The sequence below is a fragment of the Lampetra planeri genome, chromosome 26 (genome assembly GCF_965212315.1).
Source record: "Lampetra planeri chromosome 26, kcLamPlan1.2.h2, whole genome shotgun sequence".
Classification (NCBI taxonomy): domain Eukaryota; kingdom Metazoa; phylum Chordata; class Hyperoartia; order Petromyzontiformes; family Petromyzontidae; genus Lampetra; species Lampetra planeri.
The window spans coordinates 11090569-11234161 of record NC_136132.1 but is presented as its reverse complement, the minus strand read 5'-3'; the positions used below and the strand labels follow the sequence as shown (position 1 = coordinate 11234161).

At 53.7% G+C, this 143593-nt stretch overlaps 4 protein-coding genes and 1 non-coding gene across 6 annotated transcripts; 1 reads left to right on the top strand and 4 right to left on the bottom strand.

Annotated features, from left to right (window-relative positions):
- Positions 1 to 5910: 5910 nt before the first annotated feature.
- On the bottom strand, positions 5911 to 65128 carry SACM1L (SAC1 like phosphatidylinositide phosphatase). The gene is made up of 19 exons (XM_078606806.1): positions 65027 to 65128; positions 61845 to 61942; positions 60466 to 60540; positions 58464 to 58591; positions 57804 to 57953; positions 57371 to 57464; positions 55696 to 55797; positions 54333 to 54418; positions 53088 to 53174; positions 52260 to 52328; positions 48705 to 48784; positions 46703 to 46801; positions 32749 to 32887; positions 31079 to 31148; positions 25311 to 25383; positions 23002 to 23095; positions 21551 to 21646; positions 12103 to 12160; positions 5911 to 6261 (listed from the first exon to the last, which is right to left on the bottom strand). The coding sequence occupies exons 1-19, from the start codon at positions 65050 to 65052 to the stop codon at positions 6125 to 6127; spliced, it is 1761 nt and encodes a 586-aa protein (XP_078462932.1). The 5' UTR covers positions 65053 to 65128; the 3' UTR covers positions 5911 to 6124.
- Positions 65129 to 68929: 3801 nt separating this feature from the next.
- On the top strand, positions 68930 to 74605 carry LOC144727748 (myosin-7-like). The gene is made up of 4 exons (XM_078606805.1): positions 68930 to 69005; positions 70422 to 70627; positions 71245 to 71412; positions 72152 to 74605. Exons 2-4 carry the CDS (start codon positions 70582 to 70584, stop codon positions 72319 to 72321), a joined length of 384 nt encoding a protein of 127 aa, XP_078462931.1. The 5' UTR covers positions 68930 to 69005; positions 70422 to 70581; the 3' UTR covers positions 72322 to 74605.
- Positions 74606 to 76607: 2002 nt separating this feature from the next.
- Positions 76608 to 86185, bottom strand: PDCD2L (programmed cell death 2 like). 2 transcript variants are annotated; one of them, XM_078606803.1, is made up of 7 exons: positions 85574 to 86185; positions 82293 to 82459; positions 81565 to 81637; positions 80179 to 80633; positions 79018 to 79152; positions 78218 to 78372; positions 76608 to 77139 (listed from the first exon to the last, which is right to left on the bottom strand). In XM_078606803.1, the coding sequence occupies exons 1-7, from the start codon at positions 85679 to 85681 to the stop codon at positions 77006 to 77008; spliced, it is 1227 nt and encodes a 408-aa protein (XP_078462929.1). In that variant the 5' UTR covers positions 85682 to 86185; the 3' UTR covers positions 76608 to 77005. The 2 variants fall into 2 exon arrangements, with proteins under 2 accessions (XP_078462929.1, XP_078462930.1); XM_078606804.1 differs by having other exon boundaries at positions 79018 to 79149.
- TRNAR-ACG (transfer RNA arginine (anticodon ACG)) lies at positions 85205 to 85277 on the bottom strand. Its single transcript has one exon. It is a non-coding gene; the product is annotated as a tRNA-Arg (tRNA).
- An 8975-nt stretch (positions 86186 to 95160) lies between the features above and the next one.
- BCAR1 (BCAR1 scaffold protein, Cas family member) lies at positions 95161 to 133784 on the bottom strand. The gene is made up of 10 exons (XM_078606922.1): positions 133419 to 133784; positions 109895 to 110709; positions 109242 to 109422; positions 105515 to 105573; positions 102430 to 102540; positions 102120 to 102323; positions 100673 to 100840; positions 99075 to 100317; positions 97781 to 97855; positions 95161 to 95794 (listed from the first exon to the last, which is right to left on the bottom strand). Exons 1-10 carry the CDS (start codon positions 133428 to 133430, stop codon positions 95222 to 95224), a joined length of 3441 nt encoding a protein of 1146 aa, XP_078463048.1. The 5' UTR covers positions 133431 to 133784; the 3' UTR covers positions 95161 to 95221.
- Between the last annotated feature and the right edge of the window lie 9809 nt (positions 133785 to 143593).

Genomic DNA, 143593 nt, shown 5'->3' with positions numbered 1-143593 from the left:
CTTAATTTTAGCTCTGTGCAGCGCCTTGTGACCTCTGGGTGAACCGCGCTTCATAAGCGGTGCGAACAATAATAATTATCATGATGACGTTGTACTTTACTTACCTCCAATTAGCATGGGCTGGCTACGCACGGTGCGAAAGAAGTTCAACTTGCGTCCTCTGCGGAGCATGTCGCTACGGGCGAGTCGGGAAGCGCCACTCGCCCCCCCCCCGCTCAGAGCGCGCGTTGTGACTGATATCTCCCTTGCCAGGGAGGGAGCCGACAGCGCGCCCCCCACGCCCCCGGGACACAGACGGAGAGGAAAGAAGTAGAGATGGGGGGGGGGCAACCCCCACTTCTTCCCGATCCGCCTCTGCCGCCCCCCCCCACCACGACCGCCCCTTCAAGAGATTCGACCCGGGGGAGGTCTGGGGCACACGGTGTCACCACGTCGGGGGACGGTGCAGTGCAACGCGGGCGGCATGATTCATGGGCGACGGCAAACGAAACCGCAGACGAGACGTCGCGTTATGTTGGCGTCTTCTTTTGTGCCCCCCCCCCCATCCACTGTGGACGACCCTGATGGGGGGGGGTAGACCCCGAGACGAGTCACGTGGTGGCCTCAACTCGGCCGCCGTCACGTGATTCTCGAATCGTCTGTTCGCGTTCTTCCAATGACTGCAAGCGAGCGATACACGGGGGCGTGGGGCGATACGATGCGCGTTGAACTTCTATCGCACCGTACGCAGTGAACCGTGCTGATAGGAGGTGCCGCGGGGGGGGGGGGCAGCAAACGATGCGCAGAAGAAATTCCAATGGGTGGGGGGGGACCCTGGCAGAAAGCAGTGGACCACCGTGTGTCAGAGAATGCCCACTGGGAGGTGGCATCACCGCCAGTGGGGTGAGATGGGGGGCACGTGAAGCGACAACACTTTTAGTGTTTTACCACCGGCAATCGTTTCCTTGACGCGGCCAAAACACAACAAACTGGACGCGACAATTCGACGAACTTAAACGGACGGTGACGTAATCCCCTTGAACAAGTAAAAAATTCTCTCTCTCGGTCTCTCTCACGGTTAATGAGAGCGGCGCACAGCAATGAAAAAAAAAGCCACTTTAGAACGATGACACTGTGGTATCATCAGCATAGCACAGTAAGCTCGTGTTTTGTTTATTCCTCAGAGAGGGACTAGACGCTCAAAACGCAATTATGTCCTCGTGCGGTCCTTGGTGACTTGTGTGCAAAGCCTCGTCAACTCGCTCCACTCCAGCTCCCAGGCTTCATCACGGAGCGGCGGTGGCTAGACGTTAACTACCTCGGCCTGGTGCACAGGAGGTCGTGGGTTCGATCCCGACCCTGACGCCTGCTGCTGGAAATGTGGAGTTTGCGTGTCTCTCTCTCATCATCACGGTGGCTAGGAGACGTTAACTACCTCACCTGGTGCACAGGTCGTGGGTTTGATCCCGACCCTGCTGCTGTATATTTGGAGTTTGCGTGTCTCTCTCACATCATAATCACGGTGGCTAGATGATGTTAACTACCTCGCCTGGTGCACAGGAGGTCGTGGGTTCGATCCCGACCCTGACGCCTGCTGCTGTAAATTTGAAGTTTGCGTGTTTCTCTCCCCGTGGCCGCATGGAATTTACTCCGGGCCCTCCGGGAATCGAACCCAGGCTCCTCGGCGATGCCGGCTCGGCGCCTCGCCTCCGACACGGCCATGGTGACCCCATGGTGACCCCGCTCCCCGGACCCCGCTCCCAGCCATCCCCATCGGTATGAGAGGCCCCTCTTGGGGACACGCCCGTGCTACGACACTGTGTGTGTGTGTACACAATGTGTGCAGTGGCTGGCAGATTAATCAGAGGCTCTTGACAGGCGTAATGAGGCGATCATTAAAGTCGCTGTCACGCATTTGCGCGATCTTTAATTAAGGGCGTTAATGAACTTCTAAATCGCTGCGCGTGGGGGGGGGGCAACACAGGGCAGCCGCCCCCCTCCCCCAAGGCTCCCCACGCCTCACTGACTCCGATTCACAGGCCACACGCCTCACACGCAGTGTTAGACACTCCACGTTGTACACAAAGACAAAGATCCCCCGTATAGCCTTAACGAACTGTAGGGTTCAAATATGAAACAACCCCGAAATATTTGTCACAGATGCTTGCCACTGAGTGCGAATCGAACTCATACAAAAGACTTTTCGGGCAAGTGCTGTTAGCGAGCACCTATAAAGGCCGGCACAGCACACGAGGGGGTGGGTGGCCAACACCACGCCCGGCCGCCTTTGTCTCTCTAGTGGCGATGATTACACATCGCACCAGGTACTCATTTGAGGCCGAGTCGACCTAGGGGAGGCCCAGGGCCGGTTCAGATAATCGTCACTGATGTTGGCCGTGAGCGGGAATCGAACCCGGGTTGTCAGGTTTGTAGCGCAGCGCGCTACTGCTCCTCACACGTCTCACGCAGTGTTAGACACACCACGCTGCACACACCACGTCTCACACGCACTCTATACACTCCACGTTGCAGACACAGAAGCTCCCTGTCACTCTGCTGTCCAGATGCGGAACTGCCTCCCTGATGAACATTGTGGGCGAAATCACCGATTCTGGCCTTCGAGGCCTTCAAATGCCGAGCACACACACGGGACATCTCGTAACTTCGCCACACGCCTTGTAGTGTACGGAGTCTTTGAGGTGCAGTGAACCAATGTTCATGCCGATTTAGATCTGTCTTAGACGAGCGAAGCGGGAGCTGAGTTGTCGGACAAAGCTCTCAGTTTTCAGGTCGATCTACATGCCCACCATCACCTACGGGTAATGACCTTTGGGTAATGACCGAAAGGATGAGATCGCGGGTACAAGGGGCCGAGATGAGGTTTCTCCGCAGGGTTGCCGCGCTCACCACTCTCCGTGATCGGGTGAGGAGCTCGGTAACCCGGGAGAGCCTCGAAGTCGAGCCGCTGCTCCTCCGGATCGAGAGGAGCCAGTTGGGGTGGTTCGGGCACCTGGTGAGGATGCCCCCCGGTCGACTCCCCCTGGAACCCTACCGGGCAGCAGCAGCAGCAACGTCCCACTGGGCGAAGACCCCGGGGCCGGCCCAGGACCCGCTGCTGGGACTAAGCCGCTCCGCTTGCCTGGGAACGCCTGGGAATTCTCCAGGAAGAGCTGCAGTCTGTCGCCAGGGGCAGGGAGGAGGTCTGGCGGCGCGGCGGCGCAGTGTACGGCAGTGCAGGGTATGATAATGGAGAGTATGATAGTGGAGGGTACGGCAGTGCAGGGTATGATAGTGGAGAGTATGATAGTGGAGGGTATGGCAGTGCAGGGTATGATAGTGGAGAGTATGATAGTGGAGGGTACGGCAGTGCAGGGTATGATAGTGGAGGGTATGGTAGTGCAGCGGTATAAGAGGGCGGTGTTGGAACAAACCACCTGAGTCAGTTTCTCGATGCGTCAATCCAAAGTGAATCCTGCACGACTGCCTTTCACGAGCGTGGGCGATGGGAGGAGCGTGCCTACCACAGTGGCGCATGCTGCGACGGTGTGGGGGCACACGGTGGCGCATGACGGTGGCATGGGGCATGGTGGCCGCTGAGTCGGGAACTGTGGGTGGCAGCATCGAGGCGGAGGCCAGGGCAGTTTGAAAACCACCAGTCACAAAAAAATAAAAATAAAACTCCAAGGGTCACCCGAGTGTCACTAAGCCACCCGTCGTCGGCGATGAGAGCGAGTTTTGATTTCCAGTCACGGTCGACCGAGTGCGACGCTGCTGAAGAGAAAGATAACGGATGAAGCTGCGCGGCGGCACTTTTCCTGCACCTCCCGTGAGGGTTTACGAGGAGCGGGAGGAAGGTGTGGGGGGGGGAGTGGTGGTGTGGAGGGGGTGGTGGAGGTGTGTGGTGTGGTGTGGTAGTTTCTCATGCCAAGAAAGCGACGTTTTCACGCTCCGTTCCGAGCCACCTCCGGCGACGGACGGCTGCAACGAGTGGTGCTCGAGTTGCACTTTTATTTTGACGCCGTCTCCCTTTAAAAAAGAAACAACAACACCACCGCCGGCGGAACGCAGGCGACGCCATTCGCCGGGGTCGCGTGCGCAACGACACTCCTCGGCGCCCAGCGAAACTGGCAGCCCACGCTTTGCACCGGGCGCAGTGCTGGCGGCCATGTTGGCCCGGCAAGCCGCCTCTGGCATTGAGCCACGCCGCCTCTGGCATTGAGCCACGTCGTTCTCGGGGCACAACTTAAAATGGGCAGCAGGGTGCCGGCGGCGGCGAAGAGCAGCAGCGGCAGCAGCAGCAGCAGCGCGATGAGTGACATTCAGATTTAAAGAGTTTTTTTTGCTTTTGCGCAGGAGGTGAAGATCTCAAGCTCCGGGTTCCGGCTTGCCGGCCAAATTCCCGGCCCCCAGCGGCCCAGTCTGTGACACGGCACCTTTCTCCTCCCAATTACAGCACACAAAGACAAAGATCCCCTCCCCCCCCCCCCCCCCGTATAGCCTTAGCAGACCGTTTGAGCAAGTACTGTTAACGAGCATCTCTGAAGGCCGGCCACGGCACACGATGGGGTGGGTGGCCAGCACCACGCCCGGCAGATTTTGTCTCCCGAGAGCGGCGATGTTTGCACATCGCACCAGGGACCCATTGACAGCCGAGTCGAACGAGGGAAGACCCAGGAACTGGATCCGATTTTCGTCACCGCTGTTGGCCGTGGGCGGGAATCGAACTCGGGCCGCCGGGTCCGTAGCGCAGTGGCGCTAACTGCTGCGCCACCGATCCCCACGCAACACGCCACAAGCAGCCGCGCGCACACACGCACACACGCGATACGCGTGCGATTTGGACCAATATTTTCTCACGCGAAACGAACACCGAGCGAACACTGCGAAGAACAAACACGGACGCGACACGACGCGACGAGTCGACGCGTAGGCTCCGTGCGGGAAGGCGCACACCCCCGGGCTCCCTCAATCCCCTGCCACGCTCGCAAACCCCCCGCGGTGGAATCGGTACCACGACCTCCCCCCCCCAGGGGGATTGCGAGCGGCGTTTCTCTCCCGGTCAAGAGGCCGCAGGTGTCGCGGAGTTCCTCCGCCGATGGGCGCGGGGGTCTCTCCCGACAGCCGTCACCTCCAAGAGATAAAAGGGGAAAATAAGAGAAAGAAAAAAAATCAAGCAGCCCCAAGGTCTCGCTCCAAAATGCCTCGTCCGCCTCCTCACCCAGCACCCGCCAGCATGCACCCTCACCCACCACCACCACCACCACCACCACCCACGTCTATGTCGGCGCTGGCACCGTGGCAAAGTGCCGGCACCGGCCGACGTTCAACCGAACGAATTAACCAAATATTTCCAGAAGCACAAGGGCCATGTTACGCCGCGTTCCAAATTACTCCGCGGAGGGGGTGGGGTCGCAAAACAAGAGTCGAATAGTCGCTGGCACCGAGATCAACCACAACCACCACAACCTCGCTCCGTCAAGCAAGCCGCTGAGCTCGCCGCTGCACGGCAAAGTCCTTGACCACTTCTAGAAACCGGCCCGCGGAGTAATTTTGACGGCGGGTGCACGGGAACGGTGCCGCCCTCTCGCTCCCCGATCAAAGGCCGGGCCGCCCGGCATCCCCGTCGCTGCGTGTGGGAAATAGCGCCACCTGTCCTCCCGCCGCCCCCCCCCCCCCCCTCACGGCGCGCCAGTTCCAGGTCGGTCACGGAACAGTCGCGGAACGGCCCCGGAATGGTCACGGAACGGTTCGGGAACAGTTCACGAATGATCGCGGGAACAGTTCAGGAATGATCACGGAACGATTTCAGAACGGCCCGGAATGGTCACAAAACTATCATGGAACGATTCCGGAACGGTCACAGAACGGTCCCGGAATGATCACAGAATGGATCCCGGAACGGTCCCGAAACGGTCCCACATCGGTCGCGGAATGGCCGAAGATCGGTCGAGAAGGGGGAACGAACCCAGCTTCTCACGAGCGGAACGAGCGGGCTGGCAGGCAAGCGGGCGGTCCCCGTTGCGGATGGCGGTGGGCGATTACCCCCCCCCCCACCCCAATTGGATCAGTAGAGCTTCCAGAAGGGAGGTGGCGAGTGCTCGGGAGGCGCGGGCCCGGCCGTGAGCCCCTTCCCGCACGCGCACGTTCAGTCCGTCTTCTCCTTGTGCGCCAGGTGCGGCGCGTCGACAAACTCGCGCCCGTTGTAGAGGATGACGGCGCCCGTGACGGCGCCGGCGCTCGCCCAGAACGCCAGGTAGGCCAGCGTCTCCGTGAACGTGTCGCCTGGGGATGCACGACAGGGAAGCACGCACACGCACGCGCAATCGCACGACAGGGACAAGGTTAAAAGTACAGCGTGGACGCGAGCCGTACGTCCGCGCTGTTTCGGGGTTGTTTCAATAAAAGTAAAAAAAAAGCAACAAGAAAAAAATGGCATTTCGTTTTTAAAGACACATTTTTTTAGGGTGTCTTCATCCTATGGGAACCACAACGCAGGGCAGGACATGGACTGGAATATGGGGAGCAGAGAATGGAACAGAGGCAATGAAGAACTGGGGAGACAGTGTTGTGATGTTTACACACTACACAGGGTACTCAGTGACAACTAAAAAAGAAACATTTTTCATTTTTATTAGAGGTTTTTTGGGTTAGATCGTGTCGTTAAAACCCGCCACCACCCGACACAGCCAACTAGTAAGGGTTGTCACGTAAACAAAACATGCCAATTCTTCACTAGTACAGCACACCGATGTGTTGGAGAGCCAAGCCTACGTGTTAAACTATTTTATATTTTACCAGTTAAGGCCCACTGGCCACAAATGATAGCTCAACGAAGTGGCTTATAGTGTGGAAATTTATGGCAGCCAAACATTCTACAAACACATGTTGATTCTAAATGTGGAGGGAAAAACTGGAGGACCCGGATAAAAAAAAACACGTGACCACGAGGAGAGAGACACGCAAAATCCAAATACACAGGCGTTTGGGTCGGGATCTAATCCACGACCTCCTGTATGCCAGGCGAGGTAGTTAACATCTCGCCACCGAAGAACCAGACCTGGTGTCAATTACAGTTGTAATTATTTCACTGCACTCACATCCTAATCCAAATTTCAGCCCACAATGCTCCTGTAATTGTCATTATAATTGAACCACGGTCTGCGCAGGACAGATACAAACAGACCACTTGCCACATGGCTCGGCAATCAATGCCAGCTTGCTGCACTCGGAGCAGTGTGTTCACCGTTGCACCAACGTTGCCCACAAAGACAAAGATGCCCATATAGCCTTAACATACTGTTGGGGCAAGTGCTGTTAGTGAGTAGCACTTATGAATCTACGGCACACGAGGGGGTGGGATGGCCAACACCACGCCCGGCCGCCTTTGTCTCCCTAGTGGCGATGTTTACTACACACTGCACCAGGTACGCATTTCAGACTGAGTCGACCTAGGGAAGGCCTAGGACCGGTACAGATAATTGCCACTGGTGTTAGCCGCAAGCTGGAATCGAACTCAGGTCACACGTTTCGTAGCGAAGCGCGCTAACCGCTACACCATGCACACGCATGTACACGAGACGCACACGCACACACACGAGACAAACACACACACGCATGCGCACATCACATGCACTTGCGCCAGGCAACATCGTCATCATCGCTCAGGCCACAGTGGACCGGAGAGTTAATCTCTGGCCGGTTGTCACGGGGCGACTGGTGACGATACCCGTGTGCACGTACGCCACCTGCGTGTCTGGAAGGGCACGCACGCCCTGCCACTACATGTGCATTCGCACATTCGGTCGCGCACACGTTTGCAGGCATCATTATATAAAAGGAGACTGTTTGGCAAAGTGCTGTTGTGATTCACACAGCCCTATGTCAATCCACTTTTATATGGGTTTCCTGACCCATCCCATCGTGCAGGCTGGTAAAAGGGGGGCCAGGGACTGGCTCAGATCACCATTCGCCACGGATATTAGCCGAGGCCAGGACCTGAACTCACCAGGTTTGCAGCATGCTAACACCACTGTGCCACCGCTCCACACACACAACCTTCCACATTCACACCCCACACACACGTGCGCGTGCACACACAGACACGCGCACGTGCGCACAAACACAAGGGCAAACAACATAACACTGCTGTCCAAGCTTCTCACACCTGAGGACCATCATCATCACCACCATCCCCCCTCCTCCTCCTCCTTTTCCTCCAACGTTAAATACACCTCCAGCACTCGAATGGCGGTGGCGATGCCACTGTCAGCACAGCCAGGGTTGCACTCTGCCACCACAACAGGTCGGCTTTGCTTTTGGAACGAGCATCGCGTTTCCTCTAGGTGCCTTCACCTGTCCCACAAACCGCGCACATGGCACTCACGCAGAGAGGACCGGAGCCAGCTAATGAGGAATCACTCGCTTTAAAGCACAGCCCTGCTGGGTGGCGCTGTGCCCTGCCCCTTGTCACGGGGCTTGGTCGCGCTCCCAGTACCACTTATCCCGGCTATTTCCATCCGCATAGGGGGAGACGGGGGGGGGGGGGGGTCAAGGGCGGGGGAGCCGCGCAGGGAGCAGGCGAAGAGAACCCCGGCAGGGGTCCGCAAACTCTCGCGGTGCCATAAAGCGACCGCCCACGAGGCTTCTTAGCGCTTCCTCTCGCTTCGACGAGCATCTCGCTCGCTCGCCCGCCACGCTACTTCCATCGCCTGTGCTCCCCCCCCCCCACTTACCGAAAATAACAAAACCACACGCGTCAATAGTTTAAAACCTCGCCGCTTCATGGCTGTCCCTGCGCCGCACGCTCGCCATTCTTCAACATCTGCTGACCTCCGGCGACGGCCGCTTTTTGTATTTTTTTTTTTACGCTTCGGTCCGATGAAGCGTGATTTTTTGACGATGGAGCGAACGGCGTGGCGGGCGTGTGGTGGGAGGGGGCTCGCCGGGCCCGTGGCTTTGCCGGCTGTGATGGAACGCCGAGCCGCACCGGCTCACCGGCTCGACACGTGAGCCTGCAGCTCGGTGGGAGCGTGTGTTACGTGTAAAAAAAGAAAAGAACTCAAAACACCGAGTCAGTGGTGGAAAGTCCACATTCCTATGGCAAGGGCGAGTCCATCCATAGGACAACCACTGCGGAGTCAACCTCCCAGCTCGGATTTGAACCTGCGATCTTGCAATCGCTCGCTCGACCGGCTAGCCACCTGGCCACGTCCGAAAATCGCGAGCTGCTGTTGTTGTTGTGCGAGGTTTGCGCTTTGCGTTTGTTTGGCCGAGCGTACTACACCCGCGGCACCACCGCTGGGTGATGCGGAAAGAATAGATTTGGCATCTGGAATGCTTGTGGATAGCAGTGCACCACTCTGCGTAGGAGCGCCACAGCCGCCGACGTTGTTACAGAACTACTTTTGAAGACCTCTCTGTGACCTCTGGAGGTTGGGCACCGATTTATTCCCTTGAGGCGGAGGGCGGCGCAGCAGTAAAATCCATCGTGCTCAACGTCTCAGCATCCGCATCAACCCTCCCTGCGCCTTCACAAAGACCCCGCATATATAGCCTGGACAGACTGTTGGGGCAAGTGCTGTTCACAAGAACCTTTGAAGGGGTGGGTGGTCAACACCACGCCCGGCCGCCTTTGCCTCCTCAATGCTGTTGTACACACACAGCACCAGATACTGGGAGGCTGAGGTCCGGTTCACACATTCACCAATGTTATTTATCATGAGCCCGAATCAAACTCGGGTCGGCTGGATTCGTACCACAGCTGCGCTTGACCGCTGCGCCACCACTCCTGCCTTCACCAGTCCCGCACTGACCGGCACGGTGAAGTGCGGCCAAACAACCCCCGCCGCCGCACCCCCACAATCAGCACGGCTTGCGGATGGCTTCATCCAACAGCGGATAGCCAAGAGGACGCTGCCGTATATGTACGTGCACAATCACACTGGCGTTTTACATTTTCACAGCTGGATTAAACCCCAATAACGGATTAAACCAAATTAAATTGAAAGTGGGGGGGGGGGGGGGGAAGTGGAGGGGGTGGTTTTGTGCAGTCATCGGTGACCACCGGGCCAAACCAATCAGCTCCGCTCCACTTGACAACCCAGTTTGGTCACCAGTGGCTGCCCACACACAACGGAGGCCACGATTAGCCGAGCCAGGCCACCTGGTCGCTCCACATTTTCCATGCCCTTTAATCGCCGACCTGGACGACGCATTCTAGTGCCAAGGAGGGGGCGACAGTTTCTCTTGTTCTGGTTCATTTTTTTTTGTTAAACACCTCAACTGCTGCTCTAATGCGTTTGGCACCCGGGGCTGCCAAGCAGACGCTGTGGCTCTGACTTTGTATTTTTAGCCGATCCAGAACCCTCTGCTATGCTTTGATAAGATCGGTGTCTGGCTGAGGAACGGCAGGCAACCGGGTGGAGTACAAAGACAAAGATCACCCGTATAGTCTCTAACAGACTGTTGGGGCAAGTGCTGTTAGTGAGCACCTTTGAAGGGCGGCACAGCATACGAGGGGGTGGTGTGGCCAAAACCACGTCCGGCCGCATTTGTATCCCCAGTGCTGATGACGTTTAAACCCCTCTCCAGGTACTCATTTAAGGCTGAGTCGACCTAGGAGAGGCCTAGGACCAGCGTTATTGGTCGGGGTGAGTGGGAATAGAACTCGAGTCTCCGGCTTTGTAGCGCAGTGCGATATCCACCACACTACCGCTCTCCACTCACACACAACGGATAAAACAAAAACAAAGATCCCCCTTGTTGAATCTGTGAGATTGTTGTGGCAAGTGCTGCTTGCGAACGCCTATTAAAGCTGGCATGGCACAGGAGGGGGTAGAGGGGTCAGCAACAAAGCCCGTCCACCCGTGTCCCGTCTGTGCTGATATTGGAACGCTGCGTGAGCAGACACACCTTGGGGGGGTAATAGGGGAAGTGTGTGTACGTGTGTGTGTCTGTGAGGACTGGTGGCACAGTGGTTAGCGCGCTGCCCTATGGACCCGGGGATCCGAGTTTGATTCCCGGTCACGGCCAACACCAGTGACAATTATCGGCGTGTCCGTCTCGTGTGTGTGTGCGTGTGTTCGTCTTGTGTGTGTGTGTGTGTGCGTGTGTTCGTCTTGTGTGTGTGTGTTGTCTTGTGTGTGTTGTCTTGTGTGTGTGTGTGCTGTCTTGTGTGTGTGTGCGTGTGTCTCGTGTTTGTGTGTGTGTTCGGCTCCTGTGTGTGTGTGCGTGTGTTCGTCTTGTGTGCGCGCGTTCGTCCCGTGTGTTTGTATGGGCACACGTGCGTGGTGTAGCGGTTAGCGCGCTACACTACAAACCCAGGGATCCGAGTTTGATTCCCGCTTGCGACTAACACCAGTGGCGATAATTTGCACCGTTCCTGGGCCTCCCCTAGGTTGACTCAGCCTCAAATGAGTACCTGGTGTGCTGTGTAAACATCAGCATTAAGGAAACAAAGGCGGCCAGGCGTGGTGCTGGTCACTAACTGCACTTGCCTCAAAAGTCTGTTAAGGCAATACGGGGGATCTTTATATATTTGTTGCATGTGTGTGTGTACTTTGTAGCGAACATCTATGAAGGCCAGACATCACCGCCACTTTGTGAACGCTGGTTGTAATGTTATTGCAGCATGGGTGTGTTGGTGTGACTTTCAAGTTCAACTTCACCAGACCAGGACAAGTCTCATCGCGCAGTGCGTGAACCACTCCACTACCGCTCCCTACAATTCACGTACACAAACATAAAGTCCTCCCCCCCAACCCACCATATAGCCTGAACGGACTTTTTGGGGCAAGTACTGTTAGCGAGCACCTATGAAGTCCACCAAGGCACACGAGGGGGTGATGTGGCCAAAACCACGCCCGGCCGCCTTTGTCTCTCGAGTGCCGATGTTTACACACCGCACAAGAAACTCACTTGCGGCAGAGACTACATAAGGAAGGCCCAGGCCCCGTTTCAAATAACCGTCAGTAGTGTTAACAGTAAGTGGGAATCGAACTCGGGTCGATCGAGTAACGCTCACCGTGACACCACCGCTCCCCCCTACGTTTCACACACAAACACCGCACCACCCCCCAACCCCCCCCCCTCCAGCGTCCCATTCCTCCCACACGCATTGCTCACCGGTGGTCAGCAGGCAGATGATGCACATGGAGAAGGCGACCACCATGACAATGGGCAGCTGTGAGGGTACAGGGAGGGTGGAGATGGGGACAGAGAGGAGGAGAGTCATTCACGCGCGTAAACACGACAAGCAGAAAAAAAATCGTCCCCGCGCACCGCGGATCCTGCACCAACGTGCAACGCGCGTTAATTTTCTCCCGCACGTTGCAATACCGTTGCGGAATCCACGTATATATATGTTTTTACCATGCGCACGTGATCAGTAACAAAAATCTGACAGGGCAACTGTCAGGTTAAAAGGGGGGGGGGCAAATGCATTGGCGTATTTGCAAACAGCCCCTTTTTGTTCGCTGTGGATTATGTCTCCAAGTGTTGAGCACGAACCCTTTGATCGCTGAGGCCGGCGGTCCAATCGATGAAGTTTCCCAAGGCAACACGACTTCACCGTGCACACTGGAGCATCTTTACGAGAGCTGCAGTGCCTACCACCCGCCCCCCCGGAACGGTACAGATAAATGGATGGAGCTCATGGATTAAGGGCTTTCAAACCGAGTTGTAAACCATTAAAAGTGGTGGTCATACATTATTTAAATACTCCGGAATGCGCACATGCCATAATAATAATAACCATTTGTCCCGCTCACTCATTTCATGATAAAATACGATTGTGCGACCACAAACTCGAGAGGCGTGCATCTGCAGCGGCACTTACCGCCCCTTCTAACCCTTGTCATTCCACTGCTGGATGAAGGCCTGTCAGTAAAGTATACTGTTTGTTTAACGAGGTGAGAACTCGAGAGACAAGGATCGGAGTCTCATTGGTAAGAGTCACCTCACAGGGTGTGTGTGTGTGTGTATGGTGTGCATGTGTCTATGTACGGCGTGTGTGTGTGTGTGTGCAAAAACAACCCCCTACCTCCTCGTGGTGCCGGAGTGCAACGCTGTGGTGGGCCGTGCCGAGGGGGGAGGGCCATTCCCCTCATGGCGTTTGTAACAACCACAGTGGCCCAATGGGGGCTCTGGACGGGTGCGAGGGGCTGGTAACCCTTGCACCTTCAATTAATTACCACAAAACCACGTCTAAAATATATATTAATAAGCTTGTGCCGGAGGCCCCGGGGGGACAGGCGTCTATAACGTCTCCTGGCCCCATTTGGTGGAGCCAGGAGATTGAATCTTTACCCTCGGAGCTCCTCCAGAAACAACAGAAAACCACTGAGGGTGGTCACATGGAATGTTCGAACGCTCACTGCGGAGGAGAGGCTGCCACTCCTCTGTAGGAAGCTGGACCGGTACCGCCTGGATCTATGTGGTATTCAGGAGGCCCGGTGGACCGGCTCTGGCCCCTGCCACCATGAGGGGTGGACAGTCCTCTACTCGGGCCAGGAGACCACCAAACAACAGGGAGTGGATCATCTTGGGAACAAAAGAATGAAGGGGGCGTGGGAGGGTGGCGGTGAGGTGTGGGAAGCTTTAAGCCCCAGACTACTTTGGGCTCGCCTTCCCATCAACCAGAGGCGAGGAGTGGTGGTCGTGGTTACTTATGCCCCCACCGAAGACGAACATCCGTGGAGGGATGCAGGCAAGGCCGATGAGTCAGATGGCTTCTATGACCTCCTGTCACAGGTGCTAACTCAAGTGGCCCCTCGGGATAGAGTCATCCTGTTGGGCGACTTCAATGCCCGAGTTGGTCATGATGCTGGCACCTGGTCTGGAGTGATTGTAAGGCATGGGCCAGATCAGCTCAATAACAACGGTAGGAGGCTGCTAGATTTTTGTGCAGCCCATGGGCTTGTAATTACCAACACACTGTTCTGGCATCGGCGCATCCACACAACATCATGGATGCATGCCGGGTCCAAGCAAGAACATCTACTGAACTACGTAGTCACGGAACAGCGGATGCGGGCCCATGTCCTTGACACCAGGACCTACCGTGGAGCTAATCTGCCCACTGACCATCGACTTGTCATCTGTAAGATGTGCCTGCCATTCTTCCACTCCGGTGGTGGGTGTACACCCAGGACCCCATTCAAATCCAAGGTGGCCTGGTCTCAGCTAGCTGATGAAAGTTGCAAGCGAGAATTTCATCATCGCTTGCGGCTGGGGTTGGCATCGTCCCCCACTCCTGATGTCGAGGGGAAATGGGCGAGGTTTAGGACTGTGGCTCATGCAGCTGCAATAGCTGCTTTGGGTACACGGTCCAGACCTCCCCAGAGACCCTGGCTGACAGAGGTGTTCAGGCTGGCTGAGAAAAAGCGACAGGCCCACTCTCATCGTCTACAGCAGGGGTCCTCAAACTTTTTAAACAGGGGGCCAGTTCACTGTCCCTCAGACCGTTGGAGGACCGGACTATAGTTAAAAAAAACTATGAACAAATTCCTATGCACACTGCATACATCTGATTTTGAAGTGAAAAAACAAAACGGGAACAAATACAATATTTAAAATGAAGAACAAGTAAAGTTAAATCAACAAACTTGCCAGTATTTCAATGGGAACTATGGGCCTGCTTTTGGCTAATAAGATGGTCAATGTCCGGTTCCATATTTGTCACTGCTAGTCGTAACAAGTGATGCAAGTGTGCATCCGTTAGTCTAGATATGGTTGTAGATTTCAAATGTTTCATTCTGGAAAAAGTCTGTTCACAGACATAAGTGCTGCCAAAGATGGTTGCCATTTTGAGTGCATGGTTCCTGAGATGAGGATATGTCTCAGAGGGGAGAGATGCATAGAAATTATGAAGGCTGCTTGACTTGAATGCGTCTTTCAGAGAGTCACAATTCTGCAGTTCAGCCAGTTCCATTTGGTAAATTGTATCCACATTTTCAATGTCAATAGAAAATGGGTTACGGAAAAGCTGTATGTCCTGTTCATGGAGATGAAGCTCTTTAAATCTAAATTGGAACTCCTTTTGCAATTTTTCCAGTGAATCCACACATGTTTTGTTTGGGAATGCAACCAATGGTTTTTCCGCTAACAGATTTTGAGTTGTGGGGAGATGGCAGAAGTTTTCCTCCTTCACTTGTTTGATGAGGAGGCCTAATTTTACTTCAAATGCTTTGACATGTGATTGCATATCACAGATGAGCTTCCCCTTTCCTTGAAGTTGCACATCGAAACTGTTGAGTAGCTCTGTTACATCTGTCAGAAAGGCAAGGTGCCATTTCCATTCTGCATCATTGAGCTCTGGTACTTCTTTGTTTTTTGAAAGCATAAACGCTGTAATCTGTGGAAGTAAGTCATAGAAACGTTTCAAAACTCTCCCTCGACTCAGCCAACGGACTTCTGTGTGGTACAGAAAATCTTCATAGTCAACATTTAGCTCAGACAGAAATTCCTGAAATTGTGGTTGAGTGCATGAGCTCTAATGAAGTTAACAGTCCCACTTCAGTGATTTACTACACAGCGCTTGTTGGTGGATGAGGCAGTGTATGGCTATTGGATGAGAATGGTTGTTTGTCCATCTCTTGGTTAATGCGAGCAATTACTCCTTTCTTAGACCCCACCATGCTAGGAGCACTTATCAGTTGTCACACTGGCTAGTTTAGCCCAGTTCAGCTCCAAACCATTCACAGTTTGGCAAACCTTTTCATAGATATCCTCTCCTGTAGTTGTTCCTTTGATGCTTTGCAGTGCAGCAAGCTCTTCTGTGACTTCGAAATAGTCATTTGTCCCACGAATAAAAATTAGAAGTTGTGCAGAATCACGAACATCATTGCTTTCGTCGAGTGCCAAGGAAAAATAGGAAAGTTTTATTGTGGAGTTTTGCAAATGCTGATGCAAATTGTCTCCCATTTCTTCAATCCTCCGTGTAATTGTAGGTCCTGAAAGACTCACTGTACTAAATAAATCGGCCTTCTCTGGACACATCTCTTTGGCAACAGAAAGAAGGCATTCTTTAACAAATTCTCCCTCCACGAATGGTCTGCCAGTGCACGCTATTAGCTTGGCAACTTGAAAACTTGCTCGCAGTGATGAAATATTTAGCTGCTTCTGCTTCACAAAAGTATTTTGCTGAGTTGTTAATGTATTTTTAAGTTTTAATATTTTATCTTTTCTCACTTCTCCGACCAAACAATCATATTTATCTTTATGTTGAGTTTCATAGTGTCGACGTAAATTGTATTCTTTGAACACAGACACTATATTCTGGCATATCAGACACACAGCTCTTTCCTTGTACTGCATGAAAAAGTAATCATAAGTCCACTGTTCTTTGAATATCCTACACTCCGAGTCAATTTTTCTCTTTCTTGACATCATTGTTTCCTAGGGAGTCAAAATTGCTATTAGTAAAATTCCAATATATATACAGCGCTACAAAAACAATATACCAGCAATAACTTTGCCCACACAGAGACACACAGACTGCACTGCCCATCAATGCAGTCTGATTGGGGGAACTCCGCTTTTACCCCAGGCTCACACTGGTGCGGGTGCCATTAAAAAGTTAATTACACCTGCAGTTTTGTTCACAGATCGCAGTGCGATCTGCGAACTCGCATAGGAATCTGATCGCATGGGGGAGAAGACCCATGCGATCCGATTCCACTGCAGGAAAAAAGAAGGCACATGTGCCTTTATTCTTCCGAATCTAATGCAAGTTCAGCCATACAAGCATATGGCTGAACTCGCACTGCTCAGAGATCGCAACAGTATGAACCGGGGCTTACACAACATACAACATATAACCTCATACAACTGAAGAGCAATCAGAATATAAATGCACTTACTGTCATTTAAATTGGGGTTCCTACTCCTCGGCTGTCTGTCACTGACCAGCACGGGAAAACAGCAGGCAGCCCCTCCAGAGATCAGAGATCACTCTGTTATTACCCCTCTATCATTTACTCAGCACACAGGAATATCACTGGGAGTGGAGCCGAGGGGCAAGTGAGGGAGCTGAGGGAAGGAGAGCCAGTCAAGCGCAGCCAGGGGAGGCCTGGCAGCCTTAGGCCTGGGGGGCAAGTCCAGTCAATTGGCCCATTGAACCATTCACCAGCGCAGCACAATGAGTGCCCACCGCCGCAGCTCAATCAGTGCCCACCGCCGCAGCTCAATCAGTGCTCACCAGCGCAGCCAAATCAGTGCTCGCCACCGCAGCCCAATCAGTGCCCACCACCGCAGCCCAATGAGTGCTCACCAGCGCAGCCCAATTAGTGCTCACCAGCGCAGCCCAATTAGTGCTCACAAGCGCAGCCCAATTAGTGACCATGGGCCGGATAAATGTCCTCGGTGGGCCGCATGTGGCCCGCGGGCCGTAGTTTGAGGACCCCTGGTCTACAGCATCCAACGTCAGAGAATGAGGAGGCTTACCGCAGCCTTCGCTCGGAGGTTCGGAGAGCCATGAGGCGCTGTAAGGATGGGTGGTGGTTGCGGGTTGCTGAGGAGATGGAGTCTGCCTCAATGGCCCGCAATCCCAAATTTCTATTTAACCCCATCAAAAAAGTAACCTGCAGCACCACACCTATTACCATCATTAGGAGAAAAAACGGGGATCCCTCGGCATAGAAAACATCGTGGGACAAAGTGGGGATGACCCTGCTGAGGCTACGGTGTCTCAAATATTGGAAGAAGTCACCCCCTGTGAGCAGCTGGCTGAGGTGCCATCTGTTGAGGAAGTACTGAAGGCGATCCAGAGTCTGAGACCAGGAAAGGCACCGGGCAGAGATGATCTCCCAAGCGAAATCCTGAGGGAGAGTGGCGTTTGTGCACAGACTGCCCGACATGTCATCATAACAACAGTCTGGACCAATGGACGGTTTCTGCAGGATTGGAAGAATGCCCTGGTGGTCCCCCTCTTTAACAAGGGGGACCGCACAGACTAACAACTACAGGGGCATCTCACTCCTCAGTGTGCCGGGAAAGGTCCTGGCAAGGATTATTCAACATCGACTTGCCAAGCACGCTGAGGAGAGGCTTGCGGAGCCCCAATGCGGTTTCAGGAAAGGGCGGTCCTGCACAGATGCCATATTTTCTGTCTATCTGCTACAGCAGAGGTGTAGGGAATTCCAACAAAACCTACATCTCTGCTTTATTGACCTGGTCAAGGCCTATGATACCATCAGTAGGCCTGGGCTCTGGGTTTATCTTCGTGCTTTCGGAGTCACTGACCCGCTGCTCACGATCATTAAGGACCTTCATGATGGTGAGCGGGCCCGGGTAAAACTACGTGGCCGGGAGTCAGAGCCATTCCCTGTACACCTTGCGGTGGCGACAGGGATGTCCTCTGGCTCCCACATTATTTAAGATCTTTTCGACCATGTAGTTCGTGAAGCCTTCTATGGCTGTACCAGAGGAATTTCCATCTGGTACAGATACAATGGGAGGATGATTGATGCCCGGGTGCAGTCAAGGGATGGCTCCCTATTGGTCAACCACGTTATGTATGCCGATGATCTGGTAATTGCCGCTCACTCAGAGGAGCTGGAGGCACTGCTGCTGAACCTTGAGCGTGCCACCAAGATCAGCCCCACTAAAACTAAGCACCTGCCTGGGTATTTTGTACCATTGGACACTCCACCCCCACAACTCCCAATTAGTGATGGGGCAGTTGTGGAGAGAGTGGAGAGTTTCCCATACCTGGGCAGTGTGCTCATGATCGGCTCCGGTTTGACAGCAGAGGTCTCACTCCGAATCAGTCGAGTAACATTATCTTTTCATCGGTTGCGTAACGCTGTGTGGAAGCTACCTGATCTGTCGCTCTGCACGAAGCTTCAGGTCTTCTCGGCCACGGTTATTACCTCACTTCCTATGCTTGCAAAACGTGGACCCCCCTAACGGAACATCTTCGACGGTTAGAAACATTTAAGCTGGCCTGCCTACGATCCATCCTGGGTTTAACCAGGCTGGATTGTGTGAGGAGCTCACAAATCCTTGAAAGATCTGGACGAAGTCCCATCGGTGAGCTTCTCCGGCAGGCAAGGCTGCGTTGGCTGAGTCACGTAGCCCACATGCCTAAACAGCTTTTGTTCGGCCGGATAGTGGGGGCTAAACGGGCGCGGCACAGGCTAGAGAAGAGATGGAGTGATGTGGTACAGGAGGACGTGGAGCTGAGTGGACTTGCTGATGACTGGTACCAGCGGTGTCAGGATCGGCCTCTGTGGAGGAGGCTCGCTACTGGGCAGTTGGAGGCAGTCGCCCTCCAACAACAACGGAGGGCGGAGGAGCGACGCTCACAACAACGGCACAGTAGGGGGCACAGGTGGTGCATCAGCCAGTCATCTCAGTCAGTCGACCCGTGGCACCTGGGTCTGCCCCGTGACCTCTTGCCAGCGGGCGTTCGACACTTCACGTGGCCTCAACGTGCACATAGCCTGGCACAAGCGTCGTGGTAACGTCACCGCCACTTAGTGGCGAATGGCGGTTGTTGTTGAGCGTAGGTACGTTTTGAATCATCTCAGTGTGTGTGCATTTGTGTGTATGTATATGGCAGGCTGGGTGTCTTAAGGCTTAATGCTGGCAGGAGATCACGGGACAGACCCAGGTGCTCTGGGTTGACCGACTCATGAGATGACTGCCACCAGCTGTGCTCCTCACTGTGCCACCTCGCTGCGTTTTATCCGCCCCGGCGCTCCGCTCGTTATTGCGAGCGTCGCTCCTCCGAAACGCATCTCAGGCTGGCACAACCACTGTGGTGACGTCAACACCGCCACTTCGTGGCGAATGGCGGCTGCTGTTGTTTTATGTTCATGCGTAGGTATCTATTTATGCAAATGTAACCCGAGTCATTTGAAGCGTGACAGTTGGCGTTTAATCGCTGAATTTCATCTTCCAGGGACGCCGTGCCCACGCGTGCACCCCCGTGTCAGTGCTCGCAAAATGCACATGCCAGCAGCAGCAGGAGCAGCTTTAATGCGAGGCTCCATATCTGAGAGCGACACCTCCAAAAGCGCAACGGAGTCTGGACTCAATCCATCTCTCGCCTTTGGCGGCGAATCTTCTCCAGTCGCTCACAAATTGGGTGAGGAGCGGCGGGGCTCGTTTGAGCCGCTTGATTGTGTGACACCGAGGGGCCCCGGGGCTGAGCTCGTCTGCATTTCCTTCTCGCGGCAACCAAATTACCGCGGGCTGTCATGGTGTGCCACTGCCGTGACGACCCGTAGCACGCGGAGGGATTGGGAGCGTCTTACTTCAAGGCAATAACTTCTTCTTCTACTTTCGTTTAATTATTCACTCAGCAGCAGCACGCCGGGAACGAACGCTCGCAACAGTGCGTCCGCCGCGGAGATGGAGCAATGGAAGTCGGCACGTGCGCTGGAGATTGGTGGATCGTTGCTTCGCAGGATTGTTGGGGGGTGGATTGATCATGGCTGATAATGATGATTTTTGCTAGTGATCTGCATTAGGATAGTTGACCAATGCCAATGAATGTGGAAATTGGGAAGAGCCGAAATAACCCATGCTGACAAGTTGGATAATAACAATTAGGGCGTCAGCAATATAAGTTTTAACGTGACAATTATCGCAAAATCAGTTAACTTTAACTAATAATTGTATTCGCTCGATGGGCATCGAGGAGATGCCCTGGCTTGCCGGGAGAAGACGGTACCACAGCTAAGTGCAGACACAACACTCTATACTGTACAGGATAGAGTGTTGCCTCCTCGTATGCGTTGATTTTTTCCGCGTGCTCCCGTTTCCTCCCACATGTTTAACAACTCATTAAGTGTGGACAACTGTTGTTATCGCCAGCTCCTCGCCGCCTGCTTGCTGGTTTCCCACTTGTCTGGGGATCCTTGGCGATCGGGAGAAGCAATTTGTATTAACGGCAATGATGCCGCGATAAAAAACTAAATACGAGCATTTCACATTTTTATCGCCTTGTTTTCTCTGCTTTGATGTACTTTAAAAGGGAATCAAGAAAGATTGCTTTATAAATTATTCAACTGCAATTCACTTAACACGGCCCGCCATGAGTCTTCTAATCATTGCACCCTTACAATCTATGACGCTGATAACGCCCATGCTGTCACAGGACAATGACGTCTTGTGTTTGACATGCTGTCATTTACTCGTGAAATCATTCTACAATCATGGGTAATACCAATTAAAAAAAACGTTTCCATTGTGAACTTTCAAGAAAAATTACGAGCTAAAAAATATAAAACGAATTACTTCGTAAACAATAAACGGGGAAAGATATTCACGAAAGTGCAGTGGGCTAACTGCTGCACAGCTGCTCACCAAACCGTGACAATCATGTCCAAGACAACAATGCACCCCCCACCCCCCTCGTGTAGCCTTAGAGTGACTATTGAGGCAAGTGCCGTTCACAAGTAGCACTTACGAATAAAAATCTCTATTCATACTGAATGAAAGCTATTGAGCTCTTTTCACCAATGTCCAGTCGATGGAGGGCACGGCGCACGAGGGGGGGGCAGGCAGCACATGCGCGCGTGTTGGTGCGGACCCGTGCGGGCGTGGAATGCGAGACGACACTCACGGCCATGAACTTCCAGTCCTTGTGCTCGTGCAGCAGCGGCGTGGCCCTCTCTGCCTCCTCCACCACGTAGTTGCCCAGGAAGAGGTCAATGGAATCCTGAGCCGGCGGTTTGCGGTCGTCAGATTCAGCAGGGAGAGAAGGAGGGCAAGGGGAGGTCACCCCGGGGTGAGAGGGCAGGGATAAGGGGGTGAGCGGGGAGGTCAGGGGTCACGCAAACTGTTTGCGCTTTCCATTACTCAACAGTCCTGCAGTCGCAGCGGCGTCCGAATGCCGACGGTGTGGACAGAGTGTCAATACCGTGCAATCACAGACTTGGCGACCTTTCACTTAGCTTTGCGTGTCCAAGCTCCAACTAAAACTAAAACCTTAACTATGTTTCATTTTTACCACGTAATGCCCACTGAGCTATTTAGCTCTTATTCAGACGCGACCTGGCCACAGATGATAGCTCAATGCAGTGACTTATCTTGTGGAAATTCATCGCAGCCAAATACTCTTTTCGCATATTTCTAAATGTGGAGGGTAAAAACTGGAGGACCAGAAGAAAAATCCACACGGCCAAAGGGAGAGAGAGAGATGTGAAAACTCCAAATACACAGGTATCAGTCGGGATCAAACCCACGACCTCCTGCATACCGAGCGAGGTAGTTAACATCTTGCCACCGTGGCACCCCAACTGTTGGGGCCTCCACAGTGGCATGTGAGCATATTCATAGTGACCCGGCCTATAGTGGCCAGCACAGTGGTACCAGCTGCAGGGACCTGAATAGTGAACTACACTATTGGTGGGACTGGTCCTGAACCACGATGGCCTCTGCTAGCATAGTCTGAATAGTGGCCTCAAATTCCAGATGATAAGCCACTACACGTTGGGCTATCTATCATTTGTGGCCAGGTCGCTTCTGAAAAAGAGCTACATAGCTCAGTGGGGGCCTTTGGTGGCCAAATCAAAAATAGTTTATATATTTTTTAGAATAGTACATGAGAGGCCTAATTGGCAACCTCACGTCTTCCTCGTCTTCGAAGCCAGAAGTCTATTATCACATCGGGGGTCAGCCACTCGGGTTTCCTTTTCTCCATGAACTTCTATTCCATGCCGTGGTCGCATGGATTTTTCTCCGGGTCCTCCGGATTTCCCTCCACGTTTATAATCAACGTGCTTTTAGAGCATTTGGCTGACGATATATTTTTGCGTGATAAGCCACTTTCGTTGAGCTATCATTTGTGGCCAGGTCGCTTCTGAAAAAGAGCTACGTAGCTCAATGGGCCTTACCTGGTAAAATAAACAAGTCTATAGTCTCACAGAGTGTTAACCGCCGCTCCACCCACGGCTTCGCGTGCTCGCAACGTTACGGCGTACACCGTGCCTCTGGGAACACCGCAGCCCAAATGGTGGCCTTCCCCCGGTAGGCTATGAGACTGCGTCCCTCACCAGCCTGTGGCAAGCTCACCTGCCGGAACCCGTCGGAGAAGTTGTTCTTGTAGTAGCGGATCATGGAGTTCCACCCGTCCATGAGCAGACCGCGCTTAGTGCGCTTGCCAGTGCTGTCGGGCGAGGGGCAGGTGGGGGGAGGGAGTGCGTGAGAGAATGGGGGGGGGGGGTGATTCATAATAATTTACATATGTAAGGCGCATTTAATCCGTATATCCCAATGGCCATGTATGTGTAGAGGAGTGAAATATGTGGTGCGCACAATTAGCCGAGGGCAACTGAGGGCAAACGGGTGCGCACGTTAGGTTTGCACGGGCAAACTGCCAGTTGTTAAGGGGCAGAGCAGGTGCAAACGGGGTCGACCGGTAGTGCACCTCAAAACCGGAGGTGTTGCCATGGAGACGGGAGATAAGGGTTGATTGATGGGCAAACAGGCGCCAGCCCGGCTGAGCTTAAAGAGACACACGAGAGGTCTCGGGTAATTGGCAAGGGGATATTAAGGACATGTGCATGAGCGGAGCGGGGAGTTGTTGCTGGGGACACGAATGAAGACATCTCGCTCGAGCCGTCAACGAACCTCAACCCTCACGCGTCGCCGGGCGGGTGTTGGCTAATCCCCCCGCCCGGGTCAGGCGGGTGAGCGGGTCTGAGGGAGCATCGGTGCGGGCAGCGGTGGAGTTGTAGAGCTGCTGTGTGCGGAGATGCTGTGTGCGACTATGCCGTGTGCAGAGTCGCTGAGAGCAGAGCTGCCGAGTGCAGGATAAGTGAGGTGTAAAGTAGATACGAGGGGGAGAAGTTAAACCTAAGTGACCATACAGATAGTTATAGGAGTGCCTACGACTGGTGCAAGAACAGGTGAATAAAGTGTAAGCACGTGACCTGTTACAACGTGTCGGTGCGAGTAATTTTTTAACACACTACATATGGAAAGCAGGAAAAAAACAGAAACAGGGTAAATGGCCTCAAGCAATGTTCTTCATGGAAAGGCCCGCAGGCCAATGGCGGCCCTTGGTGGCCTTTAGCGCAGCCCCCGACAATACACAAATGTGAAAACAAACCCCATCTTGCTGTCAAACCCAACAATGGTTTCAAATGCGTGGCAGCCCTCTGATGATGTCTTATCAGCGAAAGTGGGCCCCCCCCCCCCCTCTGAAAATTTGTGAAAAACACTGGCCGAGATCTAGGGGGTAAAGGCCAATTTAAAGAGGTGAGTTTTCAAGGGGGGCTCTGATTGTCTTATCATCAAAGACAAAGCATTCTAAAGCTTGTGAGCTGTACTGGCAAATGCCCAATCACCCCTACAGGAAACGAGCCTTGACCTCGGAGTACTGAGAAGACGGCAATCTGAAGAGCTCAGAGCGATCTCGTTGGTGCACGAGTGGACCAGGAGTGCGAGTGGAGTTTCTTCAGGTGGCGTCGAGCTTTGCAAAGTAGCAAGCTATCCCGTGTCTCCCTTGTGACAGAGAAATGTGACACCACGTCGCGGGGCCGTCGCCCGGTCGCTAACGTACGTGTTTAGTTCATCGCGCGCGCGCACAACGGGAGCGTTATCGCGCCAAGGAGCGTAAACCATCTCGTGAACTGAGATCGTCCTCGCAGCCGCGGCGTTTGGCTCGCTAATCGAACAAATATGGTCACTGCATCGTGTACTTTCAGATGCGGCCGTCTGGAAGGCTCTTCCGTCTGATATTAGGAAGCCACTGGAGCTATGAACTTGTAAATCGAAGTTGAAAACTAATTTCTGAAGAACTGCATTTTGTGTTTAGTTTTGTTGTCCTTCTCCTGCACCTCTGATTAGCGTGGTTGGCTACGTATGGTGCGAAAGTTCAACATACATATGTACATACAACAGGGCACGCGGTGTTTCACGTGGACTGCTAGATGCAGTTGTGGTAGTTGCCATGAGGTTGTGGCAGTGGTCATGTGCTGCACGCGATGTGGTTGTGGTGGAGGGCGTGCAGTTGTGATCCTATGGTTGCCGAAGTAATGCGCTTGAGGTGATGATCATGCGATGGCTGTGATTGTGTTATGGTCGTACAGTTGTGGTCATGCGGTTGCGGTGGTGATAATGTGGTTGCTACGATGTGGTAGTGATCGTGGGGTTGCCGTGATGGTGGTAATTATGCGATTGCTGTGAAGCGATGGCGGTGGTCGTGCGGATGTGATCACGCGGTTGCTGTTGTGGTGGTGATGATGATGTGGTGAATTGGATGTGGTTGCAGTGGTGATGGTTCATGTGGTTGTGATGGCGATGATGATACGGTCAATGGGATGTGGTTACGGTGGTCGTGGTTCGTGCAGCTGTGGTGGTGGCCGTGTGACGCTCACCGCGTAAAGTCGGTCTTGAGCGCGCCCGTCCCAGCGTACTGCTTGGCGCAAGCATCCGCATTGTCGGCCCAGACTGTGGGGGGGCAGCGTGGGGGTTTCGGTGGGGAGGGGGGGTGGGGGTAGGGAGGTGCAGAGAACGGCCGATACTTTAGTTCAGGTCTGTGAGGGTCTGACGGGTGACGAGTGGACACAAGACCAAAAGTCTTTCGTCTAAAACTAGACTCAAATATTTGTTATTTAACCAGGTAAAGGCCCACTAAGCTATGTAGCTCTTTTTTCAGAAGCGACCTGGCCACAACTAATAGCTCAATGAAGTGGCTCATCGTGTGGAAACGTATAGTGGCCAAATACTCTAATGCACCTTTTTAAATGTGGAGGAAAAAACCGGAGGACCTTGAGAAAAATCCACGCGACCACGGGGAGAACATATAAAACTCCAACTCTACAGGCGTCAGGGTTAGAATCGAATTCACGACTTCAGATATACCAGGGGAGGTAGTTAACATCTCACCACAGTGGAGCCCTCTCCCCACCGTGGCGCCCTTAACTATATATGGTATCGTTAAGAAAATAAGAGGAATCAAGAGCATGGCGAGACAACAATTTGAACACAAAACCTTTCGATGCGAGACGGCACATCACACTCCGCTGCTCTGCTACAGTTCACACAGAAGGGCCAGTGACACAACTTCGCTTGGAGCTGCAATTCCTCGAGAGCTGTCTCTGTAACGGTGACGTAGCTGCTATGACAGCCGCATTTAGCAGGGATGAAACGAGTCTCTGGACGTCCCGAAGACGAGCAGGAAGTCCGATGGCTCTCTCCCTGTCAATCGGGGAAGCCTTTTTGAGACCCTCTTGCAGAGTCTGACGGCCCATGATGATGATCTAAGCTGTCACCATCTCATCCACCTCCTCTTAAACCTTTCAATGAAACTAAATAAATGTTTATTTAACCAGTTAAAGGCCCACTGATTTATACAGCTCTTTTTTCAGAAGCGATCTGGCCACAAATGATAGCTCAACAAAGTGGTTAATCATCATGTGGAAATTTCTAGCAGCCAAATACTCTAAATGCATGTTTCTAAATGTAGAGGGAAAAACCAGACGACCCAGAGAAAAATCCACGTGACCACGGAGAGAACATGCAAATGCAAAATATAGAGCAGGCGTCAGGGTCGGGATCGAACCCACGAACTCCTGCATAACAGGCGAGGTAGTTACCATCTCGCCACCGTGGCAGCTTCTGCTCCACACAGTGCGGGCCTGTCCTTAGGCGCAAACATTCAAAATGATTCTTCCTCAGGTCCTCGTGTATCTCCTCCACATGGTTGCCATCTTCTCGAGCAGGGGTAGGCTACCTGCGGCTCCGGAGCCACATGCTTCTCTTTAAGGACAGCTTCGTGATGTAACGTGTGTGTGTGTGTACGTAAGCATTCACATGCATTGCGCCTCTTGAGATATTGAGCGTTGTACCGAATTCGAAAAAAATGGCTGCTGCTTGTTATTTTCATTGCCGACCCATGTTCTGGAACGTTCCGACCCTCACCACGTGACTGGTTACGCAATGTGGGCTGGCAGCATTTCAGGAGCATTTCAGTAGCATTCATTAGGAGAGTTTTTGGGTCAAACCCGGTCCCCTGTTCTGCACTCATATCAATGCAGTATTTACAATACATTTCATTTCGCCACTGGCTCACTAATGCAGCTACTCACGAGCAAGGATCGCGATGCCCCCCCCCCATCCCCCTCATCCTCCCCACCCCCCAGGGCCCTGCTTATGATCAGCACTTTAAGCAGCTCCTGGACCTATCTTCACCGCAAATACAAACCCCCCCCTCTCCATTCCAGCGACTTGGAGTGCCCAACAACCGCCACCTCAAGCTTGCAAAGCCAGGCTCTTCCTCCTCTTCCTCCTCTTCCGCAGCCGCCGCTGCTCTCGCGACACGTGCCGCAACAACAAAAACATTTTGCGGAAAACGCAACATTTCCGTTTGCATGACGGCGAATGTGATCGTTGTTGTTCGTTACGAGCGTCTCGTCGGTGTTGGCGTCGTTCATCTGGGCCCCATTAAATTGCACGTCTGCACGTGCGGCTGGGAATTTGTTTTTCTTTAACAAATCCCTGGGACGGTGTTTGGCACGGCACGGTAAGTGTCGGGAGGTCTGCGGCGGCGGCTACTGCGGAGAAGATAGGGTGTGCGCACGCGCGTGCGTGTGCACAGCTTTGAATCAGGAGGCTGTCAGACATCCGGTTACATTTACGGTTGAACTGATTGCGAGAAAGTTGGCGAGCTGCCAGGCAGGGATAAAGCCTTGATGGATGAGACACCGGCGGAGCCAGGCCCAAGCATGGGTGGCTCACGGTCCAAGCGCTACCCAACGAGGTGGACGGGGCTTACGCGAGAGAGCGCGCGCGCGCACGAGCAATCAAACGCGCATGTACACACGAGAAAATATGCACACACACAACCAAATACGCACACACACACGCACACAGACGAGCAAACTCACGAACGCACACACGACCAAACACGCGCACACAGAGGAAAACACATGCACACACACGAGCAAACACACACACACGAGCAAACACACACACACGACCAAACACACGCACGCACACACAACCAAAGACACGCAAGCACACAAACGTACACAGAAGAAAACACGCACACACGAGCAAACACCTACACACAGCAATTACGTACACACACACACGAGCAAACAAACACACACACAACACAGCAGATGCACGCACAAACACAGCCGAGGCTGCGGGAGCTGGTTGGGTTAGCGAGCAGCTATTTGACGATTGTCCTTGTTGACACAAACTACATGCAGAAAGGGTCGCTCGAGTTGGGAATCAAATCCTCGGCACTTCTCGCTGTGATAGTGCGAGCGTTGTAATCACTGCGCCACCGCCACCACCAACCACCCTGCTGCCCGGCTGGCAAAGGCACGGCGGGTTGCAGGCAGAAAGGATGAGCGCACCTGCGCCAGCAGCAGGAGTGGCAGCAGAAGCTGGCGCTCGCCGGTAGAGATGCGCAGGTGCTCATTTGCGGCAGGTTAGACACAGGCCCGCCAATTATGCTCAACGTGCAGGCTACACAGATTGCGCGTGAAACCATGCCAGGTACTCGGATGCACGTGCATGCGCACGCGCGAGCTCTGGCACGAAGAACAAAGATTGGCCTTGTCGCCGTGTTGCAGGCTGCAGGAACGAATGGCATTTACCAAGTTTACTGCTGGGGAAATAGGCGACCACATAAATTCCCAACTCCCATCTTGAGCTGTGACTCCCGTCGTGGTGGCCGCAGCAGTGGCGCTCGCGCCTCGCAGCAGTAGCAACAAGGGCCCTGGGGTTCGATTCCCTACGTGGAGTTTGTACAATATCTCTACAATATCTCTACAATATCTCTTCCTCTGTTCTACTTGGGTTGTCCCCGGGGTTCTTTGGTTTCCTCCCACAGTAAAAAAAAGCATTTGCCAAACATCCCAATGCTGAAAGATTACACCGCAAATTACTCAACTAGGATCACATCCCGATTCGCACGGTTGGCTACGTACGGTGAGAAAGAAGTTCAATGTGCGTACATACATACACACCCAGCAGTGGCAACATCATCCCCGACTGCGAAAAACTTGGCAGGACCCTCCCGAGAAAACTGTTTTGAGACTCAGTGAAGCACAATAATAATAATCTTCCATACGGCTGATGTAGATGCAGAGCAACAATTTCATATTGAGGTGGTCAATCCAGAGAACCGCAACAGGGAGCAGCGGATTTTATCGCTGCGATGTCTCCTTCGTATTTGCGGATCGGGCATTGGATCGTGAGATGGTGTACGGCCTGTTCTGGATGACCGCAGTCGCACATTACTGGAGAGTTTATAATAATCACAAGATAGGATGTGTGTTTACAGCTGTCCAATAGGAATCTGAAGGGGGAAGCATTTAAAAAATCAGACAAGCAAGAGTTACAACAATGTTGTAATGGATTAAATGTCTCGGGGGGGGGGGGGGGTGATGCAGGAACGACATTGCAAGGGCATCCCAAGCATGATTCTAAACGCCCGCTTGTCTCATTAACGAAGCTTAGGGCTCCATGTCGGGCAGCCTGCATCATACCACAGAAGGGCACGCCTACCGGATTAAACAAGCGCCTCCTTTTTCTTCTTCGTATTTGTGAACCGGGCACTGCATCGTCATATGTTGTATGATCTGTTCCGGATGACCGCAGTTGCACACTACTGGAGAGTTTTTTTTATTAATGCGCCTTCAACTACACCACAGTGTGGCAAGCACACTGGGGTGGGCCAGGCTGGGATCGCATCTGACCACTTTGGTATCATCCCATTGCTGATGTTCACACACAGCACCAAGAAATCATTCAAGGCTGAGTTGACCTAGGGGTGACCCAGCGCAAGTACGGGTACCACTTGTCCGTGGCCAGGGATCAAACGCAAGCGATCGGGGCTGACGGGTGAGAAGCCAATACGATACCACTCTGTTCCCACACCCACAAAGACTAACATCACCAAGATCCCTGTGCAGCCATACAGACTGTTGGGGCAAATGGCGTTAACGAGCAACTATGAAGGCACGAAGAAAGGGGATGTTGTGGGCAACAGCATCATGCCCGGCCGGCTTCATCTCCCCGGCATTGATATTTCACACACAGAACCAGGTCGTAATTTAAGGCTGAGTCGACCTAGGGGAGGCCCACAATAAATATAGATACCACTCTCCGCTGACGTTAACTGTATCGATGAATCAAACCCAGGTTGCTGGGATGACTAAGTAAAAAAAAAAACGCACAGCATCGCTCTCTCTGACGCACGCATGCACGCATCACAGCGCACCGTTGCCATGCTACTGGGGGACACGGCGATCACAGACCTGCGCCCACGCGCATGTCACACCGAGGCGCGCGCGGGGCATGCGTGCCCACCGCAAAATTGCTAAGCACAAACCCAAAGGCCCAATGCGACAAAGGGGCAGCTTCGGCAGTGTGGTGAGAGTGGGCGAGTGGGTGAGTTGATGAGCGAGTGGGTAGGTGAGCGCTTCAGTAGGTGGGCGAATGCGTGAGTGAGTGAGCTGGTGACCGAGTGAGTAAGTAAGCGGGCGGGTGAGTGAGCGAATGTGTTGTTGCGACCTGCAGCGTGGCAAGTGTGTTAGTGAGTTAGAAAATGAGTGGGTGGATGAGCGAATGTGTGAAGGGGGTGGGCGAGCGTGTTGTTGTTACCTACAGTGCGGTGGCGGTTAAACAGTGTGGATCAGACAAAAGTCAGCCTGGTAGACCGAATGTCTCTAGCATGGGTGGGGGAATCAACGAGTGACGTTCACGGGAACAGAAACGGTGGGAGTAGCGATAAAGAAGCGCTTGTCCGCACGTCCTTCTTATCCGCCGAGCGACGATGCAGGCGTGCGAATATTAACATCAGCGAATATTAATATCAGCGAATATTAATATCCAGCGTGCCGCTGCACCGCACATGCCGTACCCGTCTCGCGAGGGTCAAGGTTCAACCGCATGGCTTGTCGCGCGGGGCTGCGCCCAGAAGCAAGATTGTCCGCGGTGAGAGAAGCCGCCCGCATTAATCGAGGAATTAACGAGCGAAGAAACGCGCCCGTGGGTTTGCGGTGCGAAGCCTCGGCGGGAACAGTTCCGCGGGTTGGCGCATTACAAACGTCGCCAATTAAACCGAGTAAGAGCTCGCAGAGCGAACTGCGGTCCGTGGGGAAATAAATAAAACGCAGGCACCGACCGTTTCTGTAAATCTTCTCAAACTCGGCATGCTCCTCCACCCTCTGGCCGGCGTGCAGGATCCCCACGCGCTGCGCAGACACATAGAAATGAGCACACACACGGATACACGCGCACACACACACACGGAGACATACACACACACACACGGAGACGCGCGCACACAGACATACAGACACACGGCACACACACGCGGAGATGCACATACGCACACACGCGGAGACGCGGATAAGGAGACGCACACACGGAGATGCGCGCAGACACACGGATATGCGTACACACGGGGAGACAACACAGGGACCATATTTATGCTTTTAACAAACAAAAAAACTCCCTGTACATTCCATGTCAATAACAAGACCATGTGTGTGTATAAACCTTCTTCGTGGCACATAGAGAGGCCAGGCAGAGTTGGAGTGGATGATAACAGTTGGGAGTCCACACTTGTTTTACACCATGAGCACAAATACACACAAAAATCATTCGCCACTAAGTGCGCTTTGAGACATCGTCAAAGTGTTGAAGGCTCGCTGAAAAGAGGTCATGCGACAGACCCAGATGATATGGGTTAACTGACTGAGATGACTGGCAGATGAAAGACACATACAGATGCAAACATAAACACACACACATATATACAAACACACACAGTATATATAAAGAGACAAAGATCATCTATATAACCTTAAAAAACTGTTGGGGCAAGTGCTGTAAGCGAGCACCTATGAAGACCGGTATGAACAGACGCTGGCGCGTGAACACACATACAAAGCAAACCAACTAAACATCAAGTACGTGTGTGGAGGTGTGTGTGTGTGTGTGTCGGTGGAAATTGTGTAGTGGTTAGCCCGCTGTGCCACGAATTCGGCAACCCGAGTTCGATTCCCGCTCATGGCCAACACCAGTGACGATTACTTGAACCGGTCCTGGGCCTCCGCTAGGTCCACTGAGCTCCAAATGAGTACCTGGTTCCGTGTGTAAACACCGCCGCTGGGGAGACAAAGGTGGCCGGGGGTGATGTTGGCCACCAACCCCCTCATGCGCCATGCCGGCCTTCATAGGTGCTCGCTAACAGCACTGGCCCCAGCAGTCTGTTAAGGCTATTCGGGAGACCTTTGTCTTTTTGTTCGCGAGCACTTGGGAGGTCTTAACGAAAAAAATCATCGGTAGCGAGGGGGCCAGAAGAGGAGGCAGCCGAGACGACGCGAGACCCAGAGTGGGAAGGGACGCGGGAGCCACCCCCGCAGCGGGATCCGGTGACACCGGCAGCTGCTGTCCCATCGCGTGGCTCACGCACGCGCCGCGCTAATCTCCGCCACACTCCTGCCCGGTACCTCCCTCCCCCCACCGCCCCACCGCTCGCCTCCCCCCCCGCCCACAGTCTGGTCGGAGTCAGCGCTTCAGATTAGCCATGCCGCCGGCACAAAATAAACACGGGCAAGCGAAGTTCTTGGGATTTCAGCGGCGGCGTCCACGAGACGGCACGTTAAAAATGAACAGATCCGAAAAAAACAGAATTATCTTTAAAAAAAAATCTCAAATCCAAACCGTTTAAAATCAGAAACTCATTCCACACGGTGTTTGGTGTTTGTATCGTGCCGGGAGAAGCAGTACTGGGGGTGTGGGGGGGCACGAGGGTGGTGAGGGGGTGGGTTGGGTGGTGGGTGGCACCTGCAGCTGCGACTGGAGCGAGCGCCGTGCCAGCATGCTCTGCACCACGTTCGTGCGGTCAAGGCAGTCGATGCAGTTGGTGCGGAACACTCCCTCCTGCTGCTGCGCCACCTTGCCCTCGTTGTCCACCAGGAAGTACCTGCGCCACCGACGGGACACGGACAAAAACACAAACGCCACCGTTAAGCCTGCTCAGCGGCGTGTTAGAGCAATGATAAAAATAATAATGTCAACTTGTAACGCCATGCCACCACACAGTCATCGCTCACTCTCAAATAGAGATAGAGAGACACAGAGAGAGAGAGAGAAAGAAGACGACTCAGAGCAGAGGTCGCAATCGGGTACCCGATACCCGTACCCTACCCGATACCCGGCTACCCGTACCCGGCCGGATATGGGTACGGGTACCCGTTTGCAACCCTGGTGCGGCCGGGTACGGGTACGGGTAAAGAATCAAAACCCGTTTGCGACCTCTGTCTCAGAGGCACCAGGAGGAGGAACCAAAGATGAGCGCGAAGGCAGCAGCAGCAGCGGCCACGCAGTGAGCTAGAAATCCACAAAAATTTCCAAGCTCTGCGGTCCTCTATATATTGAGGTGTTATCGACCACTCAATGAGTGTTTACACATGGAAGGAAACCGGAGCACCGGGAGAAAACCCACATGTGCGAGGGGGGAACGCTCTATCCCAAACACACGGATCAGGTGGAGTCCACATTTTTGCTGTAGTGCATTGTCCTGGCGAGCCAGGGTATGGTGGCAGCTCCTCGATGCCCACAAAGTTTCACAACAAGATTTGTGCTGCGATCCACCACCCCTCGCTGCTGCGTCCACAGCAGTGCTGGGTTACAGGCAGCCACGTGCAGCGTAGCCACCACCACCGCCGCCCGCCCGCGAGTGCCCCGTGGTTGTTGGCGAGCTCCTATTGTGGCCGGCGCCGAAAAACGAGGGGCGCCAGGCGCGTGTGGAAGCTCTTCCCTGCTCAGCACTGACGTTCTACAGCGATGACGGTTCTACACAAGCACTCCGGGGAGCTATTTTAAGTTGAACAAAAGATGCGAGCTTTTGAAATGCAGACTGGATTTTATCTTGCAGATAAGATACCTACGCTGTGCGTCCAGGGCTGCCCGATATTAATGTCAAGCTACGTTAAGTGAGAAGAAATACATTTAAAGTTGATTGACAGCACCACCAGAGCACTTGAGTGATGTCAATGCATTGTGCTGTTGTATTATAGTGGATTTTGGCTAGCCATCGAACAAAGACAGTCAATGCATCACGTGCTTTCAGATGCGCTTCTGCGGCACTCTGGAACACTCTTCCTTCCGATATTAGGAAGCCACAAGAGCCATGCACTTTTAAATAATATAGATTGAAAACTCGTTGCTTTAGTGCTGCTTTTTGTGTTTGGCTTGTTGTCCTTCCCCCGCACCTCCGATTAGCACGGTTGGCTACGTACGGTGCAGAAGACGTTCACATACATACAACATGCACATACATAGTGGAAACAACATTGCAGTGATGCCAGCAGGCTCGGCAAAGCTGCAACGAAGCTCCCGATCATAACGTTAACTCAGGCTGAACATACAGTTCTGTGAGCGGCTGCAAGAATAATGCGTTCAATTTCGATTTAAAGCTTTCGGGACTGCAGGGATTCATATTCTTGGTTCTTTCGGTAAAGCCACGTAAAAGGGAAAAACAATAAAATAATAAAAATAATAACGTCGTGAGAATTGTATTGTTTTATTTTTATTATTTTATAGTTTTTCCCTTCTACGTGACTTTACCGAAAAAACCAAGAATAATAATACGTTCATCAATAACACCGTGACCATTTTACATCCCTATGAAAACGGGCCATTGTCCAAAGCGTTCCTATCTCTGTATAAGTTTTTATTTTAAGGCCAAACACATACACAGTGTTATTATTGACGAATGCTCTTTGACCGCGTTTTTGCGTGTTACTTGTGCACCACTGCCAACGCAGCAGTAGCAACAGCTGCAGAGTCGCCAAATAATTTATCTTCGAGAAGGGCCAGGGTTGTTATTTTTTATTTTTAGCTACTGCGGCAAAGCTTCGATCGGGCAGAATAACCACCACTCCTAACTCTGCACGAGCGGGAATCAAGCCCAGGTGTCACTCGCGGGCACGTCGAAAGCACCGCGGCGCTCCTTCCCCATTTTATCTGGATTCTTTCAGCCGCGGCCGATAACGCGTCACAGACGAACGCTCCTGCCACTGCACCGATAAAAAAGCTTCGTCTTAGCAGCAGCGCGTGCCGCTTTCCCGCCTTCGCCACGCCGATATTTGGTGGGGCAAGGCAAGCTGAGGGAGACCCGGCATTGATTTATATTCCCAGCCCGCGGGTGCCCTATGGGGGGGGAGGGGGGGGGCCAGGGGGCGGGTATTCGATGAACCCGCCGCCGCCCTCCTCCTCCGCCAGCCACCATTGTCGCTGGGTCAAGCCGTAGAGTTGTTACTTTTTGGGATTTTACGCACAGGGAGGGAATTTCGCACGCAGATGACTCTGGCGGCAGTCCCTGAAGGTGCCCGCCGGCCCCTGGTCCCTACACTTCTTTTCTTCTCAACAGATGTAGTGGCTCGGCAAACAGAACCGTCAAAGCAACGATACACAGAGTGGATAAACGAGTCCCGAGTGGGAGACGTTCCGGTCGATTTAGATTGCGTAAACATTTTCATCGACTACCCTTTGCGGTCGAGTATACGGGCACCCTCTAAAAATGGCCTCCCAAAAGGCGGGAAACCCCCAACCAGCCACACCCCCCCGGCGTGACGCGGTTGGCGCCACTGAACTCCGGCCAACACCTCCCGTTCAGTGGCTCGTGCCAAGCGGCGAGATGTTTTCCCCCCGAACGGTTTCCGCGCTCCCCCAACGAGCCGGGTAATCCATCGCATAATCGGTAGAGTCACCGATTACTTAAATAATCGGACGGCTCAGCTCGAAAAACTCGATTGAGCCCTCATTTGACACGTGGGAGCCCCCTGCACGAGGCTGACTCCGCGCTTCACCGCTATATTTATTAGTGCTGCGAGCGATCCTCGGCAACCATGGCGACGACAGCCCGATGCCTTGTCGGCGATAACGGCAACGGCCGCGGCATTTCATTTCATCTCGTTCCTTGCGGACGGCACAGCCACCGCGGGGGCAATGGCGCCGGCGGCGGTGGCTTTGGTGGCGAGCCGCCTCGAGCGAGGTGTTTGCGGGTGACAGGTTGGCGCGTGATCTCGCCCACAAAACACAGTGGCGAGATGTTAACTTCCCCGACCTAGTATGAAGGAGGTCATGGGTTCAATCGCGACCCGAACGCTTGGATTTTTCTCCAGGTCCTCTGGCTTTTCCCCTAAACAATTAGAATCAACATCACGCGTTTATAGTATTTGGTTGCAATAAATTTCCACATGATCTGACACTTTTTGAGCGATTATTTGTGGCCAGGTCGCTTCTGAAAAAGAGTTACATAGCTCAGTGGGACTTACCTGGTAATAAAATGAAAATAATATATATTTTTTTAGAGTTTTTTTCTTGTTTAAATCTGCGGAAATGTTACTTTCGCACAGCACGAGGCGGCGTGATGCGGGGAGCGCCAGGCGACCCCCGCTGCGTGGCGGGGGCCGTGCCGAACGATCGCAACGGAACGGCGCAGCGAGAGCAACGATGGCACAAAAGGAAGATCCCCTTGCCGTGCGCCGAGCGCTTCGTTTTATAACGGCGTGACTTTTGGGAAGGGTGAAGGGGGAAAGGAGCAACGGGATGCTTTTGAAATAGGATCTCCCCAGCCCCCGTAAATCCGCTTTCGTGGAAGCGGCGGTATTATTGGAAGAACGCCGGATAAAGGGGACCGTGCTTAAACGTACATCGACAGAAGGACACGGCGGTGGCAGCCAGCGGATAGAGGATGGGGGCGGGGTGAGAGGGGGGTGAGAGTCGAAGAGAAACAGGGGGTGGAGGCGGCTTTAGCAGCGAGTGGTGGGATGGAGGGAGAGGTGACCTTGCTGAGACACATGCTGCCGCCTCCATCAGCTGTCAGAGCCAATAAGTAGCACCGTTACCCGGGGATCACAGCACGGGAGGAGGGAGGGAGCGGAGAGGTGGGGGGGTGACAGTGAGCGGCACGTGTCACGTGTCACTAGAAAGCACGCGGTCCCTCACATCACACGTGTGGCGCGGGAGCGCACTCCCGTGCACCCAGAGGCATTGCCAAAGATAAAACAGGCGGCCAGTACACATGTACACGCGTACAGAGAGATAGTATATATAAATAGTATGTGCAGTGTGGACGGCTGGGCTGCCTGGAGCAGCTTACAAACAGCGTCAATGGGTTGATTTCCCAGCAGCTGCCTGAAAATCTTGGCAAGAGTTAATGAAGTTGCTCAGCTCGTCGTAACGACCCAATGACAATCATTAGTCTACTCGTGCACTGTGTTAGGGTCTAAATTTGAGATTAGAAAAATAACTACACCCACATGAGTTTCATAAACAGTTGCACCTGTTAATTTATGTGCTTATGGCTCAGGGTGAGGGGAGGGAGGAACGGTGATGCAGTGGTTAACACAATACACAATGAACCTGACTACCCAAGATCGATTCCCGGTCACGGCTAATATCAGCGACGAGTGAGGTCTGAACAAGTCCTGGTGCCCACCATCCCCTTCATTTGCAACATTCAAGGCGTTCCATTTATGACATATGCATATCGTACGCCCGTAGTTTTTACAAATTGTAGCCACCGTATGTACGTATGTTGAACTTCTTTCACCCTGTACATAGCCAACCGTAATAATCGCAGGTGTGGGGGGGAAGGACAACAAACTCAACACAAAAATCATCTCTAAAGAAATTTGTTTTCAATTTTAAATCTTAAAAGTTACGGATGAAATGCACGATTCGACACGCTTGTATCATGAAGGTAAGACTTCAATTGACGAGTCAATGCGATGTCACGCACATGCAGTATTTCCTTCTTTCATACGGCATTAAAAGAAAATGACAAAACATCACAACCATACGATTGGTGATCCGGCAAAAGTTACTGACAGGCAAACAAAGAAAAATATCCCCCGTATAGCCTTAACAGACTGATGGGGAAAGTGCTGTTTGTGAGCACCTATGAAGGCTGGCACGGCACACGAGAGGATGGGTGGCGAGCACCACGCCCGGCCGCCTATGTCTACTGAGTGGCAATGTTTAACCACCGCACTAGGTACTCATTTGAGGCCGAGTCAACCTTGGGGAGGCCCAGGACTGGTTCAGATAATCGTCACTGATGCTAGCCATGAGCAGGGATCGAAATCGGGTCGCTGGGTCCGTAGCGGAGCACGCTAACCGCGACGCTTCCGCTCCCCACTGAGAGGCACACACACTCAGTACAATGCGGTGAAACGTACGATGCATAAATGGACTGACAAATGGGGTCACCGTTTCACGAACAGAGGGGGTCATTCTCCCCACGTCAGTGCTCGTCTGAGCCCGCCGGTACTAGGAAACATAGCCCTCCCCCCCCCTCCCCCCCCCAGGTCTAGCGAAGCTCCGAGCATGCTAGACCGGAGCGTCACTGCAGCGGGTTCACCAACTAGCGCGGAATACCGGCGCGTGAAGCAAAGTGCCGCTCCGGAGGAAAGTGGCGTGAAGGTGGTGGCGGGGGGAGGGAGAGTGAAAGATGTGCAGATTAAGCATCAAAGAGACGATGGGGCCGGAGGGTTGGGGGGTTGCGGCGGGGGGGGGGGGTAGTGGGGGGGGGCAGAGGGGGGGGGCGAGTAGAGGGAAGGGGGCGGTTGGTGATGCACAGGGAGAGGCAGTGCTAATGTTTCGCGCACCCTGCAGTGTGCATTTATACAGCGCTGCTGCCAACACAACGGATGTGAATGACAGAGGCTTAACAGATCCGTCGATCAATTTAGATCAGTGCAGCGGACTGGGCGGGGGGAGACAGGTTAATGTTTGCTTGCCGTGCTTCATGCAAACGGCCGCGGATATGAAATATGAAAATCTTAAACGTAAATGAGAACGGATTGCCTAGGGAATACATTCCCTCAACGGACGAGCAAACAAAACACGGCTTATACAAAAACACATCGAGGTAAAGGTGCAGCCCTGCAGCTGCTCCCTCATGGCCAACGCTGGCAGAAGGGGGCCTCCGCTCCCGCGAGGAGCTCTTGAGAGGGCCTCCAAGAGGGTGCTGGGCCTACTCTTCCAAGCTAGCCAGATGTCTTAGAAGAGGTGGAAGTATCCACATTTTACCCCATGACACACGACCTACCTACCTACGGACCAACTGCTTACTCGAGTGTATACACACTCAAACACATATATGTGTGTGTGTATCTACACACACACACGTACATACATATACGTGTGTGTGTGTGTATATGTGTGTGGATACACACACACACACATACGTGTGTGCAAGCAGATTCGCAGAAGATTACTACATTGTGTGCACAAAGATGGTGACACGGACACAAGTTGTCACAACGCGAATGAGGCCGCTGGCTATTAGGCAAGACGGTTGTTAAATATTGAACAACTCGGCATTGATGGTACTAGCTGAGAAGAACAGACACTGGGTTTCCAGTGATGAATAGGAGGCATCGTGTGTGATCAAATCAAAATTTCTTCGCCCATTTTTCAAAGTGGAATAGTTTCTCTGTAACAGAGCCACGCACTGGCTGTGTCCACAGTCGTGTGCGCTTTGGATGCGAGCCATCTCCGATTGGACGGAATTCATCACGTGTTGCTCCTTCGTGTCCTCCTATCTCACCGCTTCCTGGAAAATATTTATTTGGAGAGGAAAGGGGAAAAAAAAGTAAGGTGGCCCTGTCATCGTCACCGTCGTCACCGTCGTCACCGTCGTCACCGTCGTCACCATCGTCACCATCGTCACCGTCGTCACCGGATAAAAAATAATGAACCGCCTCTTAAAAGAAGAGAAAGTGAGCAAGCAGCTCGCAATCGGAAGGTCGCGAGTTCAAATCCTGGTCTGGGGGGGGTGAGGGGGAGTTGACTCGGCCCATCATGTCCCCTTCCGGGGTAAAAAAAGAAGTACAACTTTGCGTGGGGAAGTTAATTAAACTATAATTTGTCTCTGTGAGTCCCAACAGCCTATTTAAAGGCTATAGAAAAATAAACGAACAATTATTTTATTTTACTATTTTTTACCTACGTGACTTTACCGAAAAACCTAAGAGTATAAAGCCCACCGAGCTGTGTAGCTCTTTTTAAGAAGTGACCTGCCCACAAATGATAGCCCAATGAAGTGGCTTATCATGTGGAAATTTATAGCAGCCAAACACTCTAAATGCGTGATATTGACTCTAAATGTGAAGGGAAAAACCGGAGAACCCGGAGAAAAATCCACGCGACCACGCGTAAATCTACGCGATGTAACCCCAAAAAACCTCTATTATGGATGATATTGGTCGCGAAAGCCTACGCGTTAAACTCCAAATATACAGCAGGCATCAGGGTCAGGATCGAGGTAGTTAAAATCTCTCCACCGCGAGTATGAAACCACAGGGGGGGGGGAACGGCCATGGGAGAGAGAAGAATAAATAAAATTACAAAAAGTTGCCAGGAGAGACTTCCAAATGGGTAACAGCTGTCGGCACCGCATCAGAATGCGCGTCCACGTCCGCGTCCGCGCGACGGCCCCAGAGAGCGACGGCGCATTCAGCGGGCGCTCGCTGTGCCCTCGCTCGCCTTTTAGCTCGCGCGTCGTTACGCAACATGAGGCTATGTTTGGAGACGATGGAAACAATGCTGTTGTTTAAAAAGAAAAGCCTGGAGGTCAGGGTAGGGGGCAAGCGAGCAGAGACGGCTACGATTAGGACAGGAGGAGGGGTGCGCTCGCTGGGGTCATCATCAGCTGCTCGTTATGAAGTTCGCAGCCGGTGCAGAAATAGGAGGCTTTGGTGAACGGCCCCCCCCACCCGAGCGAAAAATAAAATCCCCTTCGACATCAATGTCATGGCGGGGAAAGTAAAAAAACTAAAAAATCGTTTTGCAAACGGAAGCGATTACGCGGCCCTATTTATTTTGTGCTCCCTGTGCTGAACGTGCTAATTGCGTTATCCGCGTGCGCGCCGTGCGATTTCGCTGCGTGCGCGGCGAGCACGGTCGCCGCTCGTCAAAAAACGCGAAGGAAGTTCATTGCATTACAAACTCATTGCGAATCTAAACCAAATCAAGCGCGAACCATCACTCATCCCCGCCGTTATGCGGTCCGAGACCGATCCGTAAAAAAAGATTAAGTGCTGTGTGCATGTCCGCCTACCCCGCTGAGTGTAATCTGTGTTTAATTGGGATAAATAATACGCACAAAAACTAATAATGTGAAAACGGGCGAGCGGAAACTGCAGGATTGAACGCGAGCGTGTGGCTTCGGCGGTGGATCTGCTAAAACAGGTGAAAGCGCCGTGGTCACATCAACTCGCGCACATTCGGCAACAATTATTAATGATTTTGATTAAAAACAAAACCACCAGCTGTGTGGCGCACGCCTGCGGCTCTCGGAGCAGCAAGCACAGTGAAGCACCGTTACCCCAGAGCAGCATGCACAACTCCGGCGCCACACGGCTGCCTGCCCCCCTCAATGGGAAGCCCGTTCACAGGTGCAATCAAATCACCCAGCTGCCCCTCTTATACAGGGCAGCACTTTCACTCGGCCATTCAAATCATCTTATACAGGGCGCAGCGCTTTCACATGGCCAATCAAATCACCCAGCTGCCCCTCTTATGCAGGGCAGCGCTTTCAAACAGCCAATCAAATCACCATGCCGCGCCTTTTATACAGGGCAGCACTTTCACTCGACCAATCAAATCGTACGGCCGAAAACTCTCACAACACGGATGAAGGTCCCTCCCCTTTTAAGGAGAAATCAAATCTCCAAGGACTCTCGCCTGCTGCTGAGCTGCTAATGGACAGTAGGAAACGTAACAGGCGGGCACGCTGGACCGTTAAGGGAACCAACGTCTTTAACGCGATTTGACAGCACAAAGGAACGTGCGCGCGGCAACATGCAAAACACACTCGCATGAACTGCACATACTTGTACACAAAGCTGCATATCGACCTGTTTTTTTTTATTAAACCTACTTCTTACGAAACTATTCTAGTGCTGATAAAATACGCTTGGCGTCCGGAACATCATAATACTTTTCAACTCAACACGCACATTGTAAAAGAGTATTATATTGCCCATCTTGGGCGAGTGATCATTTTCAAACAGATTTGGGCATTGCTACCGGTAAGCTGTGTGGCGAGTTGTGCAGCAATTGGTTTTGGAGTTTGGTTTGTTTTGAGAAGTGCCCTCAGACTGACAAGACACACGGACCCCTCATGTGATGTTTCCTAGGTTAGAGCGATAAAGCAGCCTTTGCGGTTCAGCTTAAAAAATAAATTGACAACAAATGTCACCAAGGTGCACGTCCGGGATGCACCACGTGCGGTTGTTGTTGTTACATGGCGGAACAACCCCGAAGACAACATCGGAGAGCTTTACGGCACAGCTGCAAACACCTACACGGTATAATTTCACCATACCAAATAAATACGCTCAGGACAGCCGTAGCGGCACGGCTATCACTGCACAAACATTCATAATAACAGCCGTTGTTTAAAAAACAAACCCCCCCACACATTAAATAAATAACTCGGCGATCTTGTTGGCGGCCTAGCGAGCGGCTATTTTGCGTGCGATGAAGCCAGGAGCTTGCTCAGCTGTGCAGACCCCCGGGGGGCGGTCCCTGTGCGCACGCGCCCAGGGGGAGTGTCACTTACCGTCCCCGACACGCTCGCCCGCTGCCCCCGGCTCGCTCGCTCCAGCACGTGCGCTTTAATCCCGCGGAATGTGGACATTAAGTGGGCATTAGCGGCCAGCCACCCCCCCACTCCCCGCCCCACACCCTGCCCTCCCCACTGGAGCCGGCTGAATTGCGTGCCGTTTGTATGTATGTTGAACTTCTTTCGCACCGTACGTAGCCAACTGTGCTAATCGGAGGTGCGGGGGAAGGACGACAAACTAAACACAAAAAAGCGGTTTCAAAGAAATGAATTTTCAATCTCTGATGACTCCAGGGTGAAGACAGAGAGATGCTGGGGGTTGGGGGTGGTGGGTGGCTGGGTGGCGGGGGGGCGGGGTGGGGGGCACAGCGTAGAGGGGAGGGAGATGCCCCGCATTCTCGTGCTCGTAAGCCACGGGGCACAAAAATACACGCGCCCACAAAGTCCGGTCTGTGTGTCCACACGTACATGCAACGTGTGTTGATCCGTCACCAAAGCCTCTCGGCTTTCCAGACTAATGTTATTCATTTGGAGCATTTGTTTAAGCAAGCAACCTGAATGTGAAATTGTAGTTGTTGGTCTGCATCTGCATCAGCCAGAGGAAAGGCAGACAATGCTGGACCAGTTTTGACCTTCCCAGGTCTTTATCAGCAGGGTCAGAATTTATTTGATAAACCTGACTTTCCTGATGAGACCCTGAAGGTCGAAACTAGGTCAAGAGTTGCTTACTTCAATAAATGCCACTGGAAAATATTGCTCTGGAATGGCAATAATCGCCTAACAGACTAATACCTAATTGTATGTGGAGATACAAAACGGAGTTCTCCTGATACTTGCTTTTACCCATAATGCTGCACAGTAACCTGCGGGCGCTCGAAGGCAATGAACGGTGCACTGCTGGTGCATCAAGACAAGGACAAAGATCCCCCCGTATAGCCTTTCACAGTCCGTTGGGTCAAGTGCTGTTAGCGAGCACCTCCAAAGGCCGGCACGACATACAAGGGGGTGGGTGGCCAGCACCACACTCGACCGCCTTTGTCTCTCCAGTAGCGATGTTTACACATCGCACCAGGTACTCATTTGAGACCGAGTCGACCTAGGGGAGTACCAGGACCAGTTCAGATAATCTCCACCAGTATTGGCCGTGAGTGGGAATCGATCTCGTAGCGCAGTGTGCCAGCCGCTACACCACCGCTCCCCACTGCTAGTGCCTCACCTCGCTCCCCCCCCAGCCTTGACGCTCGCTCCGGCCTCTGCCACATCCGCGTGAGATCGGCGAGTGTCCGGGCGGCCACGCATCCTCGCCGGCCAGCGCACAAACTGACCCACGAGGACGTGCACCAAGCCTGCAGGCCACCTCTGCGGAGGATCGGCGCGACGATTCTTCTGCGGCAGTACAAACGGACGGCAGAGACGGCACCCCGGTCCTTCGCAAGAGAGGGCTCCCCGTGAGTTAAAGTGACAAAATCCGAAATATGTGTGACATCGACCAAAGTCACCATGGTTACCAAGGTCTCGCTTACATAAGGGGAAGCGTATCTCATGAGGTTGTTTCTCCGACAAATAACACGGTTGAGTTATAACCTCGGGTCAATGTCCCATCTCCCCGGGGTCTTATCTATCTCCAGAAAACCTTGTCTGAGCTCTTCATAATCATCGCCACGGGCGCCGTGCGTCACCAAAAGGCCACCGCCGGACGAATCTGGCCGGAACACGCGGCCACCGCTCGCGGCGAGAAGGATGGCTCCCCGAAGCCATCGCGACACGTCAGGTGGATCGTATTCTTGTTTACGCCTGGCCCTGGAGGCGCGTGTGCCACGTTACGCCCTGCCAGCGGCATTATCCGTCACAGTGCCGGGGGGATCTGCATAGCGCCTCTACAGCCGTCTGTCCCGATGCCAAAGACAACGTGCTCTCTTGAACAAAGTCAAGGGCGAGGTCAGACGGGTTACGACGGGGCTATGCCGCCGCTGCTACCCGTGCCACGCCACCGCTTCCTCCCTTCTGCTAGAAGCCGCAGCTGTTGTAAAGTCGAGAACCGTCCGCCAAAGGTTTAGGTTTCTCGGAGCCGTCGCGCAAATCCTCGTTAATGAACGGTATCGTCTCGGGTGCCGCCATTTGTTCCTCTAGCCGTGATCACCTGACACGTCTGCGCTGAAGTGGGGGGCAGCGGCGAGCTAAGCCCCGACGTGCGCCCTTCCCTCATCTTCCTCCTCCCACATCTAAAGGCTCACCCGGGCCAACTTATTACCTCTGCCGACAGCTGCATCTCACTGCCGGTGCGTGAATAATTGATCGGCCGGTAAGTTGTTGTGCTCGCTTCCCATTCCTGTGAAATGACTGCAGCTATTCCCCTTTGTTCCATGACAGGAACCAGACTATCAGCACTTTCTCCATGTGAAGTCTTTTCAAGCAATAAAACCGAAGAGACCTGTCCCAGTTCAACCCTCGGGCACAAACACGATGAACCGCGCTCACTTTTTCTGCTGCTGCCTCAAAGGCGGAGGGCTTTAATGAACAGGTCTGGGCTCTCCCCAATGGCTCACCGCCTTCCCGTTGCATCATTAAAAAACAAAGTCAAAATCGGAACGAGCATGCCACCACCACTACCACCTCCGCCACGGAGCTGTTATCTGCATAGCCACGTCCCGCCTAACCGCCGCCTGCCCCCACGTGCCTGATCCATCACTGCATGCCCTCTGCCTTCTGTCTCCATGGCCAATTTTACATCCCTCCCGACCCCAGCATCTCCCGAGACACCACAGTGCTCGCGAAGCTGCTTGTATGTGTTGAACTTCTTTATCTAAAACTATATACTTTTTATTTTACCAGGTAAGGCCCACTGAGCTATATAGCTCTTTTTTTGTAAGTCACCTGGTCATCACAAATGATAACTCAACCAAGTGGCTCATCGTGCAGAAATTTGCAGCAGCCAAATACGTTTCTAAATATGGAGAAAACAACTGGAGGGCCCGGAGAAAAATCACGCGGCCACGGGGAGATAGACATGCGAACTCCAAATATACAGCAGGCGTCAGGGTCAGGATTGAACCTAGCACCTCATGTGTACCAGGCGAGGGAGTTAACATCTCGCCACTGTGGAGTCCTCGCACTCTACGTAACCAACAGCGCGCTAATCGGAGGTACGGGGCGGAAGGACAACAAACTAAACACCAAAAGCAGTTCTCAAGAAACGGCTTGCCGGACATATCGACAGAAACAGTGCGACGCGCGCACCCACAAATTGCGAACGAGCACCATCGCACCTCGTCATCCACCGCCACCTTTCCTTGCCATCATCCCACTCCACAGGCCCAGTTGCCCAACAGATTCATCCGCACAGCCCAAAAATTCGCCTGTTTAAAAAAACTAACCACGCCTTATCGTGTAAACCCACACCTTTTAGTTAAGACGGTCTGAATCTCATCCTTCACTGCTCGGATTTATGAAATCCCACTCACCCCAGCCGCTGGTCGAGGGCCTGGTCTGCCGGACCGTCCCTTGGGACTGGATTTTTTTTTTCTGCACGCGATGGAGGGGTAGCGGGGTCACGTTTACATGCTTCCAGTCGGGCTGGGATCTCCGCGTGGCGTCAGGGGAGCTGCCAGGCAATCCAGACCACGACTCTATCAATCTCCGTCTTCACTTCCGCGACGGCGCAAGGGGGGAAGGGGGGTGAAGGGGCGGGGGGCAGCTTCCTCGCCCCAGACCGTGGGAGCTGTCCTCCCTTAACCCCTTTTGGCAGCGGCCGGCCGTCCCACGCGACGCGACGGAAGCCTTCGCGGATTACTCTCTAAGCCCTTTTCGCAATTTCATTTCCCAGCTTCGTCTCCTTTGGCCCTTATTTTGCCATTTTGCTCCGTCAATTCGGGCTCGCACCCAAAAGACCTTTGCACTCTCATCAACCAGCCGTCCCATCGAATGGCACGCGAAGTGCCAATCCTCGCGAGGGGGGGGGGGGGCGCATAGCTTTGCGGTAAAAAACGATCGTAACTGCCGACAATGAAGCGGTACCTGGCACCAACTTAAAAAAGGAAAGCGCGAACCGGAAAAGCGAACAGCCCTTGCGTTGTGAGAATGCGCCTCGTGTGAGAGTGTAAGCGGGTGTAAGGAGAGTGCAAGTGTGAGCGCGAGCAGTGCGTGTGAAACACTCACCCCAAGTGGTCCTGTCTCTCCGCCAAGCGGTCGATGAGGATGTGGAGGCGCTCCCAGCGCATGCGGCTGCACTCCTTGTGGAAGTCAAACGCCTCATACCTGCACGGCGAGCGCGCGCACACACACACACACAAAGACCCCCTTGTATAGCCTGTGCGAGGAGCAGTGGCGTAGCGGTTACCGCGCTGCGCTAGAAACCCGGTGACCCAGGTTCGATTCCCGCTCACGGTCGACACCAGTGACGATTATCTGAACCGGTCCTGGGCCTCCTCTAGGGTGACTCGGCCTCAAATGAGAGTACCTAGTGTGGGGTGTAAACATCGTCACTAGGGAGACAAAGGCGGCTGGGCGTGGTGTTTGCCACCCACCCCCTCGAGTACAATTCCAGCCTTCATAGGTGCTCCCTAACAGCACTTGCCCCAACAACACACACATGCACACATGCGCAAACATATGTACACACGTACACATACACATGCGTGCATACACCTCCGATTAGCACGGTTGGCTACGTACAATGCAAAATAAGTTCAACATACATACACACAAAGAGCATCCTTTACTTTAGCCAAAGGGACTGTTAGAGCCAGAGGTGTCCATGATAAGTTGTAAAAATAATCATTTACTTATTTATCCAGGCGAGCCATGCCAAGTTGTCAGACTCTTCTTCAGGAGAGTTCTGCTGCTGCTGCTACATTGCGGTTTTATTTTAAGATGCTTTCAGACAATTAATGATGAGCTGTGTTTAAACAAGCAGAAGGAAGCGGAAGGAAGCCGGAGCACCCAGAAAAAAAACCCACGCGTGCGATGGGGCAACGCCCTATCGTCGTATAGATGAAAACAGATGGCGATTAGTCCACTTGTTGGAGCGCATTGTCCGAACCAGCCAGGTGTATGGCACCTCCTCAACGGCCACGGGAAGGGAGTTTCACAACATTTGTGCGGCGAACCACCGACCCTCGCCTCCACAGTACACTGGGTTACATGCCACCCGTGTAGCCAACCTACGAAGGCTGACACGGTAAGGCGAGTGGGTGTGTGGCCGGCGCCACGCATGCAGCCTGACGCCAGTATCCATGGTTACACACCGCCACACCAGGTACTCATTTTAGGAAGAGTTGACCTAGGGGGAGGCGACCGGTTCGGATATTCATCGCTGATGTTGGACGTGCCGAGGAATCGATGCCGAAAGAAAATAATTGTATTCGATTAGACCAGTAGAGTTCTTTACCTGGGGTACACGCACCCCCTGGGAGTGCGAGATGCCCTTTCTGGGGGTGCCAAGACATGGCCAGATTTCTTTAGAAGGTAAATCATCAAAACCCAAATTAAACTAATTTGTTTCATCAAACGCTATCTATTTATTAACATTATAAATGTTTTGACGATTGAGAACCGAAGGGCTGAAGGAAAGGTTAAGAACCACTGAGTTAGGCGATGCAGTGCGCTAACCACTGTGCTCCCACCAAGAACACACGCTGTTCCAAATACACAAACACATTAGTTCGTGCAGTCCGAGATCCTATGAAACCGATTTGATTTTCACGTCTGGGAATTGTTCAAGGAGAGAAGAACGTAGAACAAGGGAAAGTGAACGGAGAGAGAAAGTTGGGAAGACGGAACGAGAGAGAGCAAAGGCAGAGAGAGAAGTAAAAAAAAGTGAGGACAATAGGGAGAAAGCGAGAGAGAGCAACAGAGAGAACACAAGAGAGGGATATGGACAGAGTGAGACAGAGAGAGCAAAGAGAAGGCACCAAGGGGGAGAGAAAGGGTGGGGGAGAGAGAGGGTTTGGGAGAGACAGTGAGAGGCAGAAAGAAAATGAAAGAAAAAGTAAAGATGAAACAGAGATGGGGGAGGAGAGAAACCGAGAGAAAGGGGGAACGGGGGGGGAGACACGGTGATACGGAGAGCACATGAGGGAAAGAGAAGGTCGAGGGAGAAAGAGAGAACGGGGGAGAGAACGAGATAGCCTAAGGGGAGCAGGAAGGGCGGTTCGCTCACTGGATCCAATCGCTGCCCAGACGCTTGGTCAGCGCCGCAAATGCCTCCTCCAGCCTCTTCTCCGAGCCCTTGTGGTCCACCTTGGAGGGTGAGGGGTGGGGGGAAACCGCACACCCAGGAGCCATGGTTATTCACCAGAGCCGGGACACGCAGTCAAGTAGCCGGGGCGATGAGTCGGATGGCAGATTTTTTACGCTTCCTAACGAAGGATGAAAGCCTTCGGCCATTGACTCATTAGCTCCGTCTGTCTGTCGGCCCGTCCATCTGTGACGATGGGGAGGGGTGGGACAAAGCTGTTGTGTAGAGCTGCAGCCCCATTAGGGATATCGTCCAATTAAAATCCGGCCACGTTGATCAAAGAATCACAGCAAAAAAATTTGAGTGTTAGCATAAATTATGAATGAAGTTTGCCCATGTAGACTACTTGTCGGATATATGCAAAGGAGTCTTTTTTTTCCTGCCAGATACCCGTCAGCTTTCATACTGCTCGTTAAACACGTGCACGGATGAAAACCAGGGTGGAAAGCGTTGCATAATCCTTGCCTATGCAATATTTTCAAAACTTGTTTTACTTAAAAGCGTTTGTATTGCTCTTCTGCTTTGTATGTCGAGGTTATGAAGCCACTCAGTGGCCTCCGTGGAGGCTGGGTTGAACTCAGTGACATTGCCCGCTGACCCATGCTCTGTGAATCGGAGGTGCGGGGGGCAGCTTGGGATCAGCTGATCCATGCTCTGTGAATCAGCGGTGAGGGGAGCAGCGTGAGATCGGCTGATCCACGATCTGAGAATAGGAAGTGCAGGGGGCAGCGTGGAATCAGCTGATCCCCTGTCTGTGAATCAGCGGTGCAGGGAGCAGTGTGGGATCAGCTGATCCATGCTCTGTGAATCAGCGGTGCAGGGAGCAGCGTAGGGTCAGCTGATGCACGGTGTGCGAATCGGAGGTGCAGGGGGCAGTGTGGGATTGTCTCATCCATACTGCGATCAACCACCACACTGTAGGTCACAAAAAAGACAAATACAAAGGTCCCCCTCATAGACTTAACAGACTTTTGGGGCAAGTGCTTTTAGTGAACACCTATGAAGGCTGGCACGGTACACGAGGGGGTGGGTGGCCAGTGCCACGCCCGACCGCCTTTGTCTCCCCAGTGGTGATGATTTTTACACACCGCACCAGGTACTCATTTGAGGCCGAGTCGACCTAGGGGAGGCCCAGGCCAGCACCACAACAACACACTCGCTAGCTCACCCACTCACTCACCCACCCACATATCCACTCGTTAACTCACTCGTGCACTCACCTAATCAAGCGCTCACTCCCCCAACCACTCGCCCACTCACCACATGGCAGGTCACCTCAATTCTATTTCTGCTTCTTCCCTCGCGCTACTCCACTTTGGAATTCCATCCCAATCATCATCATCTCTTTTCCAAGCTCTTCTAACAACTTTGTTCAATTATAAAAAAATATATAAAGTATTACCCTCTTATCTATTACAGCTTTGTAAAAAAAAAAGGATATGATCGTGTCATTTGTAATGAATTGCAATCACGGTGTAATTTCATCTGTCCTCACAGATAATAATGCCGCTCTGATTGGAATTATAATTGACCCTCAGTGGGGTTGGTAGATCGTGTAGGCGAGTGAAACTCCCACATGTACAGCGAGCGGGTTCGTGAACATGTGTACTAGACCTCAGAGTGTTATCCCCCCTGTACGTTTCAATTTTCTCCGGTTATTCTGCCGTTCTTCCACTTGTAAAAAAAATTTTCCTTAAATAGGAATTGGCCAAACACCCCAAGGTAGCAGGATCCTCCTGAATGAGTGCCTATTGGCAATCAGGAAGGTTCTTCCTGGAAAAAGTAAAACTATTTTAATATCTTCCCTCTCTCTATTGAAACTCAATCTTTTATTGAGTCATAAATCCTTCTGGACCTCACCGTGAAGTCGTTTGGTTCTCCGAGCCTTGGGCATTTTCCACCGACTCATGAGATTCTTGACAACGGGGGTCACAGGAGGTAAAGGCGCAGCCCTGCAATTGCTTGCTCACACCACCGCTGTCGGAAGGGCTTCCGCTAACAGCGGGCGCTCTAGAGAGCCCCCCTCTGGAAGGGTATTTGGCCTACTCTTTCATACTGGTCTGACGTCTTGGAAGAGGTGAGAGCATCCACATTTTCTCCCACCACATACAACCCGCCGATCGACAAACCTACTTATACTGCAAGGTGGACAGAGGCGGTTGAGAGGGGGGGATTGATGTTTTGCTTCAACTGCTTTGCCGAGAGATGGAATCGAACCGGTGGGCGACCTTTGGATTGCAAATAATGCGCTACACCCGTACACCGCACACACACTCCCTACGTGCGCCCCTCCCCCATGCCCCCACCCTTCCACTCCCCACCACCTCCACACCTCCCCCCTACCTCCTTAGCTTACCAGGCTGATGTTAAATCAACAAAAGTTAATATCCAACTCCCGCAAGACAAATGCTAAATCATAAAAACGCCTGCTGGAGTAATGCAATACTAAATTACATGAAGATGAATCAAGGCTACTAACACGTAACGTATTGCCGAGCCGGGTAACACTAACTCGCAAAAGTATATGTTTGCAATAATGGTTTGCTTTAATATTGTATGAAAACACGGGAAGAAGAGCACATTTTCAACGAATTAAAAACAGAGAGAGAAAATCATCCAGCGGGCTGGGGCAGGACAACGCGGCTGGATGGGGTGATGGTTACCAACATGAGGACTGGCAATGGAGCAGTAGGTAAAGGAGGGAATTGAACCGAGATGACGCCCACTGAAGAGACGGAGCGATGAAATCTAACCCATGTGCAGGAGTGAGATGGGATTGTGGCATCGAAGGACCGTGACAGATGGAGCCAACTTGTGGAGGCCTTCATCCAGCAGTGGAGAGACAATGATTGATGCTGATTAAGATGATAATGACTACTCAAGGTCTCCAAGCAAAAATGAGCTCATACCTGAACGGGCTCTCTCAATAACCTGAATTGACCTGAATTGACCTGAGCATCAGTACAACAAGAACATCGCTCTTTTTTTTCCTTGCACTTATTATCGAGTGCACATGCCACACATCAGCCACGATGAAAGTGCCTCAGTAATCGCACGTGAAGTGGAGATTCTGCCCCCCGCGGCAGGGTGATTGGGCGAGCGAGGCAACCGTGTGGGCGAGCAAGCGAACGTGGAGCGAGTTGCACGAGAACTAGCGAGCAGGCGGGCGAACAGAAGGGTGGGCGGGCAACTGGGTAATTGGGCGAGCGTGTGCATGGGTGGGTGCGTGCGTGGGTGGGTGGATTGGTTCTGGTGGGTGGAATTGGGTGGATGGGTTTGCAGGAACAAGCAAGCATGTGTTAGAGTAGGAGGCCAGATGTGTAGGTGGGTGTGCGGGTGGTGGAGCGGGTGGTTGAGCAGGTGGGTGAGCGAGTAAGTGAGCGAGTAAGTGAGCGAGTAGGTGAGCGGGTGGGTGAGTGTGGGCGAGTGGATATGTGGGTGAGCGGGTGGGTGAGTGAACCAACCCAGCAGTCTTACCAGGTTGACCACGATCTGTTTGCCGTAGCTCACCATCTGGCTATCAAAGTGCCTCTGGAACCCATCCAGCTGTGGGAGACAAAAGCACACAGAGGACGCCAACCCCTTGAGCAAGTGACATTTTAACATTTTTCGTATTAAACATAGATTTAAAATATAAATCACCTTGGATATATTATTATTTTTACATTGATTTTCTGCCCTATGACCTGCCCTGTCACACTCTCACTCGATACATTACCGATCGGCACCTTCTGAAAAATGAAATTTTTTATTATTTTTTTATGGGCAGCCGAGTAAGCAAATCATATGATCATCACAGATAGACACTACCCCAACAAACTCCCCACCCAAGCCGAGCTTGGGTGGGGAGTTTTTGTGCGGTCATTGACGACTGACTCGCTGCACTCGAGAATCCGGTTGAATCAGAGGGAGGTGCGTGGACTTGAACCCACCCAGGATCTCAGCTTTGCCAGCTCAGTGTTCTGACCTCGACTCACCTGGCATCACGCCAGGGTCAGCTCAAGTCTGAATCGAGCACCTGCTTCGGTGCGCGAAAACCGGTGTCCTTCACTTGTTTTTTTTGGTGGGGGGGACACTTTCGCCGGTAAAACATCATCAGCGTGAGGGCCGCAACACATTTTAATCCATTGTTGGGGTTTGTGACAGCACGATGATTGGAGGGTGTTTTAACATTTGTGTATATTGTCGGGGGGCCGCACTAAAGGGCACCAGGGGCCGCTAGTGACCCGCGGGCCTTGCAGTGAAGAATACTGGCGTAAGCAAATCTAGCACGCGAACGACCCTGAATGGAAGGGGGCGACTCACGTGGTTGAGGGAGGTGCTGATCTGGGGTCGAGGTTTGTACTTGAGATCTGGGCGCTGAGACCAGTAGAAAGGCATAGATCCGCGCGTCTGCGTTGTACAAAAACAAAAATCCCCCGTACAGACTTAACGGACTTTTGTGGCAAGTGGTGTTAGCAAGCATCACCTATGAAGGCCGGCACGGCACGCGAAGGGAGTGGGTGGCCAGCAACACACGCACACAAGTACACACACGCAACCATCGCCAACATCATCCCCATCAACGTCGCCATGTCAATAGCAGCAGTGACGAGCAACATCACCCGTGTCAACATCACCATCACTAAGCGAGAGCTGCATTGCGAGCAACAACCACAGCAACAATATCAGTGCTGCCATCAACAGTGGCATTCAAGCCACAAATATGCAGCCCCATCAGCAACAGAAGCCACCAAAACCACAATTCGCATCACAATTACATCGCCTCTAATGGTTACAAATTGCTTACATTTTGTCTGAATGCTTTCCGCACCAGAAGCTAACGAGCCTAATTGTGTTTAATTAAACTTAATTTACAGAGGAGGGGGGGGACAAATAATAGTAAACCTGGAAGTGGAGGATAGGCTTGCATGGCAGCAACGGATCAGTCGTGCAGACGGAATGTATCACCTGGGGAACTACTAAAGTGACATCACAAACGAGCGTGGCCATCTGACACCCCCCTGCCCGCTCCCCGCCCCCCCCCACTAAATCTGTTGCAAGTTCAACAAGAGGGGGGGGGGAAGGGGAGGGTTGTGGAATGCAATCTGCGGAACCCTCGGGATGCTGAGATAGAGCGGGAAGTCTGTGGTGAAGTTTGGAGTGTGGAGGATTCTATCTGGGCGAGTGTGAGACTAGTGTGTGCCAGATGTGTGGTATGTGTGAGCGAGTGTGTGTGTTGTATGAACAGTGTTTGTGTGAAACTGGCATGTGCCGGGTGTATGGTATGTGCGAGTGTGAGCGAGCCTTCGACACTTCAAGTGGCCTCAAAGTGAACTTCGCCTGGCACATGCACCGTGGTGATGTCACCGTCACTTGGTGGCAAATGACGGGTATTGGTGTCTGGCGTGCATGTTGTATGAGCACTGTGCGTGTGTGAGTGCAACTGGTGTGTGCCAGATGCGTGGAATGTGTGAGCGAGTGTGCGTGTTTGTGTCTGGTGCGTGTTGCATGAACACTGTGTGTGCGTGATCATGGGGGTTGGCTGGGAAGTGAGAATTCAACCCCGACCTGCACAAAGGAAGCCTTGTTGCCGCCGTAGAACACAATCTGCTCCGTCTCCACAAAGTTTGCCGCGTGCCCCTCTTGGTCGATGCCTGCCAAGCGGAGGGGGGGGGGGGTGGACGAGACGATCATAAACGCTGAGAGCCGGACGACTCTGGGCCCAAGGTCGACCCCAATGACGCCGGCGTCGCCGTCGCCTCGACGCACCTCTCCGCCACCACGAGCCAGGCTAATTCCGCCCGCTCGGCCCAAACCAGGACCACTCTTCATCGTCACAGCGGAGCGGTCGGCATCAACTCGGGTTGTCGGCGTCTTAATCTCACCGATCAGCTGAGCGGCTTCAATGCCCCACAACAAGCACATTTCATATATATACTGAAAGTAAAAACCAATAACGTTGCCTATGTATATAATCGGTGTAATTTCGGGTAATGTACCTTCTTTAAATGATGTCCTATGAAACATCCCATCGCTCAAAAACGTCGCCTATTAATTTTCCTCGTCAGGCCCAGTGTTATTGGTGGACGTGTCGAGTTGTTATTTGTGCTTATGCACCATTGATAGCACCGTATCACCAACTAATTTGTTTATATATATTGAGTGGGTTAGGGGTACTTCTATTTGCTTTTTATCCCCGTCGAGTGTCGCAGACACCTCGAATAAGTCGCGTTAATTCAAAAACGGAGGTGTTGATGGGAGGCGAGGCCTGTGCCTCACCAGGTTTGCCTACCGGCTCCACTGTCCCCCGGCCAAGGCAAAGGCACCGGTGGGCATCGCGGATTGGTCGTTCGTTGTCGACACAACCCACGACACCACACCGACATTCTACATGACCATTCTATGCACATGGAGAAGGTGTCGTGGTGGCGAGATGTTAACTCCCTCGCCAAGTATGCAGGAGGTCGTGGGTTCGATACCAACCCTGACGCCTGTATATTTGGAGTTTTGATGGTCTCCCTATGATCACGTGGATTTTTCTTCCAGGTCCTCCGGTTTTAACCTCCACATTTAGAATCTACATCCGTTTCGAGTATTTGGCTGCTATACATTTCCACACATAAAGCCATTTCATTGGGCTATAATTTGTGGACAGGTCTCTTCTGAAAAGGAGCTTTATAGCTCAGTGGGCCTTACCTGGTAAAATAAAAAAAGTTTACTAGTTTAGTTTTATGTTCACTTGATTCCCATTTAATCCGGTTATTGATAAGATTTGATCTGAAGCACGCGACCCTGGCTGCCGGTAACACCATCACACACACGGTCGCCCGGCGCTGACTAACGCGCTAGCCCACTCGCGCACTCGCACGCAATCCAATAAAAACGTTTCCTGCGGCACGACTTTCCCCAAAGGACAACAACCGCGCCTCGCCTCTCAGGTAGTAGCGAACGCCGGCGCGGTAGCAGCTGCGGCGCGAGATGAGGATCCAGTCGAACACCTTCCCGTTGACGACGCACGCCTTGACGGACAGGACTGGGGGCGGCGCCGTCAAGGAGACCACTCTCCGTGCCACGTCACCAACGAGACTGGCCCAGCCATATCCCCCGCACTCTGACCTCCGCCCTCCCGTCGCCACCACCGTGTCCAGGCACTTTCTCGCTGTTAAACAAACCCTGTTTTCAGGTACAGATGCTGCCCTGAAATGACTCCTTTCACGCCACCACCAGCAGAAGAGCCTTCACGACAGGGAGCTCTGGAGAGCCCGTCGAGCAGCTCTGTTTGGCCTACTCTTGCACGCTCGGCTAGACATCTTGGAAGAGCTGGGAGTATGCAATCTTTACTCCCCCCTACACATAACCTGCCAGTCAACCGCATAATACCTATTTACACTTCTGGTTTGAGCAGAGGCGGAAGGATTTAAGAATGTTTCCCATCGCTTCAGCTGCCTAGTCGGGAGATAGAGAACAGCGACCTCTGGATTGCAAGTCCAGCGTAGGAACAATACACAACGGTGGGCATCCGGGCATAACCTGCCAGAAGATTAATTCACATTTAAGAAACGCATCCAATTACCGGCACGGCTGGCCTATTAAAACCCAAGCAAGCATGAGCGCCGTCGAAATTCTTATGCAGGCTCTGGGTTTGATCTATTGGGTTAAATGAAGAGTATTTAATTTGCATTGTTGTGGCTGTTACGTGCGCATACTATATGACAAAAAGTCTCCAACAAGCTACTTAAAAGAGTACAGCCGTTCCTGCAGACCAAGGTCACGGTCAACACGCGCTCGTTACAGCGAGGGTCACATCCGACACGCGCTCGGCAGACTAAAGTTGGAGCTCCCTGGTGTCAAGTGCCGACTCTTCAGTTAATTGTTAATTTGCGCACGAGCCCCACGTGCCTGACCACACATGAAAACATTTAAATTTCCCATTTTAAAATGGATAAATTAGTCAACTCGCTATTATCCAGGGTGATTGGGGATGGGAGGCAGGTGGGGATGAATATCGCAGATAAAAACCAAAAGGACAGGTCATGCTAAACTTATTTAAATTAGGCTACAAAAAAATATTTGATTACCGACATAATAGAATGCTGTTGGGGCGCAAACATACAGACCACAGAGACCCACTGACTCACTAATAGATGGCCATGATTAAACGGAGTTCTCATGTTCAGCGAGCTGATGGTTTTAAGCTGGTCACCAGAGGTGGCACAAAACATCATGTTAAATGTTGGGTGCCACTTGATTTCGATGCTATAAATTTCCACGCAATATGCGACTTCATTGAACTATCATTTGTGGTAAGGTCGCTTCTGAAAAAGAGCGAAATAGCTCAGTGGGCCTTACCTGGTAACAAATATTAAAGTTCATAGTTCGTTTTATGTTCACTTGATTCACCTTTAATCCAGTGATTGATGAGATTTTACCAAAAGCACACGACTTTGGCCACCGGTACCACCGTCGCATGGTTGCCCGGCGCTGGCTAATGTGCCCGCCCAACTGCTCGCGCGCGCAGTAGGCGAGAGTTTAACTGTGGTACGATGCTCCCACGGCCGGAACTCGTGGCCAACGTGGCACTGCCATGTGGCACACAGAAAGGATACAGCCGTGAATGAGCGGCACGGCAAAGCGGTGCAGCTCCGGGACGGTGAGCAACTCCCGCAGCAGGTGACCATTCCACACGAACCGCTGGTCGGCCTGGCGTGCACACGGGGTCAACGGGGATGACGGGCACGGCAAGGGGCGACTTAAAAAGAACGCTTAACAAAAAAAAACACGGGCATGACAAACTAGGCACCCGATTTAAAGTCAGTTGTCAGCCGGGACGTATCAGAACTGAGAATGATCCAGGATGGTGGCAATAGCAGTCTACCAACTTAAAGGGGCAGTTTGTGGTGTGGTTTGCGGTGTGGTTTGCGGTGCAGTTGTGTGCGTGGTACGTGGTGCAATTTTGTGCAGATTGTGGTGCGGCGGTGGTGAGGTTGTGGTGAGGTTGAGGCGAGGTTGTGTGTGCGGGGATGGCATGCTGTGGGGCACCCGCTCGCAGAGGGACATCTCGTGGAAGTCGGGGCTGGTGTTGGCCAGGCGCTGCAGGCTGTGCGTCAGGTCGAATGTGCAGGAGAAGAAGAAGCTCTCCGTGTGCAGGACGCCGCGCAGCATCATCAGCAGCGTCTTGTTATCCTGAGCCTGGAGACGCAGAGGGAGCGCCAGAGGGAAGGTGAGCGGAGGGCACAAAGCAGGAGGGTGGCCACGCAGATCGGATCCCTACTCGTCATGGATTGGAGGAGTTCTGACCCTCAGCCCATAACGTTGGAGAGAGACAGAGGAGGCCTGAAGACTCAAGTCCCCAAACGAAATTCCCATGGTCAAGTCAAAAATGTTGGCGGCAATATTTAACACCAGTAGCGGTTTGCTGCAACAGGAAGAGGGTGACAATTAGCATAGAGTAAATGTAACCAACTGCACCTGCCAATTGGTAACATTTGCTCAAAAATACAGGAGAACCACAATGCACTTCTTCAGGAAATGCTGAAATGTTTAGCATTAGCAAAGATATCGTGTGCCCTTTACACATTCTAGTTAGCGGTCAGCATTAATTTAAAGTTTGCTTAACAGTGATAGTGTCATGCCCACGCCTAAGTTGTTGCATGCCGCCCTTTAAACAAGGTAAAGCTGGAGTGTTTTGCAAGGCCACACCTGCAGATCCGTCAGGTGCAGGATGGTCTTCTGGTAGGAGAGGATGTCAAACTCCACGGCCTTCCATATGGCCTGGCCCGAGATCTCCCCCTGCTTCTCCTTCTTGGTCACCACAATCAAGTACATGCCTGTCGGTGGGGGGAGAAGGGCCGGTCTTTCATTCCAAATAATAAAACGGCTGAAGTGCCACTGATCCTTTTCTGTGCGTTCTCAGTATTGATATGCACACAAATATGCAGACCGACCAATGCGTAGTATTAAGGTGGTGGTGCTGCTCAGATTTATAGCGCCAACTTAAAGCACATGCTATGATGCTTATTTACCAAGCAAATCCTCACCGAGTGTCAAGGCTCTTTTTCAGGAGTGTACTGCCAAGTTTTTGCAGTGGGGGGCGATTTTTTTCGTTTAATCTCAATTGAGTAACATACAGGTAATTTTACAGTATTGGGATGTTTGGACAATACTAGTTACATTGTACGTTCACGTTTAGCTAAGGCAGGAAACTGTAGAACTCTGAAGAAACCCATGCAGCACCAGGGGAGAACTTAGAGACTCCACACAGAAAGGTGACCGAGTCTGGAATCAAACCCAGGTACTTCTTGGAGCTGGGTTTCTGTGAGGCACAAGTGTTACCACTGCGTCACCCTGCCACCATGCTGGTGGTGCTATGTGAGAAGTGATATGGGGCCAAATTCACATTCCAGATATATCGCCATTGTGCCAACGGTGTCCTGTCTTGAGACATCGTGTCCATTCGGATCTCTCGCAGACAGGCACGATCCTTCACATTCGAGATCGGCCCACTAAAGCGGATATCACAGAGCTAGGTGTGAGATCCATTCATAAAGTGATCTCTGGTCCATGCAAAAGGAGGGGCAGCAATTCCACAGCAGCTCTGCCAATGAAAGTAATATTTGTCTCATGACAGAGTTGTACTTTGTTCAATATTGCGCAGTCATTAGCAACCAGGCTAAAACCATCAACTGACTGCACTTGAGAACCTGGTTTAATCATTGACTGAAACCTAGATTCAAACCCAGGATCTCAGCAGTACCATCTCAGTGCTTTGAGCTCTGAGCCACCAAGCCACATTGGGCCAGATTCACACTTTGGTGAAGTGGCCAAAACGCCTTGGGAGAATCGCCCCATTGTTGGCGAGGCGGACGTCATCACGTTGACGCAATTAAGAGTGGCCAAGTCGGGAAATCGGGACATGTACTTCGACCACGATCTTGCAATAACATTATGGCATCATATCTATTTGGTGTTTGAACATCTTAACATTTGTTTAAATTGAATCAGAATCTTTATTTTACTGGAGGAATCCGAAGAGCAACAAAGCTCTCTTTCACAGATGTCCATTAGGGGTGTGTCAGAATGTTACAACAATACAAAAACACGGTCAGAGGGCAAAGTATAGGAAAGATAACCAAATAAAAATATATATACAAATACAATTAAAAAATTGTCTTACCAAGGAAAGCCCACTGAGTTATTCGCTGTTTTTATCAGAAGCGACCTGGCCACAAATGATAGCTCGATAGAAAGGGTAAAGCCTATTCTTATCTTTTCATCGTTTTGATACTCGAAAAAAGGTCCCGTAGATATAATCTGGCATTGTTTGCCAAAAAAAGAGTTTTGCCTCTTCTCAAGGGAACAATTTTATTCCTAAGTTATTTTTATTTTTTTACCAGCTAAGGCCCACTGAGCTATATCTCTTTTTCAGAAGTGACCTGATTATCACAAATGATAACTCAACGAAGTGGCTTATCATGTGGACATTTATTGCAGCCAAATACTCTAAGCGCTTGTTTCTAAACGTGGAGGGAAAAACCGGAGGACGCGGAGAAATAACCACGCGACTATGGGGAGAGACACGCAAACTCCAAATATACAAACAACAGGGTCGGGATTGAACCCAAGGCCTCCTGTATATCAAGCGAGGTAGTTAACATCTCGCCACCGTGGAAGCGTTGGGGGCGAGGGAAGGGACTCCCTTCACCTGCCACGAGGCGAATGGTCCCGACGATGCAGCATATGTGCTGCGTGAGCGCCGACGGAGGAATGTCTTTCTGAACTGCGATGGGAAAAGGGAAGGAAGAGTTGCAAACGACGAATTAGTAAGTAAAATACATGGCAAATCATCAGGCAAAGACATTTCAAAACATACAGAGTGGGTCGAAATAACACACGTAAAAAAACACAATTGAACCTTATGGCGGAACCCCGAGGTACCATAGCACCCCGGCTCTCGCATAATGTCCGTGATACAGTAATTTTTAGTCTTTTGATGGTCGGTGATGCGGCAATCGACTCATCTCGACGAGCTGTACACGATGCACTATGGTGCATACGAGCGTTCAAGGTTTCAGCGCAATCGTCCTCGCTGCGTTTCGACATTGCGGAGTAGCACTGATTTCGGATTGATTGGTAGCCCAGTCGCAGAGTTAAATACACCCCTGGAAAAAATATTTAATTGCCTCGGCCATTTTGTATTACTTGATACCCCGGGGTACCGCCATAAGGATACATTTCTAAAAGGCCATGAGAACACCTAAAATAATGTAAACAATCATTATACTGTGTTGGTATAAATGTGCCGACTCAGCAAATGTATGGAATGAAATACAAGGCTAGTTAAAGTTAACGGCTTACATTTTAGAATGTCTTCGGACGATTTACATTTTGAGCAATGGGCATTCTTCAGGAAATATTGCTGTTTAAAGTGATGGAGTATAACAAAAAATATATACTGAAAAGCAGGTGTGGAGTTGGGTGGTGAGTTAATCATTACATCGTAACTATTTTGGAACTGACATTTAGACCACAGCGAATCCCTTGACTGCAAGGGCAATGCGGCCAATAGAACACAGCTGACCGAAGGCCACACAAGACCCTCAGACTGTCGTCACACGCAGTGAATGAGTGGCACGTGTACATCCTGTGTACAGTGTACCGACACAATGCATGACAAAAAAAAAATCCTCGCTTGCCCCCTCCCCCATTGACCACAAAGTGCTTGCCACAAATTAACAACAATCACCTCGCTAATGTCAAGGAGCATAAACCATCACGTGAACTCCGGTCACCCTAGCAGCGGCGGCTTTTGGCTAGCCATTGAACAAAAATCGTCACCTCATCACGCGCTTTCAGATGCACTTCTGCGGCCTTCTGGAACACTCTTCCTTCCGATAATAAGAAGCCAAGGGAGCTATACACTTTTAAACCTAGATTTAAACCTCATTTATTTCTAACTGATTTTTGTGTTGAGTTTGTTGTCCTTCCCCCTCACCTCCGATTAGCACGATTGGCTATGTAGGGTGCAAAAAAGGTTCAACAAACACATAGAAAGCCAAACAGGAGTTGAGACGTTGCACGCACCGGTGAGACTGATATCTGTGGACACCCTGTCGATGGCGAGCACATCATGACTGCCTTCGTCGCACGCCTCCACGTAGAACTTGTCCGGAGTCGTGTGGCTGCACAAGGGAGGAGAGAGACCGGGGTCAGAAGATCGAGCACGTTCGAGTGTCAGGTGAACAGCAGAAAGACGACTCCTTCGTTAGTGTGTGTTTGTGACATTCACGACCGTGAAGACTGGTGGTAGTGAGAGGTGAGAATGAGTTCGCAAGCTACACCCCGACACTCTAAACCAGGATGGGAGAACCTACCACACGCAGGCCGAATACAACCCACGGCTTCATTTCATACGACCCGTGGACACATGAGGCCTAGCACTATAAAATAGCCTGCTCAGACACTTGTGTTACTGCAAGGGTCTCTCTCGGAGTAACAGCTGTGAATGAGTTGTGTGTCAATGTGCAGCCCAACCAAAGGCACATGAATGTCCTATTTGGTCCTCGGTTACAAAAATATTCCCCATCTCTGCTGTGAACAAATTATGCTGAGGTTGGCTTGCCTAGTCACCCTTGTGTGGCAAGAGCTCAATGGCTGGATTGTTTTTTTTATGTCAGTCCAGCCCATTGCTAAAACCATAACCTTAAACTCAGAACATCCTTCAGTTGCAGCAGACAGGAAGTTTACCTTCCTTACCCAGCAAGGCTCCAGGAACAAACACTGTGGACTAAGGCAACGTGTTATGTAAATCTACGTGGCATTCCAAGGAATGTTTGTGTGCGCGAGTGCTTATGTTAAGCTTAACACTAGAGTTGCGAGCAAGCTTTGTCATCATTCGGCGAAAGAGTTATCGCCTGAGGCTTGGGCTGGCCACATTGTCCACACTTAACCGTAAACAAACAAATTAAATGAGTGAACGAGCAGTTGTGCACATGCATACATTGATAACTCGCCCCATATGTCGATGACACGGCCTTGTTAAAAGTCCACGTGATTCCCTGCTCAAAGGAGCATTGAGGCAGTGCTCATCTCCTGCTTACAGCTCAGAGCCAGTGGTGGAAATGCCACATTCACATGGCGGGTAAAATAAAACTATTTGATAACATAGGCTGATATGAAAAATAAGAATAGGTTTTACCCTTTCTGGTAATAAATAGGTGTTAAGATGTTGAAATACCAAATAGGGACCTTTGCCAAGGAATCAAGTCTCCATTAACCACACGTACTTGGAGCAAACATGCCAGAAAGGGTAAACCCTATTCGAAAATATTCATACTCTGATACTGGAAGAAAAAAAGGTCCCATGATATAACACCGGCTGCCATCTCTGGTAATGGCCCATAAACTTATATGGAGGACGAGACAAGTAGACGTTCAACAAATCAAGGCCAAATAACACGTTGCTGTAGAGCCTAATGAACGGACAGGGGTGGGGCTATCGGTCAGGCTTTTACATCGTGACAAGGGGACGGACGCAAACTCTTACAGAAGACAGAAACGCTCCATCTCTGCGAGTGGCATCCCTTCGTCTCGCACACTGACAACCACCGTCTCTTGCCCAAGATTTAAAACCCGACACGAGCCCCCAGCCAAATTAATAACAGTGTCGTTAATCCACGAAAGCATCACCGACTCTCACGGCCCTTATTTTAGGGGCTCTCACATTAAAACCCATGACAGAATGTGCATGTTGGATAAAGCCGTAGTACCTGGAGATACGAGGTAATAGCAGTCAAGCACCATTACTACTATTTTGATTTTACCAGGTAAGGCCCACCGATATATGTAACTCTTTTTCAGAAGCGACCTGGTCACAAATGACAGCTCAACTTAGTGGCTTATCGCGTGGAAAAATATTGAAGTCGAATGCTCTACACGCATGTTGATTCTAAATGTGGGAGGAAAAAGCAGAAGACGTGGAGAAAAATCCACGCGACCACGGGGAGAGAGAGAACACGCAAACTCCAAATATACAGCAGCAGGCGTCAGGGTCGGGATATAACCCACGACCACCTATACACCAGGCGAGATATTTAACATCTCGCCAGCGTGGCGCCCAAGCATTAAGCGGATTACATTTAAAAATAAATATCAGCACTCATGACACGAGGGGATAAACCAAACCACGCAGAACGCGCCCGGATCTCGTCAGATACCAGGAGCGAAGCAGAATCGAGCCTTTACTTAATACAGCTATCGTGCTGTGACGGTTCCATCTGAAGACGGAAGCTTGTGTTGCCTCCGAAACGTCGTGATTTTTATTTTATTTATATTAATTTAAATTTTTTTACCTAAGTGACTTTACCGAAAAAACCTAAGAATATGAATCTTGAGCCTGTCTAGCGCAGGCGACTTGACCACCAAGCATCAACACAGGCGCCATCGCCGCCGCGTGCAGCAGAGGGCAGTGCAGCGAACTCCATTGCCGTTCTGCACCGATGTCTGCACCAACATTTAGTAGTAGGCATGACCCCCACAAACACACACAGGGTGGAGAGCCCTTCACGCTGCGGACGAACTGACAGCGAGCGGGCTGTCAGAACGCGTCCCAGGCACGGCTAACATCAGTGGCGAGCGACGCCTCAGCACCTGTCCTGTGCCTACCCGCCCCATTCACCGATCCGCAATGACCAACGTGGTGAAGTATGGTTAAAGATCCCTCACGGCCCGCAAGGCGTTGGAAGGGGGTGGGGTGTAGGCCGTCATCGGCAGCGCCTTGACATGACGTGCTGTGCACGTACAACCCAATTACTCAACGTTGGCACCTGGATATTCTAATTGCAAACGTTATCACGCAACTTGCAAGGGTACAATAACACTTAAATACGAATCGACAATGCGAAGGACATGACATTCAAATACAAAGGGGGATAACTTAGAGGCAAAGGGAGAATGCGGATTAGCTGTTTAACACCCGCATCGGCATCATTATTAGCAGCGGCACAAGGCCGCACGCCCGAGCCTCCGGTCTTGCCTAACGGCCCGGCCGCGTCAGCGCGCGTCGAAGCCGGCAACATCGGCAGGCGAAACCGGGGGTGTTCTCGACTGTGGGTGTTGCCGTTAAAAAACAAAAACAACCCATCAAATGTCAGCACCACGGAGGGAGGCGGGGTAAAATTCCGCGCAACCTCGAGGAGTTTAGACCCGCGGCTCAACTTGGAGTGAGAAACGAGGGCGAGAGGGGAGAGAGAGACCCGGCGACTCACAGCTTGAGGGACTGGTAGGCGGCCATAGCTGTAGCGTCACCTTCCCGGCTCGCGCGCACGGAGTCGCATTTGGAATTCGCCCTGCGGGCCTCGTGCGCGCGCCGTCGGGATTGGGTGTGTGGGGGGGTGGGAGGCGTCGGTGTCGAGGATCGACCAATCAACGACGGGCGAGCCTCGGGGGCGTTTGTTGAAGCGACTTCTCGGGAGGGGTGGGCGGGGCGGGGCGCGCGCGAGCGCCCCTCTTCCGCATGGCCAGCGACACGTCGGGCCAACGTTGGGCTGCGATGGAAACGTTGGTCCAACGTTGACCCAACGTTCGGGCTACGTTGGAACCGTTGGTCAACGTTGGTCAACGTTGGGCCTGCGATGGAACCGTTGGCCCACGGTTGGGTCGACGTTGAGCCAACGTTGGGCCAACGTTGGAACCGTTGGACCATGCGCCAACGTTGACCCCTGCCCTCATCACCTCTCATGGCACATACAATCAAATCATCATCATCATGCACAACTGTGTTTGACAAAACAAAAATCAGGTCTAGATTTTAAATGTTCGTATCCGTGGTGATTATTCATAATTATGTATTACATTTATATCGCGCGTTTCATCAAGGATATCAAAGCGCTGTACAGGACACAGCAGCAGCAGACACTCAGCATAAAAACAATACTATAAATACATTTTAGGAATCATTTACGACATTAACTAAAAGTTTAATAAACGGAAACGTATAAATAGGTTTAAAGGCGCATTTTAAAAATGTCCACATAGATCTGAGATCGCTTATGTCACGTGGAAGAGCGTTCCATAGCCTGGGGGCTACACGGGGAAAATCTCGGGTCACCCATAGACCGAAACCTTGACCTGGGAATAGAGAGAAGATCAGCATCCCCAGATCTTAGGGACCTTGATGGGACATATGGGGGTGCAGCAATGTCAATGATGTAGGCTGGGGCAGCATGGTTCACTGCTTTATAAGTTAACAATAGGATGTGAAACAGTATTCTATGTGAAACTGGAAGTCAGTGCAGGGAGGCCAGAACGGGTGTAACATGATGTGAAGAAGGCGTTCTGGTTAACACCCGAGCAGCCGCATTCCGAACGTGCTGCAAATTGATCGCGTTGTGCTGTGTATGTGCGTCAATCTACGCCCTGGACCGCACTCTGCAAATAAGGTGTTCCCATCTCGAGAAATAGATTAGCCAGGTGAAATACTTTAATAAATAAAAAATCATCAGACATGATCTGTCCACTGCTGGATGAAGGCCTCCCCACGCCTTCACGATTCCTCACGGTCCCGTGATGCAACGATCCACGCTACAAATAACATTCCCCTAACGGTTGTGATAGAGTATTTCAATAATATACACACATTAACTCCTCTAATCCGCCGCCCTATTACCCTCGACTCCTATTATCCGCGGCCGAAATTCCTATTATCCGCGATGTTGCACACAATGCGCAGCGATGTTCTCGCGGATAAGCGGAGTTAGGGGGGAAATTGGTCCTATTATTCGTGGGGTTACCTGCAAATTATTACCCCGCGGGTAAGAAGCGTAGAATCGTTCATCACTCCGCGGATTATAGGATTTTACCAAAGCCCAATACAATTAAACATCCACCAAGCACGGACCCAGAGGCTTCCGCACAATGGAATAAAGTGAAACAAAACTGTATACAAATTTGTTCCGGTGGTACACCACGGGTAGGGAAGTAGAGTAAAAAAGAATAGATTTTTATTTAACCAGGTAAGGCCCACTGAGCTATATAGCTCGTTTTTATCAGCGACAAAGTGGCTGATCGTGTGGCAATTTAAAGCAGCCACATTCTCTAAACGCGTGTTGATTATAAATGTGGAGGGAAACCCCTGATAACCCAGACACATATCCACGCAACCACGGGGAGAGAGACATGCAAACCGAATGACCGGGCCGACATGTCGGGGATGAGAGGGTGGTGCTCGTGGTGATGAGAAATTAGTTTTATACGAAGGAGACGTCACAGCGATACACTCCGCTGCTCCTAACGCGGTTCTCTGGCTTGACCACCTGAATGTGAAATTGTAGTTGTTGCTCTGTATCTACATCAGCCGTACGAAAGAAGAAGACGTTTTGAAAACGAATTTCTTTATAACTGATTTTCGTGTTTCGTTTGTTGTCCTTCCCCAGCACCTCCAACGAGCACGGTTGGCTACGTACGGCGCGAAAGAAGTTTAACACACATACATACAAGAGGGGAGGAAGGAGTGACCAGAAGTGAGCGGCACGGAGGAGCGGCGTCTGTTCTCACACTGGGCGGCGGGGAGAGGGATTCAGAGTGGGCGTGGCCACACAAAGGTCACGTGGTTTACGGAAGGCTTTAGCTGATGTAAAATCTTAACATAAAGCTTTCGTGCCTGCAGGAATTCATATTCTTTGGGTCTTTCGGTAAAGTCACGTAGATAGGTTCAAAGAAAATAACAATAAATAACAAAAAAAAACCTAGTTTTTTGTTATTTACACTTTTTTTGGTATTTACAAAAAATAACAAAAAAATATTTGTCAGTTATTTTTTGATATTTTCTTTGAACCTATCGACGTGAATTTACCGAAAGACCCAAAGAATATATGTAAATGTGTTTTTGTGTAAAGCATTTATTTAATTGAAGGGACGTAAACGTTAAAAGGCAGGATTGGATGATTTCGCAAGCACGGATTTAATGTTCTCAATGTACCCAATAACGCGCGGGCACGTGGGCTCCACGTTCCCGAAGGCTCTGGAATCCACAGCTCTTTGCAAACCTTGCCACTGGGTGCAGTCATCGTGTCCACGCCGTGCCGGTCATGCGGGAAGTTTGACAACACTTTCAGCACGCAGGCCAATCAGTTTCACATTGATTAAGGTGGGGAGGCATGGACAGGGGAGCGTAGCAGTACAGTACAACAATAGATTGTATCTGCACTGCCCTCTGCTGCCTACAACATAGCCCCGCAGCATCATCCGACAGCCTCTGTTTTACATATGGAGGTCGCCCATCCCAGCACTATCCAGAGTCAATTCTGTAGCGACTGGCCTATTCATTCAAATACATCGACTGCTGCCCGCATAGACGTGTAAAACAACCCTCTTTTCCACTCCACTGCTGGATGAAGGCCTACCCTCCCGCACACGCCGTGCGGGTCATGAGTGATAGATACATAAGTAAATGCATGTCTGTGCTCTCAAGTTGACTGGGTGAAAAGTGGTGGTGGTGGCGCTATGCCCTTGGTAAACCCTGACCAGCCTACTCATATACTCGATAAACAATACTTGAATTGCACAGATGATGAGCGTTGAAGGCAGGATCCACATCGGTGTAGACATCGAAGTACGGTACAACATGTATTTGTTTCTGCACTGCCCTGCCGCGTAACCTCGGCTACAAATGTCCTCCACCCGGAGCCCACCCCTCCTAGTCGATGATCCCCGGTTAGTCGATGGCTCATCGTGGTGGAACCCATGACCCCGCTAGCAGCTACTACAGCGCGCAGGCAAGGACGCCAGTGGCTTCTCCCAGAGTCATTCATCAGCGAGAGGGGAGCTCACAAACCCCTCGGTCGCGCTCGCTGTTCCGCGCGGTAACGCCGCTCGCTTCCCTCGCCACGTGCCTATCCCCATCGCCCTCCACCCCCTGAGGGTGATACAATCAGCGGGGCTGGGGAGGTGTGGGGATGGGAGGGGATGAATTGGGGTGGCGGGGTGGGGGGTAGCGGAACAGGAATTTCTATACGGGGCCCCCTCGTGCCCCTAAAAGGCGAGGTCACACTGCCACCAAAATGACTGTGCGGGCCCCTTTTGCGAGGGGGGCTCTCGTGTTCCCCCTCCCCCTGCCCAACACACCTCGCCCCCCCCAGCTCCCTATCACCACCGCCGTCCGTGCCCGACCTCCCTCCCAGTGAAAGTGGATATAAAGGCGCACGCGGTGCCAGGCCCGTGGCCAACTCTGAACCACGACCAGCGCCGGTAAGAGGGCTCCTTGAGGGGGGGGGGGGGTCGCCTGGGTCGAGGGGGTCTGCCCCGTGGTCTTGGGCGAGCCCCGAGATCTCAGTCGCAGCAGCGGCTACCCCGGGTGATGAGCGCGCGAGTGGCACGCGTCATCCACGCGTGTGTACGTGCGAGGGCATGAGTCGACTGGGTTAACAATTGGTTTGTGGTGGTTGAATAAGTGTTGTTTGTTTGAGTTAAATGAGTTTGGAGAAACAAAAATCGATCGGAAGGATACTTTTTTTTCATGATTTGTTTTCTTCGTACGATAAATGTTGCCCATTCAGGGGCGTGATATTTGGCCTTACGGAGATCGCCAAGCAATGTGAATATCTGAAAGCCACGTGGTGGTGGAGGTGGCGGTGAGACTGCAATAGTGGTCCACTGATGGACGTGCCAACTGTGTCACAACGAACATTGCTGAAGCCAGAATTGAATAATGATGATGATGACGGTGAGACTTTAAGATTTGTGTAGGTCGGGTGGGGACTTTTGTAACAACAGCGAAGTGTAGTGTAGTCTATGACATTGGCCGTGATGACCTCTTTACCTTGGCATTTTCTAAATACCAGGACAAACAATCACCGGTATATAGAATTTATTTTACAACTTAGAAGCAAAAATGAGTTTGGAACAAAGTTGACGAGAACAGATTTGTTATATATTTTTTTTATATTCGTATAAAGTGGGGTGATTGATCGTAATTTATTCTCGCGGTACAGAGACAGTGTGTGTTTGCAATGGTTTTTTTTGGGTTGTTCAGCATGATGTCCGACGTTTCGCTCCACATTGCTGGAATCACTTTCACGATATTCTTCAGGGACGCTTTCGATTCCTGAAAGACGCTCCCAGCACGCGGAGCTAAAACGTCGTACATGGGTGCTGAACAACACGCGGCACAGCAGCACAGCAGCGCAAACCGGCACAGTAAGCAACCTTCACGCATCGATTTGTCATTGCAACTCAACTGGAAAACCAGGAATTGTTTCACAACAACCGCGTGCTTGGTGGTACATCTCAAGGAGGCACAGGACGAGTTCAGATTTTCCATACAATGATCCCCCGTATCGATGTAATAGACTGTTGGGGCAAGTGATGTTAGAGCGAGCAGCACCTATGAAGACCGGTATGGCACACAAGGGGGTGGGTGGTCAGCACCAGTGCCAATATTTACACACCGCACTAGGTACTCACTTGAGGCTGAGTCGACCTAGAGGAGGCCCAGGACCGGTTCAGATAATCGTCATTGATGTTGATCATGAGAAGGAATCGAACTCGGGTCGTCAGTTTCATAGAGCAGTGCGCTAACCATTGTGCCACTGCTCTGCACTTATACACGCGGTCGTTCTTGGGATCGTCGCACCCTCAGGCCCCCCCCCCCCTGTGCTCCCCCAGGTGCCCCTGCCCTTCCCGTGTGCCCCCCAGGAATGGCAAACATGGAGAGCGAGTTTGGTGGGGCGGCCCATCTAGTTGCACAAGACGGAGGAGGAGCGGCTGGAGGAGCGACATCGCCCCTGCTGCTTGCAGCGCGTGGTCCTTTGTGTTCCACGAGAAGATGGAGTTCGTCCAGGCGCGTGGTCCAGAGAAGCGAGGGCGGACAGGTCAGGACGGGAGACCGAGTATGGATGACCAGGGTACGGTGCGGTTGATTTTGTTCCACGCAGCTCCACGTGGTTCCACCCTGGGTCTCAGTGGCTCCACGTGACTCCCCCTGACTGAATAAACGAAATAGGTACCACCCAGTGTAGCAAAACGTTCGTCGTACTCATGCATTTATTGGGTCAATGATGACACCACTCATTTCACGCAATTACCACACAATTCACTATTATTGGCCACAATCTAAAGCTGGAACCACTAACGGGATGCCACCTCAGGTGGTACCGACAAGTGACACATCTGACCCTGTCTCATGGACGAAATACACCACGAACCCGGCGACCCGAGATCCACCACTTGGGTTGGCTCAGTTTTAACTCGACTTAGTCCTAATTGAGTACCTTTTGTGGCGTGTAAACATCGGCATTGGGGAGACAAAGGCGGCCAAGCGTGGTGTTGGCCACCCCACCAACTCGTGCGCCGTTCTGACCTTCACAGGTGCTCGCTAACGGCACTTGCCCCAACAATGTCATGGATATAAGGGGGACCTTTGTCTTTGTGCGAGCGAGAGAGCGAGTGAGGGAGCATTGGTTGCTATCCTCCTCTGTCCTGTCGACAGTGGTGGCAGTGGTGAAGGACTCGGTGGTCAACCAGATGAACCCGCCCAACTTCGACAAGATCGGGGTCATGGCCATGCTGATCTCCCTCAATGAGTCGCCCGTGCTGGTCAACCTCAAAGAGCGATCCTCCGTCGTTGATGATCTACGGAGGGCATCGTGGCCTCCAGGTCTATCAACATCACCACGAACACGACCACCATCACGTCGATCATCACCATCACCTCCACCATCATCTTCATAATCAAGAGCAACACGTGCACCACCACCATCACCTCTACCGTCCATCACCATCACCATGGACATCCCTATCACCACCACTGCCACTGCCACCAGCAGCAGTAAGACCATCAACACGGCTGTCGCCATCATCGTCGTGTGCATTACCAACGCCATTGCCAACATTGTTTCCACCCATTGTAATCATCAGCCTCATCATCATACTACTACAATCATCATCATCATACGACTATCATCATCGTCTGTGTCAATTCCACGCCATTGAAATCATCACACAACCACACTCGTCAACATCGTTACACTACTTCATTGATATCACCATTACACCACTCGTGCAACAATCATGATCACCATCATCATCACACCACTATCATGACATCGTCACAATCGTACTTATCACGCACCACAATCACATCACAATCATCATCATTATCACACCACAAAAATGACCACTAGTGCCAAAATCGTCATCACACCACTATCATTATCATCATAACATCATCACAATCGTACTTATCACGCACCACAATCACACCACAATCATCATTATCACACCACAAAAATTACCACTAGTGCCACAATCGTCATCACACCACGACAATAATCATAAAACCACCATCACCATCCTAATCATCACCATCATCACCTCGCCCCCTTTGTGCACCGCAGACCGACCCGGGGGGGTCTCTTTCTTCTGCGTCACTGTGAACCTCCACGAGGGATTCCACGTGGAGGCGAGAAGAGGCAGGAGGGCGCCTCCACGCGTCACCTCCAACCCCGACAACGCGCACCACCAGCACTCGCTCACGGGTACGGGTAGACAAAGATCCCCCGTGTAGCCTTGAACAGACTGTTGGGGCAAGTGCTGTTAGCGAGTAGCACCTATGAAGGCCGGCACGGCACACGAGGGGGTGGGTAGCAGACACCACGCCCGGCCGCCTTTGACTACCCAGTGGTGATGTCTACACACCACAGCAGGTACTCATTTGAGCCTGAGTCGACCTAGGGGAAGCCCAGGAGCGGTTCAGATATTCGTCACTGGTGTTGGCCGTGAGTGGGTTCCAATCACAGCACGCTAACCGCTACACGACCGCTCCCCGCGTAGATGAACAAAGACAAAGATTCCCTGTGTAGCCTCAGACTATAGTGGAAAGTGCAGTTAGCGAGCACCTATGAAGGTTGGAACGGCACATGAGGGGGTGGGTGGCCAACAACACGCCCGGCCGCCTTTGTCTCCCCAGTGGCGATGTTTTGCACACACCGCACCAGGTACTCATTTGAGGCTGAGTCGACATAGGGCAGGCCCAGGACCGGTTCAGATAATTGTCACTGGTGTTGGCCGTGAGTGGGAATCGAACTCGTGTCGCCGGGTTTGTCACATCGCGCGCTAACCGCTACACGACCGCTCCCCACGTACGTGAACACGCACACACACACGTGTACAAATCTCCCGTAAACCACGTGACTTCTACGTGGTCACTCCCACTCTGAAGCCCTCCCCCCTCCCCCCGCCCACTGTGAGAACAGACGCTGCTCCTCCGTCCAGCCTCTTCCCCCTCCTCTCCTCATCTCTCCTGACCCCCTGTGCTCCCTCCATCCTTTCCTCTTATTCCCCATGGCAAATACGGACGTATTTGTAATGGGGACGTATTTGCCATGAGCAGGAATGGAACTCGGGTCGCAGGGTTCGTGCCAAAGTCAGCCCATTGTGCATGACACGTACCAGGTACGTAAACGTAAACTAAAAACTAAACTAGTTTTTTTATTTTACCAGATAACGCACCCTGAGCTATGTAGCTCTTTTTCGGAAGCGACCTGTCCACAAATGATATCTCAACGAAGTGGCTTATCATGTAGACATTTATAGCAGCCAAATACTCTAAACGCACGTTTCTAAATGTGGAGGGGAAAACTGGAGGACCCGGAGAAAAATCCACGCGACCACGAGGAGAGAGAAAGAGACACCGCAAACTCCAAATATACAGCAGGGATCGAGATCGAACCCACGACCTCCTATATACCAGGTGAGGAAGTTAACATCTCATCACCACGGCACCCTAATTAGCGTACACCATCACAGGTACTTGTACATCAACAACCACTATTCGCCACTCAGTGGCGGTGACGTTACCACGACGCTTGTGCCAGGCTATGTGCACCTTGAGGCCACGTGAAGTGTACACCGACATTAATTGGACGGTGACACGGCCCAGCGGTAGCGCGTTCGGCCACTTACCGCGACAAGGTTCACGGTGTCGAGTCGAGCGGTAGCCGCCCCGGTGATGACTGCGGCGCGTAACATTAATCGCGCCAACACGCGCCGTACGATCCACTGCACGTCGTTCGCGAAGAGGGGGCCATTGTGTGCCGCCGTCAACATGCCAAAATGACAGCCCAACAAGTGACTGGATTGGGGGATCAGACAGAGTAGCAGCAGCAGGAGCAGGAATCATTGCCCCCTAGTGGCAAAATCACGGCCCAGAGTCACTCTTGCAAACGAGACTCATTCTGGTTCTCTTGTGCAGTGTGGTTCTCAACATTGTCTTGCCTACTGTGCGTGTACCCCCCTCCCCCACCACCTTGTTGAGTTTTGTTTCACACCTCGCCCGACCCAAACATGTTTCTGAGAAATGTCAATATTCGGATAATGATTAACAATATTTTAACCAATTGTTCATTTGACGAGGTAATCCCTAACTAGCTAAGTAACTGTGCTCGCTGCTTACTCTTGGAAACCGCCAACATTGTTGACGGTCAGTGACTTTATGAATATCGTTCAAATCGTTCTAGGTTACCACGTGGATGTAAATGTTATCGTAGTTATTTTATATTTGGCAGATTCACACGCGATTATTCGCCAATGACTCTCAGGTACGATATAATTTCACACATTCATACATCGCCTCTCGTACCCCCAGGGGCTCCGCGTCACCCCGGGCTGAGAACACACCTGCATTCTTGCGTTCCCACCCGGTTACACAAAACAACCTCGAAATATTCGACATTTCCCTCCCTCCTCCTAACCGCCCTCGATCTCTCCCCCACGAGCCCTCAACCCCGCACGTCTCACGCCACCTGCCGGCCAAACACAGCGCAATGCGAGCTGGAGAGGTCTTCCTTGAGAGACTGAGGTGGCCTGATGCGGGGGGGGGGTTGGTGGTGGAGGGGGGGGGGGCGAGAGGATTGGGGGGCGGGTTCCAGGTGGCGGACGGCCGTGCTCCTCGCTCGTTTTATGTCTCGCACTCAGGAAGATAAGACGAGCAAGTAGTCGGTCCGTCCGTCACGCAACGCAACGCGCCACCTGTGGGGCCACGTGGCCACGGGGTCACAGGGCCCGTTCCTCACACTCGCCCGGGCCACCTGGCTCACCAATCACCAATCACACCTGGCTCACCAATCACACCTGGCTCACCAATCACACCTGGCTAACCAATCACACCTGGCTCACCAATCACACCCGGCTCACCAATCACACCCGGCTCACCAACCTCGCCCATCTCACCTGGGCAGGAGAAGCAGGTGAACGGCAAGCCGCCTCGCTCCCCTGCGGCATCTCCACCACTCCTCGTCAGCTCCTCCCGCCGCAGTCCATCCCAGTTGTTTCTGCTCTCCTGCCCGCACCTCCGATTAGCACCGTTGGCTACGTACGGTGCAAAAAAAAGTCCAGCGTACATACAGCTCCTTCTCGGCTCACCCACTCTTCCTCCTTTGAAAACGAATTTCTTGAAAACGGCGTTTTGTGTCTCGTTTGTCGTCCTACGTACGGTGCGAAAGTTCAACATCCATACATACTCCTCTCAGTCCCACACGCGCTTATCCAGCTCCTCTCAACCTCCTCCACTCCTCCACCGCCACATGGAAGCTTCGCTCCTGCGATTCCATTCCCGCTCTCTACCCCTCGCTTCCCCCAGCTCCTCCCCCATGCTTCACATCCTCCATTCTGGCCTTCCTCCTCTCGAGGCCACAGCGCTGCTCGCCGGCATCTCCACAAGTCCTTCTCCTCGCTGCCTCCATCGCTCCAAACCACTCCACCGCTGGTTTAATCCCCTGGCCGTTTGTAACATGGTGTTGATCCTCACGCCGCTGTTGCTGCTGACAATTATGCTGTTAATGCTCACGATGTTAATTCAGTCGCTGCTGCTGCTGCCAGCAGAAGTTTCTGCTACGAATATCGATGCTGTCATTGCTGCTGATGATAAAGGCGCTGTTGCTACCGATGTTGACACTGCTGTTGTGAACGATTACAATACCGCTGCTACTGCCGCTACTGCCGATGATGTTTCTTGCCCCGTGTCCTCCAGCAGAAGGGAGACGAGGGAATGAGGATGAGCCGTGATGGACGCACGCTCCACCCCGACTGCGATTTGTGAGACTTTGCACGAGATTCAAGAATGCGGAAACACACCACTTGGCCCACGCTCCATCTGCTGCTGCAGTTTTTTTTCACACCGCATTCACGCAGTTCAGCGTTAATATTTTCCTTCACGTCCAGGTTCTCCATTGACCCATTTCACTCTGACCGTCTAGGGTAGGGACGGGGGTGTAGGCAGCACACGCCGTGGGCAGGACACAGGAGGTCGTTGGTTCGATCCCGATCCGACGCCTAAATATTTGGAGTTTGCGTGTCTCTCTCCTCGTGGTCGCATGGATTTTTTTCCCCAGTCCTCCGGTTCTTCCCTTCACATTTAGAAACATGTGTTAAGAGTATTTGGCTGCTATAAATTTCCACATGAGCTACTTCGTTGAGAAATCATTTATGGCCAGGTCGCTCAGTGGGCCTCATAAGGTAACAAAATTTTTGTTTTTCAATTTTAGGCTAGCGACGGGTGTGGGGAACGTGCCCGCAGCGTGGCAAGGAGGTTGGGCGGCACGACCGCCACCACGGAGATGGAGCGAAGGATCAGCTCACGCGGAGGGAGCGAGATGGATCATGGCATCGCGGGATGGTTAGGGAGTGCGGAGGCATTCATCCAGCAGTGGGTAGAACAAGCCTGATGGTGATGATGACGATGATGATGAGCAAAGCCCAACAGAGTTGGTGATAATCTGTACCCCATCAGGCAAACGAACATTTGTTCGCGTTAACAAAGCTAGCGGAGGACAAAGTTCGACTCAGACAACATGAATGAGTTAAATGTTTTATTTAGAAGAGTCGGGGTCACGTGACTGCCCGAGGCCATGTGCTCCACAGACCAATCACGGCTCGTCGTAACGCAGAGCCCCGTCACGCGAGGCCACCGCCGCACCACGTCGCAGCGACGACCCATCGTCAGTCCACTGCTGGATGCAGGCCTGTCCACACCGCGCGGGGTTGTGGGGATTGACGACGCTTCACCACGCTGGTCCCGGGGCAAGGCTGACGACGAAAGCTTACACAGTGGCTCACAGCAGTCGTGGTGGTGGTGGTGGAGGCAATGCAGCGACGACTACGTTTCCAATGTCGCACGTGGCAATCGTGGTTGTTGCTGGCAACGTCGTTGCCCCGACGTTGCTCTCGTCGTGCCCCCGGTGGCCGTGGCGGTGTCACTGAAAGAGGCCTTGGTCCGGGTCCGGCTGAAACCGCACCTCCTCCTCACAGGGGACGCCCCCACCGGCCTCGGCCCAGCAGCTGCGTGCGCACGTGAAGACGAGGACGGAGCCGAACTCCGGGACGGAGTCTGCGAGGCAACGCAGGGGGAGTGGGAGTTGAGTTTTAGCACCGTTGTGTGTGCGTGTCTCAGTGTGTGGAGCGGTGGTGTAGCGGTTAGGGCTCTGCGCTACGAACCCGGCGACACGGGTTCGGTTCCTGATCACGGCCAAGACCAAATTACGATTATCTGTATCGGTTCGTGGCCTCCCCTAGGTCGACTCAGCCTTAAATGAGTACCTGGTGTGGTGTGTGTAAACATGGCCACTAGGCAGAGAAAGGCGGCTGGACATGGTGCTGGGCACCCACCTCGTGTGCCGTGCCGGCATTCATAAGTGCTCGCTAACAGCACGTGCCCCAACAGTTTGTTAAGGCTATAGGGGGATCTTTGTCTTTGTGTGTGTGCCTGCATGCCCAGCCACCGCATGCCCAAGTAGCTTCTGTTTGGCCAGATAGAAGGGGCTAAACAGGCACGACAAGGGCTAGAGGTGAGTGGACATGCCGATGGCCAGTACCAGCGGTGTCAAGATCGGCCTCTGTGGAGGAAGCTCGTGAAGGACGCTCCTGGGCAGTTACAGGCAGTCGCCCTCCAGCAACAGAGGGTGGAGGCGCAACGCTCACAACAACGAGCGGAGCGCCAGACAGATTAAACGTAAGTTGGGACAGTGGTGAGCTGGTGGTGCATCTGCCAGTCAACCCATGACACCTGGGTCTGTTCCATGACCTCCTGTCAACGCGGCCTCAAAGTCCACATAGCCTGGCACAAGCCACATGGTCACGTCACCGGCACTTAGCGGCAAAAGGCGGTTCTTGTTGATCACAAGTATGTGAGAGAGCGATGGAAATAAGCGGACTGAACACAAATGAGACAGAAATCAGAAATAAAAATCCCAATGCAGAGACCACGAGTGACGGATGTAATTATCGGGGCTGCACGGTTACAATGGACGTAGGAGGTAGGGAATGGCTGCCGAGAGATGTGAACGTGGAGAGAGTGATTCGTGCACTGCTCTACAGACCCGATGACGACCCGGGTTCCATTCCCAGCCATGGTAAACATAATTGTGTCCACACAGGCCGCCCCCCCCCCTCCCCCCCACCACCCTCACCTGTCCCCTCGGCCCCCCTGAGCTGCCACACGAGCGCGGGCATCAGCTGCATCTCGAAGACGCGGGGGGCACCGCAGAGTGGGCACGGCATTGGGGGCGCGGTCAGGTGGGGGTCGGGGGCGCTCACGTACAGGGGCTCTCCCCCCCACGAATACCTGCGCACGTCGGGGGTGGGGAGTGGTGGGTGGGGGCGGGCGGCAGAGGACGACAAACGTGACTCACTCGACTCGCTCGCTCGCATAAACCCACGCTGCCAGCTGCTTGCCACCAAGACTAGAACCCCTGCTTCTCCCAGGCAGTTTCCAACCCAAGAACAAACCGGGCTCACCCCCTGCATGTGTGTATGTTGAACTTCTTTTGAACCGTACGTAATCAACCGTGCTAATCGGAGATGCGGGGGATGGACAACTAGTCTCAGTGTGATGAGTCTATGGGTCTCTGTGCAAGTCTATGGATCTCTGTGAGTCTATTGGTCTCTTTGTGAGTCTATTGGTCTCTGTGTGAGTCTATGGGTTTTTGTATGAGTCGATGTTTGGATGTTGAACTTCTTTTGAACCGTACGTAACCACCCATGCTAAATCGGACGTGCTTTGCTCTCGAGACCGCCGGCAAAATTGAACGCATTCCGGATGATTCGGTTCGAAGCAACAACAACGCAACGTTATTTAGAATTTTACCTGGTGACATGTGGTCTTGTGGCTGCCCCCCCCCTCCACCCCTCGCCCCCCTTCCCACCAGGCCCCCCTTGCCCCCCTTCCTACCAGGCCCCCCCTGACCCCGTCACCGTGGCGGCCGCTCACCTCAGCACCTGGCGAGGGCACCGCGCCGTCCGCTTCATGAATTTCAGGAAGAGGCGGTCGCCGTGGCGTGCACACGCCGGCTCGTACTCCTCCCGCGCTCCACCAACCCCGCCGCTGCCGCCACCGCTGTCACTGCTGGGTGCGAGGTCATTTTTTCCCGTGGTGAGGTCAAAACGACGCGTGTCTCCGTGTGCGTAACCGCGGGGGGAGCAGCGGTTTAGCGGTAAGCGCGCTCGCGCTACGAAACCCGGCGACCCGAGTTCGATTCCTCGCTCACGAACAACACCGGTGACGATTTTCTGAATAGATTCTGGGCCTCCCCTAGGTCGACTCGGCCTCAAATGAGTACCTGGTGCGATGTATGGACATCGCCACTGGGGAGACAAAGGCGGCTGGGCGTGGTGCTGGCCACCCACTTCATTGGTGCTCGCTAACAGCAATGACCCCAATAGTCTGTTAAGGCCACATGGGGGACCTTTGTCCGTGTGCATGTGGTGCGCACTAGGACCACGTTTCCCAACAGCCTAGGCCACACGGGAGGGGGGGGGGCGGGGGGGATATTTATATTTGTGTGTGGTGCGCATATTGCGTTTTTATTCCAATCACACATGTGAGAGTCGATTATTGTTTTTATTCCTAAATGTGGTATGTAACAAATATTCCAGGGATATCTGCATGCACTTAAGATGCGCTACAATCGCCACAATGCAACTTTCTGATTTCTGTTGTAACTTCGTGATCCGACCATACAGGACATCTGCGAAAAATTGCTTCATAGCTCATCAGATTCCTCCAGTCTAAATAAAGATTCTGAAGTATGGAATTGATTGTTGATCTGAATCACGACTCCGAATTGTGAGACAATTCATTGAATCACGAGCGGAGCGAATCCTTAAGAGGCCTAGCGCACACAGCCAGCAGTTGAACACAGGCCTCCGAATGTGTATTACCGCCACTGTCCGCAGGCTCAGCATCGACAATCGTCTGCAACGCTCGCAAAACACTCATTCACACTCGCCGCGTGAGCGTCAACAAGTGCTTCCCGGCATCGGAGATCGACGCGGTAATCACCGGGGCGGATGAACACCAACCGCTCTCTCACCGCCGTGAACCATAGTCACCGGCGTGTCACACCCAACGACGCTTCGGAGATCCACTCACCCTTGCCACGGCCGCTGCTGCGCCGCCACCAGCCCATCGGCGCTGCCCTCCCGGCGCTGGTACTCGGAGAGCAGCGCGCGAGCGTGCTGCGTGAGCTCGGCCTCCTCCCCCCCCTCCCCCTCCTCCTCCGCGCAGTCCTCCTCGCTCACCGCGTTCAGGAAGTACGCCAGCAGCCGAGGTGCTGGGTCGCCGCTTTCCTGCGGTCTCGGCATTGCCGCCGATGCCGCCGCCGCCGCTATTGCGCGCCCACCGCCAAGCGACAGCCCGTCCATACCGGGGCACAGCTCCATGGCGGGGTTCGGTGACGGCGATGGGTGGGGGAGCTGGGGAACGCGGGCCGTGGAGTCCGGCAGAGGGGCGGGTGGCGTGGGCGCGTCCCCTGCGTCCCCATCAACGTCATCGCCCCAGTCGTCCGCCCCATCGCACCAGTCCTTGGTGGACATCAGAGGCTCCACCTGTGGAACGGTTGCGCGTGCGACGCTCAGACCGGGAGCGCGCGCCACGACCGATGCCGACGGTGTACGCGTGCGTGGCGCAATGTAGCCCGCTTTCGCAATCCGCTGCTGGGTGACCGCCTCCACACACCGCGTCAGATCATGGGGGATGCTTGACCATGCTTCAACATGGTTGCTCAGTGTGGGTCGGGGTGGGGGGGGCGAGGGGTGGACCAGGACCGGTTCAAATATTACTCGCCACTGGTGTTATCCGAGGTTGGGAGTCAAACTCAGCTGGATATACTCACAGCATAGTACACTAACCACTGCTCCACCAACACATGCACGCGGATGTAGACATGAGCAGCCACTGCACATATATACAACATATAAACACAAGCCAAATGTCACAATGCACAACTCAAAATATTCATCAGCGTCATTGTCAAGAAAATTAATAAAAAAACATAAATAGGCAACGTCTCATTCGTATGCACGTCTTTCCATGTAAAAAATTTAAGTATTTCCTACACCACACACCAGCCGCACAGCCTTCTGGGAGTGCACAATTTCAGTAGCGTTTCAAGACAAGCAAACTCTGGACTGGTTTTGGCACACACTGCCTCATCAGCAGTCAGGCAATAAGCAAGGAGCGTCAGTCGAAGAGAATGTTAAAGATACATTGAAAATTTTTATGGTTCACTTTAATTTCTGGAAACTCACACAGCCACGCTAAACCCCCTTTGGGATTCTGAGTTCAACGTTATTGCCTGGGACTCACAGAGTCTTTAGGATTCTGACGTGACAATATCGTGGCCTGAAAGGCGGAGGGTTAGCAGTGCCGAGTGCGGTAAAGTTGCAGGAAAACGACCCGTCGACATGACATGAGTTCATCACGGTCAACTGCCTCAGGAACGTAACAAATTAAATGAGTTGACCACGCACGTCTCACCTGCGGGGGTGTGGGCGCAGGGGCAGGCACCGCGCGCGCAGGCTCCAAGTACTGAGAACGTAACGCTCGCCAGCTGCAAACAGAACAGAGACACGGACACACAGAGAGACACAGACACACAGAGAGACACAAAGAATCCCCTTGTAGCCTTACATGGGGCTACGGCCCTTCTACACGGCACACCCTGCACCGTGAAGGACCATTGCCCCAAACATCACCCGTTATATATTGTATGTCTTTTCAGGCTACTAAAACTATAATAAATTTTTATTTTACGAGGTAAGGCCCACTGAGATACATAGCTATTTTTCAGAAGCAACCTGGCCACAAATGATAGCTCAATGAAACGGCTTATCGTGTGGAAATTTATAGCGGCCAAACACTCGAAACGCATGCCAATTCTAAATGTTGAGGAAAAAAACGGAGGACCCAGAGAAAAATCCACAGCACCACAACGAAAAATATGCAAACTCCAAATATACAGCAGGCGTCAAGGTCGGGATCGAACCCATGACCTCCTGCATACCAGGCGATGGGAGTTAACATCTCTCCAGCGCAGCACCATGGTGCTACTGACAAATGTGTTATTTGCGCTCGTGCACCACTGCCAACGCAACAGCATCACCAAATAATTTGTTCGACATCACAAACTAAATCCACATTCTCGTCGTTGGTGGGGAGTCATAGTGCAAGACAGGCTGCGGGAGCTGAGCAGCGGGCAGCCTCACCCTCGAGCGGATGTGGAGCATGTGGCGTGTGGGCACGCGAGGAGGTGCAGGGCGCGGTGGTACGGCGAGCCCTCCAGCGGGCAGTACAGCTGCGCCACCAGGGTCTGTGCGGAGCCGCATGCCCCGCACGCCGTGCGTCCCGCCAGCGGCACGCCGGGCACGCTGTCCTGCAGAGTGCGCAACCGAGACGAGGGGTCCGGAATTATATACAAGGTCGAACTCTTTTATAAGGTCGCACTGATTATACACAAAGTGCTTGCCACAAATGAACCACAATCAATACCTTGCGGGTCTAGTCAAGGAGCATAAACCATCATGCGAACTCCGGTCATCCTCGCAGCGGCTTTTGGCTAACCATTGAACAAAGACGGCAACTGCATCACACAAGTACCCGGCCGTGTCGGCCATGTCTGGGGAAGCCAAAGCTGCAGCGAGCTGGCGGAATCGTCACGATCCCGGCCAGCACGTGACTATAATTACACTTCCCACCCAGGCCTTAGGCTCCAGGGCTGTGGGACCAGCACTCCACGTCACGTGTAAAAGCATTCGCTAAATAAATAACTGCATCGCTCGCTGTCAGATGCACTTCTGCGGCCGTCTGGAACACTCTTCCTTCCGATATTCGATAAGCCAAATGGAACTATGCACTTTTAAATCTAGATTGAAAACTCATTTTTTTTGTTTTAGCCACCCGGCGCTCTGCTCGTTGTTGTGAGCGTCACTCCTCCTCCGTATGGGCAGACAACCCATTTGACAGGCGAGGAGTGGAGAGGCCTTCAACCAGCAGTCTATGGAGAAAGAGCCTGTAAATGGAGTCATAATTGATTATTTTGGGTCACGTCGCGCGAGTAAAATGCGTGTTGTACACCCTCCTTCACCTGGCACAGCCCATTAATTGACAATTGGTTACAAACGTTTTGTTGGTAGTTGCAATCAGCATCATCGGGTTTTTGGGTGATTTGTTTTCTGTACCTTGCACTCGTATCGTGTCTTTGTTGTGTTGTTGTAACGTTCTTAGCTCGTGCCCCGACTGGGACATCTGTGAAAAAGAGCTTTATAGCTCATCGGATTCCTCCAGTATAAACACATATTCTGATTCTTATGTAAAGTGGTGTGACGTCACAAATGTGCGCCGACATGTAAGGAGCACGTGGTAGGAAGTTATACCGAGAGGTTAATGTAGTCACATAAATGATCAAAGATTATCTTGGATTATATAAGTTTAAGACATAGGCTTTCGCGGCCAAGATATTGCGATTTGTTGCACCTAAAAACGGCAAGATGTACATGCATAATGTGCATGCGTAATGTATGTTGATTACTTGCCCACAAGTGACGACATCACGTTTATCTCCTCTACTTAAGACTGAAACAGGAGGAGGATTTCTCCACAAATCTGGTTGTCGCCTGATGATGCTGGTTGTAATATCTGGTGAAACGTCGTACTCGAATTGTAAATTTCGCAGTGGGTTTACTCTCCAACGCACCAGTGTGCTGAACTAGTAACTAATTGTCACGTTTTGCTTTGGTGACAAACCTTACTAATTGGTTGCGCCGGGTGGTGGCGGGATTAACGACACATTCATATTGACGCGATCTAACCAAAAACATTATGTTAGAAATGTTAATGTGTACCGTACATGCTTACGTGGAAGAGGGTGGACTACAGATATTTTACTTGTGCGAACCGACTCAAAAATAAATTATGCATCGCAATATTAGTCGGAAAGGCCGACACGTTTGGCTTAATAAGTACAATATGCATCACTTATAAACGAATGTATTGGCGTATAGATGTGCTGCGAAGGGCCGTTATCTGAAATGTCGCCAAAGCATATTATTCGATCTTTCACGAAGCTTACGGTCCACCCTCAATCGCATCCGCACAAATCGTGGCAGCAGACGCGGATACCCTGATGCACAAATGGGACATTAAACACCCTGCAGTGGTATGGTGGTGCGGCTGTGGTCGTCCAGAACAGAGACCGAAGTACAACGTGTAACGACGCAATGCCCCGATCCACAAATACGAAGAAGGAGACATCACAGCGACGACGACGACGGTGATGATGATGCACTCACTACTCCACTTGGCTCCTGACGCGGTTACCTGCTGGTTTGACCACGTGAATGTGGAATTGTAAGTTGTTGCTCTGCATCCACATCAGCAGCCGTACGAAATGAGAAGTTTTATTGACCAACGTGTTGCTTTGTGTTGTTGTTATTGTTGGTGGTGGTGGTGGTGTTTGTGCATCACTGCCAACGAAGCAGCAGCAGCAACACCAAAATCACGGTTTAACTGGTAGGAACCCACTGGTTCCACCAGCCCACAGGGGATTATTGTGTCCGTCCGTCCTGCAGGGAGGGGCTGGGTGGGGAGGGAGGGGCTGGGTGGGGAGGGGCTAGGTGGGGAGGGGCTGGGTGGGGTGGGTGGGGAGGGTGGGGCTGGGTGGGGAGTGGGAGGGGTAGGGCTGGGTGGGGGGGCTGGTCACCCCGTGATGCCCTTATAAAACTCAACGTTTAACCTACTCACGCCGGCTTGTGCCCGCCCTCACAGTCGGCCATATTTGCGGAATACACCACGCCGCCGTTGACCCTGGCCATTGACCGAGCAACCCAACGTTCCTACCAGCTCCCTCTGCAGGAATGTGTTTAAATCATCAACTTCTCAGGCGCCTCCGTTCCTTGCAATTCGACCCCAGAGCCAGCAGGGAGCGCTGCGGGCTGCCGCGTGTACGACTCGACGCATCGTGAACCAAACTTGAAACTTCATGCAAACGGGAATAGAATAAATCGCCGGGCGCAGTTTCACGTAACGACTTCGTACTGTGATGTAATAAATGTTAATAACGACGATGCCTTTAAGATTTTTTTTTAAACACACACCAAAAAAAAACATGTAAAAATAATACCGAGCCAGGCAGGAGTCGAACCTACAATCTTCTGATCCGTAGTCAGACGCGTTATCCATTGCGCCACTGGCCCCGAGCCGCATCCACGTCACTCAGAGGCCAACTTAACTCTCGCGCGAAGTCACCGCGTCCACAAAATAACATCTTATAATCGACCCTATTTGAAGTGTTCAATTGACAACAAACATTTTAACTAAACTCGCACGACGCGCGCGTTCCCCGTGGTAACACGGGAGCCTCTCGGCCTAGACCAGACCCTCCCCTTTCCTCATGTCTCTCCCACTCCCCGTCGCCTCTACTCGCGAAAATAACCCACACAGACATTAAATTAAACATTCACAAACGCGACGATTAGAAACTCTCCCTCACCGGCTCGCCGCCGATCTTGTTGCAGCTCCACGAGGTGGCCGAGCGAGGTGGCACGGGCCCGTCCAGGAGCCCGAGCAGAACGGGGGCCTCGCCTGGGCGAGCGGCCATGTGAGTTGGGGGGGCAGGAGGAGGCCCAAGGGCCCCCCTCTGATTACGGAGTTGCCTCTCTCTCACGCCTTGGTTTCTAAGTCGTCTCTCACGACGACGACGACGTTCCTCAGCAAGGCCTGCCGAGGTTGAGTCGAGATCACGGGGACCACCACCAGCAGCAGCAGCACGAGCTCCCTCGCTTCCCGGCCACGTGTCTCGGACTCGCCTCGTCTCCAGGGGCCACCGTCTCGCCCGCGAGCTTGTCAACGTGCCCGGCTCACGTGGGCATCAGAACATTTATTATACTCGAGAAATCCGATGAGCTATGAAGCTCTTCACACTGGGGGGGGGGGGGTACCACCACCAGCACCACCCCTCCCTCGCTACCCGGCCACGTGTCTCGGCCTCGCCTCTCGTGGGCATCAGAATATTTATTCTGATGGAGAAATCCGATGAGCTATGAAGCTCTTCACACCCGCCCCACACACACACACCGGGGGGTACCACCACCAGCACCACCCCTCCCTCGCTTCCCGGCCACGTGTGTCGGCCTCGCCTCTCCACCTGCCCCCCCCCGTGTCGGCCCTCCTGGGCATCAGAATATTTATTCTGCTGGAGAAATCCGATGACCTATAAAGCTCTTCACACCCGACCCACACACACACACACGTGACCGGTAGTTACACAGATGGCTCACGCCTGCCTATCCAGAGTTGACGAAAGCCGACTTCAATAACCAAGAAGATGAATCCCTGCAGTCACGAAAGCTTTAAATCGAAATTCAATTTGCGTACTTATGAGGACCTTGTCAGCGATTGAGATGGTCATGTATGCACGTACGTTGGACTTCATTGGCACCGTACGTAGCCAACCGTGCTCATCGGAGGTCATACTAGCAGGAATCTTAAAAAAAAACAAATGTGTGTTCTCTATTGTTTTATTTCATTGACGTTTTATTTTACCAGGTAAGGCCCCACTGAGCTGTGTATCTCTTTTTCAGAAGCGGCCTGGCCACAAACGGCAGCTCAACGAAGTGGCTTACCATCATCGTGTGAACATTTAAAGCAGCCAAATACTCGAAACGCCTGACCTTGATTCTAAATGTGGGCGTAAAAACCATAGGACCCGGAGAAAACTTCACACGACCACAAGGAGAGAGAGATACTCCAAATATACAGACGTCAGGGTCTGGATCGAACGTCAACAAACTCTTGTATACCAGGCGAGGTAGTGAACATCTCGCCACGGTGGCTCTTGGTGGTGGTGGTGACTGTGATGTGTCCTGGTCGAGAGTCATGAGTAGAGGTGGACACCGTGGTTAGGACGGGGAGGACTGCCCACGGGATCCCTCCTCGGCCCCTTGTGCCTCACTCACGCCCATTCCACACTCCGCGGTCTTGATGTGTTCGCATTGATGGTGGTTCCCAAGTAGGCCTAGCGAGGTACCATTCCAAGCTGGGGTGCACGTTTGGTCAGGGGATCAGGAAACCAACGTAGGTCGACCAACTTCCACCCATGACCCCTCGTCTCACGACTCCTCTCACGCCTGGTTGTAATTGTATTGATATTGACAACTTGATGCTGTTGTGGGTTGAGAGCCGATGAGGTATGCATCGAGGATGACACTCATTGCTCAAGTTTGGCCGGAGACCAGGACTACATGTGCAGCGAATCATTTCAGAGACACTATTGAAGAGGCAACAACGTTTATTCTATACTTTACACGACACCGTTACACACGGGACTAATACGCCTGTCTCTCACTCTTGTTGCCCACGGGACTATAATACACCGATCTCTTTCCTACACGGGATAACTACAATCGGGTCAGAGCAGCCACGATGTCGAAGACGTAGCCGTAGCACCTCGGTTCCGCTTCATCCACGGACAGCCCCGATATGCGATCGGGGCTCCCCTTTAATCCCTCTCGGCATGACCCGGCTCCACCCTCGGCCACGCCCCCCTTCTCGAACGTTCCCGAAAGTTTCCGACAACCTCTCACATGCTTCCTGCCCGGCTCCGCCCTTAACCACGCCCCCCTCAGGGACTCTCCGTGTCCCCTCGGTCACCTGTTCCCCCTACCCCCCACCCCGGCCAATCACGCGCTTCACCCGGAGCCGGTGACTCGTCCTCACATACCCCCTCAGCCAGCAGCCCTCCCCACGTCCCCTCGTGACCAATTTTGCGGCAATTACTCGCTGCGCTGGCGGAGTTGCTGCTATTCCCTATTCTGTCGGTAGAGCTCCTTTGCCTCTTTCTGCGAGCACCCGGTACCACGCCCCCAGTGACTCACTGTGGTACTGCACGGTGTGCTCACCTCTGCCCCCATATTTCCTTGTTTCCTGCACTCAGTGCTACGCACCGTAGTGATCCATTTACATCACTACACATGGGTTCCCTTTTCCTACCCTGGTTTCTCCATCTCACGCTTGTGTCTCTCCTGGTTGATTATAGTTTAACTATTGGCCTGTGTCCTCATCGGCAGACTACATTTTTGAGAGTTGCCGGTTTGTGAGTTTTTAAATCCTTCATATTAAGTTCGCTTGCTTGCTTGCGTGCTTGCTTGCTTGCTTGCGTGCGACCGTGCAAATCTTTCGGTCGTTTTTTAACCCACTTCCCGTGATCCAATCGAGCTGACATTTTCCACACAGACTCGTTGTGCGAAACAATTAATGTTCGTGAAAAAAAATTCCCAAAATTTTACACTTTTTAGGCAAATTTTTTTTATTTTACATATATTCAAATAGAACTCATTCATGGCTTTGGCTGAACGTCACAGTGTAAGAGCCCAGAGCGTAACCACTCCACAGGCCGTGGCGGAGTAGCGCAGTTGGTAGCGTCCTCGCTTCCCATGCCAAAGGTCGCGGGATCGATCCCCGCGTCCTCCACAGGCGAATATATTTTTAAATCCTTTATATTAAGTTCGCTGCCACGCATATAAAGGATTTATAGTGAAAAACTTTGTTTTTACTGGTTATACTTATTTTTAACCTCGTTTTAATTCGAGGTCTCTTTATCTGTACTTCCTCTTTGGACCCCGCCCCTTCCTCTCTAGACCACGCCCCTCTTTCTAGACCCCACCCCTTTCTCTTTAGACCACGCCCCTTTTTATTTAGACTCCACCCATTTCTCTTTAGACCCTGCCCCTTCCTCTTTGGACCCCGCCCCTTTTTATTTAGACCCCGCCCCTTTTTCTTTAGACCCATCCCTTCCTCCGGACATGGGGTTGGCCTCGTGTTTTTAAAGGCAGTGCTACTTTTCTTTTCCAGCGAGACTTGGCAACTTTGGGCTGGAGGCGAATGGATTTGAGTGATAGACAGCTCGAGTGGGATCAAATCAGAGAGACCCGACTCTGAAAAACGTTCGGGAAATCCAAGCAAATGAGGCACAGAAAAATCGAATTGTCACGCAGGCTAGAGTGAGTCTACATTTGTGCAGCGGCAATAGCAGGCCTTATAATAAATTAAATAATACTTATCTTGGATAATAGTTTCCTTCCTCAAAGGCTGCGTGTCGAGACACAACTTCCGGAGCTGACCCTTATATAAGACCTGGACCATTGGAAGCAATTGCTGGACCACTGCAGTCGTTAGGGCAGAGCGAGTTATTTAAAACAGGCCAATAACAAAAACAACACCATGAGAATCCTGTGCCACGTGTGTATGCTGAACTTCTTTCGCACCGTACGTAGCCAACCGTGCTATTTGGAGGTGCACGGGAAGGGCAACAAACTAAACACAAAAAGCAATTCTAAAGAAATAAGTTTTCGATCTAGATTTTAAAGTGCATATCTCCAGTGGCTTCCTAATATCTCAGAGGGAAGAGTGTTCCAGACGGCCGCAGAAACGCATCTGAAAGCGCGGAAATACAGCGACCGTCTTTGTTCGATGGCCAGCCAAAAGCCACTGCTTCTGCGAGGATGACCGGAGTTTGCGTGATGGTTTAAGCCGCGTTTGTTGTGACCCAGTTCCTCGCACATTGCCCGCCTTCCTGGCTGCAGCAGAGCGCCCGGTTTGTCTGCAACCGACCATGGGCGAGTTTTAAATATAGCTCGCGTCCGAGTTTAAAAACGTGTAAGACTTTAAATAAACTTCCCAGCCACTCCACAGTGATGACCAACGAGCTTTGCTCTCAGATCTCATCTGCAAGAAATTGTCAACATTGTAACCATATATGCCCGTCACTTGGTTAAATATAAATTACGTCATTCGTATTTCGGGGGTGGGATGTGATGGCCAAAAATAGCCCAATGTTTCTGTAGTAGTTGGTTTATCCTGCACAGCATATTCTACACTTTATCAGTTTATACCCCGCCATGGAAATGTGGAATTGCCACACGAAGCCAAACGCTCATTACATGGAACTGGCAAAACTTCCTCATGTGGCGGGATGCTCCTGAAATTGAGTCTTGAGACTGAGGGAGGCCTTCCTGGGTAAATAGAAGGCTCATGATCCGCAATTGATTCTGGGTCAGAACGCGAAAGTAAAATGTGTCGTATACCCTCCTCCACCCGACACAGCCAATGAATGACGTAACGTGAATAAACGTGCCAACGCATTGCTGCTACAACAGCACCACCAGTGTGGTGCTGTTTGGAGAGTGAGCCACACACCACCGTGGGCGTCACGGTGGTGAGATGTTAACTACCTCGCCCGGTATACAGGAGGTCGTGGGTTCGATCCAGACCCTGACTCCTGCTGTATATTTGGAGTTTGCGTGTCTTTCTCCCCGTGGTCGTGTGGATTTTTCTCCAGGTCCTCCGGTTTTTCCCTCCACATGTATAATCAATATACTTATGGAGTATTTGGCTGCTTTTGTTTCCACGTGATAATCCACTTCGTTGAGCTATCATTTGTGGCCAGGTCGCTTCTGAAAAAGATCTACATAGCTCAGTGGACCTGACCTGGTATAATAAAAAATCTTTGGCAGTTTTAGTTGATTTCACAAATAGGACGCACGGACGTTTCCCTGGTAGCTATAACCAACTTCATCAGGCACTTGCCAGAATTTGACTTACGGGATCGACCAAAAAATAAATTAGGAATCATCATATGGGTCGCGAAAGCCCCGACGCGTGTTACATTGAAATTAAAGAGGCATTCATTTGGCTACCTTTGCAGTGGTGTCAATTTCTGCCTCTGGGTCTACGGGAAATTAATGCATTTAAGCCTGGGGAGTGGTTTATCCAGGTGCGATTTGCCATTCTCCATCCCGTATTAAATCGGCAGCACAACGCAGAGGACGAGTCAACATACAACTTTATTAGAACACATTTCCAGTTAGTAACATTTTCTGTATTTGTTTAAAAAGGTCTACTTATTTGTTTCGTTTCATATGAAAACTCCATTGTACAAAGGTCATGGCTGAAGTGTTTACAAAAGCGACTTTAATTCAAGGCCACGTGATCCACCGCTAAATAGCAATGCGTAATTTAGCAGTAGAGGGGGTGCGGTGCGGATACCCCTCTCCACCCGATTAATGTTTTATCTCGTGGAATAATGGACATCATTATACCTGTATGTACAGGACCTTTCATCCTTCTCTCTCTCTCTCTCACACACACACCGCAAACTGAACAGGTCCGGGCGCCACGTGGCAAGTCTCCACTAACTCTCACGTGTACGAAACACAACAACCACCTCTCCAGCACGTGGCGCGAAACGTCGGACGTCGCACCCCAACGACGCGCGGATACGACCCGCCCCCCCCCACGCCCCTCCCTCCCCCCAAAAAAACACATCAAAGAGCAGCCACCACAAGATACTGCGGCTGCAAGAACGGCAGCAGCAGCAGTATCGATTTTGATCAAATAACGCCCACTTCCACCTTAGACTACCAGAAGTGAAATCCAAACGCAGACACAAAGACAAAGATCCCCCGTATAGCCTTAACACTGCTGCTGGGGGAAGTGCTGTTAGCGAGCACCTATGAAGGCCGGCACGGCACGCGAGGTGGTGGCTGGCCAGCACCACGCCCGGCCGTCTCCGTCTCCCCAGTGGCGATGTTTACGCACCGCACCAGGTACTCAATTGAGGCCGAGTCGACCTAGGTGAGGCACAGGACCAGTTTCAGATAACCGTCACTGATGGTGTTGGCCGCGAGTGGGAATCGAACTCGGGTTGCCGGGTTCGTAGTGCAGGGTGCTAACCGCTGCACCACCGCTCCCCACAAGCACACACACACACTCGTGTGCACACACACACTCGTGTGCACACACACACACACTCGTGTGCACACACACACACACTCGTGTGCACACACACACACTCACGCTCCCTGCAACTGTCAAATGGGCTTTAACCGGCGCAGGAGGTGCGCTCCCACATCCCTGAGCTCGCCGCGCGAGGCCGCTTGCACCGCGCCTCAAGTGGTCCGTACGAGTTCATTATTTGGAATCGACCCCCTCACAAGGATGACCTCACCACCCTCACTCAAGATCGATGGACCCTCGGGGTCCTCAGCGCGTGACATTCCGGCTGCATCCTTCCGACCTCGTTCCCCGACGAACACACTGATGTTAAAAGCGGGGCCCCTTCTCATCCCAGGTCAGTCCTCGTGACCCCAAGGGGTTTAGCGATCACCAACATTGTTGCACAAACGAAGCCCTTAACAGTTTCACGCCGCCGACTTGACGATCAGTACAAATCTGACACCCGAACCGTGAAGTTGGGGGGAGGGTGGGTCTTGGAGCCTGGATTTCGGCAGAACGGAGACAAATTAAACGCGTTATTATGGCATTCTTACATCTTAGAATTCAAAAAATCTTAAAATTGTTCATTTGGCAGCGTGAATATCATCGTGAGGGTTAACAAAAAAAAACCCAGAGGGCGGCGCTCGCAGTCCCCGCACCGCCAGGGAAACGCTGCTGACAATTCCGAGAGATGGGGCGAGCGGGGGAGGAGCAGGACGAGGTCGGGATGACCCCAGCCACGTGGGACCCTGACCCCCACACCACCCCTACCAACCCACCTCGCCCAAGCACCCCTCTCCAAGCTGCCCAAAGGCCCCTGGGCCAGCACACGCGGGCCGGGGCCACACGGCGCACGGTCAACGCGGAGAACCTAAAAGCAGCCAACATTTGAAACGGGGCCGCATGCTGCAGTCGTCCAGACACGAGCGCTACCATTCAGCCGTGACCCGAATAAACTCGCCAACCAGGCACTGGTAGCACACGAGACAACCATATGCTAAACCCGACACCTAACCACAACCAGCTAGCTAACCCTACCGCCACCATCGCCATTCACCACGCACACCCGCTGCACCCCCCCCAACCATCGCTTAAATTTTCATTCAATTCTTCAGTTGTTGGCAAGTTCGCATTGCCGCCGTGTGTCGAGCCACCACGTAGAGGCGTCGGTTCATCACCGTCAACGAGCGGGGCCCTGAACGGCTCTCGACGCCCGGAGGTTGGCGCTTGGCGGGGGCTGTGAGAGAAATGGCGACGGCCTTCTGGTGGGGGGGAGAGGAGGAGCCTTCAACCAGCAGCGGATCGAGCTCGGCCTGACGAGGACGATGACCACTTCCCACGTCGTTAATCATCGGGGGGGGGGGGGATGAGGATTCAACCGCTGTTAGGGGAACACCCCCACCGCCCCCCACCCCATCCCGCTATTCTCTCGCGTGTCCTTCCGCTCTCAAACCACGACGACAGCCAACGACGCGAGGCGGCCCGGCGTCGGAGCCCCCCTCGTCGTGGTCGACGAGTGATTGAAAGAAAAAGTCGACGGACTCTCGACCCCCCATCCCCGGGGCGGAGGCGGCGCGGCGGCAAGGGGAAGCGCCGCGTGGCAGAGCCAACGAGGCGCTAGCAGCAGCAGCAGGGGGCACGGGGGGAGCGCGCAGAGGGTCACCCTGAGAAGCCGCCTTCCCGGGCGCGGCGATACCCCGCCGGTCCCTCGGCGCGGTGGCGGCGACGCGACGTTATCTCTCCCGTGCGCGATGACAGATAAAGGTGAAGTACGGCGCACGCCCCCGACATCCGGATGCCATCCCCCCCCCCGCACCCAACCCACCTTCCCGACCCACGTGCAGCCGCTACCCCACGTGGGGGGGGGGGGGGTCGAAGGTTTCGGGCTTTAGGCAGAGGAGGGGAAGTCACCCAGGGACATTTTCGCCGGTGGGCCACCACCAACCCCCCCTTTGCACGGACATCGTTCGTGGAACACGAAACCCCTCCCCCCAACCCCCCACAATCGCGTCCTCCTGCGTCCGTCGCTGTGGCCAAAGCCACTTTACAGACAAAAAAAAACTCCGGAAAGGGAGAGGGGAGAGCAGGGCGTGGGAGCGGTGGCGACGTGAGGGGAGGGGGGGTGATGGAGAGAGACGCGCGGAGTGTAAATGTCAGTCGCGACGCTGACGACGGAGAAGGTCCTCGTCCACCACGCCTCGGGCTCGCGACAGCCGCCGTCGCGAAGGACGAACGTCAGCCCCCTTTCACAGGCGACACCGGCCCCACCATTCCCCCCCCCCCCCCGACACTCCGCGCGAATCGCTGCCTCCACCCGTCCCAACCACAACCGCCAGGCCTCTCGCGATTCAAACTCGGCGGTCGCTTGGCGTCAACTCGCGCAGAGGGCCGCGAGGAGACCTGCATGCCGAGCGTGGGACTCTCTGTTGGGGCTTCGCGGAACCATCCCTCGCCTAAGTAGACTTAGGCGAGGGATGGTACAATCCACAACAAACAATACAAAGAAGACAGACAAGATGGACGGACAGACGGACACGCGGGTCGTACAAATCGTGAGCCCAAAACCATGGCCTCGAGTGACGAGAGTGGTTCTCCCGGGACATCGCCGAGAAGGGGGATGTGGAGTCTTCCCTGATGCCCAGGGACTGCTGTTGTTTTTAATCGACAAGGGAGGCAATGGAGAGGTGTCACGTGTCCGTGGCCGCTCCGCATAAAGACGCGACCGGGTCGTGAGCTTCGTTCGGTTGATGCGGAACCGTAAGAACCGAGGTCACGGCGGGCGCGCGGGAATTTTGAGGCCAATCGTCGTCGGCAGGGCCTTGACCGGGAGCAAGTAGTACGCGGCCTGTGCATGACCGAGGCATGGGGTTTTGTGGAAGAGTGCGTCGATCGGTCGATCGGAAGTCGCCATCCCCAGTCACCCAATCGGCAGGGGGAGCAGCAGATGGTATTAATCCATATTTTGGGGAAATTTATAAAAAAAAATGTTTTTATCTAACAGAAGTTGGCGCGCCAGTGGTTATCAGTGAATGCTGCCAGGAAACTCCACAGTGAAAACATTGTACTCGGGGTGAGTGAGGCAATCACCCATTGGGGCTGTGACCACGCCAGGCCACTGCACACACGAGCGTTGTGCCAACGGCACCCTCGGGCCTCCCCTCTTCCTGACGCCCCGTTTCACGCCAGCTTCCTCCGCAGGAGCAGGGCCGCCAGTGGTCGCCACGCTGGCCCACGTGCCCCCGGTGTCCACGGTGCCAGACGCCACCCCGGGCCCCTCCCCCACCAACCCCCCCCCCTCCCCTCGCGTAGGCCCGCCCCAGGTCTCTACGACGTAAGCGGGGGTCGCCCCGGAGGCTTCCGCTCGGCCCTAGGGGCCCGAGTGTCCGCTGGCGGTGGCCATGCCGGCGAGGCGCGTGAGCAGCTCGTGGAAGCCGTGCGCCTGCTGCAGCAGCTCGCCCACGCGGGCCTCCGTCTCGCGCCGCAGCGCCCACGCGCCGGCCCCCGCCGCCGTCGGGTAGCGCAGGGCGGCCGCCTTGCTGGAGGCCGCGACGGCGCGAAGCCGCTCGCTCACGGCCTCGGCCAGGGCCGCCGTGGCGGCGCGGAGCTCGGCGGAAAGGGCGCCGCGCGCCAGCGCGTCGGCCAGGAAGGCCAGCCGGTGGCCTCCGAGGACGACGGCGCGGCCGTGGGCGAGCAGCTGCCGCGGCGTCAGCGCCCCGGGCTCGGGCCCGTCCGCCGGGTCGTCGTCGCCGCCGCCGCCGCGTAGCCGGGAGGCGAAGGACTCGGCGGCCGAGCGCAGGGCCCGCAGCGGGGCCTCGCCCTGCTCGGCGTAGAAGCGCAGCAGCTGGCGGTCGTGGGCGCACAGCGGCAGGCGGCACAGGGCCTCCAGGGGCCCGGCGCAGCCCGCGGCCGGCTGGGTCGGGCCGCCCTCGAAGCGGTACACCTGCACGGGGGTGGGAGCGCGTGGGACGGCCGGTCAGAGGCAGTGGCAACAACAACAACAGCAGCGTCATCGTAATCATATTTTGATTGTTACTCGATTTTTGGGTCAGGCCACGTCATGGTCTGGCCAAATAAGTGCTCAAAGACCCCCTTCCCCACCGCCGCCCTCCCCTGAACCTACCCGACGCAATGTTAACCCTTTCCCATTCCAAGACGTCTGCGGGGTGGGTGTCCCGTTCACCACTTAATCTCGGAACGCACAAGCAGTTAGCATACATTTTATTTAGAGAGGCATAGCGCCGTTGTTTTTAAAGTTATTGTACTCATCGCAGACAACTTTAGCGACCTGACCGCACTCTAAAGAGTGAACTGCCCCGCCTGGTATACAACAAGTGGTTGTGGATTCGATCCCGACTCTGACGCCTGTATATTTGGAATTTGCGTGTTCTCCCCATGGTCGCGTGGATTTTTTTCTCCGGGTCCTCCGATTTTTTTCTCTCCACATTTAGAAACATGCATTTAGAGTATCTGGCTGCTATAAATTTCCACGTGATAAGCCAATTCGTTGGGCTCTCGATAGCAATAGCCAGGTCACGTCTCGATAGCTCAGTCGACCTTACCTGGTAAAATAAAAATAGACGCAGCCCAACAAAATTGTCACGTGATACATGCGCGTTTAACGATGCGCCGGTCATCATTACTGGTTGTTAATCTTGATTTGAAGCTTTGGTGACTACAGGAATCCACACTCTTTGGTTCTTTCTGTAAAGTCACGTAGTTAGAAATAAACGTCGTGATTTGTTTTTATTTTATTTCTAACTACGTGACTTTGCCGAAAGAAGCAAAGAGTATTACTGGTTGTTGTTTTACCTCTTCTGATCAAGGTTTTCATGCCCAAATTCATCGCACGAAACCAGGAAGTCAGAGTAAAAATCCAGCGTGCCGGAGAGTCCACAACATTTGGCCACGTGGTGTACGGAAGCCCCGAACCCCAAAATATCGATTCGAAATCATGTCGGCTGCGAAACCCCTTCGTGTGAACGGAACAATACCGACAACGATAGCAGCAATGTAACTGTAATCAGATAGGAGCGGTGGGGTGGCCCGGACGCCGTTCACGCACTTCCGTCATGAACCGAGCCGATGATGAAAAAATAAATCATCAACAACGCACTCTGCGCAGGTCGCCCGTAAGCTGCCCATTCATTAATATGGCTCAACCCGTCAACTCACCCTCCGCCACGCCCCCCTCACCCCATTCTAAATCCTTAAGGGACATTAAACAATGTCGATGCAATAATTACACACGTGTTAGAAGAGTCGACAGATGCAAGGTCCTTTACTCATTCCGTTTGGCGTTTAACATTCGTTTCAGATTGGTTTACAACAGTGACGGTGTCGTCCCCCGCCGCCCCCAACTTTAATCAAAGTCACGCTACACCGCCGGATCCACGACTATTTATAGGTTCATTCAGGAGGGGCAGTGGTGGATTGTTGCATGCCGAGAGATAAGCACGGTGGGGGGCGGGGGACGGAATAGGGGAAATGGTGGTTAGAAGCGTCGCACTCAAACCAACAGCGGGGTGGGTGGGGGGGTCATCGTTTTTAAAGACGTCAAAGATCGCCCCCATTTGTGCGTGGCCCTCGCACGAATTTGGGCGACCCAATGGAATTCTACAAAGACAAGTTCCGATAGCGAGCCCCTGTAAGGCCACGAGGGGTGGCGGGTGGCCAGCACCAAGCCCGGCCGCCTTTGTCTCCCCAGAGCCGTTGTTTCACGCACCGCGTCAGGTACCCATTTAAGGCCGAGTCGACCTAGGGGAGGAGCCAGGACCGGTTCAAATATTCGCCAGCGTTACCGGCCGTGGGCGGGATTCGAACTCGGGTCGTCAGGTTCGTAGTTCGGCATGCTCCCCGCCATACTACCGCCCCCCTCCATTACGCAACGCGACCTGCCGCACGCGTCAAACGAGCGGCGAGCGCTCACCTGAATCAACTCGATCTGATCTTTAATCGGTCCCATCCCGTTGCTCGTTTTCTCCGGCTCCGGGTCATCCTTTGCCTGGATGAGGAGGAAGGAGAGGTGGCGAGGGGTGGGAGGGGGGGCAATGGTGGCACAGGCAATGACGCGAGGGTAGGTGGATCACTGCACGCAACGTTTGTCAAACTCCCTACCCGTTGAACGTCGAGGGGGGGTGCCGTATCCTGGCTCGCCAGAAGGCCAATGCGGGTTTTCTGCAGGTCTCCTCTCACGCGTGCAAACGCTCGTTTACCCTTTCCCGTTCCGGGATGTCTGCACGTTGCGGGGTCTGGCTGTCCCTGTTCACCTCCGAACCTCGGGAGCACGCAAGTGGCTCAGCGTTCATTTCATGTAGAGGAGGCGTAGCGCCGTTGTTTTTAAAAGACGTGGACCGAAACGCACCTCGCATTTTTTTGGGATTAAACTCGTGGGAAATTTCTTCTCGATTTACGCAATGTTTTTTTGTTTTAAGGTTGCCTCCCCCTCGTATATCGAGGGATACCTGAGCACTGCATACGCAGTGTGTGTGTGTATTTGTTTATGTGCCAATTATTCTCCACCGCAATGCAAGAAACGCATGGGAAATGGGAATTGTAAACTCCTTTTGTTGTTAAAACGCCCATTTGAGTTTACGCTGGCGGCCACGTCAGCACCAATTGGCCTGACCGGCGATTGCGGATCTGTCGACAATAGAATCGGCGCTCCCATAAATACATATTACGCGTGGGAAGCACGCCACCCAGGTCTGATGGACACATTCACTATTCATGGCAACTGATGTTGGTTGCTAATGGCCGGCTGCTTCAGAGGGGAAATGCGTTCACACATTTGAGTAATCGGCCGTGTCGGGTGGAGAGGGCTGTACGACGTACGTTTCAGTTTGCGATCTGACCCAGAAATCACTTCAGAATAAAAATAAATTGCAAGCGCGGTTATACTCCCCAGCCCGGATAAATGAAGCTAAACTATTGTTTATTTTACCAGGTAAGGCCCACTGAGTTATATAGCTCTTTTTTTAGATGAGACCTGGCCACAGATGATGGCTTAACGAAGGGGCTTATCACGTGGAACTTGATCGCAACCAAATATCCTCAAAACATGTTTTTAAATGTGGAGGAAAAAAGTGGAGGACCCAGAGAAAAATGCACGCGACCACGGGGAGAGAAACACGCAAACTCCAGGCGAGAAAGTTAACACCTCGCTACCGTGGCGCCCCTAAAAATAATTCACCCATGGGACACCGCGAGCCCACGGCGTTCACCTGCAGGTGGACGTAGTCGTACTCGTCCGAGCCGGGGTCGCACGACCCGTCCGCCGAGTCGTCCCCGTCGCCGCACGACACGGCGGGGAAAGGTGGCGGCGATGGCAGCGGCCGCGCCTGGATGCCCCCCGGCCGGTCCGCGCCGCCCGCCGGCAACCTCCTGGGTCCGCCGTCGCCGTAGCCGACCCCGTTGTGGCCGACGACGCCGCCGTGGGAGAGGCCATTCCCGAGCGGCACGGGGCCCCCGCGCTGCGGGCCCGCTGGCCCGTTTGACGATCCGTGCGCGCCCCCGACGTACGCCACGGGTGCCGCTCGCTGCTGCTGCTGCCGGGAGCCGGAATGCGGCGACGCGACGTCTTTGGAGGCTCTCGCCGGCGCCGTCGACGCGCCGTCGACGCACGCGGAGGAGGACGTGCCGCCGCCCCGCCCGACGCTCGCCCCGACGGCGGCGGCCACCTGGTGCCCGACTCCCGGCGCCATCGACCGCGGCTCGGCGCAAGCGGCGTCGCGCGAGGCCGCCGGAGGGACGTCGTACTCGCAGTCCCGCGACGACGCCGCCTCCGACCTCGCCTTGCGCACCGAGGCGTACACCTCCCTGGGGACGTCGTAAATGTCCTGCGAGGCCGACGAGGCCGACGAGGCCGACGGGCCCTCCGCCGAGGCCTCCACCGCCGCCGCCCGCGAGTCCGGCGCGGCGGCCCTCCCGCCGTGCAGGACCGGCGGCTCCGAGCTCCCCGCACGGGCGGAACCGGCCGACGCCGGCACCGCGGGCTTGGGGCAGTCGTAGACGTCTTCTTCGGCATCGTCCGCCGCCGCCGGCGCCGCCGCCGCAGGCGCCACCGCGGCCGGCGCTTCGCGCGGCTCTGACCTGGGCGCCTGCAGGCCCGGCGGGATGTCGTATATCTCCTGGCCGGGGGGGGGGCGGCGCGGCGCTAGTGCCCGCGTAGGGGAAGACGGGCCCCGGCGGCCTCTCGGGCGCCGGGGTCTCGCCCCGCGCGCCCCTGGCGAGCGCCGGCACGTCGTACACCTCGTCGTCCGAGGAGCGCCGCGACTCGGCGGCGTGAGCGTGGTTGCCGTTCCTCGTCGGCTGATGCCGCAGCTGCTGCTTCTGCTGGCGCGGGTAGCCGTTGGATGCTGCTGCCTGACGCTGTCCGTCGGCACCGGAGGTCGCCTGCTGCACGCTGCGGCCCCCGAAGGCCGGAGGGACATCGTAGGTCTCATCCACAGAGGCCATCGTCTCCATCTGAAACAGGGCGAGGCGGGAAGATTAAACAAAAAATGTTACACACTTTTTTTTATTTGACCAGGCAAGGCCCACCGAGCTATGTAGCTCTTTATTCAGAGGCGACCTGGCCACAAATGATAGCTCAACGAAGCGGCTTATCGTGTGGAAATTTATAGAAGCCAACCCATATCGATTCAACATGTAGGGGGAGAAACCAGAGGACACTGAGATGAGCCGCGAAGCCTTGGCCGCGTGTCCTGGAAGGTTACGGCATCGTTGAAGACAAATCGACGCTTTCACCGCACGCCACTAATTTCATGACACTGTGCTCACCACGTGCGCCCATGCTGTGCGTGATCACGCAAGACATCACCTGATGATGATGATGATGCTGCTGCTGCTGCTGATGATGCTGCTGCTGCTGCTGAGCCACGGAGGGCACGGGGGGCACCATGCGGCCCAGCGACGCCGGCGTGTCGTACACGTCCTGGCCGCCGCCACAGCCGCCCCCCCTCCCACTCGCGGGCAGCACGTCGTACACCTGGGCCCGAGGGGGAGGCAGGCGCGGTCAGAGGAGGAGGGCCTTCAGGCGCGGCGGCTCTCACCTTGTAACTGTAGCTACGCGCCCGGCCTCCCGTCTCGACCGAGGTCGTGGGACGCCAGGGTTTTTTTGAAGCTCCGTTAGCACCGAGGAAGGACAACCGCCCCGCCCCCCCCCACCCCCGGCGCGCGCGATCGTCCGTGGGTGTTTAACGGCGGTGGCCGGGGCCTAAACGGCGAAGAGCGTTCGCTCCGCTCATAGTCGTTTTTAGAGGGTTCGCAGTTATGGAAAAAAGATTATCAGCGGCCCGGCCCGTCTGATAGCGCGTCGCGTGTGCGGCGCGCGCGTAAATCGTAACAGCAGCCACGCGAGGCCGCCTGCTTCGCCCGCGGTGGACGGTGCAGATGCCGTGACGCCGTTCACCACGGGAGGCGCCCGTCGGGCGGCGCCGGCGTCACAGTGCAAGTGTCAGCTGATGCTACAGGCGGCCGACAACCGCTGATCCTTTTACTGCCGATTTTTTTTTACCGCAAGTCCCCCTGGTATAGCATCACAACTAAAAATTGGAATTTACATCGGATCGTCTTCGCGAGAGCTCGTGCACTTACGCGCTCGACCTCAGTTGGAAAGCGTTCGTAAATAAAGTGCCCTTGTAGTGTCACCGGGAGCGACGATCCTTGCGGAGTAACGGTGGTGGCGGTGCGAGGGCCAGGCACGTTTAGACACAGCGTCCACACAGACACACAACAAAGACAAAGACAAAAATCCCCGGTTTATCCTTAACAGACTGTTGGGACAAGTGCTGTTACCAAGTAGTGCCAATGAAGGTCGGCACTTTGGCACACGAGGGGATGGGTGGCCAGCGATGTTTACACATCGCACCAGGTACTCATTTGAGTCCGAGTCGACCTAGGGGAGGCCCAGGACCGGTTCAGATAATCGTCACTGGTGTTGGCCGTGAACGGAAATCGAACTCCGGACGCCGGATTCATAGCGCAGCGCGCTAACCGCTACACTATCACACACGCACACACACACGCACACACACGCACACACGCACACGTGCACACGCGCACGCACACACACACGCACACACACACGCGCACACACGCACACACGCACACACGCACACACACACACGCACACACACACGCGCACACGCACGCGTACACACGCACGCGCACACACGCACGCGCACACACGCACACACACACACATACATGCACACGCGCACGCACACTGTTGGTGGGCTTAGGCACCCTCTGCTCCCCCCTCTCACCTGAAGTTCCTGCTCCCCGCCGGCCCCTGATGCCAGTAGATGAAGGCCGTGCTGCTGCTGCTGCTGGTTGTGGTTGCTGTAGTGGTGGAGGAGGTGGTGGTGCAGGGGGGCCTGGCCCGTCCGGGTGTTGGGCCGTGGGGGGGTGGCGCACCCCAGTGAGGGGGGCACGTCATAGACATCGTCGGAGGACACGCGAGGAGACGCCTGATTGGAGGATGGGGGGGGTAACGGGCGGAGGGGGAGGAGGGGTCACAGGGAGGGAGAGGGGGACGATGAGGTCACCGCAAGCGGTGGTACCGCCCCCCGATACCGTGGTGGCGCTGCCGTACGGCGCTCCGTCTTCGGCTTGTGCCGCGAACGTTCGCGCGGCACGGTGTCCGACGTTTCATTCCGCACGCCGGGGAGCCTGGCGCTGGAACTTCTTCAGCGCGCAGGGCGAAACGCCGGATGGACATCATGGGGAAGAATACGCGGGACGACCCGAACAACAACAATAATAATCATCACGTCATCTCGTAACGCTGCGTCACCACCGATGCACGTTACCCACTCATCGCTCTCGTAAAGAGGGGATGACTCCAGAGACAGAGAGAGAGAGGGCGACAAGCCAGAGGCACAAGGAGGATGATGAACCACAGACGAGCGGGAAGGCAGCAGTGGTAGCAGCGGCGGCAGCAGCAGCGGCCACACGTTGGCGAGAAGCCGGCTCTGGCTATTGCCCAAGCTCTGCGGTTCACTACATATGAAGAAGTCTTCGGCCAATTAATGTGCGTTGATACACAAGTGGGAGGAAACCGGAGCACCCGGAGAAAACGCACCAAGCGTGCGAGGGGGAAACACTATATCCCCGTACATACACAGGTGGGAGTCCAGATTTTCTGCAGCGTAAGTTTTAGGGAGAGGTTATGGAGGGAGGGGGGGAGTTCCAGTATTCGGATTAGTGGGGTGGTACATTATTTAATTATGTGGTGACGCCGCTGCAGTGGCAGCGGTGCTCACGCATTGCACGACTCACATTCGTCAAACAACACCGCACACGTGACGGACAACGTTTCGGTCAATGGCCCTTCCTCGTAGCGCATGGAATCACGGAAGTGTTTCTGTGGTATGCGTTGGGACTCGTCCGTGGGTGTGTACTGTTGGCAGAGTAGGGAGCACAGCTGAGGAGTGAGCCCACATCCCACCCCCTACCCACCCCACTTCGTGTGTTTGTATTTCTCCTCGTTCGATTCCCGCACACGGTCAACAGCGGTGACGATTATCTGAACCGCTCCTGGGCCTCCCCTAGGTCGACTCAGCCTCAAATGAGTACCCGGTGCGGTGTGTAAACATCGTCGCTGGGGAGACAAAGGCGGCCGGGCGTGGCGTTGGCCACCCACCCCCTCGTGTGCCGTGCCGGCCTTCATAGGTGCTCGCTAGCTAACAGCACTTGCCCCAACAGTCTGTGAAGGCTACAAAGGGGATCTTTGTCTTTGTTCCACATTCCCCATGAGAGACGGGGACAGGGGGGGGAGAGGCGGGAGAGGAGGGGGAGAGACGGGGGAGGGAAGGGGGAGAGAGGCAGGGATGAAGGGGGGGGGGCAGGGATGGAGGGGGGGTAGAGAGACCGGGAGTGGTGGGGAGAGCGACAGGGAGAGAGAGGGGGGAGACAGAACCAGTCTTCCCCGCTTCTCCGCGCCGTGCCCGGACTCGCGCGGCCTCGAGCGACGAACGTTGGAGAGCAGCAACCAGCAGCAGCAGCAGCACACTACAAACATAAAGATCCACCCCCTCCCAGTATAGCCGCCCAGGCCGTTGGGGCAAGTGCTGTGAGCGAGCAACGGATGTGAAGGCCGAGTGGACCGAGGCGACGCCCAGGGTGAGCTCAGATGCTCAGATCAGAATATTTAATCATACCGGAGGAATCCGATGAGCCATCACTCGCCACTGATGTTAGCCGTGGAAGGGATCACGTGAACGGCTGCAGCATGAGGCCGTGAAAGTGCACTCACAGATACACGACACACACTCTCACAGATACACACCAATACCAACACCCGGAATTTGCCACGAAGTGATGGTGACGTCATGTCAAAGTGTCAAAGGCTCGCTGACAGGAGGAGGTCATGGGACAGACCCTGCAAGTGCCATGGGTCGACTGGCTGAGATGACTGGCTGATGCACCAGCTGTGCCCCCTACTGTGCCAACAAAAACAAAGATAAAGACCCCCCATATAGCCTTAACACTGTTGGGACAAGTGCTGTTAGCGAGCACCTATGAAGGCCGGAATGGCACACAAGTGGGTGGATGGCCAGCACCACGCCCGACCGCCTTTGTCTCCCCAGTGGCGATGTTTACACATCGCACCAGGTACTCATTTGAGGCTGAGTCGACCTAGGGGAGGCCCAGGACCGGTTCAGATAATTCTCAACGGTGTTGGCCGTGAGCAGGAATCGAACGCGGGTCGCCGGGTTCATAACATATCGCGCTAACCGCTACACTACCACTCATAAACGCACACACACACATGCGCTTATTTTCGGTGGCGTAGTGATTAGAGCACTACGCTCTGAGATGTTAACCGGTCCACGGTTAACGTCACAGTGGCAACATGACAGCCAAGCGCGGGCACTGCCGACCTCACCAACCCACACTGACCAGAGTGGTGAAGTATGGTCACCACTCCCCACACGGTGCCAACAGTACGTACACGTGCATGTGTACACACGCGTGCTCACCTTCACACGCAGACACACACACACAGATACACATAAAGCCACGAAGAAAAACGCACGCGGATACGTCAACACACTCCGCTTCAAACACACTCTCACCTTCACACACAAGATAAAGGCGCACATTCCGCACCTCCGCTTCATGTGCGGTTGGCTGTGTACGGTGCTAAGGACGTCCGACGTACACACGCGCCATGATACACACGCACGCGTGCAATCTCACACACACGCGTGCAATCTCACACACACACGCGTGCAATCTCACACACACAAAACAAAGATCCCCCCCTGTGTTGCCTTGAGAATTTTGGGGCAAGCGCCGTTAGCGAGTAGCACCTATGAAGGCCAGCACCGCACACGAGGGGGTGGGTGGCCAGCAGCACCGCGCCTGATGTGTTTACACGTCTCGCCAGGTGCAACTTGAGGCTGAGTCAACCTAGGGGAGGCCCAGGACCGGCTCAGATAATCATCACTGGTGTCGGCCGTGAGCGGGAATAGAACTCGGGTCGCCGGGCTGGTAGCGCAGCGCAGCTAACCACTACACCACCGCTCCCCCCACACCCCCCCCCCCCACATAACCAAAATATATAAACACACACACATACATACACACATATATATACACGCAAAGACGCACCACACACGCGCGCACATTCTGGCGGATTTACCTCATCACTCACCTTCCCCCGGTGATGCAGCCGAGGCTGGAATGTAACGGCCTCTGCCAATTTGGCTTCAGCTGCAGCGTTCGGAGTTCCATTTCCAGACTCAGAGGAGGGGACCGACGGGGCTTGGTGGGTGGGTGGGGTGGGGTGGCTTAGTGGGAGGGGTGGGTGGGGTAGGTGGGAGGGGTGGGTGAGGTGGGGTGGGTGGGTTAGTGGCTTGGTGGGTAGGTGGGGGCCTCGGTGGGTGGGGTTGGTGGGGAGGTAGGTGGGGGGGTGAGTGGGGTGGGATGGGTGGGTGAAGTGGCGGGGGTGGGTGGGGTGGGAAGGTGGGGTTGGGCTTGGTTGGTTGGGAGGTAGGTGGGGGGTTTGGTGGGGTGGGGTGGGTGGGGGGGTGGGTGGGGGCGTGGGGGGGTGGGTGGCTTGGTGGTTGGGTGGGTGGGTTGGTGGGTGGGGTGGGGTGTGTGGGGTGGGGGGCTCGGTGTGGCTGGGTAGTTGTTTTTGGTGAGCAGGGTTGGTGGTGGTAGTGGGTGGGTGGGAGGGAGGGAGAGGGTTGGTGGTTGTGGTGGGGGGGGGTGGCTAATTCCCCAATTAAAATGTTCACCACCGAATTCGCGAGACTCCTCCGGTTGCGTCACCGTCGTTCAGTTTTGGGGGGGGGGGGCGAGGATCTCCTCGAGTTTCCGTCTCGCTGTTTGGGTGGAGCAAGTGGGGAGCGAAGGAGGAGGCCTCGCGGAGGCCTCGAGCTGGATTCATGAAGCCGCTGGTTCTCAACCTCGTCTTGGCTAGTGTTTGTGTGTACCCACCCCGCCCCCCCCACGTTGTTGAATTGTGTTTCACACCGAGCACACTCCCCCCTCCCATCCCTTGCCTGACCCCAGAGAAATAAATGTGCAGATAATGGACAACAATGTTTTAACCAATCGTCCATTTTGTAAGGAAATCCGTGTGCCATGCTAAGTGACTGCGAGCGACTCTGAAACAAAAATCACGCGTCTCGCGATTTGTTCGCGCTCGCTGCTTACTCTTGGAAACCGCCAACATTGTTGACGGTCAGCGAGTTTATGAAGCTCGTTCAAATCATTCTCGGTTACCACGTGGATTTAAATCTCATCGCGGTTATTTTATACGGACAGATCCACGTACGTGATTATTCACCCAATGACTCACCCCCCTGGTTCAAGCCGCTGCTGTGTTGGCTCCCAGGAGGCCCCCAGTGACTTCAGTGCCTCTGTGTGGATGTGTGCTCGAGGACGGGCGGCTGAAGATAAGACAAGGATGCAACACAGCCCCCCCCCACCCCTTTAAACTGCGATGCTTTCTAAAGTTTTCACGGATCAATAAAGGGGGCAAGTGGACGATTACGTCACCCGGCAGGGCGCGCCACGGTGGGCCAGCGTTGAGGCCACGGTTTACTGTCCGGCCATTATGGTCCCTTCTTCCGAAACGTCGATCCAACGTCGGCACGTGGTTGTGGAACCGTCGGGCCAACGTCGAGGCAACGTCGGCCGAACGGTTCCAACCACGTGGCAACGGTGGATCGACGTTGGGCCTCAACGTTGATCTGGCCAAACGTCGAGGCAATGTTTTACGGAAGACGGGACCATAATTACCACGAGCCATCGGCCTGGATCCTCGTAGACAGAACCACTCGTAGCCCTGCGCGCGAACACAAAGGGACCTGCGCCGCTGTTATTTTGGGGCCGCACCTCGAACGAAGAGACCCAGCAACTTAAATCTGCAGGGTAATCCATCCGCCTACAAGGCACCATCCCGGGAAATCCACCAACGTTGCGCACTTGCCCCAAGAGTCCGTGAAAAGCTTCGTGGGGGGGGGGGGGGGGATGGGGGATCTTTGTCTTTGTGTTTTTAGCGGCTTGTCTCTCCAGTGTCCGCTTGCAAGCGAGACCACCAAGCAAGGTGGCAGCAGCACACTCGTGGGTCACTGTCTTGAGACGCGGTGAGGCTTCTTGGGCAAAGGAGAGGTCACCATTATCACCACCCGCGATGTCGAGATGTTAGCTACCTCGCCTGGTATGCAAGAGGTCGTGGGTTCAATCCCGACCCTGACACTTGTATATATTCGGCGTTTACATGTTCACTCTCTCTCTCTCCCCGTGGTCGTGTGGAATTTTCTCCGGGTCCTCCGGTTTTTCCCTCCACATTTAGAATCAACATCACACGTTTAGAGTATTTGGCTGCTATACATTTCCACGTGATAAGCCACTTCTCGTTGGGCTATAATTTGTAGCCAGGTGGCTTCTGAAAAAGAGCTACAGAGCTCAGTGGGCCTTACCCTGCTAACATAATAAATAGCTAGCATGACCAAATCACCAAGACACGCGCCTGACCTCACCACATCTGACAAGCTCGGCAGGTGCCAAGCCTGGGTCACGTATGGGATGGGCGATCGCTATGCATACCCAGGTGCTAGAGGCTACAGACAGGCAGGGCTGCATGGTGGGCAGCAGAAGGCAATTCGACAGTCGATCGTCCCGTCTATCCTCCCACGTCTATACTGCACCAAACCCAAGACCGAGACGCGTGGAGAGGCATCCCATCCAGCAGTAGATTGTGCGAGACAACCCACAATGCACCCCTCATCACCACCAGCCGCCTCCCCAGACTCCACCCCGCAACCACTGCCCCCCCCCTCCATCCTCGACATCGACGCTACCGACCCCCCCCCCCGCCCAAAACTTTCTACAAAAACAAAAGTCGCAGCTCTTATTTTGACCCCGGCTGTCATAACAGTGGCACGGGGCCGGGCCGCACACTCGGTGGTGTTTGTTACCTCTCTCTCCTCTGTTTACGCTGCAGCCGTCCCCTCAGTGTGGAAGCTCCCCCCCCCCCCCTTGTGCTTCGAGAGAATTTTACGAGATCGTAATTTTACCAAATCAAACTGTTCGCAGGCCGGCAACACAGTCTGGCTGGTTCCTGGAGGTTCCTGGAGGTTCCTGGAGCCCCCCCCCCGCCCATGGGCAGAAGGCGACGTGGGCACCCCCCCCCTCCATCCCACACCCCACTCCCCCATTCCCGCGCCCCCCCTCCATCCCGCGCCCCCCCTCCATCCCCTGCTCGGAGTGATGTTTAGTGGGGGGCTAAAGCTTTTTTCTCCCCTTGACCTCCCCACCTGCCCCCCACCCCGAGTCCCTGCGGTGCTGCTTGCGAGCGGTGCGTGGGGTTGATAAACCACACCGTGCCGTGCAACTTGGTTGCACTCAAACAGCCACATGTACACACAAAGTGGGGCCTATCGATTGCTCGGTGTATTCAATCCTCGTCGACTCGAACGCTCGAAGCACTGATCGCTTGGCACCGTGAATGCTTCAGCGCACTGCAAGTTACGGTTTTTAAATAGCTGCCAACATCTAAATGTGAGCCTGCTCCAAATAAGCAATGCGGTGAGCTCATCTCAGCGCCAGCGGCGGAAATTCCACATTCCCGTGGCAAGAATCCAGTCTCTTATTAACAAAGCTGCTGTTGACATTACCGATTGCAACAACAATGCGATAACAATGGAATCATTTCCATCCCCGACAATGTTAAGAATAAAATAATTGCCAAGTGCATTTTTTTCACAACGTTGCTAAATGTTTCCATTGAGTAATGAGATCCCTCTGGCAGTTACAACAAAGACAATAAAACATTACGACACAGAGGGGGGGTATGGGGGGGGTTGGCGTGGGTGGGGGGATCACCCTGTCTGGTAACCAGTGGGGGGGGGGGGTCAAGGATGCGTCGCCAATCCGTCGATTCCGCGGGCAAGCGACGAGCGCATCGATCCCTGGGCGTCGCAATCGATGCCGGCAGGGGGGTCAGAGCATTGATCCAGCGCCATGCGCAAGGTCCTGGGTTTCACAGCTCCCAAACTGGTGATCTGATCCGTCGGCTTCTCCAGGCGGAGCGCGCCGATGGGACCGGCCCTGCGACCCAACGGCCGTGTCAAAAGCGCAGCGAGTTACGTTTGGTTCTAATTTGGCTCAAATCCTACGATGATAATAAAAAATATTGGTTTCGACCATCACACAATGGATATCTCTCTCTCTCACCCTTCCCGTCTGTTACCCCCCCCCCTCGTCCCTCACCTCTCTTCATCTCGCTGTGCGACCCTGGAGAAGCACAGAGCGCTGCACCTCCTCCGCACCCTGCTCCGTTACAACCTGGAACTACTCTTCACCCTGCTCCTCCTGCTCCTCCTCCTTCACACCCCGTGCTGCTCAACTCCGGAAGTCGTCGCCACCCTGCTGCTTGAGGCCGAGTCGGCCTACGGGGTAGGCCCAGGACCAGTTCAGATAACCAACAGCGGTGTTGAACTGTGAGCGGGCATCGAACCCGGGCCACCGGGTACATAGCGCAGCGCACAAACCGCTCCACCACCGCTCCCCACGCACGCACGCAGAGTTCCCCCATCGCCACTCACCTCCCCGGCGTGGACCCGGCACGAGTCTTGCCCAACGCCGCTGCCGCCGCCGCCACTTCCACCGCCGCTGGGATTCCTGTCCGGCGTCGGCGGGGCGACCCCGTCCGTGGCCCCCCCGCCGCCCCCCCCTCCGCGTGGGGCTCAGCCGGGCCTGGGGCCCCCCCCTCTGACCCGCGCCCCCCACAGTCTGGGCCCCCCGGGGGGCCTCCAGCGACGGCGGGACCTGGTACACGTCCTGAGCCGCCAGCGACGGCGGCACCTGGTACACGTCCTGGCTGCCGTCGTGGGGCCCGTCGCCCCCCGCCGCCACGGAGGAGGAGGAGCAAGGTGGCACCTGGTAGACGTCGTCGGCGAGGGAGGGCGGCACCCGGTAGGGGGCCTGGCCGCCGCCGGCACCGGGCGCCGCCGGCGGCACGTCGTACACGCCCTGGGAGGGCGGCACCCGGTAGAGACCTTGCGCCGAGCCCGGCGACGGTGGCACCCGGTAGATGTCCTCCTGCGGTTGCGAGCGGAAGCCGCCCCTTTCCGCGCCGGCGTTGGCGGCGCAGGTCTGCCGGGCGGCGGAGGCGCCGCCGCCGGCTCCTCCCGTGCCACCCCCCTCGTAGCAGCCAACGAGCAGGCGCAGGCGGTTGCCCGGAGCAACGCCCTGGCGCCCGTGCAGCGAGCAGAGCCACCAGCCCTGCAGGCCGCCGGCGTTCTGCTCCAGCACCGTGACGATGTCGCCCTTGCGGAAGGCCAGCTCGTCCGGAGACTCGGCCACATTGTCGTAGAGGGCCTTGGCGAGAACGTTCTGCCGAGAGAGGGGGGGCGGGCGGGGGGGGTGAAGAGGTCACGGTTCGGGGTCACCGCAATGGGAAACCCATTCTGGGTAAATCTGTAAGGCTTCCCCGGTGCCAGCGAGTGGTTTGTGTATGTGGGTGTGTGTGCACATAGCCTGGCACAAGCGCCGTGAAGAATGCCGGTTGTTGTTGTGAGTGTGTTTGTGGGGGCGGTGGTGTAGCGGTTAACAATTCCCGCTCACGGCCAACACCAGTGACGAGTATATGAACCGGTCCCTGGGTCTCCACTGGGTCGACTCGACCTCAATTGTGTAACTGGTGTGCGATGCGCAAACATCGTCACTCGGGAGACAAAGACGGTCGGTTGGGCATGGTGCCGGCCACACATCCCCTCGTTTGCTGTGCCGGCGTTCATAGGCGCTATTCACTAACAACACTTGTCCCAACAGTTTGTTAAGGCTATTACGGGGGATCTTTGTCTTTGTGTGTAAGCAAGTAACACAATCCCAGTAAAAACCCCTTAGTAAACTAAGAGCAAAACAACCCTACACAGACGGATATACAAGTGAAAATAAATGTGTGTTGGATGCCACAGTCATGCCCTCCCCCCTTCTCTATGCTTGTGAAACGTGGACCCCCCCCCCTCCAATCCTAATGGAACATCTGCACCGGTCGGAAACATTCAAGCTGTCCTGCCGACAATCCATCTTGGGTTTAACCTGCAGGCTGGATTGGCTGAGACGCCTCCACCACCCCCACCTCCCCCCAGGTGAGCTCCGTGAAAGCCACCTGCCGACACCTGGGACCGGTTCGTCTGGATAGCGGTGTCCCCCCCCCCCCCACGAGACGTAACTGTACAGGGTCTGAGTTATTTGGTTCCAGCCAGATCAACATCTTGGAGGGGAGGGAAATTGTTTTGCGTCTTCCCTCCGTCAACAGTTAATCGTTACTTGTTTCCGATTTCACATTGACACAACGGGGAGGGCAGTCGCGGCAAGGACACAACAAATGGGGAAAAGAGAAAGGAGAACTACAATAAACCCTTCGTTTTATTTGACCAGGTAAGGTCCACTGAACAATGTAGCTCGTCTTCAGAAGCGACCTGGCCACAAACGATAGCTCGACGTAGTGGCTTATCACGTGGACACAGCAGCCAAATACTTTAAACACGTGACGTCGATTATAAATGTGGTGGGGAAAACTGAAGGACGCAGAGAAAATCCACACGACCACAGGGAGAGAGACACGCAAACTCTAAATACACAGCAGCAGGCGTCAGGGTCGGGATCGAACTCACGACCTCCTGTGCACCAGGCGACGGAGTTAACATTTTAGAGAGAGGGAGCAGCGAAAAGGCAGTCAGCTGCTCGGCGTCTGTTCTCACAGCGGGCAGCGACGACGGCGGGGGGGGGGGGGGTAAAGTGGGGGGGGGGCGGGGGGTTTAAAGTGGGGAGGGGCTACACAGAAGTCACGTGATTCACGAGAGGCTTGAGCTGGTTTAGAGAGGCGAAAGTGTCAAGCGTGGTCCATGACGTACAATGGCCACCTCCACACATTCCAGCCGGGGGGCTGGACACCTGGTGAAGGAGAGCCTCGCGGCTCGTCGCGTTCCTCTAGGTTAAGTCCGATGTCTGTGCTTTCGTCGGGTTTGAGGGGAGTAACAAACACATCGGATCTAAGTCTGTAAGTACATATGTATGTTGAGCTTCTTTCGCGCCGTGCGGAGCCATCCGTGCTCGTCGGAGGTGCGGGGGAAGGGCAACAAACTAACACACAAAAAGCAGTTCCGAAGAAATAGATTTCAATCTCCATGATTTAAAAGTGAATAGATCCCAATGGCTTCCTAATATTGGAAGGAAGAGCCTTCCAGACGGCCGAAGAAAGGGCATCCGAGAGCGTGCGATGCGGTGACCGTCTTTGTTCAATGGCCAGCCAAAAGGCCCTGCGAGGACGATCGGAGTTTGCGTGACGATGGTTTATGCTCCTTGACGAGATCATCGTGGGCAGGGTCCATCATGGGCAAGGTACATCATGGACAGGGTCCATCATGGGCAGGGTCCATCATGGGCAGGGTCCATCATGGGCAAGGTCCATCATGGGCAGGGTACATCGTGGCCGGAAGGGCCAATGGCTGTAGGTGAGACTGGTGCTGGAATGGCAGCCGAAGGAGAGAACGCACACCACCCTAGTCTGGCCCCCGTGGAGATTGGAGCAATGAGATCGGCTCTTGGGCAGGGGTGGGTCTTCCATCCAGCAGAGGATAGAGCACACCTCTTGACGATGGTGATGGCAGTGATATTTGTCTCGGGCCAGTGATAGACCGTGTCTCGTGACGATGGTATTGGTATCCGGTCACAGGTGGCGACTCCTCGTGATGCCACCGATTGTGATGACAACAACAACCGCCATTCGCCACTAAGTGGTGGTGACGTCACCACGACGCTTGTGCCAGGCTGTGTGCACGTTGAGGCCACGTGAAGTGTCGAACGCCTGCTGGCAGGTGGTCACGGGGCAGACCCAGGTGCCACGGGTTGACTGACTGAGACGACTGAGATGACTGGCTGATGCACCACCTGTGCCCCCTAATGTGCCAACTTGCTGTGCTTTAGCCACCCGGCGCTCCGCTCGTTGTTGTGAGCGTCGCTCCTCCGCCCTCTGTTGTTGTTGGAGGGCGACTGTCTCCAACTGCCCAGTAGCGTCCTTCACGAGCCTCCTCCACTGAGGCCGATCTTGACACCGCTGGTACCGGTCATCGGCAAGTCCACTCAGCTCCACGTCCTCCTGTACCACATCACTCCATCTCTTCTCTAGCCCGTGCCGCGCCCGTTTAGCCCCCTCGATCTGGACAAACAAATGCTGTTTAGGCATGCGGGCTACATGACCCAGCCAACACAATCTTTCCTGGCGTAGGAGCTCAATGATGGGACTTTGTTCAGATTTTTCAAGGATATGTGAGCTCCTCACACAATCCAGCCTGGTTAAACCCAGGATGGATCGTAGGCAGGCCAGCCTGAATGTTTCTAAACGGCGAAGATGTTCCATTAGAGGGGTCCACGTTTCACAAGCATAGATAAGGGAGGGAATGACTGTGGTCGAGAAGACCTGAAGCTTCGTGCAGTGACAGACCAGGTAGCTTCAACACAGCGTTATGCAACCGATGAAAAGATTATGCCGCTCGACTGATTCGGAGTGAGACCTCTGCTGTCAAACCAGAGCCAGTCATGAGCACACTGCCCAGGTATGGGAAACTCTTCACTCTCTCCACAACTGCCGTATTACCAATTGGGAGTTGTGGGCGTGGAGTGTCGGATGGTATAAAATACCCAGGAAGGTGCTTATTTTGGTGGGACTGATGATAAGTCCCCACCTCTTCGTGGCAAGCTCCAGATTCAGTAACAGCGCCTCCAACTCCTCCTCTGAGTGAGCAGCAATTACCAGATCATCGGCATACATAATGTGGTTGAGCAATAGGGAGCCATCCCTTGACCGCACGCGGGCATCGATCAGCCTCCCATTGTATCTGTACCAGATGGAAATTCCTCCAGTACAGCTATTAAACGCTTCACGAACTACGCGGTCGAAATAGATTGTGATGACACACGCACGCAGACACACGCGCGCAGCGTATGCGAGCTTCACCATAATCTCTCGCACTGGCGTTGTGCCAGTCGCCCACGATGCTCCGTGTCGAGCTTGGTGGCCTCACAGTTACCGAGCAAGGCAAAGGCCTCTCCCCTCTCCGAGTCTGAGCCGTACTGCTGCAGCCCACGGTGCCCTCTGGAATGTGACACGCAGTCGAAGAACTTTAGATGCTTTCTCCCTCCTGCTTCGGAGATTCACACCCCACCCACAACACCACCCCCCACCACAGATCGTGGCATTTGTTTGCGATGCCCACAGGTCATAACCAGACAAAGACAAAGATGCCCCACCTCCACGTATAGCCGACACATTCTGGTGGGGGCAAGTGCTGTTATCGAGAAACTACGATGGCCGGCACGGCGCACGAGGAGGATGGCATGTGGGTCAGCACCACGCCCGGCCGCATTTTCCCCCCAATGGCGATGTTTTACACATGGCACCAGCTGCTCATTCGAGGCCGAGTCGCAGGGCCGAATGAGATTATCGTTACTGGTGTTGACCGTGAGCGGGAATCGAACTCGAGTCGCTGGGTTCATGGCGCTGGTCCCCCACTATCACAAAGACACACACACACACATATGCACACACATGGATGGAATAGGGATGAAGGTTATGGAGAACGCAGAACAAGAGCCCAAACCGCCTACACACACCCCACCCAACCTCCAATCAAAATATATATATTTTTGCCTCTGCAAATGGAAAAAACAAAATCATAAAAATACTGAAACGATAACAAATCTTGCTTTGCGCACGACAAGATTGTCCCCCCGATGTTGCTGGGAAGGCCGGGGGTTGTTGACTTGAAGTCCATTCTGCACAGGGAGGGGGAGCGGAGCCACGTGGTGGTGGTGGCGGCTGTGGCGATTACGATCGTCAACTGATACTGCTGCTGCCGGTTTAACCCCCATCGCACCCGTGCCAGGAATCAAACCTAGATTACAGCAGGCAGTGGGGGGGGGGGAGTCACGGTTGGGAAGGAGTGGGCAGGGGTAAGGATCGCTAAGCCAGAGGATTGGTAGCCAGAGCAGAGCGAGCAACGGGGAGCAGGTGAGCTGCGTGGTGTAGATGAGAACAGAGGAGCCTCGGTGGCAATGGGAGCATCAGGAGGAACAGGGATGAGAAGCCAGGGATGGGTCAGGGATGGGCCAGGGATGGGCCAGGGATGGGCCAGGGATGGGCCAGGGAGTGCGGGGAGGACCACGGAGATGCAGCGAGAAGCGTGGAGTGAGCGAGCAGCAGGTTGGTCGCGGGCAGAGGCAATACGAGCGATGAAACGCAGAACACGAGGAGGAACAGCCGGGAGACTAAGGTAGCAAGGGAGCTGCACTTGGTGCTCAGGGAGCGGTGCGGGGAGGAGCAGGGATGTGCCGACAGGAGCGCGGAGGCGTAGGGAGAGAAGCTCGATGGAAGCAGCGAGAAGCGGTGAGGAGCAGGGGAAGAGCACCGGGAGCAAGAGAAAGCAGCGAGCGGCAAACAGGGAAAGGGCAGAGAGCAGGGAGGAGCCTCTAAGAGCGGCGGCATTCGAGGAGCAGTGATGAGAAATTAAACACACAAGGAGCAAGAGTGTATATTTATCCTGGAGAAATCCGATAAGCTCTAAAGCTCTTTTTCACAGACGCCCAGTGGGAGTGAGTCAGAGAGTTACAACAACAAACAACACAAACAAAACAACCGATAGGAGTGAAAAGTGTAGGAAAGGTAAGCGGGTCATTAAAAATAAATACAAAATAAAGTATAGAAGTTGAAATTGCATGAATACATCGATTCTTGCCGATTTTTCAACAATCAATGCAAGCTCGGAGAAGGCAGAAAAACAACAAAAACAACAACAAAAACAACAACAAAAACAACAACAACAAAACAACAACAACACCAAGACAACACACAGCAGCACCCTCAATAAAATTGAACAATCGATACGCGGGTAAGTATCAAAGTAACAAATCACATTCTCAAACGTGGCTATGACCGGCACGGATCTTCTGCTTCTGGACATTTTTTTTGAAGGATGATTTACGATGTCAAGGGAGGAAACGAGACTTGTTCCAAAACGTCAGCGGCTGCAACGGCAAATGCTTCTTCACCTATTCCGATTCTTGTTCTTGGAACAGTTAACAGGCTTCCTGGATTTGAGAACAACAACAGGCAGAGAGAACACAACAGCAGGCAGAGAGAGACGCAGGCGGGGGGTGAATAAGGAGCAGGGGTGGTGACGGATGCCCAGGGAGTTCACAGGGGTAACAGGGAGGTGCTTGCCTACCAGCTGGAAGGACGTCCGCCTGCCCCGCGATATCAAAGGGCAGTAACGCAGGAGCCGGCCATCCCAGATAAGACGCTGTGGTTCAACCCGACACCCGCATCTCGGCTTACAGCCAAAGCCAGCCCCCACCGGGGAATAATGGTGTGTGTGTGTGCGCGCGCGCAAAACGCCGACACACAGACACATACCATTACGCACACACATACTCTTATTCCTATCCAAATATGCCATCAGTGGAACGTGGCTATCTGAAACGAGTCTGGCGCTTCCCTAGGTCGACTACCGTCTTAAGAAAATATACCTCGAGCGATGTGTAAATGTCAGCACTGGAAAGACAAAGGCGGCCGGGAATGCGTTTCGGACACACTGGCCTCTCTCCAGTGCGGTGGGCGGATGTGCTCGCGAATGACATTTGCCTCTGCAGTCTGTAGGCTGCCCGGGTGATATTTGTTGTTTGCGTACTGCGCGTCCGTGTAAACGTGTCTCTACATGCGTGTCGGTGTACGTTTGTGTCTGTATGTCCGTGTGCACATCACTTGTGGGGACCGATTAGCACAGTGCACTAACACAAACCGGGCGACCCGAGTTCGATTCCCGCTCATGGCCAAAACCAGCGACGATTATCTGAACCTGTACTGGGCCTGCCCTAGGTCGACTCAGCCTCAACTGAGTACCTAGTGCGATGTATAAAAACTAGGGAGACAAAGGCAGTCGGGCGTGGTGCTGGCCACTCACTCCCTTGTGTGCCGTTCCGGCCTTCATAGGTCCTCGCAAACACAACTTACACCAACAGTCTGTTAAGGCTATACGGGGTATCTTTGTGTGTCTGTATGTCTCTGTGTACATCACTGCCAGCGCTTGCCATAACGTTGTGTGTGCTGTGTGTACACACGCATAGCACTTGCTAACAGCACTTGCCCCTGCAGTCTATTGGAGCTACACGGTAGATCTTTATCTTTGCTGTACAATAGCTCTGCCACATTTTATATCTGAATTCCATTTTTTTTGCTGCTGCTGCTTCTGCTGCCGCAGAGAGGGGCCTTCAGGGAAGGATGGGGCGGATGGACGTGCGGCTGGAATCGTGGAAAATAATATGTTCGGGGAATAGCATGGTGCCCGCAGTAGCTGTAAAACACCGGGTAGAGGGGAGAGGGGGTAGGGGGTCACACTCTTGAGTTTTAAAAGACGGAGGGGGAAACTCATCACCAGGTCCCCTTCCACCCCACCCCTCCTCCCCCACACTCCATCTCCCATCATCATCAACTGCCCCCCCTGCTCCCCACAGTTTGACGTTCGACAGCGGCGCTCGCATCAAGCGGAGTTTATTTTCTTGAGCTTTGGGCAGTCGCGGTGGGTCCGCTTGGTTCACGCGGGGTCTGATGAACACCGCGTCGAACTTTCACCGGCAGCTGGGCGAGCAGCGTCAACGCACGCACCGGCCGAGTGGCCGACTGGAATTAGGATTCGGTGGTGGCCTCCTGTGGGGATAACGGAGCGGGCCCCCCCCCCCCCCCTGCAATCGCTCGCTCACGAGGGGGTTCTAGAGGTGCCTCGCTCGAGTCCAGAGCAGGGGTCGGCCAACCAGAATAACACGAGCAGCCATTTTTTTGCGGATTCGGTAAAAAGGACTCAATACTTCAAGAAGCCGCGCAACGCACGTGAACACGAGACGGTGGCGGGTCCTCGGTGAGTAACGTCACGAAGGAGCTCCATGAATAGAGCCGCCACCGCCGCCGCACGCACGCACGCACGCACGCGTCTCCGGAGCCGTAGGTTTGTTTTGCCAACCCCCCCCTGGTCGAGGGGGAGGCTTGTGGCCTTCTCTTCCATGCTGGCCAGACGTGTCGGAAAAGGTAGGCGCACCCACGCCTCGCCCCACCGCGGCGTGCTAACTGCTGGGTGGGCAGAAAAAAAAGAGCGCAGGTCGGGTGAGAAATGGGGGTCGGTGATTTTTGTAAACGTGTCCATTGTTTGAACTACCGCGCCGGGAGATCGAAGCAGCGACCTCCGGATTGTAACTCCAGGGTGCTGACACCATGACACCAGCATCATCCTGTGAGTGAGGTTTCTATAAATTTTATAACTTCCGCTCAGGTTCGGTCTCTTAAGTTGAGGGTAATGCTGCAACCTTCCTGTGATAATGTTGCTTATGGCCGGCCGCAGCGCTCCAGATAAAGGTTTATGGCTTGCGAGTAATTTGCCCTCCATCATAGACAGATGCAGTAAGCACCATTGGTACGTGGAGAGGCGGTCAACATAAGTTATTCCAATGGACGGACTCGTCCTCGCCGATAGGAATGTGGAATTTCCCCCCAAACTGGCTCAGGGCTGTAGCGAGATGAGCACTCAGTCGTGCGGGGAATCACTTAGACTAAACAGTTTTCTGACGAGGAGTAAAAAATGTATCTTCAGGGAAGTAAATTTCAGCATTAGCCTGATCACTTATGGGCCATAAGTGGGCATTACGTGATCAGGTATGCATTATTAACTAAAACCTGAACACTTAAAATGTAATATTACTTTAAAACCACTTTCAAAGCACTCGGTCTAGCGAAACAAAGCTAACAGATAAAAAGCGGTGTTCGAAAATTATCTGGGAAAGTTTTAGCGGTGATTATTTTAGCCAACTTTTTTCTATTTTATTTTCCCCAAATGAGATACAAAACGTGAATCGTGTAGTTTCAAATGCGAGTTTCAGGTTTATTTTGTTGAACCCCGGTGAGAACTTAAAGAGAGCAGGACGTAGTCTCATTTGAGGATGTGGCTGCTATAACATTTCCACGCGATGACGATGAGCCCACTTCGTTGAGCTATCATTTGTGACGTCCAGGTCGCTTCTGAATGAGAGCTGTGATAGAGCTCAGTGGGCCATACCTGGCAAAATACTAAAATAGTTTAGTTGAACAAATTAGTTTGCAAGCGTCGCCTGGGGGGGCATGAGTCCATCAGCCATAGGGACGATGATTGCCGCTCCGTGTTTAAACCCAAATTGAGTAATTAACGAATGTTGGCAAACCGAGTAATTTTCTATCTTTGTTACCCTGACACCAGCACACGACGGGCCTACTCTTGCTAATGTCGTCACGGGCATCTTTAACCGCCCAATGAGAGTGAAGCAGATGACATAGCCAACTGAGCCATGTAGCTTTATCAAAGCGGCCTGGCTATTACAAAAGATAGCTCAACGAAGAGCGTATCATCACGTTTAAATGAATGGCAGCCAAATACACAAAACGCGTCATGTTCACTCTAAATGTAGACGGGAAGGACCCGGAGAAAAAAATCGACACTACCACGTGGACAGACACACGCAAACTCCAAATCTACAGGCATCGTCAGGGTCGGGATCGAAACCAGGACGTCCTGTGTACCAGGCGAGGGAGTTAACATCCCGCGGCCCCCCCAAGTACTATTCCCGTATAATCACACCCGCAGTAATAATCAGGGCTGCCGCTGGATTCGAACCGCGACCCTCTGCAACCATTGGGCGGACGGCTCAATAATGTAGAGAGAAGCTGCTCCTACGGTGCCCAACAATGGCTTCTTGTGCGTTGCCCCGTTTTTGTCACGGGCTGGCAACACCGCACAGACCGAGGTTACAAGTTGTGTGTGGGTTTTGCAACTACTGGAGCAACAACGTTCGTTCGCCATGCAACAGCTTGGAGTTTACTGTCGTTTTCTTGATCCGGGTGACCTGGTTGCTAGGGCAACAAGACGAATTAAGACTCCCTGGAATGTCCGATTAGCACGGTTGGCTATGTACGGTGCCAAAGAAGTTCAACATGCATATGGTGTAGGGGCCGTCCATAAATGACGTCACGCGATTTTGGACGATTTTTGACCCCCACCCCCCTCGTCAGACCCTCCCTCAAATATGACGTCACAAAGCTCTGCCCCCCCCCCAATTTTTTTTAAACATGCTTCAAATCTCTATAAACTATTGTCATTGTAGTGCGTATTTAATGTGGCGCTGCACTCTGATGTTGTAGGAGTGTTGCTCTAACAATTAGTGTTGCTATAACAATTCTATATTTATTTATAGTTGCGCATTTTATGTGACGTCACATTTCTCAAACCCCCCCTCGTCACACATCGTCACAAATGTCTGACTCCCCCCCCCCCCAGGTGCGTGACGTCATTTATGGACGGCCCCTTAACACGTAGGCTTTCGTGACCGATATTATTCATAATAAAGATTTTTTTTTGGGGGGGTTATATCACGTATGTGTCGTAACCCTTCACCACCTAACACACCCAGTAAGGTTAGACACGTGGTGGGGGGTTACGGACACATGTCTTCTTACGCGATCTAACCCAACAACCTTGATTATGAATGCATGCACGATTAACAAGGAAACTTGATTAACATCTCATCCCATTTGTTTTGTAATCTTGAGATGCGATTGCATTGAGGCGTTATGAATTCAAATGGTTCACTGGCATTATGAAGATCGATTAGGCACATTCATAGCTTTGCTCCCATTGTATTATTTCCCATTTTTTTTACACAATTAAACAAAACTCTTTTTGTTGTGGGTCGTTCACCGCCCTCGCCTAGATTCCTGCCGGGTTTTTGGTGACCCCTGTTTGGGTCACGGCCATCCAGGCAAGCAGGGAGGGCAGGACGTGGGGCCCTCAGACCTTCCTACGTCTGTACTGTACTGGGGGGGGGGAGGGCAGTTTTTTCATGGATCAATTGATTTTAATGGATCAATAATACACAAACGTGTCGCCAAACGGACGCAGCGGCGAGGCTGTATAACTGTGTTTAACACCAGGATGTTGCGCAACATTCGGTAAGATCGCAACGGAGTATTTTTTTTACGTGCGGGAACGTGAAAACGCCGATTATTAACCAGAGGTTGGGCTTGACGCGTCTCCGCTGGGGCCCACGCTTGATCGAACGTCACGACAACTTAGTTAGAGCGCTTCCAACAGATTTCCCTTCCAGACTCCCGAGTTTTGCAACAAAGTTCTCCACTGCACCCAGAGTGGCGTGGCGCTGGGGGCAGAGGAAACAAACCAAGAGAAAGCGTGTGCCACCCCTCGCCCCCCCCCCCCCCAAGTGCATCAAACATCAGCTCACGTTCAAATCCTCATCGCAAAGCAAGAACTTCATCATCATTATCACGATCCATGGGCAGATATTGCCCCGTAGGTGTGCACCGCACATTTCGCTAATCTGCTCAAGTCGTGGCCACATCTTTCTGCCACCAATCTCTAATCGTTCCCTTTCTCGTTCCTTCAGTCCCTATCTTTTCAAGAACTTTAATTAAATTCTCTCTCATCTCCCATCTTTTCTGCATCTCACCACATCTCTTATTATTAGTACAATTGTTTCCCCCCGTCTAAATTTCTGTTATCCGACTACTGTACAGTACACATTTTATTGCTTTCTCTTCATCTCTTCTGTCATCTCCCTAGGATTGCACAGATTACAATCCTGGTGCCTCTCCCGCACCCCCCCACCGCTCCCCCAAATTGGCTGACCCGGCTGCAGATCCACAAACGTTCCTCACAAGCGGCTCTCTTGTTCACAACAGCCTTCCCCTGTTGTCCAGCCGGGGAGTGTGGGAGGGGGGGGCCTTCACACCCCACGCACACCCCACCGTGTGCCTCATGAGGCACAGTTAAAAGCAGTTCCTCCATGCAGGGGTGGGGGGGGCAGCAAGGGCAGTGACAACTCTACACTAAGTGGGGCCTTGTGCAAGGAGGTGGTGGCGGGGGGGTGGGTGGTGGTGGTCCGGGTGGGGGAGGCAGTGGAGGAGGGATTCTCGTTGGCTTGGGCCCCCTGAAGACAGAGACCGGCGACAACGCGGAGAACGATAGAGTCGCTGAAACGGGAGAGGCGCGGCATGAGACGCGCGTGTGGAGTGAAAAGAAGCGAGAACACGCAGACAGTCGCGGAGGTGAAAGGATTTCACCGTTTTTTTTTGTTTCTGGGTGAGGGCCCACTGATGCAATGGTAGCTCTTTTTCAGAAGCGATCTGGCCACGAACGATTGCTCAACCAAGTGGTAGTGGCTTATCACGTGGACATTCATAGCAGCCAAATACTCTAAACGCTTGTTGATACGTCTAAACGTGGAGTGAAAGACCGGAGAAAAATCCACACGACCACGGGGAGAGAGACACGCAAACTCCAAATACACAGGCATCGTCATCAGGGTCGGGATCGGACCCACGACCTCCTGCATACCAGGCGAGACAGTTAACATCTCACCAACGTGGCATGGCAAGAGACAGAAAGCCACGGAGAGGCCGACAAAGAGACACTTGATGTGCGGTGAGAGACAAAGTCACAGAGAAATACAATGCCACGGTGAGATGCATCCCCAGAGAGAGTGCTGGAGACGTGGAGACACAGAGGGACACAGGACACACGGAGAGATGCATTCACAGAGGCATAGCATCACAGCTCCACAGTAATCTATACCAACACCAATGGACAGAACCGGACTAAGCGACACAGATGACTTCGGTGGGGGAGTAGGGGGGAGTTAATGGGGGGGGGGGGCTACCATAGAAGTGGAGGCAGAAGGAGGGGGGGGCATGCGTGCACTCGTTTCATCGGAGACGGCGTACAGGCCACACTGGCTGGTGGGGGGGGGGTGGGGGGGGGGCATCTGGGACAGAGGGAAGCGCTCGGCAGGGATGGGGGGTGGAGGGCGTCGAGCCGTGCAGAGACAGGAAGTGTCCCACTGGCGAGACACGGGGAAAAGAGATTCTCTTAAGTCGGTCCCTGGGGACGCTGCCGGCACGGCAGAGGGCTTCCATCAGCCCCCAGCCCCCGACGAACCACCAAGCTCCCCTCTCTCCAACTCCTTACAACCGATGACCCCCCCCCCCAGCCAACCGCTGTGTGTATCTGGCTGAGCAAAAACCATCAACCACGTGAACTGCGGTCGGTCATCCTCACAGTAGCAGCAGCGGCGTTTGGCTCAGCTGTCGAACAAAGGCGGTCGCCGCAGCCCGCGCTTTCAGACGCGCTTCTGCGGCCGTCTGGAACGCTCTCCCTTCAGATGCTAGGAAGCCACTGTGCACTTTTAAATCATCATCTAGATTGAAACCTCATTTCTTCAGAACGGCTTTTTGTGTTTAGTTCGTTGTCCTTCCCCCTCCCCCGTACCTCCGACTAGCGCGGTAGGCAACGTACGGTGCGAAATAAGTTCTACGCGCGTACTTACCGAACTGAAAATTTAACAAAAAGCGGTGAGGGTGGCGGGGGTGGCGAGGGTGGCGAGTGTGGCGAGTGTAGCCAGAGTGGCGAGTGTGGTGAGGATGGCAAGGGTAGCAGGGGTGGTGAGGGTAGCAAGGGTTAGGGCGAAGCGTTGTAATGTTACGAGGATGAAGTTTCCGCGACGGGGATATTGAGAACCTGATTGAGTTGAATCGACGAAGCAGTGCGTCACCGTTGCATCTTTTACTGAAAATTTTTTATTTAATTTTACCAGGTAACGGGCGCACTGAGCTATGTGGCTCGACCTGGCCCACTGATGATAGCTCAACTAAGTAGATTATCACGTGGACATTTATAGCAGCCAAATACTCTAAACGCATGACGTTGATTCTAAATGTGGAGGGGAAAAACCGGAGGACAATCCACGCGACCGCGGGGAGAGAGAACAGGCAAACTCCAAATATACAGCAGGCGTCAGGGTCGAGATCGAACCCACGACCTCCTGCATACCAGGCGAGGAAGTTAACATTTCGCCACCGTAATGATGATGAGAGAGAGACACGCAAACTCCAAATATACAGCAGGCGTCAGGGTCGAGATCGAACCCACGACTTCCTGCATACCAGGCGAGGTAGTTAACATCTCGCCACCGCCGCACCCCTTAAACTGGTCGCGTCGTTTGGCGACGCCGAACGCTTCACGCATCGCGGGGGTTCCACGCCGCTTCCTCAACGCAGAGGGGGGGGGGACTACAGTGAGGTGGGGGGGGTCACATCCTCCACAGAGGCATTCATTATTTATTTATCCCCACGTGCTTCCGCGTCGTTAAAGTCCAACAGGAGGGCCCCCCCCCCACTCCACTATTTTACATCACAATGCGGTCGCACGCAGTGATGGACCGGCCGTGACGGACGGTCTACGTTCCTCCGGTTACGTGTGGGTTGTTAGTGGGGGGGGGGGCGGTCGTGGCTCAGGGTCCTAAAAGTCCCCCAACTGGGGTCTGTGTCCCCGAATACCCCAGGCGATGGGGCTACACGGGCGGGGGCGGGCGGAGTGGTGTGCGGTGGGGAGATGTCGTCATGAATGACCCCTCCCTGCGGTCAATGCAGGCACAGAATGATCCCGACGGTGGGCGAGCGCGCCCGAATGCCAGACATGACAAGCGGACAAAAAACTCGAAAAGGTCACAAGTTTCAATAGGGGAGGGGCGCTGGTGGGGGGCGGGGGGGGGAAATAGTTTTGGGGGGGGGGGGCGGAACACACTGGGCGAGCAAACATGAGCCATACCCCCCCTCAACCCTAACCACCTCGCCCAGCAGACACTGCAACGGTCCCCTCTCGCTTGACCCGCACCACCACCAACTTGCCGCCAATAGCAACACCGAGCCCGACCCTCGCCAGTTAACCAAGCAGCCGCAAGCGTTGCCGGGAGTCGTAGCGCCAACCCCAACCAGCTAGCCAACCACGTACAGTGTACCACGTTCTGTGCACCACGTTCTGTGCACCACGTTCTGTGCACCACGTTCTGTGTACCACGTACTGTGCACCACGTACTGTGCACCACGTTCTGTGCACCACGTTCTGTGCACCACGTACTGTGCACCACGTTCTGTGCACCACGTTCTGTGCACCACGTTCTGTGCACCACGTTCTGTGCACCACGTTCTGTGCACCACGTTCTGTGCACCACGTACTGTGCACCACGTTCTGTGTACCACGTTCTGTGCACCACGTTCTGTGCACCACGTTCTGTGCACCACGTTCTGTGCACCACGTACTGTGCACCACGTTCTGTGCACCACGTTCTGTGCACCACGTTCTGTGTACCACGTTCTGTGCACCACGTTCTGTGTACCACGTACTGTGCACCACGTACTGTGCACCACGTTCTGTGCACCACGTTCTGTGCACCACGTTCTGTGTACCACGTTCTGTGCACCACGTTCTGTGTACCACGTACTGTGCACCACGTTCTGTGCACCACGTACTGTGCACCACGTTCTGTGCACCACGTACTGTGCACCACGTACTGTGCACCACGTACTGTGCACCACGTTCTGTGCACCACGTTCTGTGTACCACGTACTGTGCACCACGTACTGTGCACCACGTACTGTGCACCACGTTCTGTGCACCACGTACTGTGTACCACGTTCTGTGTACCACGTACTGTGCACCACGTACTGTGCACCACGTACTGTGCACCACGTTCTGTGTACCACGTACTGTGCACCACGTACTGTGTACCACGTTCTGTGTACCACGTTCTGTGCACCACGTACTGTGCACCACGTTCTGTGCACCACGTTCTGTGTACCACGTTCTGTGCACCACGTTCTGTGCACCACGTACTGTGTACCACGTTCTGTGTACCACGTTCTGTGCACCACGTACTGTGCACCACGTACTGTGCACCACGTACTGTGCACCACGTTCTGTGTACCACGTACTGTGCACCACGTACTGTGTACCACGTACTGTGCACCACGTACTGTGCACCACGTACTGTGCACCACGTACTGTGTACCACGTACTGTGCACCACGTACTGTGCACCACGTACTGTGCACCACGTACTGTGCACCACGTACTGTGTACCACGTACTGTGCACCACGTTCTGTGTACCACGTACTGTGCACCACGTACTGTACTTCTGTTATCCCTTCCCCTTGACCCCAACTAACGAGCCTACCGGCCGCTCGTACGAGCCCTACCCTTCACCCTCGCCCTCCCAAGCCAGCCACGGAGTCCGATCCCCGATGGCAGCCCCAACCAACCCAGCAACTGACCAGTCGCTAGCACTGGCCCTCGCACTCACCCCTTAGCCCGACCTTTAAATGCACCTCTCCAACTGCTCTGCCAGGGCCTCCTCGTCGCTTTTCTGTTCGCCCATCGGTTTGCGTCGTCGTTTCATGAGTGACGCTTTGGACACCCTCCGCTGCCACCAATCACAATTTGTGTTGATGGCCGCGCCATCACCACGTAGAGGACAGGGGTCATGCGCCGTGCAGAGACCGTGTTCGGGCTCGGGTCATAGTTGGGAGCTTGCGATTGGCCACCACAGAACTATTTGAAACCAAATGGTGCTTTATCTATTGCCAAACATTTGTTGTTTAATTCCCAGCAGTGGCATTTCTCACTGCGGCCACAGCAGCTTCAACAACAAAAAAAACCAAAGCGTCTCGCCTCTGGGTTCCACTCGTGAACCCTGACCCCCCCCCCCCCCAATACCACGTCAGCCACCAACCATCCCGACTCGCTGCACCTCTGGCTTCCGCTCGCAAACCTTGACCCCCAATACCACGACAACCACCAGCAATCCCGACACCCCCCCCCACCCCCAGGAACGTCGCCAGCATGGGGGGTGGGGGGGGCAGGTGGACAAACTGCTGCCCCTCTGCTGGACAAACAAAAACCCGTGCCCTTCCCCAGCTGCCCAGCGGAGGGGCCTCTTGGTCGCGATGCCCTCTTGGATGTCCACTGGGGAAGTTTTACGCCACTACATTTGGGTTCTCATCCCTGGGCTATGCCCCCACCCCCTGCTAAATGGGCACCACATCCCCATCGCTCTCCGCCTACGGATTTCAGGCAGCGCACCAATGCGGTGGGGCAAACAGTGGGTACGCGCCTTGTCGCCCGCGCTTACAGTTTGGCCAGCGGGAGTGAATTCCTGCAGTGTGGAATAGTTCCAGCTTGAGTGAATTCCTGTAAAGTATTTGTGAAATACTGTATTTATTATTTATTGGGAGCGGGGATGGGGGGGAGAGGGCAGTGGTTAGCGCACGCCGCTGTGAACCTGACGAGCCGAGTTTGATTCCAGGACACGGCCAACACCCCCCCTCCCTCCCCACTACTTCACAAAGCACACTGACCAGTCTCATGAACAATGGTCAAGCACCCATCCATGAATGATACGGAACAGAGGGGCATTCATACAGCAGTTGATGAGCACGAGGGGCTGTATAGTTTGCTATACTAATTATCCTACGCTTTGCACTCCTATCGTCTGTTTGTATTGTTTGTTATTGTACCGTTCTGATCCGCCCTTACAGGATCTTTGTGAAAAAGAGCTTCATAGCTCATCAGATTCCTCCGGTATAAATACACATTCTGATTCTGATCGTGAAGTAGAAAGTGGTTCACTTCGTGCTGTGATAAACTTTGACACTTTGTTTTTATTTTTCGATTTAAAGCTTTCGTGACTGCAGGAATTCATCTTCTTGGTTCTTTCAGTAAAGTCACGTAGAATGGAAATAATAAAATAATAAAAATAAAACAATAAAATAATTCTCACAATTATAAAATAATAAAAATAAAGCAATAAAATAATTCTCACAATTACTTCATTGTTTTATTTTTATTATTTTATTATTTCCATTCTACGTGACTTTACCGAAAGAACCAAGAAGACTGTTTTTAGTAATAATTCTCTGGCGGCTCTGTTTCACACACGCAGGGGCAAGCCCCACCGCCCAGCCGACGCTCCCTCGTCTGTTCTCAATCCACTGCCGGACGAAGACATCCCCACGGCGCGCGAGTCCTGGGGATCGCTTGACCATACTTCACCGCGCCGGTCAGTGCGAGTTGGTGAAGACGGGTGGCGGCAGGGGGGGGGCGGGGTGGCAATACCCACAACGGGTTTAGTTCAGATAACACTCGCCACCGATGTGACCCCGTGGAATCGATGTGACCCCGTGGAATCGATGTGACCCCGTGGAATCGATGTGACCCCGTGGAATCGATGGACCTTAGTTTAATCGCCCGAACCAATCGACAGACGACGCCCGCCACTGCCGCCGTTGTTTAAACAATCCGCTGATGGGAGCACATTTTGTTTTCTGGAGGGCACATCGGCCGGGCAGATTAAATGTCATTTCCGCCACCGATTAAAAAGCACCCCCCCCCCCCCAAACCTCGCCGTGCGTTTTAACCGTTTAATGACCGTGGTAATTATGCATCGGGGCGCAATGCAACAGGAAGGGTGGGCGGGCGGGAGCGACTGAGTCATCACCAGGGCATGGGAGGTGCGCTCCGGTGATTATAGCTGTCTGACTTAAGAACTCGTAAGTGGCCTGGGGAGTTTTTAAACATCACTTGCGATGGTTACCTTTCTCGCGCCTGTGTCTGTGCGTGTCTCCCTCCCTCGCTTGCCGTTCAACCGCCACCGCCTCTCACTTCCCTTTCTCCTCCTTGCTGCTCTCTTATTCTCACATCTATTCCCTCTCGTAGATGTACGTGTGGATGTCGAGCTTGTTTCGCACAGCAATGTAGCCAGCCGTGCTAATCGGAGGTGCGGGGGAATGATAACAACAAACTGGACACAAAAATCAGTTCTAAACATGCACATGTTTCAATCTAGATGATTTTAAAGTGCATTGCTCCAGTGGCTTCCTAATATCGGAAGGAAGAGCGGCGTTCCAGACGGCCGCAGAAGCGCGTCTGGATGCGCGCGATGTGGTGACCGCTGTCTTTGTTGGATGGCCCAGCCAAAAGGCGATGCGAGGATGACCGGAGTTCGCGTGATGGTGGTTGATGCTCCTCGTCCTGTCTTTCACCGATTCATCCTCTTCCACCTGTCACTCCACGTTCTCCACTGTCCCACCTCTGCCATCTCTCTCCTGGTCTTCTCATGTATCTCTCTTGATTTCTCTCTCTATCCGCTTTTAATCTCTCTTCTCTCTATCTCTCTCTCCCTCTCTCGCCACTGCTTACCAGACCAATTACATCCAGATCTTAATTTCTCACATTAATATTTTCCGGGTCGCTGGTAGACTGGAGTAGTTGCCACGCGACTTAAGTAGTAGCCACATCCCATAGTTGATCGGTATACCGGGCGTGGTGTGTGGGATGCCAGAATGATTTTTTCTCGGCCACAGATCCAGGAGAGATCAAGCCCTGTGGTCATATCACCTCTGCAAAATGCCACCTCATTTCCAAGTTGTTCAGTGTTTGAGCTCTTCAGTACAAATCAAAGACTCACCGGAGATTGTGGGTGAACTTTGAGATGGCTTTGAGCTTGATGAAGTTCATAAAAACTCACGTCCGGTCATCCTCGCAGCGGCGGCTTTTGGCTGGCCATCGAACAAAGGACGGTCACTGCATCGCCCGTGTTCAGACGCGCTTGTGCGGCCGTCTGGAACGCTCTTCCTTCCGATGTTAAGAAGCCAGAGAGCTATGCACTTTTAAATCATCATCTCGATTGAAAAGTAATTTCTTTAGAACTGTTTTTTTTTTTTAGTTCCTTGTCCTTCCCCACCACATTCGATTAGCAAGGTTGGCTATGTATGGTGCAAAAGAAGTTCAACATACATACATACATACATGAAAAACCACCCCTGGAACTTAGGAAGCTAAGCAGAGTTGACCTTTGACAGCGCATGGATGGGCGACCGCCAAGCTGAGCAGGGCAATACTGGCTGCTGCGATTTTTACACGGTGGCCTACAGAGGGCCAGGGCGGCAAAACTCCACTGCTGCACTGGATTTATAAGCTCCCCACTTTCATCAACCGGCAAACGAGCGGCGTGCGGTGAAGTATGGTCAAAATAACCTCCACGGTGCACGCGGTGTGGGGCGGGGGGGGGCCTTATCCAGCAGTCGTCTGACAGAGGGCCGTGCATGTTCACGTAAACCCTCTCCCGGTTCGCGTGAGCATTCTCTCGGCGTTCGCGTGAACATTCTTCGAGTTCCCGTCTGGGGAAACATGAGCTACTCACCGCGGGGTCCCTGTTTGCAACCTTAACCCCGAATCCTCACTCACCCCTGCCTGGGGTCGGGAGACCAAGGTGGGAAGGAGGAGGAACCCAACTCTTAAACCCAAGCACCAGCCTGGAGGTCTTCATCCTAAAGTGGATTGATCACGACTGCCGATGATGATGACAAATCCATGAAACCGAAAATACAGCCCTTTGTCAATCCACTGCTGGACAAAGGCCTCTCCAAGCTGTGTCAGTCATGAAAGTTGTTTGAACATACTTCACCATGCCGGTCAGTGCCGGCTGGTGAACGAGAGGCGGGGGAGGCTACAGGTTACTCGGGAGCAGTTCAGATATCGTTCGCCACTGATGTTAGCCGTGGCCGGAAAATCAAACAACTCAGATCACCGGGTTCGGAGCACCGGTGCGGTCGCTAACCGCTGCGCCACCGCTCCCCTCCCCGGAAGTAATACCTAAGTGGTGTAATAATGAAAGTTAATAATAGTACGGTATTGGATTTTAAAAAACAACCGTGACTCATTAATGGCACAAGTCGATGGTTTGACAGAATGGCGCAACACACGCGCACAACACTGAACGCATCACCACCACCACCATCGCAGCGTGGATGGAAAGGTCTCTTGGTCTCAGTGCGTCCAACGCCGCTCGGTACTGAACGAATTGTATTGCACCCGAACATCAAGAAGAAATGTCGACAGTAGTTTCCATCTCCATCACGTAAGTTCCTAATCGGCTGGCAAAGTATACCCAAGCTAAAGGACTATATTGAAAATCATTACACTAAACCATTTTGCTTATTTTACCAGGTAGGGCCCACTACTGAGCTCTGCAGCTCTTTATCAGAAGCGACCTGGCGATCACAAATGACAGCTCAGCAAAGTGGCTCATCGCGTGGAGGTTTAGAGCAGCCAGAGATCCTCCCAACGCACAACGATTCTGAATGTGGATGGAGAAACCGGAGGACCTGGAGAAATATCCACGAGACCGTGCAAACTCCAAATATACAGCAGGCGTCAAGGGTCGGGATCGAACCCACGACCTCCTGTAGACCAGGCGAGGCAGTTAACATCTCCTAGCCACCGTGGCACCACAACACACGTTCGAGTGGCCGAGATGCACATCCGAAATAGTTTAAAGGCGCCTCTCGTCTGAACGGCACGGCCTCGTCTCTCCACGTGGACAGCGAAGTGGCCGTGTTCGCCTGCTTCTCGTTTTCAGTTCGCTGTCCTTCCGCCCGTACCCCCGCTTAGCGCGGGTGGCCACGTACCGTGCAAAACAAGTTCAACACGCCTACCGTGTGCATTAGTCCATCGCCCATCGGCGCTGAGGTCCGGAACCATGTTGGCCAACAGCATTCGGTTTAAGGGAGCAAAACATTGAACCCCCCACTCTGAACCAGTTTCGATTTCTCGTGAGTCTCGTCAGCGTCACGTGGCCAGTTGCGCACGTGAACCGCACCGGGTGTTTTCTCGAACTCTTGGCGAAACCAAATCGCCCTTGTCAGGAACTGTAAATGCGATCGCGTCTCGAAATGTGCCCTCGCCGAGTTACGCAGATGTCAAGTATCGATTGGGTATTGAACCAAAACAAACGTTGGCTTCAACCAAAGCTGGAAGGCGCGCGCCCATTAAACAAAAACACGACAACGTTGGGTGAACGTCGGGCCAACGTTCCACGTTTACTGGGCATGCTGGGCAACGTTCTCAGCAGATGCACCGTTGTACTGTAGTACGCTCCAACGTCTATGCTGCCCGGCTGCTCCACCAAACAGCGCAGACCCCCCACCCAGCGTGGTGAGGTATGGTCAAGTAACCTCCAACACAGCCCGCAAGTTGTGCGGGCTGAGACATCTCCACACAGCCGCCGCAGGCTGACGAGAAGCGGCGGCTCTCATCGTCATCTCGCGGCTCACACACGACCAGAGTCTCGATGTGCAGTGGAGGTTTTTGTTTCCCGTAGCAAGGCAAGGCCCGCGGGCCACTGGCAGGCCCTCTGGTCGCCTTTAGTGCGGCTCCTGACATGGGCGAACCACCAAGACCACCACCACGACGACGACAAAACACAAAATCATGCTGCTGTCACAAAGCCAACAATGGTTTCAAATCGTGTGGCGGCCCTCACACGTCACACTGTTGATGTCTCATGCCTGTCAACCCCTTATCAGCGCCCTACCTTATTACAGACCAATTCAGACCTTACTGGTCACCTCGTGCCCCTTATAAATCTCAACGTTCATCCTACAAAGTCCCATCACGAGGGAGAAACACAAACACAGACAAACACAAATGTTGTGCCCGTGTTGAAACGGCTGTACGCAGTATGGACCTGAAAACGCAATTTCCCTGTACAAGAATACGGTGTGAACCCGTATGGGTTGACAACTATTATGTCTTACCGGCGAAAGTAGACCCCCCCCCCACTCACCCCCTCGGAAAATTAGAACACTGTTTTAGAAGCTTCGTTGTGCATCATTATTTAATCATAATGTAATAAAGACTTTAAAAGTCGCTGGTGACGTCACACGCCAGCGGCGTCACTCGTGCCGGAGAACTTCTTCGAAGTTTTTCTTCTAAACTCGCCTCGACCCTCCAGCGAGCACGGGGGCTTCGACTCGTGCGAGGAGACGGGGAGAGCGCACGGGGAGCGAGCGAGAGAGAGAGGAAGGCGGATAGGAGAGAGTCGAGAGAGAGTAGAGACGGCAGGAGCGGGGCGAGAGAAAAACGACGAGAGAGGAGGAGGCGATGGGTGCGGAGAAGAGAGCGAGTGGGTTAAACTAGTTGAGAGAGAGAGAGAACGCTAAGGGGGAGAGTACAGGGGCGAGGGACTGGCTTGCGTGTGGCAAATCGAGAGAGGGAGACACTCACGGAGAGAGAGACGGAGAGGGAGAGCGAGAGGCACGGTAGGAGGAGGAGTCGCGTTACCATTTGCTTCATGGTGGCCGCGTCTCCGCGGGGCGCTGCCGGCGTGCAGCCCGAGACCCGCGCGGCTCCTCCCCGGCTGATGTCGCTCTCCTCGGGCCTCTCGCTGCCCCCCTTCTCGCTCGCTCCCTCCGAGATACCCACAACCTCCCCTCTCTCTTCTTCTTCTCTCTCTCTCTCGGCGAGCTTAGTAGGACGACGCCATCGTCGCGGCGAAACCCCGGGTATCCTCAGCGACGCTCCGGCAAGTTCCTCCCCGTGCGTGCGTCTCTTTCTCTCGTTCTCCCCGTGTCGCTCTCTCTCTCGTTCTCTCTCTCCTCCTCCTCCTCTCGAGAGCAGTGATGACAACACCCAGCTCAGCGAACCCGCCCACTCTCCCTCCCTTCCTCTCCCTCCCCCACTCTCCCCCGCCTCATTCACCGCCTCCCACGGTCGGGAGAAGACGGCCCAGTGCCCGCCCCCCCAGCACTGGGGGACAACTCCCAACACCCCCAGCACCCTCCATCCCTCGCTCCCTCTCACAGTCCCTTCACTCCTCCATTGTCAATCACTCACTCATTCACTCATTCATTCCTCCCTGCCTCCTAAACTCCTTCACAGTCCCTCCGTCTCTGACTCGCTCTATCCATCCATCACTCCTCCATTGTCAATCACTCACTCATTCATCTCAGCCACCTTCATCCCTTCACCGTCCCCCCATCCCTGATTCATTCCCTCCCTCCCTCTACCATCCATCCCTCCATCCATCTTCATTCATGAATTATCTCTCTCCCATTCATTATCCCATCATTCATTCCTCCCACATTCCTCCTTCATTCACCCCCCCACACACTCCCCTTCATCGCCACTCTCTTCCTGCGCGCATTCCATTCGACGGCTGCCCGATAATATATGTTAATATATGTGACTACTGTACATGTTCATGTGCGGAGATTGCTACAAGATAAAGACGCCGGTGCGTGGTTAAGCGTCAGTATGCACCCCGATGAAAGTCGGGGGTGCATGTCGATGAACGGTAATACGTGCCAACATCGCATGCGCCGTGCGTACGTGCAGATTGTACGCTGCGATGCCATGCTGATGCATTGCGATGCCCGCTGATGGAACGCACGGATGCGAGACGAACCAAACACAACCACGTGGCACGCACAAGCGACGGGACGGCAGTGAAGGGACATGGCACACGGGTACTGATTGTACTTGTGAGAGGAGCGGTGGCGCAGTGGTTAGCGCACCGCGCTACGAAACCTATTTACGGGGCAGTGCCACCGGAGTTCGATTCGGGGCCACGGCTAACATCAGTGGCGAGGAGTATTTGAACCGCTCCTGGGTGCCCGCCGCCTTTTCACCAACCAGTGTGGTGAAGTATGGTCGAACGACCCACATGAGCGACATGGCGTGGGTAGGGGAGAAGGGGGGAAGGGGTGGGAGGGACGGGGACACTTCATCCAGAAGTAGATTGACACACAAAGGGCTGCAACTCAATGATGATGATGATATATTATATCGCGTTTATACGTTACGCTGCATTATAATGGGAACGCGTACATGGACAACCCTTACATCAATCCACTGCTGGATGAGGGCCTCTCCACACCGTGGATGATGGGGGGTGGGGGTCACGCATGGGGGCGGGGGGTGGGTGCTATTTAACCATACTTCACCACACAAACGCCGGTTAATGATTGATAATCATATGCAAATGAGCGACCGAGCACGTGGGCGCCACCGTTCCATACAAGGGAACGGGAGATGGAATCTCGGCTGGGGGCTAAGGAATGTGAAGAGGGGAGGGGGGCGGAGGGGGGTGAGGGGGGAGGAGCGGGGAGGAGGAGGAGGAGCGGGGAGGAGGAATTCCATTCGGTCGAGAACGCGCAGAGCCGACAGTCTATAAATAACCCGGCTCCCACACTCAACACTCACTCACTCACTCCGGCCGTTATTTATTTATTTGCTGGCTTACCAGCCAGGAATTTTAATTATATAGTCTGAACTTGTATAGTCTATACCCTTCATTAGTAAGAAATGTGGGGTATTCGTGCAACTTTTGAGCGCCTGTGTGTGTGTCCGTCCGTGTGTGTTGCACAATCTGAAGACAAGATCGTGTTTATCCGCCAGAGAGACGATTGCTCACTTTCTCACCACGATCTGCTGCGGAATAACAACTCGGCGCGTCTCATTCATTGGCGTGAGTCACGGGTGTCTCAATGGAATTGTGTCCTGGTCTACATGAGGAGGAGGATGATAATGATGATGATGGTGGTGACTATTTTTACTTTTTGATCAATGAACGGGTGTTGTTGCTCAATAGCAACCAACCATCACGTCACTTCGTATAACTGTGGGCAAATATTCACACGCCCGTTTAAAGGAAGACCGTGTTGTCATCGGGAAACATTGAAAAATGCAATTCTCATCAGAACCCCAAATTGTGTCAACAAGTGGCAGTCTGCAACTCTTACCACCATCCAACTCTGCCTTTCTCCTGGCCGCTCTGTTCACGTGCTATGAATAAGGACCATCGCCCGAAACGTCGCCTATTATAAAATTGCAATTATGGCCACACACACGGTGTTATTGACGAATGCGTCCTTATTGTTGTTTTGCTAACACGACCGCATTATTGTTGTTGTCGTCGTTGTTGTTGTTTTGCTAAGACGACCTCGTGGTTGTTGTTATTTTGCTAACACGACCGCGTTGTTGTCATTGTTTTGCTAACATGACCTCGTCGTTGTTGTTGTTGTTGTTTTGCTAACACGACCGCGTCGTCTGGTTGTTGTTGTTTTGCTAACACGATCTCGTCGTTGTTGTTGTTTTGCTAACACGACCGCGTTGTTGTTGTTTTGCTAAGACGACCTCGACGTTGTTGTTGTTTTGCTAAGACGACCTCGACGTTGTTGTTGTGTTGCTAAGACGACCTCATCGTTGTTGTTGTTTTGCTAAGACGACCTCGTCGTTGGCTTTGCCGGCGCATCGTCTCCCCACGCCTTCTCCGGTTGCACGGCGTCCCGTTCGCACACGATGTCCGACGTTCCGCGCCGCGTGCCGGGTGCGAGCTTCAGGAAAGGAAGACAAAAGAGAGAGCCGTGACGATTGTTGTGATCGTGGTGAAATAATGTTCAGTCCTTTGTACATGTTGTTGTTGTCGGTCGCCGAGGTTGTTTGACCATAGTTCACCACTCTGGTCAGTGTGGGTTGGCGAGGTCGGGAGTGCCAGCCCTTGGTTGTCATTTTGCCACTGAGATGTTAACCGTGGCCCAGAATGGAACTCAGGTCACCGGCTACAGAGAGTAGTGCACTAATCACTACGCCACCGAAAATAAACACGCGCGTGTGTGTGTTTGTGGGGAGCGGTGGTGTAGCGGTTAGCGCGCTGTGCTATGAACCCGGCGACCCGGGTTCAATTCCTGCTCACGGCCAACACCAGTGACGATTATATAAACCGGTCCCGGGCCTCCCCTAGGTCGACTCGGCCTCAAATGAGTACCTGGTGCGGTGTGTAAACATCGCCACTAGGGAGACAAAGGCGGCCGGGCGTGGTGTTGGCCACCCACTCCCTCGTGTGCCGTGCCGGCCTTCATAGGTGCTCGCTAACAGCACTTTCCCCAACAGTCTATTGCAGGCTATATGGGGGATCTTTGTTTATGAGCGGTAGTGTAGCGGTTAGCGCCCTGCGCTACGATCCCGGCGACCCGGGTTCGATTCCCGCTCAGTGGCTCCAACACCCAGTGCCGATGAACTGATTCGATCCTGGGCCTCCCCTAGGTCGACTCGGCCGCAAAACGAGCACCCGGCGCGGTGTGTAAACATCGCCACGTGGGAGACAAAATGCGGCCTTCACAGGTGGCTTACTCGCTCACAGCTCTCGCCCCGTAACAGTCTGTGCAGATTGTAGGGGGCGGGGCGGGGGGGGGATGTTTGTCTGTGTGAGATCGTAGGCGCACCTCCGATCTCCTTCCACGGCACCTCCGATCAGCACGGCTGGGCTACGAACGGTGCGCGAAGGATGTTCAACAGTCGCGCTCTGAACCACCGCCACCACCACCGCGACGCCGCCGCCGCCGCTGCACCACCGCAGTCAGCACCGCCTGATCCCCCCACCTGAGTCACCGGGGCGAGGTCGCACCCTGGCGCCCCGCGTCACCTGCTCTCGTCCCGGTCGTGATTCACGGTCGAGGAATTTTGAGGAGGCGGTTTTGGGTTGACGGTTTCCCCAACGGTTCGGGGATCCACCAAAAAAACCACAAAACCGCCCCCACCCCCCATAGCCTTTAACAGACTGTTGGGGCAAGTGTTGTTAGCGGCCACCCTATATGTATATAGGGCCGGCACAGCACAGGAGGGGGTGGGTGGTCAACACCCGCCCTGGCTCGCCAGGAGAAGGCGGTACAGCGAGTGTGGACTTCACCTGGTCCGTCTGTACGGGATAGAGTGTTCCCCCCTCGCACGGAAGCACGGTTTTATCACCACCATCATCACCATCATGACCATCATCATCACCATTATTATCATCATCACCATCAGGTCGTCTTCTCCCACGTGCCACCTTTACCTGACTTCTACGTTTGGGTCACTCATTGGGCCCAGCTTCACCAATCGGCTGAAAACATCTGAACACGTAGAGGGACCGCAGACCTCGGGCAACTGTTGGTAGGGCCGCGGCCTCTTTGCCTGGCTGCTGCTGCTTCCTTCCCGTTCCTCTGTGGTTCATCCCCGCGACCCCAAGTCGCTCTCTGCCCGTGAGAGCGAAATGCCGTGCGGCGTGCGGCGACGTTGCAAGTCGAGGGTATCATCGTTATCATCGCCACGACTTCTGTCAAGTCCTTCCAACTCGTCCCGTGTCCTCACTGCGTCTTTCTCACGCGCCCCTTTGCGGACCGTAGCAGCAGCAGCGGTGTCCATCACGTGGCAGTGAACGCGAAACGTTCAATTCAGTAACGGGGAGAGCGATGGCTGTTCGAAGCATCGACAGCGGCAACGACGGTGCCAGTGCCGTTCATGGACCGCATCACGCACAGCAGGAACAGCAGCAACTGAAAGAGACACGGCCGGCAACAGCAGCAGCACTATTGTCAGAAATAGTAGAATCGATACCAGCGATAGAATCAACAGCGACATCAACAGCAGCAGTATAATCAACAGCATCAACAGCAGCAGCAGTAGAATCAACAGCATCAACAGCAGCGGCAGAATCAACAGCAGCAGCCGATTCAACAGCAGCAGTCGAATGAACAGCAGCAGTAGAATCAACAGCAGCAGCATCAACAGCAGCAGTAGAATCAACAGAGGCATCAACATCAGCGGTAGAATCAACAGCAGCAGCATCAACAGCATTAACATCAACAGCAGCAGGAAATCCGCTCCCCGGGTTCCTTAAGCCCCACATCACGGACCGTGACCCGGGAGGGGGGAGGCGGGAGTGGGGTGGGGAAGGAGAAGGATGGAGGGGAGGGGAGAGCGGGGGGTGGGAGGGGAGAGCGGGGGGTGGGGGGCAGGTTTGGGACGGGCCCCAGTGGGGGACCCCAGAGAGGGGACCTCATGACTCTGGTCTGGAGCCGGGACCCTTGAGGAGGAGGAGGGGGGGGGGGGTGCAAGCAGGAGTGGTGGCTGCACTGGGGGGCTGGGGGGGGAAACGATGATACCTTAGCGAGCACAGAGGTGATCCATTATTCACGAGAAGCAGAGCGAAACAATCGCTGCCAAACGGGGGCACGTGACAATAGCCGGGCGCGGTGGTCCAGGCGCTCTGTGCGGGCAAGGGGTTGCGGAAGGATCACGCTGAGATGTGCGAGGTGGCCACGAGGTGGCGGTGACGGCGAGCGGTTTCGTGAACACATCTGTGCGGCGCTCTCGACGTCACGCGCTCGTGGATTGTCTCCACGTCCTCCGGGTTTCCCCTGCCACAGTATCCCAATGCAGCAGGGCCCTCTTGAAAAAAGTCTCGAGACCCGGTGAGGTTGTCCTGGGTTAAAGGCCATTATGCCGCGGTGGCGGAGATGTTAACTAGATCGGCCTGGTATGCAGGAGGTCGTGGGTTCGACTTCGACGCCTCTTGTATATATGTAGAATTTACGTGTCTCCATGTCCGTGGGGTGCTCCGGTTTTTCCCTCCACATTTAGAAAACATGCGTTTAAAGTATTTGGCTGCAATAGATGAGCTATCATTTGTGGCCAGGTCGCTTCTAAGAAAAAAGCTATACATCTCAGTGGGCCTTACCTGGTAAAATATATATATATTTTTTTTATATAGTTTGGTTTATTGCATTCCCATCCGTCTTCTCATTCTTCTTTCGCACGGCGTTTGGGCGAAAATAAAACCCCAAGAGGCTACGCGCAAATCGCACGACATCCGGTGGCAATAGCCGAGCTGGGGAGCAGTCCGCCTGTCGCACCGGGCGAGACGCGCGTGTTGCGGATTGTTTAGGGCACTCACCGGTGTCACGACCACTACGGCAGTCGTCGTGCGGACAGAATTCAGAAATCGCGTCATTCGACCCCATTCCCAACCAGACGAGCGCACCCGGGCAAGTTGCCTTAAGCCTCCCTCCCTCATCACCCTCCTTCCCCCCCACCGCACCCGCCACCATAACCCTCTGGTTTTTTACAAGTAGAACACTAAACAGCACTAATGGTCCTTTCCTACCAGCGCTTCCTGCTGCAGCCAATTAAGATTTCCAAACGTCTTGCGGGCAGCCGAGCGGGGTCGCGGCCGGGAGCCCGAAGGGGCCTGATCGTCGCCATCCATTGTCTATCCACTGCTGGATGGAGCCTCCGGCAGCAGTGTGACGTCGGCAGAGACGACAGCGCCATTTGAATCGTCGTCGTCAGCGTTTGCTGCCTGCCAAATCAGTCGCGGATAGCAACGGTAGAGGCTCGTCGGTTCGATCTCCGGGCGCGGCTGTTGCAAGGAAGGAGCAATATTGACTGAACTTCACTTCCCCTCCCCCGCAGCCCCCCTCTGTCCACCCAGGCCCTGGGTTCGATCCCGACCCTGGCGCCTGCTGCTGTATATTTGGAGTTTGCAGTGTCTCTCTTTCTCATCATCACGGTGGCTGGGAGATGTTAACTACCTCGCCTAGTGTGCATGAGGTAGTGGGTTCGATCCCGACCCTGACGCCTGCCCCTGTATATTTGGCGGTGTCTCTCTCTCCCCGTGGTTGCGTGGATTTTTCTCCGGGGCCTCGGGCTTTTCCCTCCACAATTTCGAAACGTGCGTTTAGGGCATTTGGCCGCTGCTCTTATTTTCTACACGATCAGCCACCTCGTTGAGCCGTCATTTGTGTTGCTTCTAAAAGAGAGCGACATAGATCAGTGGGGCCCTTTACCTGATCAAATTTAAAAAAGTTAGTTCGTATACATGAGTACAGCAGAGTGGATCGACAGCTTGCGTGTGGTGGGGTAAAGTGTTCACACCTCTTCCAAGACATCTGGCCAGCGTGGAAGAGCAGGCCAAGCGTGCTCTAAAGGGGCTCTCCAGAGCTCCCTCTAGCGCAGGTCACTTCCACCGGCAGTTACGTGAGCAATGCTATTGCAGGGCCCGTTTCTCTCTACATGTCACCATCAGCCATTGCCGATCCACTGCTGGATGAAGGCCTCCCACACGAGATGACCTCATCGCGCCGAAGCGGAGAGTCGTGAGCGAAACATTGCAATCGACGTCGTCTCGCCTGGGACACAATGCCCGGTAGAACGGGATGATTTCGCTAATGGTGGGATTAGGGTTGATGGTTCAGGGTTTATATGGGCGCTGTTCGTGATCGAAAGGTTATGGGGGTGAATGGGTTTAATCTGTGGCGATCACTCCAACCTTAGCTCCGAGAGCTAACCCTATTAAGGGTCTGAAACCAAGCACTAAACCTGCCCCGATTCGCAGCACCAATCATCTTAAGCCGAATCTGCCCCCTATTCACATGGCTCGTATCCAGTGTCGCCAGGCCACACGGCGCCCCGAACGCGGCACGCAGAGGCGCCGGGGAACAACGCGAGAGCCGAGCCCACGGCTCACGGTGAACTCTGCATTTTGCCTCCGTGTCTCATCGACCTCCACCTCTACCCACCCCCTCTCTCTCTTCGCTCCAGCTCCCGTCTGTTGTCTTTCACCGGTCCCCTGCCTCTCTCCTCTCTTCTCCCCTGTCTCTCCAACCCCTTGTATCCCCTCCTTCCTATCCCATTTCCTGCCTCTCATCTCCCGTTTGCCTTCTCCTGCCTCCCATCTCCCGTCTCTTTTAGCCCACCTATTGTCCTCTCCCATCTCTCGTCTCCCATACCAAGGGGTTTACTCTCATATCCCATCTCCTGCAGAACGGCTTCTCATCTCTCTTGCCTTCCATCTCCCGCCTTCTCCTACGGCTCATTTCAGTGAAACATTTTCCCCATCTGCTCGTTTCTCCCATCTCCGCTCCCGTCCCTGATCTCCCAACTCCCGTTTCCACCCCCATCCCACATCTCCCGGATCCCAAGCACACAACGTAACCAGACCACCACCAACCTCCTGTGCAGACACAAATACTTTATTTTAGAGCAAGTGAGAGCCTGCCAGGTTAAACTCATCTAGTTCACAGAGACATGTCTAGCTCACTCTATAACCGAGATTACTTGCTATCGTTCACACGAGAGGATGCACCGAGTCGTCAAGAGTTGGGGGCCCACGTGATTTTCTCCCTGTTACCTGGCATTTCTATAAACAACGGAGACAGCCCCTTTTGTCAATCCACTGCTGGACGAGGCCTTCCCCATGCCAAGCATGGGCCGTCCTGGTCATGTGACCATACTTCACTGCGCTGGGTCAATGCAGGCTCGTGGAGGTGGGACGCACAGACGTACGTCTGCTCCAGTCCTCTGCAGAGGCTTGCAGCCCGATCACACCCCGTTTACCCATAGCGGTGTCCAGGATCAACACGCCAGCTTAGCTTGCGGAATCTGACGATTTTGGGTGTTCAGGTTTACTTCATCGGTGTAATAGCAGCACAAGTGGAACATTCCACTTCGGCGTTATGAAACAAGACAGCGAGGCATACGGCCACGTGTGTGGTCAGGTGCATAAACCACCTCGAGTCAAAATACCCCCCAAGCTTGAGTGAAATGGTCCAGCCCTGTCATTGCTCGCTCACGCCCCGCCTCCCAACAGGTGATTTGGCCAAGACGTCATGGAAGGACTACCCACACTTTACCCCACCACAATAGATCTTGCCGACTGACTTAACTGCAGCAAAGGGATTTTAATAAAACTCGCGTCACCGTTTCAACTGCCGGAGCCGGAAGGTCGAATCGAACTGTTGACCTCTGGATTGCAATTCCAGCGCGATAAACGTTACACCGCAGTGCCATGCCACTGCTGGGGTGTTCAGCAAAACCGGACGCCGACCCACGAACCACTTGCTCATCTTCCCCTTGGAACAGAAGGCGCTTCACCCTCTTCCATCGCTACCGGAGCACTCCAGCTCTACCCCACGGGCTGGTAGTGGTGGTAGTGGTGGTGGTGTGAGGGGGGTGAGTGGGAGTGGGGGAAGAGGCGTGGGACCGCGGTGGCGCAGGCGGCCAGTGTTGGATCACGATGCCCGCGTAGATGAAAGTTTCTAAAACGTTCAGAAATGTTTCACTTGAATTTGTATAAAATGTTTTACTTTATTCGCAAACACAGTATGAACATGATCTCGCGGTCGCCATGACAGCGGCTCCTGCCGTCTCTCTCCCGCCATTAGACAAATTAAAATAACTTTAAACGGGACGGTCGCGAGCGCGCCCCCGAAGCCGCCACTGCCGTTGGAGATGTCGCGCAATGGAACGACGCCCCCCCTCGCCACCCCCATCCCCGTCGAGCGCAGCCGCTCGCTGTGGGAGTGGAGATCCCTGGGGGGGGGGGGGGGGGTGTCGGGTGGATTAGGGGTGGGTGGGGGGGGTGGCCCCTCGCTGTATGAAAATCTAATCAATGAAACAAATAGCGCGCCAGATGGGGCCCCGCGGTGATGTAAGAGACGGTGATGTAATGGGGTCAGTGGGAGAGGGGGGTGACATCACCGGGCCGGGGAGACGGGACGACGACAGCGCCCCGGCATCGCTCGGCAGCAGCTGGGGCGCCTTCACAGCGAGCGCGGTGGGCCCAGCGTTTTTCGGTCGCCCGTGCTCAACGCCGGGGGATTGGCGCACGACAACAATTTTGGAAAAATGTAAAAAAAATT

Bases quoted from the DNA above. Each gene is read 5' to 3' on its own strand.
- SACM1L (XM_078606806.1), bottom strand. From the start codon at position 65,052: ATGGCCGCCTACCAGTCCCTCAAGCT. The intron at 57,954-58,463 runs GTGTGGCCTTGC...CTGCGTCTCCAG, and splicing joins TGCACCTGACGGATCTGCAG to GCTCAGGATAACAAGACGCT. The intron at 21,647-23,001 runs GTGAGCTTGCCA...CCGCCGGCTCAG, and splicing joins TCTCCGACGGGTTCCGGCAG to GATTCCATTGACCTCTTCCT.
- LOC144727748 (XM_078606805.1), top strand. From the start codon at position 70,582: ATGGAGTTCGTCCAGGCGCGTGGTCCAGAGAAGCGAGGGCGGACAG. The intron at 70,628-71,244 runs GTCAGGACGGGA...TCCTGTCGACAG, and splicing joins AGAGAAGCGAGGGCGGACAG to TGGTGGCAGTGGTGAAGGAC. The intron at 71,413-72,151 runs GTCTATCAACAT...TGTGCACCGCAG, and splicing joins GAGGGCATCGTGGCCTCCAG to ACCGACCCGGGGGGGTCTCT.
- PDCD2L (XM_078606803.1), bottom strand. From the start codon at position 85,681: ATGGCCGCTCGCCCAGGCGAGGCCCCCGTTCTGCTCGGGCTCCTGGAC. The intron at 80,634-81,564 runs GTGAGACGTGCG...ACCGTTCCACAG, and splicing joins CTGCGCCCACACCCCCGCAG to GTGGAGCCTCTGATGTCCAC. The intron at 79,153-80,178 runs GTGAGTGGATCT...CCTCGCACCCAG, and splicing joins CAGCAGCGGCCGTGGCAAGG to CAGTGACAGCGGTGGCGGCA.
- BCAR1 (XM_078606922.1), bottom strand. The intron at 109,423-109,894 runs GTGCGTGCGTGG...GTTGGGTCGCAG, and splicing joins TGGCGATGGGGGAACTCTGC to GGCCGGTCCCATCGGCGCGC. The intron at 102,541-105,514 runs GTGAGTGATGAG...TGCGCGCTGAAG, and splicing joins GGCTGCATCACCGGGGGAAG to AAGTTCCAGCGCCAGGCTCC.